The following is a 144179-nucleotide window of genomic DNA, read 5'->3' on the forward strand; positions in this document are numbered from 1 at the left end:
TTGTCAATGGCATCCGGCCAATTAGCAATGTGCATAGGCTGGTATTGCCTATGCACACCGTCTCCTGCCTCGTCAAAACTAACTACTATTGTTTTATCTTGTGACGTACATGTCAAAGTTTTGCTTTCGCAATTAATCAATGCACGGTACTTTCATAGCCAATCTAACCCGATAATTACTTCCACAGTTAAGTCTGGCACGACGACAAACTCTTGTTCAAATCGTGCCCCACATATCTCGCAGTTGACAAAAATCTGTTTTGTGACCGGTTTACTGGCCTTCCCAGTAGCACCGATAATTTTGACTCCTGTTACTGGCTTAACTATGATACCAGGTCTGTCTTTCAGTAACTGAAATATTTTCCCAGATACAGCATTCAATTCTGCACCGGTGTCAATCAACACGTTTAGTTGTAGGTCGTGCATATTAACAGACACTACTATCTGTCTACATTTGTCCTCGACTGTTTCTTTATTTTCCCACACTAAATCCTCGTCTGCATCCAGGTCATTCCAAAAAAAAAAAAAAAAACATCTGGCTTTGATCATAAACCCGGGTTATCTGGCGGCTTTTTCAGCCTCTGTTCACATACAGTTTTAATTTCAACACGTTTGTCCTGAGGCTTAGTCTGTAGCTTCCAATACCGAAACCTTTTCCTGTAACTCGTCAACTAGTGAGTGTTGCTTTGCTGTCAATTCACTAGTTGTCACCTTCGTTGATTCCTCTTTGGTCAGATTGATCTCATCTGCCAATCTACCTGGAGGAATGTGCCCAGTAGTATCTGCAATTACTTCCTCTGGATCTGCGCAACCCACACTGCTACCGTCTGACCGTATAACGTCAGCTCTAACCTCATACACGCTGTAAAACATTACTTAAATTGTTCTCACTGACAGTGAATGTACTTTCTACTGCCGTGTCTACAGCTGACCTACTACTCGTGGGCGCACTCCTTCCTCCTAACACTGGCACACTCTCCCGCCGTTGATTATTCCACACGGAATTTTCATAACGACAACACCTGGGTTTTCTCCTGTTATTTGGTCGCCAAAATTTCTCCACGCCCGGCAGGCCCCTAACCGGCGCGGCTAATGGTTTCCCTGTCTCGTCCCAGCAGATCCGCTCCCCGGATGCTGCTGAGGCGGCTGATCACACCCTTTGGTGTTTTTACTATTCTGCGAAGCCTGTATCACGCTAGTATGATACTGGTTTCCGTCATTCCTGTTATTATTTGCATTGTACCGATTGTCATTACGGTCCGAACCATTATTGTTATTGCTGCCATGGTTGCGGTATGCATTATTCCCATGGTTATCGTTGTTGTGGTTGTTGTGGTACCCGTTGTTGTTACCACGGCCTCTACCACTGTCGCGATTACTGCGCCAATTGTCCTCGTCCTCAACTCTTTCCAGGAAATCATTGTCTTGTAATTGCTTCTTACGTATCGTTTTGTATCATCTGGAAGCTTCTTGTAGAGTTCCCAGACTATTTCGGATTCCGTGCGGCGATGATGCAAATATTACAACTTGCGGATCCAGCCCTCACAAAACTCCTTCATCGAGCCACGCGAATTCGCATCGAAAGGCCTCGATACGACAAATTCGTGCCAGACACTTTGTTGTTTTTGCTCTGACCAGTATTCAGCCAGAAACAAATTTTTAATCTCGTCAAAAGTCAGGTTCGTAATGTTGAGGTTTAAGCCCCAACGCTTGGCATCACCAGCCAACACGTCAATAAGCGCATCAATTTTTCTCTCATTAGTCCATGATCTGGGCAAAACTCTTTCACAATCTTTAATTAAATCCGTCGCGTGTATACTGCCTTTTTTCAAGGGATCGAACCGCTCCTCTTTCATCAACAATTCCGAACTATGTGCACAGATTGGCACATAGCTCTGTTTTTCGTCAAGTTTCGTTTCTAATTCCGACACTCTCGTAATTACTTGGCAAGTGGTTGTCGCAAGCGTTTCTGCTTCCCTTTTTTTCTCTTCGCAGGTATTAGCCCGCTTCTTCACTTTAGCATCTACTTCGGATACTAAAGCCTTTAAAGTTTCCACCTTCTGTTAATCCTCTTTTTTCACTAATTGAATTTGTTCCATCACCTTATCCTCGATGATCGGAGCAACTGCTTCTCCTACACTTTTCTCGATTCTGCTAATTTCGGAATCAAAACCAGTATTTATGCTCGCAATTTCCGCCTGAACGCCTATCATTTCCTGTTTAAGATTACCGATTTCGGTATTAATTACAACAATATCTTCTTTGATTTTATCAACTTTTGTGTTAACAACTCCAACATTGTTGTTAACAAGATTAATAGCTTTGTTCTGGTTGTCTAGCTTCCTGTCAATTTTTTCAGATTGAGCTTTAATTTCTGCCGATTGACTCTTGATTTCGTTAATCAAAACATTCAATAAATCAGTTAAATTCCCGGAAACTACCGGTTTTACTTCCGTAGCTGGTTCTTCTATATATGTTCCCCCGTATTCGTCATCAAGGGGTACAGATTTGATTTTCGCTTCCGATTCCGAAACATTTTCCTAAAGTTTGGAATTCCATTTCTGCTCTTTGTTGCGTTTCGGCGGTCGCGTCTTTCATGTTAGCCGCCTGCCCCTGAACAATGGGATCCGCGGTGCGCGTTTCCCACTGTTCGACCGATTGTTCCGTATCCAAGTCTACCAAATTTTGGTAATTGTTGCCTTCACTCATTTTAAGAATTTTTAATATAAATGCCAAATCTCAAATATAATTAGGATTACTCCCACTACTTATTCTCGCTGAAGTAATGGCCTGTTGGTAACCAGTACTTTGTTATGAGATTTGTACAATGCAAAATTCGTGTCCAGAACAACCTCAAATCTGAAGATTGTCCTGTCACCAGGTCACCACGTGTAACCTCCTCCTCACTTATCGACCTTAATAACAGAGAAAAATTAAACCGCGTGTACCTAATGGAAATTTGGGAAAAGCAACCGTCACCGAAGTTAATCTGTCGGTAAAGAGGGAGGAAAGGGTTACATCTAAATGAAAGGAAAAATGCAAATGAAACTGGTGGACATTAACTTTGAAAAGGGGTGAAGTTAATAAAGAAAGTAAATGTGCGGCCGTTACGTTAACAATTAACTAGCAATAATTAGACATTTGAGATTTGGGGGCAATTACGGTCGCCAGTCCTATGGACAATTACTATAGTAACTGAAAAAGAAAGGTTATTACACATATAATTAGCACTAGAAGCGTGGCAACTGAAGGTTGACACGTGTAGTGTGAAAACTGAAAGTTCGTCAGAAGTAGTAAATTTCGCTACAGTCTGACTTAATTTAGCAAAAGAATTAATAAAACTGGAAAATTGAAAGTTAATTTAGTGACTGAAATTAATAGTGAGCTTTGTTTCTGAAGCAAATCGAAATTCAGTAAAATACGGTTAGTCTTGGGCTACCTCAACAATCATTTCAAAAGCTACTTGAATCTACGCAATTTGGAAATAAGAGATTTAACTTTGAACTTGAATTAAATGATTCTGAACAATTAACAGTAGTAAAATTTAGTATTCTGAACAATTAACAATAGTAAAATTTAGTACGTACCAAGCTGAGCTGCAGTCACAGGTAAGCTAAAATACGGTAACAAAACTTGCACTCTTAATTTGTGCTTGTGTAATCTAAATATTGTAGCCAGCTATGAATACCTTAACTGAACTTTGAAATTAAAGCAGTGAAATCGAATGATATTACTTTACAGCTGGCGTTTGAATTTCAACGACACTCGGGTTCATTCCGGAAAAGGAAGGGACCCTGCTTGGTAATGCAATTGGGACAATGAGCAACAAAGGTTCATGCTACGTTGCTGTAATTTAGTGAGAAAAATTTAACAGTTTGAAAAGCTGAGGTCTGCCATACAGTTCTAAAACTTTACGTGCTACCAGTCTTCCTTGTTGGTTGATTGAAGGTTTGAAGTCGTCGATCGAGGAGGTGGCGACAGTCACTCATTGTCGGCCGTCGCTGTTGCAGAAGCTGGATGTTGGCGCGCCTTCTTCTCGACACGGTCTCCAGCCGAAACGGGCTCTTGATGTGTGCCAGTTAACGCTTCCCGTCCGCGACACCATGTCAGAAACTAACATATCAAGTCGAGCGCAATTACATGCTGCCAAACTCCGAAAGCGCGGCAACTCGCGGGAGCGTCACACAACACACCTGCTCCACTGCACTGCTCCCGCCAGACTCTGCTCTGCCCGCGCTCCACGCGGCCGAGTTCACATTACCAAAGATCCTAAACAGTTTCGTTCTCCACACGACCTATCGATGTAGTCGTTCGATAGCATAGTTTTCCCTAGGCCAGACCTAGCGTAAAAATACAAATAATATTTACAAAACAAACCAATTATACATCGACATAAATGCATTAATATATATATATATATATATATATATATATATATATATATATATATGCAAATAGTAAAACAATTACAATATATAAAGACACAGAAATGTCATATCTTAAGGTGACAAATAAGGAAAAAAGTTTATAGTACAATAGATGGAAATAGGAGGATATGCATTTCCGGCGTTACACTCTTCAACCCTTAATACTTCCGTACCCGGCTTCTTTGCATATTGATTCTTTCCGACTACTCTCTTAAATTTCAGCCTACTCTTCATCAATACGAAACTGCGATCTGGGTCTTTATCTGCACCAGGATACTACTACTATTACCTATTAAAATTTATTGCAGATTTTATTTACTGTTCTTCCGATCTCATTCCCCCACAGTGCCCATAATCTCCCTAAACTTTTTTCTTTCCCCTGCTATTGGATTCTAGTTCCCCATGATTACAAGATTATCATCTTCCTTTACATCCCGAATTACCCACTCAGTGTCCTCATATACCTTATGATTGCATGATCTGCTTGTCACGTCGGCATTGATAACGGAACTATTGTTGTTGGTGTTGGTTTGCTGTCGATTCAGATGAGAACTTCGTTATCACTAAACGGTTCACGGTAATGATCATACAGCGTAATACTGCCGGTAACAAAAATCGACAGATGAGATTCATTGTTTTGCACATCAAAAAGCACTTTATACTAAATTTGCAGGCCTGGAGCATGTTAAGAATTGGTGGTAAGGGTAGTAAAATTTCTGAAGTCACACACAGTAATCCATTGTCAGTTGCAACAGTTTCCTATGGAACTGAACGAAGAGTACGGAAACATCATGTTACTGTCAAGTAAATAGTTTAAGTCAAAGGGCATGCCTGGAATGATTTTTCCAATATAATACTGGCTACTGGTTCAGTATATCCATTGTGGATGATGAACTGCGACTGTGATTTAAATTGGCGTTTATCTGATAATAAATATGCAACCAGTCGCCTTTTTGCGGTTTATTCAACCACGAACAGGTTTCGAGCCACTGCAGGCTCATCATCAGATGGAGGTATTACAAGAACATTATGTTGTGGCCCGAGTGTAGCTCGATGCAGTGCTGGTGCTGAGTGCAGTGCCTTGTGGTATCCATATCAGATTGCTTCTTATAATGTACCTACATTATTAAGATACGTACATAAATGAACACAGGATTTAGCTACACTTGGTTTTACACTCCTTACTGTTTAATTTTATTGTTTAATTTGTTGACGAAAGAAGAAGTGCAGGAAAGAATATTAGAACATCCAAAATGGGGTGCAAATTTCGCATTTTAAGTGGACTTGACTGCACACTGGTCACAATAACACATTGCAAAGTGACTTCTTTCTGATTTGATAGGGATGCATTGAAAAAGAAATTCGCATTGTAGACGAGCACATTCTGAGGACGGCAGCACAGTGTTAAATAAAATGTGTGGTTTGAAGAAGTGTTTGTGGCCTAGAAAGATTTACCAGGATAGTCTTATAAATATTTTGGGGACGCTGTCAATTTTACATCTGTTTCCGAGGTGTTTTCGAGACTGTCTGCCGTTTATACTGAAACCGCCCCTGTGCATGTGCAGATGTAACTATATGACCTACAAGGTAATTCCAGTTACGACAAACCTTTTTATGTTAAATTGTCAGTGGCGTCTACAAAGCTTTTTCCGATAGAGTTTCCATTCTCCATAATGATGTTCCAAAGTGCTAAAACACTTCGCTCGACATACTTGTGTGAAAGACATTTCTTGGGTTATGAAACCCACGATTACATGACAACCTCGTAAGGTTCAAAATGGCTCTGAGCACTAAGGGACTTAACATCTGTGGTCATCAGTCCTCTATAACTTAGAACTTCTTAAACCTAACTAACCTAAGGACATTACACATAACCATGCCCGAGGCAGGATTCGAACCTGCGACCGTAACTTCGTAAGGTTGCGCCTTATCTGCCAGTACGATTTTCAGGAAGTTTTGACCAAACGTGTAAGGAAAGATGAGAATTTGATAAATGTACCAATCCTCTGTAGTATCGAAGTAACCAGATCCTTGGTAAATCTGTTCTTAAGAGTACATTTGTTGGTCAGAGAGGTTACTCCGTTTGAAGAGAGTAGCAGTAGTGTGAGTTAGACAATCTTGCTGTGTATTTGGTTTGAAAAGGATGGAAGTTAGCCTGACGTCTTATTTAAAAAGGATGTTGTAATGATATATTTTGAGGAAAAATTTAGTGGAAATGATATGATATGAATGTAAGAACGTCAAAAAGGATATTTTTAAGCTAAACCTGTTTTTTTATGTTTGTAACTGTCTGCATCTAAATGAATACTCTGCAAATCACATTTAAGTGCCTGACATAGGGTTTCTTATTGTTAGAGCATTGTGTATGGTTGAAGTTTACTGTGGAAATTTTTTAGTGAAACATATGGAATTGTGTGATAGTTGAAGCAAGTGTCAATGAAAGCAACTGTACGCAAGAGAGTTATTATGAAATATTTTTGTGCTAGTTTGTCTAGATGGGAGAACTTCATGAAAAAGGTGTATCGTTGTTATGGCTCAATGAAGAACAGTTTAACTTGAAGTATTTTTCTCATTTGTCGATCATGAAGATTAGTACCGCATTTACATTTTCTTTCATGACTGTGTTTGCTTACTCGCATTACACATCGCGAGTTGCGAGAAGCATTTTGCGAAAACTTGTAAGATACCGTACTCGCTTTGCATATCGCAAGGACAGAAAAAGAAATTTGGTTTTGGATAATCAGATTACTGTTCCTACGAGTGACAGGTTGCAGAGCAGATGAGCATTCCATGCGCACAGATGTGGCGATAAAATTAATTGCCATCAAAATTATGGTCCATTGTAAGGCATAGAGAGTGTCAGAGTGTATTTGTGAAGATATTATCGTATCTGTAAGAGATCTTGTGAATTTTCAAGCACTTGTATCAGAAAGACAGATTTTGCTGTGTAATGGAAATAGCAGTTCTGGTACAGTTACTGTTTACAAGTATAAAGACAAATTTTAGCAATATTCAGGACCAATATTTTAATCTGAGATGTGTTGTTTTACAGTCAGATGGAATATGCAAATTTCATTGAAAACGGACTTCTTTCTCGCAGACGAACTGTTCGACTTAGCGGCTAGTCTGGATTTTGCACCGCGAGGTGTGAGCTTCACATATTTCCAGTCAAAACTAAATAATTGTCACATAGTCCTGTTGCCTGCACCGAGCTTTACATATTACGATATCAAAAATAAGATTTACAAAATTATTAGATACCAACTTGACACTCACACATTTTAACTTGAGTGCGAAATTCTATGAAATTGTCTGAGACTGTCCGTATGGCTGCAGTTTACACCAGAGAAAAAGTATATTATATCTTCAGCGCGTCAAAAATAATTAAATAGTACTGATTTCTTTTTGTTTTACTTATGTTGTTGAGAAATGTGAAACATAAAACCAAGTTGTATGTAGTGCGACTGCAATGCCATTTAGATGCGACACGTTCACAGTTTTTCCATCTTCCCCCTCCTCACGCGTTTTGGCGTTTATGCCCGGGCATGGCCCGCGAGTCGAAATTTTGGCATCACCTGGTCGATGTGTAAAGCTTTCTCCTAACGTCTTCTCTCCGGCTGAGGGAAATATCTGCAGAGGTAAAGCGACGAACTGTCACCAGAGATCAAGGGAGCGCCGAATATATGGGCAGTGTAGATGGCACCAAAGTCTATCACGTGACGTCGGCTACATGATAGTCTCTCGTAATGCTAACATTCTCGACTGAAAGCAATTTTTGTCAGTGCAGCGTTGGCATCCAAATTTTATGTAATGTAACACCTTCCTCTTTCCTGTTAAAATTATTTTTTAATGTATCTCAATTACATCTCAATAGCCTCTTTATAAATACGCGCACGATAATGTGATGTTTTCGACATGAAACTTGTCTCACTGAATTACGTTTCAGATCACCCTCTTAGGAAACACGTTCCGCTATGGCCGTCTTATCCGTGTGCCCCAGGAGGCAATTCCTTTTGTGTTCAACCAGACGGGTATTAACACTTCTTTTCGTGGTACCAATATAAACCAGTCCAATTGCAAGAAATTTCGTAAAGGTAGACAACATTGTCCGTGGTGCGCAGCGAACTGGTGCTAAGCATCAGTCGAGATAGCAGTAGCATTTGTTTATTGTGACCGGCTTCGGCTTATGTTAAAGCCATCCTAAAGCTTTTTGGCTCCTCTATGGCTTATGCTGACGGTTCCTCGGGTTTTCGCATGATACCACGATCGTGGTATCACGTGAAAAACCGAGGAGCCGCCAGCACCACCCATAGGGGCACAAAAAGCCTGATGATGACTTTAACATAAGCCGAAACCGATGATAACAAACAAATGATATTGCGATCTCAGGTATTGTTTTAACCAAAATACAAGAAATTTCATATACACCCGGTATAGCCAAAAGATGTCGTTTATCTTTTGCTGATATCAAGCATTCTTTTATCTTCCTGCTTGGTCTGAAGGTAGTTTTCAAACCATACTTGCTCAACACTTTCCCAATGCTATATGTTGTTGTTGTTGTTGTGGTCTTCAGTCCTGAGACTGGTTTGATGCAGCTCTCCATGCTACTCTATCCTGTGCAAGCTTCTTCATCTCCCAGTACCTACTGCAACATACATCCTTCTGAATCTGCTTAGTGTATTCATCTCTTGGTCTCCCCCTATGATTTTTACCCTCCACGCTGCCCTCCAATACTAAATTGGCGATCCCTTGATGCCTCAGAACATGTCCTACCAACCGATCCCTTCTTCTGGCCAAGTTGTGCCACAAACTTCTCTTCTCCCCAATCCTATTCAATACTTCCTCGTTAGTTATGTGATCTACCCATCTAATCTTCAGCATTCTTCTGTAGCACCACATTTCAAAAGCTTCTATTCTCTTCTTGTCCAAACTATTTACCGTCCATGTTTCACTTCCATACATGGCTACACTCCATACAAATACTTTCAGAAATAACTTCTTGACACTTAAATCTATACTCGATGTTAACAAATTTCTCTTCTTCAGAAACGCTTTCCTTGCCATTGCCAGTCTATATTTTATATCCTCTCTACTTCGTCCATCATCAGTTATTTTGCTCCCCAAATAGCAAAACTCCTTTACTACTTTAAGTGTCTCATTTCCTAATCTAATACCCTCAGCATCACCCGACTTAACTCGACTACATTCCATTATCCTCGTTTTGCTTTTGTTGATGTTCATCTTATATCCTCCCTTCAAGACACCATCCATTCCGTTCAACTGCTCTTCCAAGTCCTTTGCTGTCTCTGACAGAATTACAATGTCATCGGCGAACCTCAAAGTTTTTATTTCTTCTCCATGGATTTTAATACCTACTCCAAATTTTTCTTTTGTTTCCTTTACTGCTTGCTCAATATAGAGATTGAATAACATCGGGGAGAGGCTACAACCCTGTCTCACTCCCTTCCCAACCACTGCTTCTCTTTCATGTCCCTCAACTCTTATAACTGCCGTCTGGTTTCTGTACAAGTTGTAAATAGCCTTTCGCTCCCTGTATTTTACCCCTGCCACTTTTGGAATTTGAAAGAGAGTATTCCAGTCAACATTGTCAAAAGCTTTCTCTAAGTCTACAAATGCTAGAAACGTAGGTTTGCCTTTCCTTAATCTTTCTTCTAAGATAAGTCGTAAGGTCAGTATTGCCTCACGTGTTCCAGTATTTCTACGGAATCCAAACTGATCTTCCCCGAGGTCGGCTTCTACTAGTTTTTCCATTCGTCTGTAAAGAATTCGTGTTAGTACTTTGTAGCTGTGGCTTATTAAAGTGATTGTTCGGTAATTTTCACATCTGTCAACACCTGCTTTCTTTGGGATTGGAATTATTATATTCTTCTTGAAGTCTGAGGGTATTTCGCCCGTTTCATACATCTTGCTCACCAGATGGTAGAGTTTTGTCAGCACTGGCTCTCCCAAGGCCGTCAGTAGTTCCAATGGAATGTTGTCTACTCCGGGGGCCTTGTTTCGACTGAGGTCGTTCAGTGCTCTGTCAAACTCTTCACGCAGTATCGTATCTCCCATTTCATCTTCATCATGCTATATGTAACCTTACTTATAAACGAAAGGAAAAATTCCGCTGGGGTGGCCGTTGTTCCTTGCCGATCCTAATTCTCTCCCTATAGCGCAATGCTCGATCTTTCTGCTTGTTATAATAATCATTCTTCTTGGATGTCGGATGCAGATGGTCAGCTGCATCTTTTAAGTAAGTCAGTTTAAAAATTCTGTGTGCACTGTCTCTCAATATTTTAATTACACCTTTTTTTTGCCTGGGGTGGTGGTTAGAATCTTTATTAATGTAATGGTTTGCGTATGTGGCTTCTCTATATACCCTATGGTCCAACGTCCCGATCCTCGCTTGATAATAGACATTCCAAAAAATTCAGTGGGCATTATTCTCCGTCTCCATAGTAAATTAAAACTGTAAGATCGAGTGCAGAGGAATTCTGCACCAGTACTTCTTATGAGAGATGAAAGACAGAGCTTCGATCGGTAAGGTGGAATATGGCAGCCCCATTATCATTTTTACCTGATATGTGTTGATTGAGAGACGTATCAAATACTCGCAGTTTCTAAATTTGCCTCGGAAAAAAGAATGCATTTTCTGTGTCGATTCCAGGTAGTGAAAAGTACGAGAGAAAATGAGTATCTCGAAAAGTAAGATTAGCTATATAGAATGCAATAGTATTTACTTAGAAGGATGACGAAATAGCAACGATATTCTCCCAAAAACAGATATACTTTGAATCCATCTCAAAAACACTTGTAAGAAGAAGCTGAATGGTAGTAAATATGTTGGAATATGTATTATGTCGTATTCTGGAGTACAACTGAAAAAAAAGCAAGTAAAGATATAACACTGTTCATAAACTGAAGCTGGGTGCAATGTGACAGTAATTATGAAGATATATACGAAATAAGTGTAACAGTAACAATAAAAACAGAAAGAGAAAACGTGATAGCGCTTTATCCACCGGAGGAAGACAAAATGAGGGATCAGTTATCGTATATGACACCGTTCGAAATATTATGGACTAGTGTAATCAAAAATATTTGTTCTGTTCGATGACCTAAATACAAGTGTACGATATAATTCCGTATCTGATGTTGTTGGAATGCACAGAGAAACGCAATCAGAATGTGATTATTTCACTTTCAAAGATTCAAAAATATCTTATACCCTTTCAAGAAATACAGGGTGATTCAAAAAGAATACCACAACTTTAAAAATGTGTATTTAATGAAAGAAACATAATATAACCTTCTGTTGTACATCATTACAAAGAGTATTTAAAAAGGTTTTTATTTCACTCAAAAACAATTTCAGAGATGTTCAATATGGCCCCCTCCAGGCACTCGAGCAATATCAACCCGATACTCCAACTCATTCCACACTCTCTGTAGCATATCAGGCGTAACAGTTTGGATAGCTGCTCTTATTTCTCGTTTCAAATCATCAATTGTGGCTGGGAGAGGTGGCCGAAACACCATATCCTTAACATAGCCCCATAAGAAAAAATCGCAGGGGCTAAGGTCAGGGCTTCTTGGAGGCCAGTGATGAAGTGCTCTGTCACGGGCTGCCTGGCGGCCGATCCATCGCCTCGGGTAGTTGACGTTCAATTCAGACGATAAGGTTTCATAACTAACCTTTTTCGTAGGACTCTCCATACAGTTGATTGTGGAATTTGCAGCTCTCTGCTAGCTCTGCGAGTCGATTTTCCTGGGCTTCGAACAAATGCTTGCTGGATGCGTGCTACATTTTCATCACTCGTTCTCGGCCGTCCAGAACTTTTTCCTTTGCACAAACACCCATTCTCTGTAAACTGTTTATACCAACGTTTAATACACCACCTATCAGGAGGTTTAACACCATACTTCGTTCGAAATGCACGCTGAACAACTGTCGTCGATTCACTTCTGCCGTACTCAGTAACACAAAAGCTTTCTGTTGAGCGGTCGCCATCTTAGCATCAACTGATGCTGACGCCCAGTCAACAGCGCCTCAAGCGAACAAATGTACAACTAAATGAAACTTTATATCTCCCTTAATTCGCCGACAGATAGTGCTTAGCTCTGCCGTTTGTCGTTGCAGAGTTTTAAATTCCTAAAGTTGTGGTATTCTTTTTGAATCACTCTGTATATTGACAAATACGAGTACTTGGACCGGCAGAGAGTACATATCAGTTACAGATTATGTAATAGTGAAAAGAAGAATGCAAAGTCAATTAAAAGATACAATTGTGTAAAGAAGTTTTTGTTCTGTAATTGATCACTATCTTGTAATATGCCACATTGACGCTTTTACTACACAATGGCAAAAATTGGTCTATAAAGTATATTTACTATAGGATGAAATATTAATGGCGTAAGTAAGAATATACCAAGAAAAAAATTAGAACAACTAGCTATAAGGACACCGCTGCATAAGAATGGACGAGTACCGAGAAAGCAGTAAACAAAGCTGCACATAAAACATTAGAAAGAAGTAAGAAATATCGCCGAGGAGGGTATTTACAAATCAGGTCCACAGAAATTGTGGAAGTATGAAACGTCCCCTTAGAAAAATTATATATATGACTGTGCTTAAACTGACACACAATATTTTTAGCGCAACGCAATCTGACTTTCAAAAATCCCTACAAAAGAATGGCCCTGACTAACATTAACCTATGCGTTTCACAAATCACTTACCTCACAAAAATCTTGGTTACTCGAACTACTGCAATACAGCGAGCGCCACTAATGCCACCTAAATAAAAGATTCAAACTACGGAAGGCACTAACTACTGATAGGTATAGTTAGCAAATGAAAGATTTTAATAGAGAACAAACAATGTATTTACCTTAATAATCAAAAGTCATAATATATTTGGCAGTTCATGACATCCAGTCTTACAAATATCAAAACTCCGCCATTTCTCTCCCCACACCCTCCACTGCTGGTGGCTCACCTCCAACTGCGCAACACTACGTGCTGTAATAGCCAACTGTCCAATGCTACAATGGCGAGTATTACAACAATGCCAACCAGGCACAGACTGCACACAGCACAGCCAGTGATTTTCATACAGAGCGCTACGTGGTGGCGGCGTTACCAATATAAGAACCTAAACAGTCTACTTACATAGCCACCATGCTCCCCACAAAAAATTTTACAAATTGTTTTGGGCAGTGGCCAATAATGATTTGATAGAATTTTTCATAATTACAGTAACAAAGATATCAAATGCACACACTTATTGATACAATGTTGGTCAAAAGCTAAAATTTTCTCACAGTCCATAAAGACAGTCCTGGTCATTCATCACAGTAAAATTGCAGTGTTTCTTTTTCTCAAAGTCTGAGCAGTAAAAGAGAATGCACATGAAGTATTGGAATTCCATGCAGTCCTGAAGAAGTAGTGTTGTCGTTCCAACGGAAAGACAGTGCTGACTCTTGACATGCAGACAGATAATGGGCCACAACAGAGCAAACCCACAGCAGAGTCAGTCGAAGTTTTGAAGAATATTGGTAGGTAGGTCATCACAGAGCAGATCCACTGTAGTCCTGGTAGAGAGTATGGTATTGGTGGGCCACCAGAGGTGCAGACCCACTGCAGTCCTTGTAGAAATAATGGTATTGGTGGGTCATCAAAGGTGCAGACCCACTGCAGTCCTTGTAGAAATAATGGTATTGGGGGGTCATCAAAGGTGTAGACCCACTGTAGTCCTTGTAGAGATAATGGTATTGGTGGGTCATCAAAGGTGCAGACCCACTGTAGTCCTTGTAGAGATGGCCAGCAGCCATCTGTTGCGACTGTGCAGGTGCACAGTCACCATCGAAGAGTCGTGCGGAGAATATAGCAAGTCCATAAACCACCACTTGTCCACTCACAAAAAATTTGTTTGGAACGTCCTTAGAACCAGCAATGCTGTTATTCAGTCCTTGCTGAATTATTAACACATGTGCAAACACTATCAGTCCCTACTTCTCACATATTGTCCATATACTATGACCAACAGAAATGTGTGCAGTGAAATGTAACTTACAAGTGACTTAATTTGATGAACTGGTGCCAATTACAAATTTATAACATAAGAATACAATAACGAAAGTACAAAATACATGATTAAAGAACATGACAGTACAGATAATATTTGTAGTAATACAGGCTTTATAAAACAATAGAAATAAACATATACATCAGTGTTACAGGAATTATGACATAAATAAATACATAAAAGATCAGAATAACTTTTGAAACATCAACTTCACACATGAGCATTAAAACAAAACAGAATAAATAATGTCTAAACATCTTTACAAAGTAAATAACGTATTATCAGAAAAATTCTGCAACGTAACTCTCATCAGATAAACACATAAAGACAGGAAGAACACAAATACACAAGGGTACACAAACACATAGCGGAATAACACAAGGAAAGGACAGGGTTTGTTTTACTGCAGTATTTTGCAAACAAAACTTTTTTACTTCTAGGAGATCTCCCTTCATTCTTCATTATTTCCAAAAAGTCCTATCTATACCTGCTTTCTGTACTTTTTTCGTATAACTTCTCAATGCATTTCTTCCAATGCATCGCAACTCATTCTCTTCTATAGTTTACCCCCTCTTAAGCTAACTTAAATCTACTGAGCTCAGATGCTGAACTAAGGGACTAGGCAATGCAGCAGCACAAAACAATTAATACAAACAGCAATGAAAATAATGCAAACTGGCAAAGCAAGCTACAGTAAATCTAAATTACCAAGCAAATGCAACATTACAACTAATATGAGCCAATGTGCAGCAACAAGAAAAATAAATCAGTAGTAAAACTGGCTTAACAGAGGAATACAAAGTGAAATTTAGTAGCACTATGCCTGGCAAACAGCAGCAGCAAATGCAATAACTTATATCTAAACATGACAAAGCTCAAGCAGAAAAATATTACAGTAAAAATGGCCATGTTTAATACCTATGTCACATCTTAACACTAGAGTGATGCATCACGATAACTTACTCTACCAAAAAAATTACCAAGTAGTTGAAAAGAACATTATGTATGCAGTTACTGTTATTAATCCCTTCTTATTGTTCTTTCCATTCCAAGCGCTCCTTTTCCGAAGAATATGGATCATAAAATTATTATTTAATAGATCTGTTGGCAGAAAGTGTTCACATTAGCAAATGCACTTAATTTTATTTTATAAAGCCAATGCTGCAACACAGCTGGAAACCAGATATTAAACAGAATGAGCAACCTCTCAACTAGAAAGACAATAGATGTAAAATGTCTCTGATCATTTAATTAGGCATTTTAGTAAATATCATAAATTAAGAGCTCCACAGTGTAATCATATGTTTTCAAGTTTGAGCGTGTCGTATTTGCGATGCTTTCTACAAAGGAATGTCAATAGCGAGGATAATGGCCTCTTTTTTTTTCTCCACCTGTGCCTCTGAAAGGCACACACTAATGGCTTTTTTCCAGGCGTCTGTCACGCAGCTGATTGCCCATGACGCACATTTACGACACCAGCTTGCACTACAGTGACAGTCTCATATAAAAATTTCACAGGTCGAGAATTTGCGTTTCAAATCTGAAGCAACAAAATCCTGTAAATATAACAACGTCCAAAAAATTTTCGCCCACATTGTGATACATTCACGCATTTACACACATTTCATAACTCTTTAAGTACAATTCTTGGTTTCCAACATCCTTTTTCACAAATCAGAGTCCCTAACCACTACTCATTACTCCTTACCTTATTACACATATACATATTCGTCGAAACTTCTTCAATATTTCATCATAATAAATACATAGCATAATCATATAGCATCATCTCATTGATCATGAACATACCTCAAAAGCATAATACACACCATCATTGTAATAATAACATCATAACATCTCAGTCTAATCTCAAAAACATTGTAGCTTTCTGCAGTAATTTCAAAACCTAAAGAAAATTCTCTGCTCATTTCAATAGTGTCATCTACCCCAAACGTACTTTAAAAATCATGATCCCATACCAAATACATCATTCAAAAATCTCACAATATCACAATGGTTCCGAAAAAATATGAACAGTTCACACAGTACAGACAAAATACAGTTTCATAAGTATGAAGTTATCCAACTGTGTAATTGCGTAAACATGCGTCACTGACATAGTAAAAAAATTTTTGTTTCTATGTTAAATAATCAGATAGCTGTGTTAGAGAAATATGGTACCGATGTGTAAAGTTGTAATAGCAAATATCATATTAGCTAGGGCTCCTTGTGCTTGCCAAACACATGGTACACAAAGTAAGCGTGTACCCTCCTGAGGATTAATGTAATTATACCCTCAGGTGTTACAGATTACAGCAATGGAATGAAATGTATCACGGAAAACCTTGGTATCATCGTAATTCAAAAATCTTTAAACATAAATGTTTTAAGTACAAAATCAATCACTCAAATACGTGTACTGTAGCGCTAAACTGTGCATCTTGTTGTAAGACAATCTCTGTCATTACTTAAGAGTAAAAAATGTGCCAAGTGTCGTAATTATCGTCGTCCGTAAGCAAAGTTCAGTAGAAGTCAATGTACTTACCTCGTAAAAAACAAAGTGAATTGCTATGCGTATAGATATCGTAGTTGTTACGCTTATTGCCGTGATGAAGTAAGTACTGTACTGTAACGTATTGTTGTGCTACAGAGAAGGCTGTCTCACTGTAGCTATACCACAAAAGTTACTACTAAAACATGTATTCCCTTCCAGAAGAATTCAGAAAAACTATGCAGATATAAAACAGATACACTGCAAAAGCAACCATGTAAATTGTGTCACATGTTAGTAGTGTCGTGATATAGTCGTGTAGCTGTCAAATAAAGTAACCACTGTGTCATCTGGTATCTCGCAGAAAGTACTTTAAATCCAGAATGTATTTTCAAGTAAATCAAAATGTTGCATTAAAATCTCATTAGCAGTACCAGTATATGTTCTAAGTATGTGAGCCTTATAGTCGTTACATAATCGTGCAACTAACAAGCAAGAATGTACACACACCACAATAACACTGTGTCGTCTGTTCACTATAACAATGCACTCGTAAATACTGTCTAAATATGTTCCCTAGGCTCTAGACTGTATAGTTAACTTCAAAACATTGTTGCATGTTAACAGTTTCTCAGTGGAACAAATTGTACTAGTAGCGTGAAGTGAAAAATTTTATGGCAAAGACTAAGTTAAAAAGCAGATTACCTTTCAATAAACGGTTTTACATGTGAAATGTGGCGCAATCCTTTACTCTTCCAAGTACGCAGCATTTCAACTTCAACGCAATTATCATGTGGTGTGCGTCAGTAAGGAATGCTAAAATTTTTCTCAAGGTTGGCGCCTATGTTACTTTTCTCTGAGCCAGTCGGCGCACGTGGCTGCCTGCGGTGCGAGTCATTGTCTCTCTCTTTGTTGGCGCGCGTTGTTATTAGGATTAGGACACCTAACTTCTACAAATTCCCCGTGACGAGAAGGCCCTGCCCTGTTTGAATCTCGCCAGTTCTGATGAAATTCTGGTCTGTCGTTACGATTATATCGTCTGTCGTCATGTCGGTAATTTCTGGAATTAATTTCTTGTTGGTCACGTGGTGGAGAACTTCTCCCTGAGTCGTAACTGCGCGGTGGACCGTTGTGTCTGAGGTTGTTCTGTCTCCCTTGGTAATAGTTGTTTTGGTTCCCATATTGTCTGTTTCTAAGGTTCTCTCTGTCATATTCATTACTATGGAAATGCGATTTTTTCTCTGTAACTATTATTACTCTGCCAGTGGTTGTCATATGTGTGGTGTCTGTTTTGGTCACGATTTGCGTTGTAAGAATAGCCTTGTCCTGTCCAGTTATTATTTCTTTCATTGCGGAATTGTGACGGATGTGACCTGTAATTGTTGTGCTCCTGTTTTCGCGTTCCGCGATTGTCAGCGTCAATTTCCAATTCTTGTAACAGTCCCTGAAAAGCTTCAATGTCGTCTTTGCAAGGTCCTGCCAAAATAATACGCCGTAAATGTTCAGGCAGTTTGATTAAGCAAATGCGGATGAGTTCTGAGGGGCTGTATGGGTCTGAAAGATACTGATTCTTATGTAACATGTCTTCGAAATATTTGACAAGACTGGAAAACTCAGATTGTTCGAAATGTTTCATCATTACGATGCTATGTTTTACTCGGTCTTGTGTAGCTTGAGACCAATATGCTGAGAGGAAGGCACGATAAAATTCTCCTTCACTGTGACAATCGTGAATGACCGATCGCATTCTTACAGCTGGTTCATTCTCTAAATAGCCACACATAAATTCTAACCCGTGCTCCAATGACCAGTTGGGAGGAAAACAATGAGAGAATTGATGCAGCCATGCTTGTGGATGAATGTCGTTGCCAGAATTCTTAAATGTTTTGAATTTACGTGTAGTAATGAACAGCTTATAGTAAAAATCATCACGTCGGCGATTCGCACATCGGTCATTGTTACGTCTTGTCGGCGGTTCCATCTCAAAATTCGGTACACTTGCCAATTTCTTTCATAATTTCCGAAATGCCCTGTGTTATTATTTTGTGGCTTTTCCGTATTTCTAAGTTCCTCTTCCCGTGTTGGAGCGCGAGTGTCCTCTGAAATATGTAATTTTTGTATCACATGTGCCAACTGATCTTGTACTTCCCGGATTTCTCTTTTGTGTTGCGTGCTAACTTGATTCTGATTTTGTTTGAATTTCTTAATTTGTTCATACTCTTCTGTGTCAGTGATGGCTACAGGTCTTGTGTCATTCAGATCATCATCTACCTTTGCAGATAAGTTAGTGAGCTGATCCGAAAGTTCGGCTACTTTCTCCGATAGTGTACTTATTTCCTCAGTGTGTTTTTCTGAACCAAGTTTCAGAGTGTCCATTTGTGTTGAAATCGTATCTACTGTGTTTTTTAAGTTTTCCTGAGTTTTTGCAAGTAGCGTAACCGAATCTGCAGATGCAACTGAGTCAATTTTAGCCCACAAGGTCTCATGATTTTCATGAACAATGGTTTGCAGTTCTTTTATGGCTGCTTCGTGATTCTGTAATGCATTTTCATGCCGCGAAAAAATAGGTTGAAAATGATCACAAATTTGTGTTTTTACGTCATTACAGACTTTTTGACATTTCGATTCAATGTTATGTAACTCAGTAGTTAAATCTTCACGTGTTTGTTCAAGTGTGGTGTCTAACTTTTGAAGCTTTTGCTGTGTTTGTCTCTGATTTTGTTCCATTGTGTCTAACTGTTGCTGTGTTTGTCTCTGGTGTTGTTCCATTGTGTCTAACTGTTGCTGTGTTTGTCTCTGGTGTTGTTCCATTGCGTCTAACTTTTGAAGATTTTGTTCCATTGTGTCTAACTTTTGAAGATTTTGTTCCATTCTGTCTGACTTTTGAAGCTTTTGTCCCATGTGTTGCATTAATTGTAATAACAATGCACTGGTGTCTGAAACATCATCCTCAGTGCTATTCGGCAATGCACTTGAACCGCCAATATTCGCATTTTGAAAAGCAGAAAATGTGTCTTGACTTATTTGAGAAAACGGCGAGGACGCAAAACCTGAATCTACAGTATTTGCAAGATTGTGTCCTGTCATTTCGGATTCTTGAGGCAAGCTGTTGCCGACCGATCGATCGATAATGCTTCCCTGTTTACTAATTGTTTCACTGCCTACACCATTATTTGCAGCCCGCCCCATTTCCCTATGTACAATTACCAAATTACTACTTTGAACATTAGATAATTCATTACACGGTGGCGCTAACACACTGCTTTCGTCTTCACTGTCATTTCTCAGTTTACTTTGCAGCCTAGTATTATGTTTTTCACACGCCATTATTGTCTCAATATTTCACACAACAACACAGAAAAGCACAATTTGAAGAGCAAAATAAGAAAACACATTAACATAGCACTGAAAATAATATCTAGTTAAATGCAAGCGCAGCTGCGAAATACTTGATGCAAATCTATATGCATGCCACAACTGTTTTACTGTACAAGAACGAAAACTACAACTACAAAGGAAATTCTCTCTATGATTACCCGCTAGCAATAAACAATAGCTACACTAATTACACAAACTACAAGAAGAAAATCAGAAGATTCCAGTGAGGTACCCTCGGCTAAGGGTCAACATATGAAACGTCCCCTTAGAAAAATTATATATGACCGTGCTTAAACTAACACACAATATTTTTAGCGTAACGCAATCTGACTTTCAAAAATCGCTACAAAAGAATGGACCTGACTAACATTAACCTATGCGTTTCATAACTCACTTACGTCACAAAAATCTTGGTTACTCGAACTACTGCAATATAGCGAGCGCCAGCTAAATAAAAGATTCAAACTACGGAAGGCACTAACTACTAATAGGCATAGTTAGCAAATGAAAGATTTTAATAGAGAGCAAACAATGTATTTACCTTAATAGTCATCAAAAGTCATAATATACACTGCTGGCCACCGTAAATGTAACACCAAGGAAGACAAGAGGTAGCACAACAAAATTTATTTTGTAGATAACATGTAGACCAAGTATCAAATGATTACGTTTACAGACGTCTGCGACATGTGGTTCCCGCCAGAATCAGTAGCCAGAGTAGCCGCCATTGTTGGAGATCACCGCTGCCACACGTCTCGGCATTGAGTCAAAGAGACGTTGGATGTGTTCCTGGGGTACAGCAGCCCAAGCAGCTTCCACACGTTGCCAAAGATCATCTGGTGTGGCAGCTGGGGATGTAATCTGGGTCACTCGTTGAGCAACCATGGACCACATGTTTTCTATCTGCGAAAGATCCGGAGAGCGAGCCGGCCAGGGAAGCAATTCAATCTGGTTAATGACGAAGAACCTTTGGACAATGCGTGCCACGTGTGGTCGCGCATTATCCTGTTGAAATATGGCTGTGGCCGAGCCCTGAAGGTAAGGAAGGACAACTGGCTCCAGCACTTCGGATATGTAGCGCCGGCTATTTAAAGTACCGGCAGTGCGTACTAGAGGCGTGCGAGAGTAATATCCAATACCACCCCATACCATAATACCCAGTGCAAGACCAGTGTGGCGGTGCATAATGCAGCTGTCCAGCATCCTCTCTCCACGGTGTCTCCACGCTCGAATCCGACCATCGTGGTGCTGCAGACAGAAGCGTGCCTCGTCAGTAAAGACAACGTCATTCCATTCTGCCGTCCACATCCGTCTGTCATCACACCATTGGCGACGGAGACGTCTGTGGTTCTGCGTCAATGGTAGACGAAGCAATGGACGTCTTGCGGACAGACCACTCTGCTGTAAACGGCGTCGAATGGTACGCGCAGACACTGGATGATGCGTTACAGACGCAATGTGCTGTGCTATGTTTCGGGATTTCACTGAGCGATCCGTCACTGCCATGCGCACAATTTGCCTATCAGCACGTGCAGTGGTGCACCGAGGTGAATGCGATCGACCACGTCGGTCCGTCGTACCCTCCTGCATCCAACGGTCACATATCCGCATTACAGTTGTTTGGTTTCGTCCAACACGACTAGCGATTTCTGTGTATGATAATCCACAATCTCGGTAAGCCACTATCCTTCCTCTGTCGAACTCGGATACTTGATCAAAAGATGTTCGCTGTTGTCTACGAGGCATAACTGATCGTCTTGTGAAACAACCACAAGGTAAACACACGTGCCGAACGTACACTTGTCGAAATCGCCAAGCCTTAAATGGCGCTATGAGGTGGCGCCGCAGGCGCGCGTGATATGCGTCGGCGCTGAAATTCTAATCAGTTGCATATCTCATCGCTGCAAACTCATGGTGTAAATTTCACTTGATTCGGATGCTTCCTTCAAGGTGTTGCATTTGCGGTGGCCAGCAGTGTATATGGCAGTTCATGACATCCAGTCTTACAAATTTCAAAACTCCGCCATTTCTCTCCCCACATCCACCACTGCTGGCGGCTCACCTCCAACTGCACAACGCTACGCGCTGTTAACATCCAGCTGCCCAACGCTACAATGGCGAGTATTACAACAGTGCCAACCAGCCACAGACTGCACACAGCACAGACAGTGATTTTCATACAGAGCGCTACGTGGCGGCGGCGTTACCAATATAAGAACCTAAACAGCCTACTTACAAGTAATACAAGGACAACAAACAGGATATAAAAAATGTCTTTCAAAACTTACGCAAAAAATAAACAAATGTATGAACAGACAAAGAATTACTGAAAACCTACAGTGAAGAGAGCCCACCAGTAAGCCTAGGACAGATTCATTAGTAATATAGAATAAGATATTCATGGTCGTCAGTAGGGAGTATATAGGCTTTGAAAATATAAAATAAACAGAAAAGAATTCATTTAGTTACAATATTATCACGAAAGAATGTGGACTAAATAGTATAAAAACCTATGGATAACATGAAAGTGACGAAAGAAACAGACCGAGAAATAAAGGCCCAGATAACACAGCAGTAAATAATGAACTCACGGAAGCTTTGAAAATCACAACAACAACAAAACGAAAAGCAAAGGATTTGCATCGAATTAATACAGAATTAATTAAATATGTAGGATTATCAGTAACCCTGTAAATTGTTTCATTTGTTTAACATGTGCTGCAAGCAAAAAGATGTAACGAATAATTGGAAGAAAGCAGAAGTTGTATCGATGGATAAGAAAGGGGAAAAATGTGAAAACTGTAGAGGGATAAGTTTCTTGGCACAGCATACAAACTGCATACAGGAATTTTATGTAAAAAACAGAAACCAATAGTAGAATGCTTTCTAGCGGAAGAACAGGTCGGACTCAGAAAGGAACATACAACGACTGATGCAGTTTTTATTTTGCGACAGCTTACTGAAGGGCAGAGAGATTTTAACAAAGATATATTGAAATTATAGATTTTGAGAAAGCTTTCAAAAATGCTCAGGAAAAGTTATCCATAGTAATAAGGCATAGATCTGACATTTTACAGCCTATATATGAGGAATCAAAAGTCCGTATAAAGAACACAATCGATGCAAGCAAATAAATGGGTGAGACAAGGCTGTAGTTTATTTCGCAAGCTGTTCTCTATTTACACCAACAATGTTTGTCGCAGATGGAATTCAAGGGTAAGCACCGGGGTGGAACTAAAAATTTGGCAAAGCTAAAATCTTTCCTATACGATGACGATGTAACACTGATTTTTCCAAGAGAAAATGGTAAGCAAAAAAGAATTTGTGAACTAAATAAAATATGTTTACAATGTAACTTAAATTGTTTTCTAGTAAATCTGAGTAAGTGGCATTTTGCAGAAAAGTTTTCAGTGGGAATCAAGATACTAATTAATGACAAAATATTAGGGAGGTGAAATATATTAACTATCTGGAATGTAAAATTTCTTGTGGATACGAAGAAGATATGCAGATCAAGTAGAATCCATTAAATTTTGTAAGTACGAGGGTTGGAACTTTAATAGTGGCAGCTATTCATTTGCAACTCGTATAAAATAGATACGTGTTTCAAAGTTTTACTGACCTTCAAAGTAGTCACCAGCATTGTGTATAGCCTGATGTCAGCGATGTGGAAGTCGTAGGATACTCTTAGCAGTGCCAATTGTGTTGACAGTTCGAGCGGCACCGTGTATTGCCCAACGATTTTGTTGCAGTTCTGAAGCGAATGCTGTGAAGTGTTTCCTTCAGTTTAGAAATCGAGTTGAACTCACATGGGCTTAAGTCAGAGGAGTGCAGTAGCTGGTATAGCACTTAGCAGCCGCATCAGTCAAACAAATGAGTTACAACTTGCACTGTACGTGCTTGAGAATTGTCCTGCAAGATGATGGGCAGGTCCTGCTAAAAGTGTCATCACTTTTGTCTCTAAGGTGGTCGTAGGCTCTGTTCCAAAACTAAACAGCATACGAAACGACGAAAGGACGGCACAATACTTTGCCGAAAGAAGTTACAGATTTAGTTACCAATTATCGACAGACGGGATTCATTTTTCTGTTCATCGAGAAGCCCTCTGTACTAAACCAGCAACCATGGAACACGTGCAGATGAAGCTGTCGTTCATCGACTAATAAGGTCATCAGAAGATCAAAACAAATTGCAAAACGATTTAGAAACTATGTCAGTATGGTGCGAATATTGGCAGTTGACCCTAAATAACGAAACGTCCGGGGTCATCCACATGAATGCTACAACAAATCTTTTAAACTTCGGTTACACGATAAATCAGTCTAATCAAAAGGTTGTAAATTTAACTAAATACCTATGAATTACAATTACGAACAACTCAAATTCTAGGGAACACATAGAAAATGTTGTGGGGAAGACTAACCAAAGACAGCGTTTTATTGGCAGGACACTTAGAAAATGTAACAGACCTACTAAGGAGTCTGCCTACATTACGCTTGTCCGTCCTGTCTTAGAATACTGCTGTGCGGTGTGGGATCCTTACCAGATAGGACTGACGGAGTACATTGCAAAAGTTCGAAGAAAGGCAGCAGGTTTTGTGTTATCGCGAAATACGGGAGAGAGTGTCACTGAAATGACGCAGGAGATGGGGTGTATATCACTAAAACAAAGGCGTTTTGCGTTGCGGCGGAATCTTCCCAAGAAATTCCAGTCACCAACTTTCTCCTCCGAATGCGAAAATATTTTGTTGACACCGACCTACATAGGGAGAAACGGTCACCATGATAAAATAAGCGAGATTGGAATAATAGAGAATTGTGAAGGTGGTTTGATGAACCCTGTGCCAGGCGCTTAAATGTGATTTGCAGAGTAGCCATGTAGATGTAGTTGTAGATGAAGAAATTAGTGGTACGAACAGTAAAATTCCTCAAGTCGCATCCATTATTCCACTGTCATTTGTAACATATTTCGATGAAACTGAACGAACAGCGCGGGGGCTTTTTCTGTTACTGCAATGTACGTTTTTATGTCAAAGTGCATGAATGGAACGAATTTTCGACTAAAAACTCGCTATTGTCGAATTTATGAAGGAAGAAGAAGTTGCAGGAACGAAAGTTAAAACATGTGGAATGGAGTGGGCACATCGCATTTTAAGTGAACTTGATTCTACACTGGCCACAGTAACACACTGCAAGGTGAGAAACAACTGATTTGCTGAGGATGCATTCAAAGAAAAAATCGCTTTGTAGAAGGGACACATTCTAACAAATACAGTCCAGGTCCCTAAGCAAACTAACGTTAAACACAACGCGAGATTTGAAGAAGTCATTTTGGCCTTGAAATAATTACAATGATAGTTTCCTAAACGTTTCGAGGACTCTGCCAATCTTACGTCTGTGTTCAAGTTAATTTCGAGACCGTTTGCCGTGTCAGGTGAAACCACACCTCTGCACATACAGAAGTATCTCGTTGATCTGCAAAATAATTCCAGCTTTAAAGACAATCCCTTTTAAAGTTAAGAGTGTCCAGTTCGCTTGCATTGCTTTCCTCAGGTAGTTTCCATGTCTCCATAATGAGGCTGCAAAATTACTACTATGTTTCGACCGACACCTGCGTAAGAAAACGTTTTCTCGATTATGAAACTATGTAAATAACGATCACGTGGAAAACTGAAAGCGGAAATTAGTGAGAGTGTCTACGTCTGTCCTTATGCCGACAGTTTGTGTCAGATTGAAATTATATCTACATCTACAGGGTGACATCATTGAACTCTATATAATAAAATCGTCATAACTTCTGAACGGTTTGCGTTAAGACATTTAAACTGCAGTGTTGGCCGCGGGATATGATGGGAATTGTATGGGTGGGTTTAGCGAGGAACCCCACTTTCATTTGGATGGGTTCCTCAATAAGCAAAATTAACGCATTTGGGGACTGATAATCCGCATTTCGCGATCTAAAAGTCTCTTTACCCTCAACGGGTGACTCTTTAGCGTGCAATGTCCAGTCACGGAATAAGCGGTGCGATATACCTTGATGGCACCGTGATTACCAAGCGGTACGTGAAGGTTTTGGTTGAAGATTTCATACGCATTATCCAAAGCGACCCTGATTTCGAAAGGATATAGTTCATGCAAGACGGAGCTCGATCCCGCCGCAACATGAGAGTGTTTGATATCCTGCACGAGCAGTTTGGGGACGGCATTCTGTGTCTGGAGTACCCAGAGGCCACTGGCATGGGTCTCGACTGGCTGCCATAATCTCCGAATCCGAACACATGCGACTCCCTTTTGTTGGGGTACATTAAAGACAAGATGTACAGCAATAGCTCCAAAACCATTGCTGAGCTGAAAACAGTCATTCAAGAGGTCATCGACAGCAACGATATTCCGACACTTAAGTGGTTCATGCAGAATTCCGCCATTTGTCTGCGCCAGATCATCATCAATGATGGTAGGCATATCGAACATGTCATAACCTAAACCCGATTATCTGTAATTTATTTATTTATTTATTTATTTATTTATTTACCCGTCAAGTTCCGTAGGACCAAATTGAGAAGAAAATCTCCAAGGTCATGGAACGTGTCAGTACATGAAAGTACAAAATAAAAGTAATAACAGATAAAAATATAACGTTTACGAACCCGAAAAAGTCAGTCCATAAATTAAGTAAACGCAATCAAGAAGAATCAGCTTAATTTTTCAAGGAACTCCTCGACAGAATAGGAGTGGCCCATGAGGAAACTCTTCAGTCTCGATTTGGAAGTGCGTGGATTACTGCTAAGATTCTTGAATTCGAGTGGTAGCTTATTGAAAATGGATTCAGTAGTATACTGCACACCTTTCTGCACAAGAGTTAAGGAATTATGATCCAAATGCAGGTTTGATTTCTGCCGAGTATCAACTGAGTGAAAGCTGCTTATTCTTGGGAAGAAGCTAATATTGTTAACAAGAAATGGCAGTAAGGAATAAATATATTTAGAGGCAAATGTCAAAATATCAAGACTCGTGAACAGGGCTGAACAAGTGGTTCGTGAACTTACACCGCTTTTTGCTCGACAGCCTGTTTCTGAGCCAAAAATATCCTCTTCGAATGGGAAGAGTTACCCTGAAGTGTAATACCATACGACATAGGCGAATGAAGATGAGCAAAGTAGACTAATTTTATTGTCGAATGATCACTCACTTCAGATACCGTTCGAATAGTGAAAATTACAGCATTAAGTCTTTGAACAAGATCCTGAACGTGGACTTTCCACGACAGTTTACTATCTCTCTGAACACCTATAAATTTGAACACTTCAGTTTTAGTAATCATATGCTCATTCTGTGAAATTAAAACGTCATGTTTTGTTGAATTGGGTATTAGAAACTGTAAAAACTGAATCTTACTGTGATTTAGCGTTATTTTATTTTCTACAAGCCATGAACTTACATCATGCACTGCACTATTTGAAACACAGCCAATGTTGCACACAACATCCTTTACTACCAAGATAGCGTCATCAGCAAACAGAAATATTTTCGCGTTACCCGAAATACTAGAGAGTGTATCATTTATATAAATACGGAACAGGAGAGGCCCTCTCACCGATCCCTGTGGCACCCTCCACTTGACTGTTCCCCAGTCAGAACCCACATCACAGCCATTCTCAACATTTTGAATAATGACCTTTTGTTGACTGTTGATAAAGTAAGAGGTGAATCAATTGTGAGCTACTCCCAGTATTCCGTAACGGTCCAACTTGTGGAGAAATATTTTGTGATCAAGACAATCAAAGGCATCAGTTAAATCGAAAAATATGCCTAGCATTCGAAACTTTTTGTTTAACCCATCCAGTACCTCACAGGGAAAAGAGAATATAGCATTTTCAGTAGTTAAACAACTTCTAAAGCCAAACTGTACATCTGATAGCAAATCGTATGACATAAACTGATTAATTATCCTTATATAGACAGCTTTTTCAATAAATTTAGCAAACACTGATGTCATAGAAATAGGTCTAAAATAGTCTACATTATCCCTTTGTCCCTTTTTATAAAGCGACTGTACTACGGAGTACTTTAATCGTTCAGGAAACTGACCTTTCCTAAAGGAAAACATACAAATATGGCTAAATACAGGGCTAACATGTGCAGCGCAGTACTTTAATAATCTGCTAGGCACCTCATCATATCCATGAGAGTCCTTAGTCTTCAGTAATTTAATTATTGACTTCATCTCCCCTTGTCAGTATCGCAGTGGAGAATTTCAGACATCAGTCTCGGAAAAGCATTTTCCAAGAGTGTTATTTGATTCCCTGTAGAAAATAAATTTTTATTTAATTCACCAGCAATGCTCAGAAAATGATTGTTAAATACTGTACATATATTTGATTTATTAGTAACAGAAATATTTTTACTACGAACTGACTTTATGTCATCGATCTTGTGCTGCTGACCAGACACTTCCTTCACTACTGACCATATGGTTTTAATTTTATCCTGTGAACTAGCTATTCTATTTGCATACCACATTCTCTTTGCCTTCCTAATGACGTTTTAAGCATGTTACAATACTTTTGTAATGGGCTACTGTAGCTTGATTGTGACTACTTCTAACATTTTGATATAATTCCCGCATTGTTCTGCACACTATCCTCATCCCACTAGTCAGCCACCCGGCCTACCTATTACTGCTAGTACCCCGTTTACAACGTTCTAATGGAAAGCAACTCTCAAAGAGCATGAGAAATATGTTAAGGAAAGCATGATATTTATCATCTATGTTATCGGCACTATAAACATCCTGCCACTCTTGGTCCTTGACAGCTATTAAAAAACTCTCTATTGCTGTTGGATTAGTTTTCCTACATAGTTTGCGATTAAATATGACATTTGTTTGAGTACAAAAGCCTTTTATTGTTAAAATTTGTGCACCATGGTCTGAAAGGCCATTCACCCTTTTACTAACAGAATGCACACCTAGTAATAAAGAATGAAAAAAACTATTGTCTATGACTGTGCTACTGTTCCCCTGCAAGGACTCAAATGGAATACTGTTTTTATGTACACAGCCACTCCCCCACCCCGCAAGGAACTCCTTGAAAAACAGAAAGCTAATCTGTATCCTGGTAAAGGAAGCCTCTGAATTGTCAAATTATTTAAGTAGTCCTCCAACATACCAATAATTTCAGTCAACAAATATAAGCAGTACACTAACACTAATAGTTTGATGAAAAATGCTAATTCCTTTTCTGTTTGGAAACATGACGTCTTCTGAAGGTGAGCCTTTAGTTAGAGGAACTTCCTTTAACCGGGTATACCTCTCAGCTGACTTGAATCTAGAAAAGATGCAGCTCTAACACCAGCTACTACAAGAATTTTTCCGTGAGCGATCCCACCCCACCCACTACATTTTCACCTATAAGCTTTGCCAGCCTTCCCTTCTATACCTATTGAGATGCCGGCCATGCCTATTGAAACCCGATCTACTGACAGACCCAACTGGCACCACTGAAATGTGACCCATGCCCTCTGCCATCAGCGCCCTCTCCAGCCTCATGCTAAGGCGCCTAACAGGCCGATCATGACGCTGAAACAGTTGCACGAAATGCACATTAGTGCCACCAGTTTGAGTAGTTATCTTTACCAGGTCACCACCTACATCATATTCCCCATCCCTATCAAGGCAGTTCCCTGCTCCACCCACCATCACTGCCTGATCCTCCTTTGTAAAATTACTGCGTAACTCCAGTATGCTGCCAGTCACCTGAGTCAACCCTGCACTTGGCTTCACAATGCTGGTGACGTGGTGCTCACTCCTCAACAGTTCTTGCAACAGCTGCTCCACACCTTCACCGTGTGAACTACCTAGCAGCAGAACCTTCTTCTTTCTGTTAGACTTTGCAACTATCCTAGACCACGCTGCACCCTCCTCAGCCTATCTAGTTCCTCCTTTGCGCGTTGTAACTGTACCTAAAGGGCACAGATCTTACGCTCCTGCTGCCAACTTACTTCTACTACAGATTCTGCATTCCCAGGAGACGATCTCGCTAGAATGTCCACTGGCTTCCCTATTGCATTCCCCCAATGAATATACTTTGAACAAATCACACAACCTAACACACTGCTCACAAAACTACGACAGAGCCCACACTTCTCACTCAAGGTAAAATTTTACAGTTAATGAAAAAAACTATACGTCTATGCTACCTAAGCTCAGTTTCGCCAATAGAACTATTTACTGTCACAATAGCGGTCTCGAAATTCCCTGTCTACTAAGGTAGCAACTACTTGCATTAATAGTACTAAACCCCATAGCTAATACCAATACCAACAAAACTTTACAAAATTATTAGCTATCACAAAAAATTGAAGCTGCCACTGGAATACTCAACGAAGTTTAAACACTGAATGAAAATTTTACTGAAATATTTCACGCTTACATGTTGAATAAAGTGTGTGCACGCCATAGTTTGTAACTAATTTATGTTTCTTTTTCATATAGTTCAATAATCGACACCCTGTACATCGACATCGTACTCCGCAAGCCACCTAATGGTGTGTGGCAGAGGGTGCTTTTAGTACCACTGTCTGAGCCCTGCAACCCTGTTCCACTCGCGAATAGCACTTGAGAAGAATGACTGCCAATAAGCCTCCGTATTCGCTCTAATGTCTCGATTTTTTTCCTCATGGTCATTACAAGAGACGTATGTAGGGGGCAGTAGTATGTTGTCCGACTCTTCCCGGAAAGTACTCTCGAAATGTCGTACTAAATCTTTCCGTGTGCACAACGCCTTTGTTGTGATGTGTGCCAATGGCGGTTGTCGAGTATCTCCGTAACGCTCTCGTGACGACTAAACGATCCCATGACGAAACGTGCCCTCTTCGTTGGTTCTTCTCCATTTCATCTATGAGTCCTATCTGCTAGCGATCCCAGGTAGATGAACAATATTCAAGAAAGGGACGAATATGCGCCTTATTAGCCACTTACTTCGTGGGTGAGTTACATTTCCTTAAGATTCTTCCTATGAATCTGCTTCCGGCATCTGCTTTTCCCACTCTTTGTTTTATACGGCCATTGCACTTAACGTCGCTCCGGATTGTTACTCCTAGGTATTTTGTGGCAGATACTATTTCCAGCGGGTTGTCATCACCCGTAGCTATAGTTGATTTCTTTTCCTTTGTATGCGCAATATGTCAAATTTATCTACATTCAGTGTCAACTACCAGAGCCTGCAGGCATTCATCAGCTCTCCGGTGGTCATTCTGCAAATCGTTACTGTCTTCTGGTGTTACTTTTTTGTCATAGACAACCGCATCATCTGCGAACAGTCTTAGAGCGCATCCGACGCCTTCTACTAGATCATTTATGTATATTGTAAACAGTAACGGTCCTATTACATTTACTTGTGGTACACGGGAAACTACTTTTACATCCTTCGATTTTGTCCCGATAAGGGTGACGTGTTGAGTTCTGTCTGCAACGGTTCTTGAATCCAGTCGCAAATCTGCTCCGACACTCGGGAAGCTCTTACTTTTTTTTCCATTAAACGGCAGTGCGGGTTTGTGTGAAATGCCTTCCTGAAGTCAAGGAACACGACAACAACCTGAGCGTCATTGTCTTTGGCTCTGTGGATCTCTTGAAGGAGCAATGCGAGCTGAATTTCGCAGGTCTCTGTTTGCTGAATCAATGTTGATTTCTATAGAGAAGATTTTCCTTCACCAAGAACGTTATAATTCTTGAGCATAAAACATGTTCCATAACTCTACAACAAATTGACGTCAAAGATACAGGTCTATAATTGTGTACATCTGTCCTACGGCCCTTCTTAAAAACAGAAATGCCGCGCGGGATTACCCGAGCGGTCTGGGGCGCTGCAGTCATGGACTGGGCGGCTGGTCCTGGCGGAGGTTCGAGTCCTCCCTCGGGCATGGATGTGTGTGTTTGTCCTTAGGATAATTTAGGTTAAGTAGTGCATAAGTTTAGGGACTGATGACCTTAGCAGTTAAGTCCCATAAGATTTCACACACATCTGAACAAAATCAGAAATGACCTTCGCTTTCTTCAAGTCACTAGTTTTTACTGAGTTCGGTTGACGAGGTCTTACTTTCAAAGTCACTGAACGCTTCTGTCATTGCTCTCCTTACGCTCATTTTCGCTTCGTTGGTCAACTGATCTACGATAAATTACTGCCAGAAGGCGAGCAAGTTCTTTCGCGTAATCTTTGTAGAGTCCTAAAGGTATATCATCTGGTTCTGGCCCCTTTTCATTCCTAAGCGATTTTAATTGTTTTTCTACCCCGCGGTCAGTTATCTCGATATCTGCCATTTTGACGTCGATACAACGATCTTCCGCGGTGAGACAATTTTGGACACCGGAATTCAGTATTTCGGTCTTCTCTCTGTCATCTTCCGTTTCGGTGCCAGTGTGGTCACTGAGTGAGTGAATAGATGATTGCGACCCACTTACTGATTCTATATGCGACTAGTACCTCTTAGGGTTTTTACTGAGTTCGGTTGACGAGGTCTTACTTTCAAAGTCACTGAACGCTTCTGTCATTGCTCTCCTTACGCTCATTTTCGCTTCGCTCAGCTTTTCTCAGCTAGGTTTTTACTTCTCTTGAATGTGATGTGTAGTTTTCCTTCTTTACGTAGCAGTTTTCTAACACGGCTATTATACCATCCCGTAAGACCTTACTCGGAACATATTTCTCTAGGGCTGATACATATGTTTCCACTGAGTCATGCCACAACGGTAGCTCAGCGTGTTCGGTCAGAAGGCTGCTCGCCCTCTGTAATAAAAAAAAAATAAAAAAAAAAACTGAGTAAAGGAATCAACGATCGACATGAACGGATGTCCTCTGACGTCCGCCCATACCAAACGCAACGAACAATACCGAACAAAATGAAAAAAAAAGTGGTCAGCCCGACAGAATGTCAATCCTAAGGGCCCGGGTTCGATTCCCGGCTCGGTCGGGGATTTTCTCCGCTTAGGGACTGGGTATTGTGTTGTCCCAATCATCATTTCATCACCATCGACGTGCAAGTCGCAGAAGTGGCGTCAGTTCGAAAGGCTTGCACCCGGCGAACGGTCTACCCGACCGAGCTGACACACTCGTCCACCAGTTTGGGTACTCAAATGTGTGAGCACGCTGCGTTCCTCACCGTCCAACAGAAAACCATAAAGAGCAACGAAGGACCTTCTGTCACGCACTGCTTGCACATTACGAGACTGAGTGTGACGGGTTTTGTGGAACATCGCCACATGTCATAAAATATGTGTTCATCACTTTGAAAGGGAAACAAACGACCATCCATGGAATGTACCACATCATGTCTCTTCTGAAGAAAGAGTTCAAAGCCGTACCCTCGGACAGCAAAGTCACGACGACGGTCTTCAGGGACTCTGGAAGGGTTATTCTGTTTCACGTCCTCCCTCACTGTACAACGATCAACTCTGCAGTTACTTTGTCACCCTCACGAAATTGAAGAAACGACTTAAGTGTTCTTCGCCACAAAAACGCGAACTTCTCCTTCTCCGTCATAATACAAGACCTCAGACAAGTCTCTGGATCCGAGAGGAGCTCGCAAAACATCAGGAGGTAAGGAAGTGCTAACTATACAGCAAACCACTCGCTCATTTGGGTAGTATATTTCGCCGAAACTTCTGTTCGGTATCTCGAACTGTTTATGAAGTACATAAGAAAAATCATTTCCGACATATTATCGAGCTAGTCTTTTCCACGTTCACAGGAAGTTGCGTGATATCACCTGGACTCCCCTTCGGGAAAGTCCAGACGTGATCGATTTTCGGCACAGCGACATAGCGACGTTAAGAGGCTCTTGTAGAAGCAGCCTTAACGAACCCACGTAGCACATTATACACGTCTGTTCCGATGATCGTAGTACTTGTGTACTAAATTTGTAAACAGGGGAAAAAATCGAATGACAGTGGTAAACACTAGCTGTGCCTTGAGTCATATTTTGTTACGCCCTCTTATGTTATAAATTTTTAGTTATCCAATGATGAATTTTTCTTATGTGATCTTACTAGAAACAGTGAAAGATTCTATTTGCGCCTAAGGATCGTGAAATACAACTTTACTTTCACTTCAGTTTTAATGTTTGAAGACGGCGTTGGCCGCTGTTTCTGTTCGGTAAAGAATCAAGGAGACGACATTTCTTTTTATGTGTTGAATACGTCTTCACACCAACGAAGAGGTAGTCTTATAGCGCTTGTAAGTTCCACTGTTAATTCTTCACTCACAAAGACCCACGATGCGATGCTTGGCAAAGGTTAGCTATAAGAACATCTGGTGGCATCGTTCCCGGCAGTTTTTTCTGCGCAGCCGTAGCAAACGACCGTGTGTTCAGTGCGTCTGCGTACTCGCAACAAAATGAAGCTGGAGACAACAGAAACGTTACAAGATTTAAAATGGTACAAACTTGTTGACATACTCACCTAATATTTTACTACAAAATTTGCAGCTGTTACTGCATTAATCAAAACTATTACTAAAGGTGTTTGAAATTTATGTTTGCAATTACTAAAAACGCTTGTTTCTTTTACCATACACAGTTTTCGTTGTATTCACGGTCAATGACAGCATTTTTGTCTGATGTCCTCTTACATCTACAGTTCGTCTGGTTGCTCATTTTGTAGAAGTTGTAAAGATAAATTTCAAATGTATTTCATAATTGTAAAGCAACTTGTGACACTGTGAGAAATGTGAATGAAATATAGTTGAGACAGATGTACGTGTATTTATAGTGCAAAGATTACAAATAATCTTTTTATGTTTACTTACAGTGAGAAATCTTACAACATTCGGGACAGATTTCCTGCTCGCTATTAGTTAACTTGCACTCTGGATTATTCTGAATCGTCACTACTTGAGAGAGATGTATCCACATTAATAATAATATCATTTTGACAACTTCCACAATGCCGTCAATCGTCCAGGACTTTGTTTCTGAATATTTCACCGTATTAAATATCCTGGCAAGGTTTTGTCGATATTCGCTAGGCATGCCCCAGGTATATCATACTCCCGAAATAATTTTTGCCCAAGCCAGTACTCTCACGTTGAGATTGCAACTGTACGACGGCAAGCGTATGAGTTTATGGCGTTGGTTTAAAGCCATTTCATCGATAGCATACGATTTCCCCGGTGGTCAGTTTAATGATGGACAACAGAAGTTCAATCTGGAACCCCGCGACCGCTATGGTCGCAGGTTCGAATCCTGCCTCGGGCATGGATGTATATGATGTCTTTAGGTTAGTCAGGTTTAAGTAGTTCTAAGTTCTAGGGGACTTATGAGCTCAGATGTTAAGGCCCATAGTGCGCAGAGCCATTTGAACCATTTGACAACAGAAGTTCTTTCCTCAAGTTATTGTAACAAGGGACTGGATCTTTCTGCAGCTACTCCGCCATTGCCATTTTCGTGTTACTTAATGCTAATGTTCTGTCGAACTTCCTGTTGTGGTGTGCTGCATCATAAAAGACAGTCGCGGGCTGTGCAGAAAACAAAAGCTTTAAACCATAGTTCGAAATTCATGATATTCGTTTGGCCATGGAATACGCCTTGGGTAGATTTAACCCAGAGCCGTAACCATTTGTGGAGAGCCATGTCTGAAACCTACACTTGCAAACTATTAATCTTTTAGTTACTTCCCCACAGTGTAACAACTATTTCTTTAAGTCTCTGTATGTCCATCTTTTCGAAGACGGTTGTGGGACTTCTTTTGTTCAGAAGAGACTGTAGAATCAGACATCTTTGAGACGTCTAAATTGCTAAATTGTTATTTTATTGGACTACCAGTTTAGGCGACGTATTACGCCATCTACATGCCCTCTGACTGATGCGTACGAACATTCCCAACTTTGGTCCAGTCAAAATAGGGGCCAGCATTCAACGACTAGTATCCCTAGATTTTTGAGACAGCGATCACTTCAGAATTCACCTGCTGACTGTTGGACAAACATTCTAATCGCAAATATTTGTTTAACAGTCGGGAGGTTATGTCTAAAGTGAGCGCTGTCTCGAAAATCTACGGATACCAGTAATTAAATGCTGACCTCTGTTTTGATTGGACCAAAGATGGGAATCTTCCTGCATACCAGCCAAGGGGCCTGAAGATAGCATAATATATCGCCGAAACAGGTAGCCCAATAAAATAACAAATTTGTGAATTTAGATGGCAGAAAGATGTTTGATTTGACATTCCCATTATTTCTTTATGTTACCAGAATTTTCCACACATCGTCTTGCTATCTATCCTCGACAAATTAAGGTAAATCATTTCTTTTCCTGCTTTGTAAAATCCTTTGATTAGTAGAAAGAACCGAGGACGACATTCTATAACGTCTTCACGTTCTAGTAAGACCGTTCGATAGTACTGAACTCTTCCTTACGGGAAACTTATTGATTTTAAATCTTGAGACGGGTGGTACCCCAGCTCCATCCAATATTGCGCCGCACACCTTGTGTGTCTTGTCTGACTTCTGGTAGAAGTTGAATTCACGTGTTAAAATAATTCTGATGGGCTCCACGGCTTTATCAAGGACCGCCGAACAGATTAATTACTTAAACTGACCTCTCCTTTCCAAGGACTTCTTGACATTCGACAAGATATTATCACACTTGAGGAGGCTCTCTACGCTGTCCAGTGATTTTCCTGCGTAGGTATCAGCTCGTTTTCTGGACTGGGAGTAGTTTATTCCCCTGTTTTCAATGTCGGAGAATTTTACGATATTCAGGAACATTCTGCGACCTTGATTCCGAGTCACAGCTTGAAGCAGCAACTGACTGATCACTCACTTTTATAATGAACACAAAATCGCAAATCACACTTCGTAAGACGAAATTAACACGGGAACAGCGTGAATAACAAAATCACTGTATACTAGCACACTTCATTGAGAGCTGAGCGAATATCGGTCCGAAGTCCTAAAATGGCTTTGGACTTTTATCGACAGAGCTACTCCCTTTCGCCGCCACGCCCTGACTTAGAGCGATCAAATAATATCTCACAATTTCATTTCCAGTAATAAGACTTCGTTATGTTTAGAACTGTATTAATTTTCCATAATCTTAATCCAGTGAAGAAATTTGTAAACGTTTGTCAACGAATATTTGTTCTTCATATATTTATAGACGTTATTAAATGAAACTATGTGCTTCCAGAGAGCTTTTCAAGTTTAGAACATGTATGATGGATATATGCAGGCTGAAGCGACGAATGATAATTTGTATCAACGCCAGGATGCGAACGTGGGTCTCCTGCTGACTAGACAGGTCTGCTGACCACTACGTCACCTTCGCACAATTTGTTTTCACAACTCCACGGACTACCCTAAGCACATATCCATCCTCAGTTCAACTTCACATCTACGTTTCAGCCCGGTTGGTATATCCCCCTAAACTCGGACAGCATTGCAGCTGCTCCCCACTGCACCTTTCGTGGCTTCAGTCTGCATTATGCATCATAAATGTTTGACATTTGAAAAGATCTCAGGAAACATATCGTTTCATTCGATTAAAGCGCTTATGCCAGCGTTAGGGGTAGGATTCTCCGTTTCATTTGACGCTGAGGTGCTATTCCAGTACAGTTGGACAGCCTCAGCAATTCTGTTCGAGTTTAAGGTGGAAAACCTATTGGGCTCAGGCGTCAGCGGACATTTGGGTTGAAGGAGGAGGAGTGCAGGGTAGTACGTGCAGTTGTGCAAACCCACTTGCAGGGTGGCACGAGACGCATGTTCGAATCTCGACCTGGCTACAGGTTTCTGTTCGTCGCTTTAGTTTGCATATGCACATTTACAGTTTAAACTACAAGGGAACCTCTAAAGGAAGTTACACGTTACTGTGGCTCGGCAAGTAACTATTATTGAATGTAGAACTACAGTTCAAACTGAGAGATATACATGACGCTACTTTTCAACACAATTATCAAGTCTCAGTAAGCAAGGGTCGAAAGGTTCTACCAGTCGTTCAATTCCTCGACGACACAAATCCTATGCTTGGTCAAGAAGCCATTCGAGAAACGCTGTATTGACGTTCTCATTGTCGAATAATCTGCAGTTACTACGTATCAGTTCCTCGACTGCTTCGACGTTGTCATTTGTCGTCGGTGTCACCAGCCTTCGTTCCTGATCAGCATCACCTGCATCTGTGTGGATCCTTTCAAATTGTTGGATAGCGTTTGGACTATGTACCGCCAGAATTTCACGGTGAACCTGTGTGCAACTTATATACACACACTTTACTTACAACGGTTGTACTATCCCGCTTATTTTGGAGTACGTTTCCAGTCGCCATTTGATTGCACTCCCACACTGAGCTGCACCTGTTATCCGTATCACCGTAGAATTGTGTTTGCAGGATACCTAGAACATGGCTCTCTTCCGACAATGCTACACGATCGTTGCACAATGGTCTTAGTGTTGGACACTGTAAGTAACTTACTTGTTGAAGTCCCGTCGTATATTTATTAACTACAGTGGTGTAAATAGCAATTACACGTAGGAAAACGTACATTTTCTTACAGGAACTGCCAATATGAGACTACGACTTAAGTCGATATACTATACGACACATTCCCATTTAAGTATTTCTACGAGTGTTTTTCAATAGGTAGTGCCACATTTTTCCTCGCAGTAGGTTGGTGTTTTTCAAGATTCCATTACACATTATTATTCCCTACACTTTTGGCTACAAAAACCTATTTTACAACACAATTGGCGCGCGGAGTAGCCGTGCATTTTGAGGCGCCATGTCACGGATTTCGCGGCCGCTCCCGCCGGAGGTTCGAGTCCTCCCTCGGCATGGGTGAGTGTGTTGTTCTTGGCGTAAGATAGTTTATGTAGGGTGTAAGTTTAGGGACCGATAACATCAGCAGTTTAGTGCCTTAGGAATTCACACACATTTGAACATTTTTACAACACAATTTCCATTCAGTTCGACGGCCTTACGCCCTTATTGGGAGGGCCTCTATGTCCGCATGTTACCAGTCTACTGGTCGACGTCTAGCTGTATCAATAACCTCCCCATCATCCACGTATTCTGCTTCATGTGGAGTGGATCCTTCATTGGACAAAAATGAAAGTCGCAAGGTGTAACATGCTGGATGAGGAAGCAAAATCCAGTGAAGTTTTGGCAGCTCTTCTCGGATCAAGAAACTTGTCTGAGGCCTTGTATTACCATTTTTGTGGCGACGGACGCTTAGGGCCTAAGTCGTTTCTTTATTTTAGTGAGGGTGACAAAGTAACTGCAGAGTTGATTGTTGCACAATGAGGGAGGCCGTGATACAGAATAACCCTTTCAGAGTCCCAGAAGATAGTCGCCGTGACTTTGCTGTCTGAGGGTATGGCTTGGAACTATTTCTTCGAAAGAGAGGTGATGTGGTACCATTCCATAGATTGCCGTTTGTTTCCAGTTCTAAGCGATGAACACATGTTACATCACATGCGACGATGTTCCACAAAAACCCGTCCACCCAGTCTCGTAAAGTGCAAGCAGTTCGTGACAGTTGGCCTTCGTTGCTCTTTATGGTTTTCTGTCGGACGGAGAGGCACAGCGTGCACACACATCTGAGTACCCCAACTGGTGGACGAAGGTGTCAGTACAACTAACAAAGAGAGACGTCCAGTTACGCAGCAAGGTGTCTGACTGTGATCCGTCTGTCACCTAGAAGGAGTGTGTACACATGCTCCAACATTGCAGGAGTCACAGCTGTGAGCGGCCGGCACGTGGGAGATCGGACAGATTTGAGCGACCTTGTTGCGATGATGATAGAGGCCTCGCCCAACGGCTCATCGTGCTTTTTTTCACTGCAAAATCTCCGTATACGTTGTGAAAGCTCCTATGAATATCTGCGATGCCCTAGTTTTCCGCCAAAAGAAGCTCAGTGACAGCAATCCGCTTGGAACGCACCTACGTCTCCGTTACAGACACCGTTTTGAAGGCTACGATAGCACCGCCACCTTTTGGAACTTCATGGAACTATAGGGATGAAGCGGCAGTATTCCGCGCTGCCCCACAACAAATTCCGAATTTTTTCACGTGAAAGTGGCCGAGAAAAGAAATATGTCGTATTACTTACTGAACGATCTTCATAGTTACAATTATAAATACAATGTACCTTTTTTTTTAAATACAGGGAATGCACAGGTATGCAACACTGAATGGTGGGAGGTTCTGGTAATCGCTGACTGTCTATTATAAGGTGGTGAGATTGCCAGCTGAACATCACCCGACGCATCCACCAGCATCTCCGCCAGCACCGCCTCCTTCCCGTTACCCAGTGTGGCTTTCGGCCGTCCTTCTCTTCCGACGATCTTCTCCTTCACCTCACTCATCTCCTTACCGAACAGCTCAATTCCCGTCGCTCCGCAATCTTCCTCTCTCTTGACCTCGAACGCGCTTATGACCGCGTATGGCATTCCGGTCTCCTCTTCAAGCTCCAAACCTTCGCCCTTCCCATTAACTACGTCCGTCTGATCGGTTCCTTTCTCTCCCGCCGTCCATCCTATGTCACCATCCATAACACGGATTCCTACATCTTTTTCCCCTCGGCCGGTGTGCCCCAAGGCTCCGTCCTCTCCCCCATTCTGTACCTGTTGTACACGGCGGACATGCCGCCGCCGTCAACCCCCGTCCACCTTCTCCAGTTTGCCTATGACACCGCCTTCCTTACCCTTGCCCCCACCCTGCAACGCTCCCAACGCCTTCTCCAATCCCATCTTGACCGGTTCACCACTTGGTGCAACCAGTGGTTGCTTAAGGTCAATCCTTCCAAAGCCCAGGCGATCATTGTAGGCAAAACCACCCCTTCTTTCCGCCTCCTTGATTTCTATCTCACCGTCTATGGCCGTCCCATCGCCCTCACTCCCACCCTTAAGTACCTTGGCGTCACCCTCGACCGTCGCCTCTCCTGGACTCCCCATCTCCAGACAATCCAAGCCAAGGCACGTTCCCGACTCCGTCTCCTCAAGCTCCTCTCCGGCCGTACGTGGGGTCTGGACTCCTCCACCATCCTCCACACCTATAAATCCCTCATCCGCCCTATCCTTTGTTACGCCCATCCAGCATGGATCTCCGCTCCCCCTACCTTTTATAAATCCCTCCAAATCCTTGAACGCCATGCTCTCCACCTCGCCTATCGCATCTGTCTCCCCTCCCCCACGCGGATCCTGTATGATCTCATCCCCTTCCCCCACCTCCTCCTTTTCCTTGAAAGGATACGGATCCTGTACACCTCTCGTAAACTTGATCCACCTCACCCACTCGTATCCCCGATCCTCTCCCATCCCCGCCTGCTGCCGTGCCTGTATTCCCACGTCCCGCCCGGTCTCCATCTCTCCACCCTCCTTACCCTCTCCCAAGGTGGCTTCCGCCAGCTCCCTCTCCCTGATGATGTCCTCGTCCCCTCCATCTACCCCTCCTATCAACTTTGACCCTGCCCCACCCCCCACTTCCGGTGTCCTTTCCTCTCAGCACCCTCCCTCCCTTCTCTTCTCTTCCCTTCTTTTTCCTTTTCCCCATCCCCTCCCTCCCCCTTCCTCCCTCCCCCCTATCTCCCCTGCCCGTGGCATCTCTGCTCTCCCCTCTCGCTCTCCCACTCCCCTTCCTCCTCCTCCACCTCCTCTCTTGGCAGGTCCCTGGACTCATACACGCTCAGTGAACATTCGCGCGCCGGAGATCATCGCCATCTGTGTGTCGTGTGTGTGCCTCGATTTTGTGTTTAGTGTTCTGTGACCGTCACGCATCAACTGTTCACGTGTGCCGTCGCCGTCATCCGTGTTCTGTGCGCCATGTCACCAAGTGTTTCCTGTTTTTTCGGGTCCAGCGTGAACGGCTTCATGTTTATTGTTTTTTAAATCTCCTTTGTTTTGCCCGCCGTTTTTACTGTAGTGTCTGTATCACCCGTATGTCTTGTTATTGTTCCGCTTAAGGCTGAAGAGCAGCGTACTATGCTGCTGACAACCCGCCTGTCTCAGGTGATGAAAATTACAATAAAGGAAAAAAAACCAGCTGAACATTCAATACACCTATTACTACGAAAATACCGGCCGGGAGGGCCGAGCGGTTCTAGGCGCTTCAGTCTGGAACCGCGCGGCCGCTACGGTCGCAGGTTCGAATCCTGCCTCGGGCATGGATGTGTGTGATGTCCTTAGGTTAGTTAGGTTTAAGTAGTAGTAAGTTCTAGGGGCATGATGACCTCAGAAGTTAAGTCCCATAGCGCTCAGAGCAATATGAACCATTTTTTGAACTACGAAAATACTACCGTTGGTGCGTTGCAACAGGGAGGAACAAAAAGAAACATGCGTTCATTAACTGCTGGTTCAAAAGAAAAAAATTAACACCTAAAATAAAATTAATTACTTCAATAACATTTTAGTTTAATGTAAAGTGTGTACTATTGCGCCTTTGCAGCTGAGCTCGCTTAGGCGGGAAGAACATGAAGTAGCACCGCTTGCAGTACAAACACAGAGACGAGTAATGTACTAGTTGGCAGACTAGCTAGTACAGGTTCCGTAGAACACCCCGAATAATTTGCGTCTCAACGCGAGATGCAGCGTCAGCAGTGAGAAGGATGCGCCGCGCCGCTTCGCTCCTTTCGGCCTGTGAGCGCCTCTTCAGTGGGAGAAGGCGAGCGCTCATCAGCTTACCGGGCGGGTGTCGGCCGCCATCCCCAAGGGTCACATTTAGAACATCAAAAGTATTTTTCGGAATTCCTTTGCGTATGTAAATCCGCAGCTCGCAGTAATGGGATGCGGGTCGGTTGCAGCGCGCGCCGCCGCGCCTCTCGCAGACGGCAGAGGAGATTGGAAAGTTGCGCTTCCCTTTCGCGTCCGAACTTTTTTCGACTCCCCGTGCTCTGCCCTCGTCGGTTCTGCTCGCGCTTCGCTGTTCCTCGCGCCCCGTTTCCGCCTCGGCCGTTGTGCACGCGACCGATCGCTTATTTCCTGCCATCAGTCGCGCTCTTTTAATCAGTTGCAGCGTTTCCGGTTGGAGCGCTTCCAAGTGCAGACTAGTGGCAGCGGGTAGAGGCGCACCAGCGCTCTTGTATGAATTCAGTTTTAATGGAGAACTCGTTAATTGAGGTGCAGCTCTGCAGCGCGGCGCCCGAGCCAGCGACCGGTGCTGCCATCTGTTGCCGCTGCAGCGCGTTACCAGCAGTATCCAATGCAGTCAGCGCTCCGAGGCGACACGCTCCGCCCAGGAAAACTGCGTTTTCTTAGGCATGTGGTTCCGCGTGTTACTTCGTTAGACTTTCGTCGTATGAATTAATTCTGGTCCCGTCAACAGCAGCACGTTCCCTTACGACCAAGTCCTCGGTGTTTTACATCCTTTAATTAATGTTTTAGTGCAAGAAGCGGCAAGTCACTTGAACCGAACCAAACCACAATTTTATTTGAGACGGAAATGATATTTTACATACTGTAATTAAATCGTGAAAAAAGAAATTAAGGAAAATAATGAATTTATTTGTGTTAACTTAATCAAATGCGGCAGTGTTAATTAACGCGTTATGAAAATTACTGCGTAATTCTGTACATTAAATCATTATGTTCTGTTACGTAAAACAGAGATCGTACTAACAACAAGATCATCGAAACAGTGTGATGAATTAGCTATCCCTTTCAATATCTGAACGATTTCTTTGTATAACTTTCTTCTTTTTAAACATATCTGTGAAAACGTTCCACCACAAGTAAACAGACATATCGTCTGTGAAACATTTACATTTTTCTTGGTAAATGTAGGTATGAAACGAAAGAAAAATTTGCTAATGTGTGCATTACAGTGCTTAGAATGAACATCATCCTTTTAATTATTTTAGCTTCAACCACTCTACGTTAAACGAAAGATATTACTAGCAGGTGAACATTTGACGATTAATACTTACAGGTCTTACTATTTTTTTCTAGCAGAGTGGTTGTTTACCAGTGTAAGAGATTCGGTACATCTAGAGCCTACTTACACCTGCATAATTCCTAAGAGTTTTTCCGTATTGTATGCAATGGAACTTCTATATACGTAAAGATACAAATTCATAGATGAAAATGAAGCATTCAAATGATGCGGTCCGTTAAGGAGAGTGCAGTGGCATAAAACTGGTATACACAGCAAGTGCAGTATCACTGACGGAGAAATCGACGTAGAGTGTCGAGTTCTGGGATTTATCGTGACAAAAGCTATCATCAGCGTCTCAAAGCAATATTTTCATAGATTCCTTGTCAAACACGTTTTAAAAAAAAGTGTTGCATTGCGGCATCGGGAGGGTGGCGGACGGGAGGTTGAGATTAGCAGCGTTCACACAAAGCGCTGGATGGAATTTGATCAACAAACGCCACTGGCAGAGTTTACAAGAAAATCATTGTGCATAACAAAGAAGTTTAATACTGCAGTTTCGAAAGAGCACTTTCCTGGAGTAGTTGGACTACATGTTACCTTTCTCCCACACATATCTCACGTAATGACAACGACAGAAAAGTCGAGAAATTAGAGCCAATACCGAGGCTTACCGATGATCATTCCTTCCACTTCCTCAGGATAGGAGGGGACCAATTAGTGGTACCAGAAGTACCTCTGCCACACGCCGTTAGGTGGCTTGCGGAGTACTGACATAGATGCAGGTATGTGTGGAGACGCAAAGTTCACAACAAATATGACTGTGAGAGTCGGGTACGTCATTGACGTTCGTTTCTTCGCTCTTGTACGCTGCTTATAATTTGTCCGACGTACACAATTCAGTAGTAACAAGCCAAGAATGGGCTCAATCTTGTGCTACATCTACTTCGTTATAATAGTGAGGCACGTATTTTATTTAGAAGAAATCAGAGCAGAATAATAATTGACCGAATGGAATTCTTCTTGTGGTGATGACATTTCTTCCTAGATAAATCATGCCACCCAGCTATCTTTCTATTCCCTGTCTAAATAAGGAACTGTATTGCATCAGGTGTAAAAGATAAACAGTCACTTGCAATAAATGGTGGTTTTCAAATAACGTTTACCATGGTTTCGACGGATTTAAACCCATCTTCTTCAGAGGGAAGAACAAACTTTAGAGTTACTAATACGGTATGTTGTTTTCAGTGATTAGCTTTACTGATGTGACAAGCCCTTGATTCTAGGGGCCTTAACTTTTACATATGGACATGAAGACCGTTGCCGATACATGTCATCTAGAAGACAGCTTCTAGTGAATGAATCGCTAATGTGAAGTTTTTTTGTCCTTCTCAAGAAGACGGCTTTAGATCCGTCGAAACCGTGGTAAAGGTTATATTAAGACCACCATTTATTGCAACTAGTTGGCTGTCTAATACATCTGCTGTTCTGTAATCGTTGCTGTAGTGCAACCATGTTCAAAATATTAAATTATATTGTGATTAGTCTATCTATTAGCATACTGAGCGTATGAACTATTCGGTACTACCGCACACATGCCTTCGTAATAGAAAAACGCCAAATATTGAGACTTAATATATTTTAGTCTAATTTGTCTACCTGGATGCGATTTTTCGAACTTTGTCTGTATAGAGTAACAACAGGTAAACTATATCAATAGAATTTGATTCAAAACATGGATAAAAAATGGTTCAAATGGCTCTGAGCACTATGGGACTCAACTGCTGAGGTCATTAGTCCCCTAGAACTTAGAACCAGTTAAACCCAACTAACCTAAGGACATCACAAACATCCATGCCCGAGGCAGGATTCGAACCTGCGACCGCAGCGGTCTTGCGGTTCCAGACTGCAGCGCCTTTAACCGCTCGGCCACTTCGGCCGGCCATGGATAAAAGGTATGTAGGTTGAATACCCTGCACAAGTGTTACCTCTGGTCAGTTACCATGTATAGCGGAAAAATTTAAAAATGAAAGAGACAGTTCACTCTTTTGTTACACATCTCTCAGTGTAAATATTATGCCGACGAGATAAAAGTACATGATCTGATTCTGCGTGGCCAATTTTAGTTTACAGCGAGATCCAACTGTTTTCCTGTTACCCAAGCACCGTGAGTTGCTCTTGGATAATCAGCCGCACATGATGTATTCATACAATTCCATATGTCTAGGACTGATGTTAAGTAACTTATACCGCCTTCAGCACAGACACTGAACTGTACTGAAACAACCGTTGGTCTCCAGTACACAGAAAAGAAGAGCTATAGAGGACTACTTTGGTCAGTTACCAGTCCAGTCAAAGTAAAATCATCTGGGTCGTTGGTGGCATCAAGTCCCTCTTCAATTACTTACTACATGATCGGGGTTTAGACCTCGCTGGTATCTTCTACAGGAACTTCTGGTATTTCCGGTTTCTAAAAGACCAGTTCCGCGTTCATTTACTAAAGAGAACTCCACTGGGATTGTTGCAAAGCAGTGAGGTTGTCGTTTGAAATCCTTCCGGCTGCTACTGGTGGACGATCATCACAGGATAGATAACGAAAGAAGGAAAGAAAGATGAGGGGAATGTTTTTCCATAAATTTTGTAGTCGCGCCCCGGAGGTGGCAGATTGCCGGTCGTTATTTCCAATACTCGTGCGTTGCGGGTACCTATTTATTCCCCTGAAGCCGGGAAGCCACGAGGCTGCAAACCTATACCCGTGTTCTGTGTTTCGATTCCTTGTGTTCTTCGATATCCCATGCCCTTTTGTAAGTGTTGCTTCCTTCAATTTTCAGCCATATGTTGTTCAAATCTGACTCGGTCGTATTTTTCCGGATGTTCTGCTACCGCAGATTTCACACTTTGATTTAACAACGTGTCGTCACTTCATAGGCTCCCACAGTGTGGAGGTTAGCAGAGGAGTCCGGTTTGCTTTGGAAAAAATTTTTATTTTGAAAGTAAAGGTGAATTTGCCGCAGGCTGCAATTAAATGATATGAGGTTCATTCATCCTTACTTTCGACTTATCATAGTATTTGATTCCCGTAATTCCGTCAACGATAGAAAGTTGTACGTCTTTTGTTAAGCAATGACTAAAGATAAGTTGTCCTTATACAATTTTTCCGAATAGCTCTGCTGAGGCCGTCAGTAATTCTAGGACAGAACAGTGAACTGGTAGAGTGAGAAGGCAGTTCCTCATGGTACTAATGATTAATAATAATTTATTTGGAAGCTCTAGGTATGGAGAGCTGAACACAGCCGCTGACCTTCAGTGTCTCCTTTAAGAAGTTCAACTCCGATTCCAAGTTTTTGTTTTTGCACATAAACAAAGTATGTGAAAACACGGTGTTGATCACTGTTTCTTTCACGGCTGGGTGAGTGTACGAAGTGGCGTCTAAATAGCTGTTTGTTTTCGTAGGCTTTGTATACACTTTGTGCCCAACTGCATTGTCAGCTACTCTATGGACCAAAATACACTCCTGGAAATTGAAATAAGAACACCGTGAATTCATTGTCCCAGGAAGGGGAAACTTTATTGACACATTCCTGGGGTCAGATACATCACATGATCACACTGACAGAACCACAGGCACATAGACACAGGCAACAGAGCATGCACAATGTCGGCACTAGTACAGTGTATTTCCACCTTTCGCAGCAATGCAGGCTGCTATTCTCCCATGGAGACGATCGTAGAGATGCTGGATGTAGTCCTGTGGAACGGCTTGCCATGCCATTTCCACCTGGCGCCTCAGTTGGACCAGCGTTCGTGCTGGACGTGCAGACCGCGTGAGACGACGCTTCATCCAGTCCCAAACATGCTCAATGGGGGACAGATCCGGAGATCTTGCTGGCCAGGGTAGTTGACTTACACCTTCTAGAGCACGTTGGGTGGCACGGGATACGTGCGGACGTGCATTGTCCTGTTGGAACAGCAAGTTCCCTTGCCGGTCTAGGAATGGTAGAACGATGGGTTCGATGACGGTTTGGATGTACTGTGCACTATTCAGTGTCCCCTCGACGATCACCAGTGGTGTACGGCCAGTGTAGGAGATCGCTCCCCACACCATGATGCCGGGTGTTGGCCCTGTGTGCCTCGGTCGTATGCAGTCCTGATTGTGGCGCTCACCTGCACGGCGCCAAACACGCATACGACCATCATTGGCACCAAGGCAGAAGCGACTCTCATCGCTGAAGACGACACGTCTCCATTCGTCCCTCCATTCACGCCTGTCGCGACACCACTGGAGGCGGGCTGCACGATGTTGGGGCGTGAGCGGAAGACGGCCTAACGGTGTGCGGGACCGTAGCCCAGCTTCATGGAGACGGTTGTGAATGGTCCTCGCCGATACCCCAGGAGCAACAGTGTCCCTAATTTGCTGGGAAGTGGCGGTGCGGTCCCCTACGGCACTGCGTAGGATCCTACGGTCTTGGCGTGCATCCGTGCGTCGCTGCGGTCCGGTCCCAGGTCGACGGGCACGTGAATCTTCCGCCGACCACTGGCGACAACATCGATGTACTGTGGAGACCTCACGCCCCACGTGTTGAGCAATTCGGCGGTACGTCCACCCGGCCTCCCGCATGCCCACTATACGCCCTCGCTCAAAGTCCGTCAACTGCACATACGGTTCACGTCCATGCTGTCGCGGCATGCTACCAGTGTTAAAGACTGCGATGGAGCTCCGTATGCCACGGCAAACTGGCTGACACTGACGGCGGCGGTGCACAAATGCTGCGCAGCTAGCGCCATTCGACGGCCAACACCGCGGTTCCTGGTGTGTCCGCTGTGCCGTGCGTGTGATCATTGCTTGTACAGCCCTCTCGCAGTGTCCGGAGCAAGTATGGTGGGTCTGACACACCGGTGTCAATGTGTTCTTTTTTCCATTTCCAGGAGTGTATCTGGGAACACCAAATGGACCTCACTCTCCAAGATGAAGTTAATTTTGCGATGAATCTCATTTTAGGAGTTGTAGAACTACATAGTGAAGCCAAGAAGAAGACTTTAGTGGTACATTAGTTGTTGAAAATATTTCATAAAATTATCAGTTTCTACTTGTGACAAAGACGAATCCGTAGCAACATCTCATGTGGATCATAAAATTCTTGTTTATATTTAAAACACCTCAGTAGTAGAGATAATACAATCAAGTTATACAAATAAGTAGTAAGTATCTCCCTCCTTTATGATCTCTATAGTCTATTACTAGGATGTTAGTAAACAAAGATTTAATATCGAAGCTTACAAGCACGTCATTCATGGATATCTTCACCGCGTGTTATATTAGTGAAGAATATTTCGCATATTTCGCATAAGCATCTGTTTTTACTACTAGATATACCAGTTTCCCCGATAAATGACTTGTTAGAAAGTTAATTGGAGGGTTAATTCCGTTCATAGTAGGTCTCAGTGGGCCTGCTTCTTTCGGTAAACCATGTATTCTGGCGAGACAGCTACTACAGGTCTCAGAATATTGCTCTTAGAGCTGGCGATTCAGGAGTCTGACAACAGATTTCCCACTTTTTGTCGCGGTTACGTTCGCTGTCATGCAATTGATAGCAAACCACTTCTTCACAAGTAGCATGGAAAAACTGCAGTTCATAAGTAATTGCGACACTGGTCTTCGATAGTGTTCGGCAAACCAGGAACACCAGAAAATCCTGCAGAGGATCTCAGCAGAGGAGTCCTAAGATCGATCTGGCAGCAAGGCATTTAAGAAGATCATGATGCAGCCTAAAAACCTGGAAGATTTTAACTGCTATGAAACGGCTACAAAAGACTGTATACTTATATAATTATTTCTTTGGTGGCACTCACAACGACAGCCTTCTTTGAGGCCCATAGTTATACTATCGCCCTAAATTAAAGCAATAAAAGGAAATTTAGCAAGGTTGGGATTATTTTGCCACAAAACAGTATAAACAGATGATAGTAAAGTATAAACAATGTAAAGAACGCAAGCAACTGCAATATGCATAACGGTAGAGAAGAATGTTCTTTTTTTTTTCAATTTAATGGATTTGATAGCAAACCACTTCTTCACAAGTAGCATGGAAAAACTGCAGTTCATAAGTAATTGCGACACTGGTCTTTGATAGTGTTCGGCAAACCAGGAACACCAGAAAATCCTGCAGAGGATCTCAGCAGAGGAGTCCTAAGATCGATCTGGCAGCAAGGCATTTAAGAAGATCATGACGCAGCCTAAAACCCTGGAAGATTTTAACTGCTATGAAACGGCTACAAAAGACTGTATACTTATATAATTATTTCTTTGGTGGCACTCACAACGACAGCCTTCTTTGAGGCCCATAGTTATACTATCGCCCTAAATTAAAGCAATAAAAGGAAATTTAGCAAGGTTGCGTTTATTTTGCCACAAAACAGTATAAACAGATGATAGTAAAGTATAAACAATGTAAAGAACGCAAGAAACTGCGACATGCATAACGGTAGAGAAGAATGTTCTTCTTCTTTTTTTTCAATTTAATGGATTTGCACACACATTGCTACAACAAGTTAATGTGATCAGTAAGGGGAGTGACAACCTCTGGCATCAGTACTGGTCTGACTACGACGGAGCATGCTGTGAATGATCGTCATCAGTCTTATACTGAGGCAGTGACGCCTATTCTTCCTGCAGAAACAATCGCAGTCTTGGAGAGTGGTTGTTGGATGCTGACGTGATGCAAGCCGTCTCCCAAGTGCATCCAAGACATGCTCTATGGGATTCAAATCGGTGAAGCGAGCAGGCCACGCCATTCGTGCAGTATTTTCCGTTTCAAAGAAAACACCAACCACCCGTGCTCTAAGAGGTGTAGCATTATCCTCCATCAATACGACGTCTTGGCCCATAGCACCTCACAACAACTGATAATGAGGTCCCAAGATCTCGGTACGATACTTGACAGCAGTTAAAGCTTGGCGATTCAGCTGTACGATTTCATAAATATCTACATCTACATTGACATGGATACTCTGCAAATCACATTCAAGTGCCTGGCAGAGGGTTCATCGAACCACGTTCACAATCTTCTATTAGTCCAATCTCGTATAACGCGCGGAAAGAATGAACACATATATCTTTCAGTACGAGATCTGATTTCCCTTATTTTATCGTGGTGTTCGTTCCTCCCTACGTAGGTCGGTGTCAAGAAAATATTTTCGCATTCGGAGGAGGAAGTTGGTGTTGGGAATTTCGTTAGAAGATTCCGTCGCAACGAAAAACGCCTTTCATTTAATGATTTACAGCCCAAATCCAGTATCATTTCTGTGACACTCTCTCCCATATTTCGCGATAATACAAAACATGCTGCGTATTTTTTAACTTTTTCGATGTACTCCGTCTGTTCTATCTGTTACGGATCCCACACAGCGCAGCAGTATTCTAAAAGAGGGTGGACAAGCGTATTGTAGGCAGTCTGCTTAGTAGCTCTGTTACATTTCAAAGTGTCCTGCCAATAAAACGCAGTCTTTGGTTAGCCTACCTCACAACATTTTCTATGTGTTACTTCCAATTTAAGTTGTTCTTAATTGTAATACCTAGGTATTTAGTTGAATTTACGGTTTGTATATTAGATTGATTTATCGCGTAACCGATGTTTAACGAGTTCCTTTTAGCACTCATGTGGATGACCTTACACTTTTCATTATTTAGGGTCAAACTGCCACTTTTCGCACCATACAGATATCTTTTCTAAATCGTTTTGCAGTTTGTTTTGATCTTCTGTTGACTTTATTAGTCTATAAACGACAGCGTCATTTTCGAACAACCGAAGACGGCTGCTCAGACTGTCTCCAAAATCGGTTATATAGATAAGGAACAGCAAAGGGCCTGTAACACTACCTTGGGGAACGCCAGAAATCACTTCTATTTTGCTCAACGACTTTCCGTCAGTTACTGCGAACTGTGACCTCTCTGACAGGAAATCACAAATCCAGTCACATAACTGAGACGATATTTCGTAAGCACGGAATTTCACTACGAGCCGCTTGTGTGGTACAGTGTCAAAAGCTTTTCGGAAATCCAGAAATACGAAATCGATCTGATATCCCTTGTCAATAGGACTCAACACTTCATGTGAATAAAGACATAGTTGTGTTTCACAGGAACGATGGGTTCGATTGGTCAAAATAACCACTGCTCACATAATTAGGAATCCTCCTCGATCTCAGTCTATTTCCACGATGTTTGGGATCCCGAAATCACGTTCCACGTTCCCTCCAAGTGCGAATCCATCGAGAATCACTCTCCAGACTAAATCAGGACTCATATGTGAAAAAAACATTGACCCTCTCTTTGACATTCCTGGTGGCATGTTGATGACTCCACTTTAGACATTCCCTTGTGTGAAGATGCGTCAGAGGTAGACATACAGCATGTCTCCGACAGTAAATGTCATTCTGCCGAAGTCTTCTGCACACCGTTTGCCTCGATACAAAACTTCCAGTGGATGCCGCGGGCTCACTTGTCAATTGCCGTGTTGTACTAAGGCGGTACTGTCTGGCCTTACAGACAAATAACGGTCATCTCTTTCTGATGTCACACGTGGTCGGCCCTACCCTGGTTTTCGGGCTGCAGTTTCGGTCTCTATAAAATGTCGCCACTTCGGGGAAGCAAGAGAACGATTCACATTCAGCTATTGGACCATATCAATCTGCGACTGTCCTGCTTCCTTTCTTTCTATGGCCCTCCACCGCAGAGAGTTTAATAGGCGTCTTCTCTGTGTCATTCTGCACCGTCTGTGAGTGTGAACACGGCGATTGTTGATGTGAGGCTACCTAATAAATACTAGCCCATTTCATAGGTGGCCTGACATCATCGTTGGCACGATGGTCCGTTGACCGGAATGCCATCATCTGTGCAGAATACGATCACACCGACCTCTGGTTGACAATTTGTATGATTATATCGTGAATTATACACAGGACGGGGATAGAGCGGTTTGTTGCTTTAAATTGGAGACACTGTATTTTAGAACCGATGTATGGATCGAAGACTGCCGTAAATTAATTCACGGAACTTATTTTCAAGATTTGGCTGTTCTTTTGTTTTGAAATAAACACTTAATTCATTACCAAGCAATTCGCTAAGTGGGTATTACCCATCTACATTAAGCTAGAAATTGTTGTTCTTACGGTATATCAGAAGTTCCTGTAATTTATTTTCGTTTGTCGTATTAGCTGGTACAGTGGCGTACTCTGCGTAAGTATTGCACTTTTTCCATTTCACATTCTGGCCTCAAATATGTGATAGTTGTGGTATAATCTAATATGATTAAGTGAAATTCTTGGTACAAATGCCTTCACATGTCCCTTTCTCCGACATCGATATGTAAATCATAACACGTTGCAGACTGATAATGCACGAGGGAAAGAATTTAGCTAACTGATAAATAATGATATCAAGTGTATTTCAATGTAAAAGAACTACCAACGCAGGAAAATTACTTCGTCTAAGTAGATCCACTGTAATTTTAAAGAATATCTTTACTATGTCTTAGATCATCACCACAACGATTCTGAAGTACATAGATGGCCAAAAATCTAGGCTGTCTTCATCGACCACGTCTTCAGGTCTCGACTTTCCAACAAGTATACTGTTTGTGAAAGTGATCTGTAAGCGATCCTGGAAGCACAAGAGCAGCAGAGGCTTGGGAAATTGAAGATGCAGCAGCTTCTATTCCCAGATTGCCTTGTACCTCAAGAATTGCAGTAAATTTATCCAGCGGAGCAAATAAAAATTGATAGTCGAACCAAACGGCCAAGGAGAACTGTACAGTACATAATGTGCCATCTCTTGCAAATTGTCATCTATTTCTTATATATATGTATATATATATATATATATATATATATATATATATATATATATAATCTCTCCTTTGGTTATATACACTGAAAAGCCAAAGAAACTGGTACATCTGCCTAATATCGTGTAGGGTCCCCGCGAGCACGCAGAAGTGCTGCAACATGACGTGGCATGGACTCGACTAATGTCTGAAGTAGTGCTGGAGGCAATTGACACCATGAATCCTGCAAGGCTGTCCATAAATCCATAAGAGTACAAGGGGGTGGAGATCTCTTATGAACAGAAAACTTCAAGGCGTCCCAGATATGCTCAATTTTGTTCATGTTTGGGGAGTTTGGTGGCCAGAGGAATTGTTTAAACACAGAACAGTGTTTCTGGAGCCACTCTGTACCAATTCTGGATATGTGGTGTGTCGCACTGTCCTGCTAGAATTGCCTAAGTCCGTCGGAATGCACAACGAACACGAATGGATGCAGATGATCAGACAGGATGCTTACGAACGTGTCACCTATCAGAGTCGTATAAGGGCTCCCACGTCACTCCAACTGCACATGGCCTACACTATTATAGAGCTTCCACCAGCTTAAACAGACCTTGCTGACACGCAGGGTCCATTCATTCATGAGACTATCTCCGTACCCATACATGTCCATACGCTTGATACAAATTGAAACGAGATTCGTCCGACTAGGCAGCATGTTTCTAGTCATCAACAGTCTAATGTCGATGTTGACGGGCCCAGGCGAGGCGTAAAGCTTTGTGTCGTGCAGTCATCAAGGGTACACGAGTGGGCCTTCGGCTCCGAAAGCTCATATCGATGATGTTTCGTTGAATGGTTCGCGCGATGACTCTAGCTGATAGCCCAGCATTGAAATCTGCAACAGTTTAAGGAAGGGTTGCACTTCTGTCATGTTGAACGATTCTCTTCAGTCGTCGTTCGTCCCGTTCTCACAGCATCTTTTTCCGGTGGCAGCGATGTCCGACATTTCATGTTTTACCGGAATGCTGATATTCAAGGTACACTCGTGAAATGATCGTACGTTAAAGTCCCCACTTCACCGCTACCTCGGATATGCTGCGTCCCAAGGCTCGTACGCCAACTATAATAGACTTTCAAACTCACTTAAATCTTGATGACCTACCAATGTAGTAGCAGTAACAGATTTAACAACAGCGCCAGATACTTGTTGTCTTACAGGCGCTGCCGACCGCATCACCGCGTTCTGCCTATTTACTTATTTCTGTATTTGAATACGCATGCCTATACTAGTTTCTTTGGCGCTTCAGTATATATGTATGAAACTGTGGGAGCAGCGACGAACACCAGGCTGCAATCTGTGAACATCTTTACTTTATACTGGTCGTTCCGACGGGATGAAGTTGCCCTGACGTGCCTCCGAATAAGAGGCATAAAGAGCGGTCTGTGATGCCTGTGGCATACAGGTCACTGTGTACCACAGTGCAATATTTTAAATGAGTGTATTTTATACCTTGAAGAGAGGCAGAAGCAAATGCAAGTGAGGACTTGATCCCTGTTTTATCTAAGAGACGAGATGACTGTAGCAAATCTTTAAAAAATTGCGAATTGTATTGTCTTCATCCCAAGCGAGTAGATTGGATGTTTTAGCATGGCGCAGAGTGCCTGGTTCGTCCTCTTTTTTTCTTATTAGTAGCCGGCCACGTGTATGTGCCGTAGTATTTCATTACTTTCACTACTGAGATCTGTTTATATTTCAAGTAACAGTTTGTTAGAGATAAGATGATTCTTTTCTGTTTACAGAGTGATCCATATTTGTTGACAAAGTACGTTACTAGTGGTATCTGCACCAAAAGTAGACTAAAAGTGTCAATACATCTTACTGGCGGAAATGCTTCGGTTCTTGAGATATGACAACGTCTTTGGTACTGTGTGCACGAACGCAACACACGACGGCAGCGTGCTGTCATGGATTGTAAACATTCAGTCACTTAACTGTTGTGTTGACAGAAGACGACGGAGAACTGAAATAAACTGACAGATATGGTTTTGTTTTGTTATTATCATCATCATCATCAATTAAGACTAATTATGCCTTTCGGCGTTCAATCTGGAGCATACTCCCCCTTATACAATTCCTCCATGGTCCCCTATTAAGTGCTAACATTGGTGCCTCTTCTGATGTTAAGCCTATTACTTCAAAATCATTCTTAACCGAATCCAGATACCTTCTCCTTGGTCTACCCCGACTCCTCCTACCCTCTACTGCTGAACCCATGAGTCTCTTGGGTAACCTTGCTTCTCCCATGCGTGTAACATGACCCCACCATTTAAGCCTGTTCGCCCTGACCGCTACATCTATAGAGTTCATTCCCAGTTTTTCTTTGATTTCCTCATTGTGGACACCCTCCTGCCGTTGTTCCCATCTACTAGTACCTGCAATCATCCTAGCTATTTTCATATCCGTAACCTCATTGATATATTGATAAGGTAACCTGAATCCACCCAGCTTTCGCTCCCATTGAACAAAGTTAGTCGAAAGATTGAACGGTGCACAGATAACTTAGTCTTGGTACTGACTTCCTTCATGCAGGAGAGAGTAGATCGTAGCTGAGCGCTCACTGCATTAGCTTTGCTACACCTCGCTTCCAGTTCTTACACTATGTTGCCATCCTGTGAGAATATGCATCCTAAGTACTTGAAACCGTCCACCTGTTCTATCTTTGTTCCTCCTATTTGGCACTCAATCCGTTTATGTCGTTCCCACTGACATTACTTTCGTTTTGGAGATGCTAATCTTCATACCATAGTCCTTACATTTCTGTTCTGGCTCTGAAATATTACTTTGCAAATTTTCAATCGAATCTGCCATCACAACTAAGTCATCCGCATATGCGAGACTGCTTATTTTGTGTTCACATATCTTAATCTCACCCAGCCAGATAAATAATATGAACAACAATGTCTTACCCCTAAAACTACTCTGAACCATGAAGTCAATTTGCCGTCAACTCAGGCAGACTATCTATGTAAAGACCTTTAATTGCTTGCAAAAGTTTGCCTCCTATAATCTCGCAGAACAGACAATAACTTCCTCCTAGGAACGCGGTCATATGCCTTTTCTAGAAAAATAATCAGGAACTTCATATTTCTGGTGCTGCCACTCCTACGTATGCTGTACGTCTTTCTGGCAGATTACATCCCACTCCAAGAACATTTGTCTCTCTCACTCTTCGTTTGATGGAGAGACGGGTCGCTATGCATCTGTGAAGGACAGATAAGTTTATGGCGTGCAGCTACTCTCCAAGTGTTAGTATTTGGTGAGCGTTCATCAGACTGTGGAACTATCTCCAGTGCAACCGCACTGTGATTTCACGGCCTACTAACGTCGACTCTCTCATTTGCCTAGTGACCTGTCGGTCTCAAACGACATAAATTCACTGGCTTGGAGTATAGTCGGCCAGAAAGACAAGCAGTACGGAGGAGCAGCAGCAACAGAGCCCTGAAGCTCCTCACTGTAAATCTAAATAATATATGCCAGTGCAGCAACTAAGTGACTAAATGTTTACAGTCAATGCCAACACGCTGCGGCGGTGTGTTGCGTTCGTGCATACAATACTACGACTTTTTCATACATCGAAAACAAAGTGTTTCTGCCAATACTATGTAATAACACTTTCAGTTTACTTGCTGGTGTATATTCCACTAGGAGCTTCTACAGTCGACATATATGGAGATAATACCGTATGTCTGCTCACAGAAATTTTTAGAAAAATATTATTTATATTAGAATACGAATTGTTTACCTTTGAGCCATTGTCTGTATAACCATATTTTGGTATGGGTGCTAAAGACATCGACATCGTGTGACCAAACATTGATTCTGCCTTCATCATCATCTTCACTCACTCCCACCAGTATCATCATAATCATTATTCTGACATCTCTTATTCGTAAGACGACACAGTTTAAAATTGAAATTGTCTTTCCATCTTTTACCAGAACATCTCAAAGCTCATCTGCCGTCAATTTGTAGTATAGTACTACATTTAGGTTCTGATGTGGGTTTACTCGTTGTATTCCATGTCCACGTAAGATGCCTTCATTTCTTTTTCGGCCCTCTTTCTAAAAATCCGTGCCTCACTATCACAAATTTAAGGCCATGCCACGATTTCTTAAGGGCATATACGAGTTTGGGTTTTTTACGATTTTTGGTGCCACTGCTTTTTTTTATTATTTCAATGGACTTAGTAAATATTTTTTTGTGAGATCTGTTCACCACACACAATAGTTTCAGAGCAAGATATTAAATACTTTTACTCTTTTTAAAATTTCATTATTTATGTAGATCATATCGGCAGGACGTGTTCGACACAGACGGACTTTTTTATAGTTTTTTCTTGTTATTTCCATAGATCATAGATCGCAAATATTTGAAAGAAATGTCTACACCTTTGTGACTAGTCTACAGTATCTGTTGCTGAGGTTGAACTTCCTGCAAAGATGAGTTTTGCGCCATTGACTCCGACTGATAGGGATGCAAGCACTTTTTATACCTCTCTTATTACAAAAATTATATATGTCTTGAAGTGGATGGCAGCTAACCGCATCGATGCCTCCAGTCTGATAAGCTGTCCTCAGTTTTCTTTATATCGTCGGGTTGAAATCGACTACACCGACATACTTATAGCACTTTCAGTACATTCGTATTGAGCAGATATGTTAAACCGCACACTTAGACATTAACGCACCAAAGAAACTTATCCTAAAGGGAAAAGAATTGTGTAGAACGTGTCTCCGGAACAAGAGATGCCAGCAAAACCGGCGGATACGATATCTTCGCCGCTGCTGCCACCTGGCTACACATCTCGGAAACTCGGCCGTTCCGGATCGACACTTCTTACACCAAAGTTAGCACCTTTCCCTTTAACGTCTTCGTATCTGCCCAGATGACTTCTTAATGCATATCGCTTTCTCTGACATCGATATGTAGATCATGACATGTTGCAGACTGATAATGCTTGAGGGAGTGCTTGCTTCAAGAACCAGTGAACTACAAGAGCGAAACGAGAAGAATTCCTTATTTTATTACAGTTTCAAAGAAATAACCTTTATGGACAATGATCGTCAGCAGTAGCACAGAGCACACAATGGACTGTATTAAAACGATCACAGTCTCTAATAAGAAAACAAGCTATCACACGAAATTATGTTTCACAGGAATTTTACGAGTTTTCCACTTCCTTTGATCTATAGTTTCGTATGTTGATTAGATAGCTTTATAACAAAGATAACTGCTTTAAAATAAGAATTCACTATACAGTATATGAGACTATGGTGAAATGACCTGTCCTAATTTGGCTTTAGAACGAATGGTGCACAGTAGCTCAACACTTACTCTTTTAATGAAAGCTAGACAAAAATTATTATTGCTAAAAATTTCTAACGGGAGAGTGATACGAGAAATGATTCGAACGTGGCATTTCGCTTAAGACTGAGGCCTTATTAAACATTTATTTGCGATGGTCAATTTTCATGTATACGACACAGAAAAAAAATTCAGCACATCAAGAAACCATCAAACATGTTACCGAATGCATTAACGTCTTTGAGTGTACTATTTGACCACTCATTGCTCATCTTGACCATACCTTTTCCATTATTAGGAGAATGACTGCTGGATAACGAAGTCCTCGTCGTAGTTTGTCAGCAGCTGATCACCATTGACGGAAATGGAGTATCTTGAATGTTATTACGGAAAATGGAATTTAGAGTAATATATATATTTTAAAGTGAAGTATGAGATTACATCGATCTACAAATCAGTGTACAAAAACCTTCATTATGAAAGACAGACTGCTTGATTCAGCCTATTTAATAAAGCTGTGTGTTTTCTGGCGACTTTGGCATGCGTAGTATACATTTCACATAGTTCAGAAAACTCATTCTGTAACCAGTGTTACACATTGATCTACAATCTGTCTTGATCTTAGCTCTCATCTTTGGGATCATTCCAATTTCCATATTTTTTTGTCTCCCCCCCCCCCCCCCACCCACACACACACACACACCGCAAATATCAAAAAACCTCTGATTATTAGTTTCTGTATGTTACGTGAGTGCTACTGCTCCGTAATAGTACATTGACTTCGCTCCAGTTAATTATGTCTTAAAATATAAAAAAGGAAACCTGTCGCGGACTAAAGTAAAGAACATATTAGCAACTGGAGTGTCCATGTATTAAAACATCTGACACACGATACCAAAAATGATTTTCATTTCACAAATGAAAATTCGACTTCTATCCAAAAAAAAGTATCTGTTCTCTTTTTTTTTTACTAATGGTACTGGGTGATTAAAATTATAGTGCAACTACTCATAGAGGTACAGTGTGGGAGGTAATTATCGTATGGCAGCGAAACGTGGTAGACATTATACAGTTCTAGTTCGACTTTTGGCCACCAGGTGCAAATCTCGGGCTTTGAATGCAAGAGGAACGTTTGGAAATGTTTCCATATGTAACGAATCAGCAACGGAACGTGGGTAGAAAAGGCGGAACAAGTCACATAGGCATAGAGTAGATTTTATTATTAACCGCGACTTGCACAGCCGTCAACGAGATGCTCTACAGCGCCAGATTTGCGCGTCCTGGCCAAAACAAGAACTAACGTATTCCAGTGAAAATCGGTACCGCATTAAAACATCAGCATAACTACCAAGTTTCGCTGCCGCACGCTTATATTAGCCCACAATGGATCTCTGTGAGAAGCTTCACTTTCATTATAACCACCCGTTAGTTATCATGCAGTAATCTTTGTGTGACAGACTTGTGTTTGCGAACTATTTCATATGTCTCCCGACAATGTGGAAAATGAGTTTGTATTTTTGATTTCGAAATATATCTATAATGAAAAGAAACTGAACAATTCTTTTTTCTGCAAAGGAAGACTAACGTGTAGAGGTGATGGAATTGTTATGTATAATAGCAGAGTGATAACTTTTAGTTTTACTGTCAGATGACATGTTTTAAAAGCACCATAGTTAACATTTAAATATTCTGGATCTCAGTACAAGAAATTCAAACAACGGGCATAAGTCTCACTTTTACAGGAAACCAACATACAGAGAAATTTCAGTGAATAAAATCTCATTTCAACCAGATGTTTGCCAAATGCTTTACACGGAGCAACGCTCAACAGATTAAACAAAATTCATCTGACTATACCAATTCCATACAATAATGGCTACTGTAAAAAATTAAATTGGCAACTTAATCATTAAAATAAATTCCCACAAAATCAATAAAAAAGATATTGTTAGCACGCTGTATTTAAAGACAATATCACATAAAGCACCTCAGTTTTTCCCAGGATTCTATGTCGGAATCTCTTGTTGCTTATATCCGTGTTACTGAATGACTCCTTTAGAACTCGGCAACAGTTGCAGGTGGCCTACCTAATGGTTGCTAGTAGCAACAAAAATTTGACTTTTAGTATTACGCTACATAATAGACCGAATTTAAAAATTTGAAATGCTGTCATAATCTACTCATTAGGAAACATAATCTTATGTTAAAAGCTCAGTACTTTAAGACAAGTGCTGTAGTAAGTAATGCAAGTTAATCCTGATTAGTAGGAAAAACAAACCTGTAATTTTGGGATACAGCATTTGTAGTTATTTCTTGAGACAGTCACGTCGTTTAAACATCTGGGCCTAACGTTGCAAAGCGGTATGAAATGGAACGAGCACGTAAGAACTGTGTTAGGAAAGCGAATGGTCGACTTCGGTTTACTGGAAGAATTTTAGGAAAGCGTGGTTCATCTGTAAAGGTGACCGCAAATAGGACGTTGGTGCGACATGTTCTTGAATATGCTCTGGTGTTTTGGATCCGAGCGAGATCGCATTGTAGGAGAACGTCGAAGAGGTTCAGAGGCGGGCTGCTGGATTTGTTGCCGGTAGGTTGAGGGGTACGGAGGTGCTTCGGGAACTCAAATGGGAGTCCCTGGTGGGAAGGCGACGTTTCAGAGGAACACTATTGTGAAAATTTAGAGAATCGTCGTTTGAAGCTGACTTCCGAATGGTGCTACTGCCAACAACATACATTGTGTGTAAGGACCACGAAGATAAGATACGAGAATTTAGTGCTCATACGGAGGCATGTAGACAGTCTATATGCGAGTGGAACAGGAAAGGAAATGACTAGTAGCGGTACCCTCCGCCACGAGCGGTGACTTGAGGATTATCTATGTAGATGTAGATTGTTAGAAACCCAATGTTTGTCTTGGGGCAGAGTAACTCGCACGTATATGGCTCTGAGCACTATGGGACTTAACATCTGAGGTCATCAGTCCCCTAAAAGTTAGAACTACTTGAACCTTACTAACCTAAGGACATCACACACATCCATGCCCGAAGCAGGATTCGAAACTGCGTCCGTAGCGGTCGCGCCGTTCCAGACTGAAGCGCCTAGAACAGCTCGGCCACACCGGCCGGCCGCAGAATAACTGAAGGCGCACAAATACACGGACTTAATTCACCACGTATTTCAACAAACTTTGCCCATAATTTCAACCCTTTACGAAACTTTTTCTCGCTGACACTTCCACACACATTTTCACTGTTGATGCTTTAAAATTTCAGCATCAGAGCTGTAATCGACAACACAACAACTGGAATCACTCAACAGAGGAAAGTCCACTGGACCTGACGGGATAACAGTTCGATTCTACAAAGAGTACGCGAAAGAACTTGCCCCCCTTCTGACGGCCGTGTACCGCAAGTCTCTAGAGGAACGGAAGGTTCCAAATGATTGGAAAAGAGCACAGGTAGTCCCAGTCTTCAAGAAGGGCCGTCGAGCAGATGCGCAAAACTATAAACCTATATCTCTGACGTCGATCTGTTGTAGAATTTTAGAACATGTTTTTTGCCCGAGTATCATGTCGTTTTTTGAAACCCAGAATCTACTATGTAGGAATCAACATGGATTCCGGAAACAGCGATCGTGTGAGACCCAACTCGCTTTATTTGTTCATGAGACCCAGAAAATATTGGATACAGGCTCCCAGGTAGATGCTATTTTTCTTGACTTCCGGAAGGCGTTCGATACAGTTCCGCACTGTCGCCTGATAAACAAAGTAAGAGCCTACGGAATATCTGACCAGCTGTGTGGCTGGATTGAAGAGTTTTTAGCAAACAGAACACAGCATGTTGTTCTCAATGGAGAGACGTCTACAGACGTTAAAGTAACCTCTAGCGTGCCACAGGGGAGTGTTATGGGACCATTGCTTTTCACAATATATATAAATGACCTAGTAGATAGTGTCGAAAGTTCCATGCGGCTTTTCGCGGATGATGCTGTAGTATACAGAGAAGTTGCAGCATTAGGAAATTGTAGCGAAATGCAGGAAGATCTGCAGCGGACAGGCACTTGGTGCAGGGAGTGGCATCTGACCCTTAACACAGACAAATGTAATGTATTGCGAGTACATAGAAAGAAGGATCCTTTATTGTATGATTATATGATAGCGGAACAAACACTGGTAGCAGTTACTTCTGTAAAATATCTGGGAGTATGCGTGCGGAACGATTCGAAGTGGAATAATCATATAAAATTAGTTGTTGGTAAGGCGGGTACCAGGTTGAGATTCATTGGGAGAGTCCTTAGAAAATGTAGTCCATCAACAAAGGAGGTGGCTTACAAAATACTCGTTCGACCTATACTTGAGTATTGCTCATCAGTGTGGGATCCGTACCAGATCGGGTTGACGGAGGAGATAGAGAAGATCCAAAGAAGAGTGGCGCGTTTCGGCACAGGGTTATTTGGTAACTGTGATAGCGTTACGGAGATGTTTAGCAAACTCAAGTGGCAGACTCTGCAAGAGAGGCGCTCTGCATCGCGGTGTAGCTTGCTCGCCAGGTTTCGAGAGGGTGCGTTTCTGGATGAGGTATCGAATATACTGCTTCCCCCTACTTATACCTCCCGAGGAGATCACGAATGTAAAATTAGAGAGATTAGAGCGCGCACGGAGGCTTTCAGACAGCCGTTCTTCCCGCGAACCATACGCGACTGGAACAGGAAAGGGAGATAATGACAGTGGCACGTAAAGTGCCCTCCGCCACACACCGTTGGGTGGCTTGCGAAGTATAAATGTAGATGTAGATGTAGATGAACTGCCAACCTGAGTAATTTAGAAGTAGATATCCTCGGTATAGCGAAGCGCCTTAAAGCACTTAATAAAGGCAAGCCTCTGGTCTAGATAGCATACCAATAATGTTCCTTTTATCGTATGCTGTTAAAATAGCCCTATACTTAGTAATCGAAAACAACCGCTCGCTTGACGAAACTTACTTACGAAAACACTGGACTGTTGCACAGGACACACTGACACTCAATAAAGGAAACAGGAGTAATCCCCTGAAATACAAACCCATATCACCAACGTCGATCTGCTATAGAATTCTAGGCCATATACTCTGTTCGATTATCACGAATTACCTCGAAAGTAACGGTTGGTATATACTCAGCACGGATTCAGAGAATATCGTTCTTATGAAACACAATTGGATCTCTATTTGCACAAAGTAATGAGTGCTGTCTGCAGGTGATCTGAAATGGATTCCATATTTCTAGATCATCAGAAGGCTTATGACACGTTTCCTTACAAGTAGTTTCTAATAAAATTGCGTGCCCATGGAGTATCGCTTCAGCTGCGTGACTGGATCCGAAATTTTTTTCTCAGAAAGGACACAATACGTAGTAATAAACAGAAAATCATCGAGAAAAGCATAAGTGATATCCGGCGTTCCCCAAGGAAGTGTTATAGGCCTTCTGTTGTTCTTGCTGTACATAAATGATTTACAAGGTGATACGGGCAGACTCTTAGATCGTTCGTAGATGATGGTGTCATTTGTCGTCTGGTAAAATCATCAGAGGATCAAAATCAATTGCTTAATGTCTATGACACGATATCTGAATGGCGTGAAAAGTGGCAAATGTCTCTCAATAAGGAAAGGTGTGAGGTCATCCACATGAGTAAAAAAAAAAAAAAGAAAAGAAAAAGAAAAAATCCCTTAAATTTCGCTTACAAAATAAATCATACAAATTTAAAGTCTGTCAATTCGAGTAAATACCAAGGAATTACAATTGCGAACAACTGAAGTTGGAATTACCGCACTGATAATGTTGTGGGTAAGGCGAACCAAAAACTAAATTTTATTGGTAGAACACTTAGAAGCAAAAACGCTACTAAAAATCTGCCTACTGTACTCTTGTTCATCCTGTGTTAGAGTATTGCTGTACTATACGGAATTCTTTACAAATAAGATTGACAGAGTACATCGAAAATGTTTAAACGGGAGCAGCTCGTTTTGTGTTATCGCGAAGTAGGGCAGAGGGTGTCACGGATATGATAAGCAAGTTAGTTTGGCAGAAGCATTAAAACAAAGGTGTTTTCCGTCTGAATGTAAAACTATTTTACTGTCGTCAACCTAACTACGGAGAAATGACTATCATAGTAAAATAAGATAAATCAGAGCTCGTACAGAAAGGTTTTAGTTCATTTTCTACATGCGCTGTTAGAGAGTGGAAAGGTAGAGAAAGAGACTGAAGGTGGTTCGAAAAACCCTCTGCCACGCTCTTAAATATGAATAGCAGAATAATCATGCAGATGTAGATGTAGAAGTAGAGCGGGTATGATATTTTAATTTATTACTACTTTACTAGTGACTCCATTCGCAACACAGTTTTGCAGACACTATCTACATGTATCAATGAATGTACTTGAAAAATTATATCATTTTACGACACATAGTTTGGGAGATATGACGTCATAAACATTGATATACGTGAAAAACTTGCGTTTGCTTAAAATGGACGGCAAATTACCCATACAATATCCATCCAGCGTTTCGTAATGAGAGCACTTAGCAACTTCCAACAAACCTTAAGCACAATTTCGAACCTTTTCTAAACTTTATCTCTCTCACATGCTCGATTTCAAATATTTAACGCACTATCGTAATTAATTTGTAAAGTTATCAGGCCTCTGAAGCTGTTTTATACATGCGACCTCGATTCATTAACAATCAGGGGTTTATTGGTGACGAAAACAAAGGACTAAGCAATCCACAACATCAAAGAGAACAGAAAGTCATACAGTTGTTAATAAAATACAAGCTTAAACGCAATTCATATCCAGAGACTTTTACAAGTCTTACAGGAATAAATTTAAATATACAGTTCCATGAACACATATACGATCGTTGCTCAAAAAGCTGAATTAATTCCATCTTTGTCTTTCATGTTGCTTACATGTTGTTGAAAGCACAAAATAAAAAACCGCTGCAGATGGCCGACGAAGGTAAGCATAAGAATCTGCTCCTAGAAACAAAAATATATGGCTGCAAGTGAACATCTCCAAAGCTATCCTACATGGAAGCGTGACAGCACGTCAGAAATAATACACTCTTACATTTAAATATGCCAATTTAACTTTCACTCTACAGTACGAATACTAGCCAGAAATTAATTGTTCAGCTAGATATATAATCATTCAAAGTCTGTCGTTAAAATTTGCTAATTGCTAATGTAGCTATTTTATTGAACTAATCGTCTACTATATTTGTGCTCCACTGATCGGAATAAGCAAAATCCTTTCGCGGCCAGAGTCCATTTGAATAAAACGCTTCTGGGTGTGTGTGGGCGCGTCATATGCGATACTACAGACGTCTCGACTGCTGTCCGTCACCCCGATGAGAACTGCCAGTAAAAGCGGCCGTAACGTTGACAGTTTCATTCGTATGATGCGTGCTCCCACACCTACCATAGTTTTTTTGAAAAAGCAGTTACTTGTTTGAAAACAATCTAGCACAAATAATTAAGGTAAACAAACAGTATGGTAAAGTAATGACTACCACACTACATGTAACATTTTTTTCATAACTGCAAAAGTTTGTAGCTCGTCAGTAGTAACTCCAAACCCCTGAGGTTATGAATTGTTTTCTTAACATACATGATATTTAGTTTCCGATGTCAACAAAAACGTACGCTCACGTTATGTTGAATAAAGAGCTGCATCAGCACATCACTCAATGTAAAAATGTATGTTTCATGTATGTAGAGATAAGCTGTCACAGACCACAGAATAAAGGCAAGTGTACGTAACTTTAAGATTAGACCGAAACATACGTCTTGGAAAACATGGTATCCAAAGTAATTGCTTGTTTCTTACAGGGCAATTACAGTGCTCCAAAAACAACCGACGTAAACGTTCTGATGATGTAGGTAGAACTGTATCGAACACGGAGGAGAGCTCGCAACGCGCACTGACATAGATAAAGTTGTATTAAAATTAACCCGTATCTATAGTTTTTCAAGTAACTTAGTTGACATTTATTTTTATTTACTTATAGCAGCCAACATGGTCATTTCTCTACCAAGTTTTTCTTCTAGAATATTTGTTTTTTTTTCACATCATTTTTGCCACTGGAAACTCGCTACACCGAATGCCAGCAATCTGTTTTTCTCAATAATACGCGTTCGATACCTTAATTACTGCTTCACATACTCTGGCGTTGATATTGGGGCAGAACTGCCTTACGCTGTACAGCGCTAAATAGGAGTAGAGTTAGAGCACCTTCGTTTCATTACTTACAGCTCAATGTACTGTAGTGCTAATGGGTATGCACAGCAGACTCGCTATTGCTGTGTTTACGAAATTGTGAGTTACGACTGCTGACCAAGGAACAAGCAGCCTGGTAATACGAATCAGGCAGTCTGTTAAAATTCGCTAATCGTCGTGATACATTCCAGGAGGACTCCTGTTCACCACGGGATGTGTGCGTTTCTATGGTGGCAAGAGATTTTCAGTGCCAATATTTATTTGAGCCTGTTAAGGATCTGTGTTACAGATGGCGGCCTTTGTCCGTATTGTTCTCGATTGGCACCTGAACAGCTCTGAATATACTTGTTCACCTTCCAAAACTTGAACGTATCCTTTAACAGATATTACTTATTTAATTGCTTAGCATTGTAAACATTTCATTTGAACATCGCATGGGCTGGGAATGTTGTTCCAGTTTTCAGTGGCAGTTCGAATTAAGTCTCGTGCGGTCGCTTAAACTGTGAGCAACGTGCGACCGTAGCTTGAGGCTTAATTTGCTACTACAGTTATTTTAGAGATCTTGTTGCGGTTGTATACGAGTATGCTACTGGGTTTATCGGTCGTTTCTGATCCCGTTTGTTAAACAGATGGCAAGATTAGTGGGGAGAGAGATTAGGTGCTTATTCTGAGAATGCTTTTCTAATTTCATACTTGTTTTGTTCACAGATCCCCTGTATATGTGATAAATTACAAAGGTTGCACAATTCCAGTTAAATGCGAATGTCGTGTGACTGGGGCCTCCCGTCGGGTAGACCGTTCGCCGCGTGCAAGTCTTTCGATCTGACGCCACTTCGACGACTTGCGCCTCGATGGGGATGAAATGATGATGATTAGGACAACACAACACCCAGTCCCTAAGCGGTGGAAATCTCCGACCCAGCCGGGAATCAACCCGTGCCCTTAGGATTGACAGTGTGTCGCGCTGACCACGCAGCTACCGGGGACGGACGCACTTCCAGTTTACAATGTCAAAAAAGAAAACAAAAATTATAATGTAATGCTTGTTAAGCGTCCGTCAGTCCAGCTAGGAGGTGTCCGTGTTTTCCCTTCATTTTTCTGCTCAATGACCATACTCGACAAGTGGGCTGGATATTACTGATAAAAGGACGGCGAGAGCATTAATGTTGCCGACTGTTTTGCAATCTCGAAGGCTAATCTGAACTTTATGCTGGCGATGAGTGGCTGCCTGACTTCGTCCACAAACGTACTCCCTCCCACCTCCGCCCCCCCCCCCCCCCCCGCCATCAACCACGCCCCCCACCCTCCCCCCCAATCCCACACACAAGTTTTCCGTGTCGTATGAAGCTTTATGCTTCGAAACCCGTCGTAGAGTAAATTAACAAACTACTATCAACTGATGCGCATTTTGTTCCATAAATAATCAAACTTTGTTTCTGCTTATGATAGATGAACGCTGGACGCAATAGAATCATCTGTCGCGAAGAGTGATTCTGTAAGTTCCCTACACAGTGTTTCGTGAGATGATCGTCTCACATAGTATTTCGGTAATACTCGTGCCGACTGAACCAGCTGGTAACAAATCTAGTAGGACACCTCTGAATTGCTCGGATGTCTTCCTTTCATAGGACTTACTGGAGATCCCAGAAACTCGAGGAGCACTCCAGAAAGTGCCGGACACGTGTTCTGTCCACGATCTCCTGTAAAGGTGCGCTACACTTCCCCAGGACGCTCCCGAAAAGCCGTAGTAGGCCAGTGGCGTTTTCTGAAACTGACGATATGTGGTAGTCCCATTTCGCGTCGTTTCATCAATGTTACACCCGGAAATTTAATCCATGTTGGTTATCGGAGCAACATGCTATTAACGTATTAGAAGAAAACAGTTTTTCTCATACCCATTCTCATTAACATATATTTACCTAGATTACATTGTGCTTTGCCGATATTTGCAGACTGTTGTTTCTCTTTTTGTCTAACTTAATGCAGTCCTCTTCGGTAGCATATACACTGCGCGTTACTAATCGTACATGTCTGCATAACTACTACAACCTAGATCTACTCTATTCAAGTCTTGATCTTCGTCTACACACTTTAACGCCTTCCCTCTCCAAAATCAGCTATACTTTCATCCATTATGGAGTGTCCTCTCAACGTATACCTTCTTTTACTCAATTTATGCAGCGAGACTCCTTTCCTTCTGCTATTTCTATTTCCTTCTGTTATCTCTTTGATTCTCCAGAGTTACTTTTGACCGCCACGTTTGGAAATCTTCTGTCTCCTCAAACACTTTTATATGTCTTGGCCAAAGTATTCATTCACTTATTATGCCTTACGCGTTCCGGCTTTCGCCATACATGCCTGGTATCAGTGAAGGAACATTATGGTAGTACCATAAGACGTGCATTGTGCATCGAAATAAAGCCCTCACCAGAAATTCATCTGTGCAAATACGGAGACGAAGTATGTATTCAGCCTTCAGTGCTGCCAGTAAGTGCAAATTGATTTTACAGTACAGTGATCGAAGTCAAGACAGCCGCTACGTGTTACGACAGTATTCACGACTACGAAACATCGTAATTTTTTATATACAACAATAATGCACAGTTAATGAAAACACTAAACTTTAACAAACAATAATTTTCCTTTTGTGCTAGTGTATGACATAATGCACAATTGCTACAAAATTACATTCAGCGAACAACGTGCAAACCAGCATGTAAAGAAGTAAGTACCCAAATCAGTGTTGGAAAAATACTGCATAATTCAGTATAAAACAATTTACGGATTTATAAACAAAACAAGAGTATACGAATATTAAATATATACAAAGTATAAAAAAGACAATGCAAAGGTATACGTAGTAAGACCTAATTAGTACTGTAATGTAAACCCACGACAAAATAACAAAAGAAGCACAAGAGTTAAGATACAAAACTCAGGTATTGTAGAAAATTATGTACAGAATGAAGACAAATCTCGAAAAGGACTTGACTAGCTTTCATTAGATTTTTCATGATACTGTGATTAACATTTAGTACGTCAAAGGCCGTGTGTTTATTTATACACAAACCTATATATATTTTACAATTAAAATTGAAAACACTTTGACCAAAGAGCTCTTCTGCGATTTACTTCGAAATTGTACACCCAACACTGATGAATGTCTAGACAGACAACTACACTCACGCATACAATGTAAAACGTTTAGATTAGACACAATACTATATACTTTTCCGTTGAAACCGACTGCGAGAAACGAAATGCTATGCTACGCTTTGCTGTGAAAGTGTGAGGTCTTGTTTTCTTTGGCGCTGTCAGTTTTAACTACAATAGCAAGGTATTTAAACCACTAGCCGAATTGCCTCTCCCATACGCAAGGGGAGTCAAAAAGCACTTTACAACTTTGGAATGATAAAGAAATTTACTGGGGTAACTTACAGAGTCGGTAGATCTGTCATTTTGTAACAAACAACGTCAAGTTTTATTCGTATAGTGTATCATTACCCCATTCTGCCACCAGGAGCGCCAGCGTAATACACAGTTAAAATGAATACCTTCACTGGTGCGGAGCGTGCTCGCAGTGTGTTTTGATATCATGAGACGACAACAACTTTTTAATTCCACAGATCGATGAAGATGACCGAGATGGTATGGCTTACTACCAGCAAAACGGTGCAACACCTCATTTCCTCACGGAAGTTCGAGGTTTCCTCGATAATCGCTTTCCAGGTCTGCGGATTGGCCTTGAAGGACAAATCGCATGGCCACCTCGCTTCCCAGACTTGACACAATTGGATTTCTTTCTCTGGTGTTCCATTAAGGATCGTGCGTTACGTTCCTCCCTCACTAAACAATTTAGCCGGCCCGAAAAATCGAATCTATGCTGCCGCTGCACAAGTTACTTCCGATTTGCTGCAAACGAGCGTGAAAATAAATTGATTACCGGTGGGTGTTTCCAGCATCACAAATGGCAGTCACATCGAACCAAAATGATACATGACACTTTGATGTGAAACTTAAGGTTGTCAGCTACGAAATGGCACATCTAACGATTTTGTATGTTATCTCAAAAAATTTCTATATCACACCAAAGTTACGAAATCCTTTTTGACCCATCCTGTATTTTCCTTGTCATTATATAGTTTTTAAACAAAAACTGTACAGATAACATTCAGTTTTTTTTAATTTTTATTCCTCATAGGTTTTCACAATACAGTTGTATTTATGGTTAATCCGCTAATGGTTAGAATACTACTGACGAATCAAAATGTGCAGAATAAAGGAACGCTCAAGGTCAGAGACGGGTTGGGGGGGAGGGGGGGGCAGACAGAGTGCTGGGAGGTAGTGGACACAGGAGGAAAGGAGGATATTGACATAGATGATGTAGCAGAACATGGACAGAAAAAAACTGGGGGGGGGGGGGGGTTGGTGAAGGACTGAGAGGCGGGAGTAAGAAATAGAAAAAAAGAGGGAAGAGGGGGAGATAGACAAAGAGAGGGAGACTAGGACGTTTATCTAATTCCCTTACATATTTAGCAATTGTGAAGCGTTGCCATTCCTACTCACAACGAGCAGTGAAAATAAGCATCTACGCTTAATTTACTGAAATTCATGAAATTTCTTTCATTCCATAACTGAAAAAACCCTAAAACATTTATTCATGGTTAGAAATAAAAAGTGCGTGCTGAATCTTGCATATACGAGGAAATTGTACACATGAAATACAGGCGTTTATAGTGTACCTGTAGCGATAAGATTTGATTACCAGTATTAGTTCTCTTGTCGAAACTATTGGAGATCAGAGTTAATTAATAACTTCGCAGCCTGATATACAAACAGTTAATGCAGAGACAATTAAAGATTAATAAGTAGAAAAATTAAGACTATGAATAACACATAGCAGATGCTTGTTTAATAAGAAAGGGATGGTGGTGGTGTGGTGGTGCGGAAAAATGGTTGTGAAGTCATTTGATATAACAGTACCTTTAGGAGGTATCAGTAATGCAAAGGGAAAAGATATTTAACTTGAATGGTGAAGGATGTCATAAGGTAATCTGTTTGCTGTCTTACGACAAATAAATCACGAAAATACGGAGTCATATCAACGCAGTAATTACAAATTCACCAAATTATTGCAAATATATACAGATGATCCCATCGCAAGTATAAATTTCTCGCTTTTCCACGACTTGCGAAGTCTGGGGATAAGGAGCAACGAATGTAAGTACCTTATCAGGAATGTAAGCTTCGTTATTAGACAGCCAAATAAAATTGAAATTGTATAAAATGTATGCTATAAAAGTGTCGAGGATTTCGTCGCCACTTTTTGACAGATTGGCTATTGGCTTCTGTCTTTGGTTGATCAAACAAACATCGACCGTAGAAACCGAGATAGTAGCCAACAGGCGATTTGGCAAAACTATGTTTCAGTCGTATAAATTCACAAAGTAGAGCGAAAGCTATACAAAGCCACAAAAGTGTGGAATAGTTATCAGAAGAATGCGAAATTTACCGCAGCTGTAGGCTGTAAGAGAAACTGTAATGAGTCAGCATCCGTCGGACCACAAGTTGTTGTTAGTACCTTGCTATTTTGGTACTCAAATAGCAAAACACACCTGCTGCTATTTTTTCCTATACAATTCCCTCAACATCGCTCGATTTAATTCAGCTACAGTAATTTCCCTCGTTTTAATTTTATTAATATTCTCGTCATAACTATTTTCAATGCAGTATCCATTCCGTTCAACTAATCTTCCAAATCCAAGTTCTTATTTCTTCTTCCTGAAATTAAACTCCTTTTGAAAATTCATTCACTGTTCCTCTACTGATGACTCACTGTCTAGATTTAATATTATGAGAGATAGGCTACCACAATGTCTCACTCTCTCCTCAAGTTCTGGCTTCAACTCTGTCCTTTTAACTGTTAGAGCTGCCGTTTGGTTTCTGTTGCAGATAGCCTTGCGCTCCCTGGATTTTATACCAGATAACTGCAGAATAACGAGGGCATTCTAGCTCACCTTTTTTTCTAAATACATGGTATGTCACATGTGACATAACACCCGTTTTATTTTGAAATGAGGTTTTCGGCAAACGAAAGTACGCTAAGGGTCACATACAAAGGATTGTGATAAAGTGTATTAAGTCTTTAACCGACCGAGATATTGAAGAACATATTTTTTAAATTTGACTTACTTTCCAGTGGCATCTGAATGCGCTTGAAGAGATGAATACAATTATGTAATGCTTGTTAATGTTGAGGCTGAAACTATTCGCCAAAGTTCGAGGAATGTACTTAACTTGGAAAGCAATGTGCTCGGAGTTAGCTATTACACTGTAAAAATCGCCAAGCAGCGTTCTCACGCAAGGCTTCATCTTTGTATGCGGCAAGACAGGTCTACGCTACTAAGATAAAACCTCATTTCCTACACAACATTGATACGGGGCTAGCTATGGTTTCTGTGTATTGAACTATGGCATATGCCAGCTTTTGGAGCATTAGATAGGGCTTCTGAAAAGTGTTTCAAATTAGTGTACGCTTTCAGGTTTTTGTGGAAGCAGCTTCAGTTTCGTCAGGCAGTTTTCCATTTAAACCCTCCACACCGTTGCTTACTTGTTCAGACAACTGAATGCTTGTTACAGTGAGCCACCAGTTGTCTGAAAAATGTGTCTATAAGTACTGTCCGAAATTGTAACTAGATAGAATACACTTTAAATGAACCAAACAGTTTATCAAAATGACTGACGACGCGTCAACCACAAAATAAATGCTTTCCTTAACGAAACTTAGTTTTAAATTTCACTTAAGTATTTGCTCAAAGTGTTTACCATTGACTGTAAAGCACATTTGCAATCGCCGTTCAAGAGATAGATATTCAGATGAAAGTTCATTGAATGAGACGCCGTAGCATGCTGTGGCATTTCGACATATCGTTTGGTGTAGTTGGCGATTCAAGATAGACCTAAGTTTCAATACTCCCCATAGAAATAAATCGAGAGAAATTAAATGAAGAGACGTGGCCAGCTGTCGTCCTGCTGCCTTCCGTCCTACCCAACTCCCAGGAGAATTTTCATTCGGTGGTTGCGTTCAAGCACGGGGGAGAGTGAGCTGGTGAGCCGTCGTGTTGGAACCACGAACACTATCGCTTATCCAGTGGTAGCTCTTCCAGAATAACAGATTGTTCGTAGGAAAGGAATTTAAAATTGTTGGGGTTGTAACCCCCCCCCCCTCCCCTTTCCAAATCGGCGTACTGGATTGCAGTATAATTGACCGTGATCGCGTATGCCAAATGAAATTTTACAGTGAGTAAGAGTATCGTTACCGTTGAAAAATAATACCGGTTAGAAGGGGGAAGATCTAGAACAGACTCTTCTGAAGGAAGAATCTATTCTAAACCTAATCTAAGTACTGATAATAATTTTGAAGTGGGTGGAATTTAGTGCAACCACTCACGAACCACACGGGTAGGGTAGGGGGGAGAAAAGATACACATAACATTTAATAAAGAAAATCCTGATTAGCAAAAAGAAAAAAGTGATAACTAAGGGGTCGCCAGGCAATAGGGCAAAGAATATCCAAAATTGCAAAAAAGGTAATGGCAAAGAAAATTAACCAAACAATCACTGGCGTCGCAACGGAAGGTTGTCAAGCATTTCTACAACATAAAAGTTAACGAGGAAATAAATGAATCAGAAACCACTGATTTTGCAGTTACTTAATCTAAAATACTAAATTTTGAAAGCAAAGTTAAGTTGCTGGTTAAATAAATGACTGGCGGCAGTCGAAACTTGGTTACGTAAATCATGACTTTCAGTAACCCCAACGTAACCTAAACCAAAATTTAGAAAAAGGCAAGCAACTCACTATTGATTATTGAAAGATTGAATTGAATTTACTTGAATTAAACTGGTTTTACTCTTAACATTAGATCAATAAAGTAATGCAAAGCCAACAGAAGTCACTCGCTGAGCTAAAAACAGTATGGATGAAATTTCGCATACCTCATTAGCGCTGTATCTTTAGTTACTAGTTTCGCCAGTGTAATTTTACGTTACTTTATGTGAGTGAAGCTAATACTCAAAATTGCAAATTTGTTAAGCCTCTGTTATGCAATTCAAGACTGAACAGGTACTGAGGCAGTAAAATTTAGACTGAAACTGGTCATTAGCAAACAAACAAAACTAGCAATGAATGATTAATCAGTTTTCATATTCTTACGACACTCAAGGATTGCATGGAGAGGAAAGGAGCCATGCTTCGTAAAAATTTCTGAGGTCAGTGACAACACAGGTGCCCTACAAGTTTTAACTATTGCAGGTTATTATTAAAAGAAGTTAGCCAAAGTTAATTAAAGAAATGCCATTGTGTAATGCCGGTACAATATAACGAGAGTCACTCCAAAAGAAATGCACTCCATTTTTTTTAAGTACATCTTTTATTCTACATGTTTGAAAGGTTTACAGTGTGTAGATAAATCCTTTAGGAACAATATTTTCATTTCTCCACATAATTCCCAACCCTCTCACCTGCCTAACGGCATCTTGGAACCAGCGCATGTATACCCGCACGGTAAAATTCTGGACCAACCTGTTGGAGCCACTGTTTGGCAGCGTGCACAAGGGAGTCATCATCTTCAAACCTTGTTCCACGAAGAGAGTCTTTCAGTTTCCCTAAGAGATGATATACCGAGCGAGGTGGCGCGGTGGTTAGCACACTGGACTCGCATTCGGGAGGACGACGGTTCAATCCCGTCTCCAGCCATCCTGATTTAGGTTTTCCGTAATTTCCCTAAATCGTTTCAGGCAAATGCCGGGATGGTTCCTTTGAAAGGGCACGGCCTATTTCCTTCCCCATCCTTCCCTAACCCGAGCTTGTGCTCCGTCTCTAATGACCTCGTTGTCGACGGGACGTTAAAAAACACTAACCTAACCTAGCCTAAGAGATAGTCACATGGAGCCAGGTCAGGACTGTAAGGCTGGTGTTTCAGTATTGTCCATCCGAGTTTTGTGGTCGCTTCCATGGTTTTTTGACTGACATGTGGCCGTGCATTTTCGTGCAACAGCAAAACATTCTGCTTTTGCCGATGTGGTCGAACACGACTCAGTCGAGCTTGAAGTTTCTTCAGTGTCGTCACATATGCATCAGAATTTATGGTGGTTCCACTTGGCATGATATCCACAAGAAAGAGTCCTTCGGAATCATAAAACACCGTAGCCATCACTTTTCCAACAGAAGGTGTGGTTTTGAATTTTTTTTTCTTGGGTGAATTTGCATGATGCCACTCCATTGATTGCCTCTTCGTCTCTGGCGAAAAATGATGGAGCCATGTTTCATCACCTGTCACAATTCTTCCAAGAAATTCATCTCCACCATTCTCGTACTGTTCCAAATGTTCACTGCATACCATTTTTCTTGTTTCTTTGTGAGCCATTTTCAACATCCTGGGAACTCACCTGGCACAAAACCTTTTTTAACGCCAACACTTTCAGTATTCTGCAAAAACGTCCTTCCCCTATCCCAACGTAGCGTGATAATGCGTTCACTGTGATGCGTCTGTCAGCAGTCACCAATTCGTAAACTCTCTGCACATTGTCTGGAGTGTGTGCAGTACGAGGCCTGCCGCTGCGAGGACAATCCTCAATATTGCCGTGCGCGCTTTCATCACGTAACCTGCTTGCCCACCGACTAGCTGTACTGCGATCGACAGCAGCATCTCCGTACACCTTTTTCAACCTCTTGTGGATGTTTCCCACTATCTCGTTTTCACAGCACAGGAATTCTAAGACAGCACGTTGCTTCTGAAGAACGTCAAGTGTAGCAGTCATCTTGAAAACATGCTGTGACGGCGCCACTCACGGAAACAGGTTGAACTAAGTTTGAAAACAAGCGGGAAGGATGTATCTGTAAAAGTTTCACACATGCAGAAAGAAAACTGTATTTTTACAAAAATAGTTTGCATTTCTTTTAGGAGTGACCTCGTAATTATACTCTGTCAGTTAACTGTCTTACGATGTTGTAGCTGTTTACGGACGACGAAGAATGTAGCTGACGACAGTTCTCAGCTGCTGCTGTTGCTGTTGCTGCTGCTGTTCGAGAACAACGAGTTGTCTCCAGACCCACGTATAATTATGGGACAGGCGACGGAACTGCAGCTTCCTCCACCTGTCCGCTCCGACCGTGCTCTCAATAGCGGCGGGTTAAGGGAACAGGTGCGCCTGCACTGCAGCGATCATGGCTGCACACTGGGTCTGCGGTCACGCCCAACAAACGCTTCAGCACTCTTTCATGACTCAAGCTGCTCTGCCTCCTCTCCGCTCGCAGTTCGACGGAGACTCCCCACATGCAAACATAAACAACGGCACTACTACTGCCATTTTGTCATTGTTATCAATGCATTTAAATGAAGCTCCCTTGGCTGTTACCCATCAATTTACAATATTTGAATATCATTACAATCGATTATATAGATTCACAAATAAATAAACTAATAGATCTATTACATGTTAAATACAGTTTCTGTAATAAAACTCACAGATTCAGAATTAAAAGAACAGTACAATCTATGAACTTATATTAAACGGCCTAAAATTATGTGTAGTGCAGAAAGTATTTTATCTCTATTTTTGGTGTTACAGGGTGAAGTAAGGCTGCACAATGGAATTTCTTACGATGATGCAAAATATTTTTTAGCCTCACGGTCGTTGTTGCTGTACCTGACAAATCCAGTGAGGATTTTCAACTGCCTGATACATAAATTTACATTACCATGTGATTTGTAAAAGTTGCTTCGTCGGTAAAGAGCGCACGTTGGAAAACGCAGTGTCGTGTCCCATGCGACGCAGAGAAACCAACAGAATTTTGTACGACTTTCGAAATTACGTCCGGAGAGTGTCTCATATACACTGACAGGCGATACAAAGCACTCTGTCTTCAGGCCACAAATGGTCCATCGGGACCATTCGACCTCCGTGTCATCGTCAGCTGACGATGCGGGTAGGAGGGGTCGTTTGGTCAGCACACCGCTCTCCCGGGCGTTGTGATAATTTTTTGTGGACACTATTCAGTCGAGTAGATCCTCAATCGGCGTCACGAGGCTGAGTGCACCCCGAAAAATGGCAACAGCACATGGCGGCGTGGATGGTCACCCATACAAGCGCCGACCACGCCCGACAGCGCTTAACTTCGGTGATCTGACGGAAACCGGTGTATCCACTGCGGCAAGGCCGTTGCCAACATGTGATAAGGATGGAATTTATTACGATGGAAGAGGTGACTGATCCTCTGGCTGATTGCAAATTCCTTGGCAATACTTCTTGTGCTTCCATTCGCCGTATAAAAGTAGCACGTTCAAAATCTCCTCACTGTTGTAAATGTCTTCGCCGTAAAAGATGTTAAGGCAAAAATGAACTCCCGACAGATGACACCACTCCTGCTAGTTCTGCAATGCGGACGTGTAAACAGTCGAAAACTGATGAAACGACGTAGCCTGTCATTAGCCTGTTTACAACGCAACAGCCGATTCCGCCCGACTTGCTTTTCAGTTTTCGAACAATTCTTGGAGTATTTTGCTGAGGGTTACAAGATCAACATTAACAAGCGTTGTACTGCAGTATTCGCCTTTCAAGCCCTCTCGGATGCATTTAAAATAGTTTATCATTTTATTCAAATAAATCAAACTGGCTTCAATATTTCGAGCCATACGGTAGTTACCATTCTTTGTCATATACTAAAGTACACTCGCCTGAGCACAAATTCATTTGCCAGAAGTCTCGTTTTGATATCTGGAACAGTTCACAAAATAAAAGAGGTGTTACGTCGTACATGACTCACTCTGTATACGATGCGGTGACCAAAGTCATGGGATTACTCCTAATATCGTGTCGGATTTCTTTTGCCCGGCGTAGTGAAGGAACTCGACGTGGAACGTACTCATCAAGACGTCAGAAATCCCGTGCAGAAATATTGAGCCAGATGCCTCTATAGACGTCAATAATTGCGAAAGTGTTGTGCCCGAACGGACCTCTCACTGAAGTCCCATAAATCTCCGATGGGATTCCTGTCGGGCGATCTGGGTAAGAGAGTCATTCCCTCGAACTGACCAGAATGATCTTCAAGCCAATGGCGAACAACTGTAGCCTGGTGCCTTGACGTCGTTGTTCGGTTACATGAAGTTCAGAAACGGCTGCAAATGGTCTCGAGGAAGCCGAACATAGCCATTTCCAGCCAGAGATGGATTCAGTTGGAGCAGAGTACCCAGCCCATTCCATGGAAACACAGTCCATACCATTATGGAGCCACCACCACCATGAAAAGTACCTTGTTGACAGCTGGGGTGCACGGTTTCGTGGGATCTGCACCTCACTCGACCTCAACCATTTGCTCTTAAAAACTGAAATCGTGACTCATCGGACCAGCCCACGGATTTACAGTCGCCTAGGGTCCAACCGATATGGTCACGAAACCAGGAGAGGCGCTGCAGGCGACGTCGTGCTGCTGGCAAAGGCGCTCGAGTCTTCTGCAGCCATAGCCCATTAACACCAAGTCATTACGGATATGTTCGTCGTACGTCCCACATTGATTTCTGCGGTCGTTAAGTGAAGGCCTTGGGCCACAGCGTCGTCCGTGAATGCCTACAACCAGTCATTCTCGGCACACTCTTGACTATGTGGATTTTGAATATTGAATTCGCTAACGATTTTCGAAATGGAACTACCATACCATTTCGCAGTCAAGGTCTGTTAATTCCCGTCGTACGGCCATAATCACGTCGGAAACTTTTTCATGTCAGTCACCGGAGCACAAATGGCAGCTCAATGCACTGCCTATTTATACCTTGTGTATGCGTACTACCGCCATCTGTATTGAGTATATCGCTCTCCCATCACTTTTGTCATCTCAGTGTACAGTCGTGGACAAAATTGAGACTAGTAGGGTTCTATTTTTACCGATTTAGGTGACGAAATCCTAACAACGAAAATAGCTACGACAGTTACTGAAGATAGGGGCCGGAAAAATAATTGCCCCTACTCTTTATTCGAAATTTTCTAGTTGCAGTCGATACGTCAGCATATTACTCGCAGCTACGCTTTCGATCCCAATCACGTTTACAGGAATGCAAATAAAATCCATTTGGTTGTACACGTGGTAATTCAGATCCCAATATTAATGCCACCGCGTTTTAGAAATGCGAGCATTCCCATTGCTAGCTAGCTTAAGAAACACTTCGTCTAATGAACGTTTTCTGGCTGTGGCGAGTTTAATGGAGAATTCGAGACATTGTAGAATACGTTTGGCAGCTATGTAGCCGTTTATTTCCTGGGGTGGTGCAGAATTATCCTACTAAATTTACTCGCTAATAACAGTATATTGTTATTGCGATAAACAAAAATGTTTGGTTCAAATGGCTCTGAGCACTATGGGACTCAACTGCTGAGGTCATTAGTCCCCTAGAACTTAGAACTAGTTAAACCTAACTAACCTAAGGACATCACAAACATCCATGCCCGAGGCAGGATTCGAACCTGCGACCGTAGCGGTCTTGCGGTTCCAGACTCCAGCGCCTTTAACCGCACGGCCACTTTGGACGGCTTTGCGATAAACATCCCGAATGATTGTCACATAACAGGTGTCATAAGGGCGAAAAATTCATGTGTTCGAGTCCAGAAAGCTCTACGCGACAGATACTGCAGATCGTTTTGCCATTTTCATTGCGAAATTGCCGGCTTATTCATGTCTGCAGTAATAATAGAGGGGTGTTTGCCTGGGTTGTCTACTAGCGTAGTGAAAGGTGTTTGCTACTGCAGGGGAAGTCTGGTTTGTTTTCGGTTCTAATCTAGATGGGGCACATAGACTATCAGTTAAGCAATTTTGAGAAATTCTTGCTCCCCCAATACGTTTTATTGCTACCTTTATTCTGTACCGGCGCCCTGTGGATATCAGTATGAAACTCTTGCAGAAATTCATAATTGTTACTGCCTACTTTTTTCGCTTCTGTCAATAATTCAGTTGTCTTAAGTGTGGCACTGAATGATTGTTAACTGAATTTCGTTATGAATCTTCACGTATTGCTAAATTTGCACACTTTCATGGTAGGTCAGCAACGGTAATCCAGTATGACTAGTCTGAACGTTGACACAGACCGTTTCGCTGCCGAATGCGCATACTATTTTGCTAATTCGTAACGATCTGGGGTACTTTGTCTTACTAAAACAGTTATGTTATCTCGATAAGCCGAAATTCATTTTTATTATTACTGTTCATACTAATTAGTGTTTCTTTTTTCATTTATATCTTATATTTACGTGTTGTGTTTAACACACTAATCAGCATTAATACAGTCTTACACATGATTGGAAATAGTCTGACAAAGTTCGGATAGTTATTCAATTTCACGGCTGTTCATAGTATGTTGGTAGCACTCCGTCGCTCTGTCTGTTATGCTGTGTAGCAGACTTCAAAGCTGTGCGGATCAGCATAACGAAAAGGCGAGGGGTCTCGCTCGTTTTGTCAACGACTGTACATTCTGTGTACGAGCAACTATTTTACCTTCGATGTATTTTACACTGGAAGATACCATCATCCTTAAAATATACGGCAGAGCCACATATCGTCTGCAAATACAAGGGTTTACTTCATCTGTTCTATGTTCGTACGCAGTAAGTTCATAACAGGCAGTAATTGTTACAAAGTCGTATCAGTTGATCTTCCAGATTAGTGCCCCTTTACCTCCTGAAGTAACAAGCTGAGGAATCATAGTTACGCTACTGTGCCGCTGCCCAAAATCTAGAACCTGAACCGTTGGTGTTACAGAATGAAGCTGCAACGCAGCTACTTGTGCGTAGCCGCCGTCACGCGCGCAGAGTTTTCCACTTGCGTGCCGCCTGTAGCTCGAGTCCGCAGATGTTCCGCGTCACTGCCTTTCTAGCCGTGGGAGGGACGAGCGGTGGCGGACGCAAATTTCGCAGGGGCCGAGAGTCAACGCCTCCCCACTTTACCTTCCCCTCTCCTCTTTCCGTCCGCAGCAGCAGGTGCACGCGCTTTCGCAAGTCGCCGCACTTACAGCAGCCGGAGCGAAAAGTAATTCCGCCGGCGTGGCCGGCGAGTAAGCAGGAGCAGAAAAGTCGGGCGGAAGCGGCGCAGCGTGTCCGCGCGTCTGCGAGACTAGGCACTCTTCTAATTTTGTTAATTAGTTCCCGCGCAACAGCGCGGCCCGGACACGGCGCCGGCGGAGCCGTTAATTAGAAGCGAGCGGCCCCCCGGCGTCAGCTGGTGCAGCGTCAGCACGCGCCGCTACGCAAGTAGCCGCCGATCGGCCGCCGTCCGGCACACGTGCTGCCGTGCCGCGCGCTTATTGTCGTCTCGCAGCGGCTGTCACCCCGCGCCGCGGCGTGGCGCTGCACCCTGGCCTGCCGTCATGTAACGACAGCAGCGCTCCAGCTGGGCCTCAATATTATTTCTGCCGCGGAGACATTAAGCAACCTAATTGCGCAGCTGTGCGGACGGCGTAATCTGCGAGAGCGAGACGCTGACAAAGAATACGAAATAGCACCGTTGCTGCATGACCCTCTGCATCACATTCTGATTTCCACTGCCTGCCCGCATTTCGACGCGAGAGAAGCACTATTTAAGTACACTACTAGCCATTAAAATTGCTACACCAAGAAGAAATGCGGATGATAAACGGGTATTCATTGGACAAATATATTATACTAGAACTGACATGTGATTACAATTTCACGCAATTTCGGTGCATAGATCCTGAGGAATCAGAACCCAGAACAACCACCTCTGGCCGTAGTAACGGCCGTGATACGCCTGGGCATTGAGTCAAACAGAGCTTGGATGGCGTGTACAGGTACAGCTGCCCATGGAGCTTCAACACGATACCACAGTTCATCAAAAGTAGTGACGGGCGTATTGTGACGAGCCAGTTGCTCGGCCACCATTGACCGGACGTTTTCAATTGGGGAGAGATCTGGAGAATGTCCTGGCCAGTGCAGCTGTGGACATTTTCTGTATCCACAAAGGCCCGTACAGGACCTGCAACATTCGATCGTGCATTATCCTGCTGAAATGTAGCGATTCGCAGGGATCGAATGAACGGTAGAGCCACAGGTCGCAACACATCTGAAATGTAGCGTCCAAAGTCCCGTCAATGCGAGCAATAGGTGACCGAGACGTGTAACCAATGGCACCCCATATCATCACGCCTGGTGATATGCCAGTATGGCGATGATGAATACACGCTTCCAATGTGCGTTCACAGCGATGTTGCCAAACACGGATGCGACCATCATGACGCTGTAAACAGAACCTGGATTCATCCGAAAAAATGACGTTCTGCTACTCGTGCACCCAGATTCGTCATTACACCATCGCAGGCACTCCTGTATGTGAGGTAGCGTGAAGGGTAACCGCAGCCATGGTCTCCGAGCTGATAGTCCATGCTGCTGCAAACGTCGTCGAACTGTTCGTGCAGATGGTTGTTGTATTGCAAACGTCCCCATCTGTTGACTCAGGGATCGAGACGTGGCTGCACGATCCGTTACAGCAATGCGGATAAGATGCCTGTCATCTCGACTGCTAGTGATACGAGGCCGTTGGGATTCAGCGGCGTTCCGTATTACCCTCCTGAACCCACCGATTCCATATTCTGTTAACACTCATTGGATCTCGACCAACGCGAGTAGCAATGTCGCGATACGATGAAACGAAAGCGCGATAGGCTACAACCCGACCTTTATCAAGGTCGGAAACGTGATGGTACGCATTTCTCCTCCTTTCACGAGGTATTACAACAACGTTTCACCAGACAACGCCGGTCAACGGCTGTTTGTGTATGAGAAAGCACGTTGTAGATGTCGCCACCGGCGCCAACCTTGTGTGAATACTCTGAAAAGCTTATCATTTGCATATCACAGCATTTTCTTCCTGTCGGTTAAATTTCGCGTCTGTAGCACGTCATATTCGTGGTGTATCAATTTTAATGGCCAGTAGTGTAATTTATGGCTTATGCGTGTGTGAATTCGTAAGGGACCAAACTGCCGAGGTCATCGGTCCCCAGACTTACACACTACTTAACCCAACTTAAAGTAACACATGCTAAGAACAACACACGCACCCATGTCCGAGGGAGGGCGAGGGAGGCTCCGCGCGGCTTATGGCTTACGATATTTGTTGCTATTTCTGTAGTGGTGCTGAAGCAAAACACTAAGCTCAAAAAATGTGTGTGAAATCTTATCGGATTTAACTGCTAAGGTCATCAGTCCCTAAGCTTACACACTACTTAACCTAAATTATCCTAAGGACAAACACACACACCCATGCCCGAGGTAGGACTCGAACCTCCGCCGGGAGCAGTCACACAGTCCATGACTGCATCGCCAAGACCGCTCGGCTAATTCCGCGCGGCAAAACACTAAGCTATTTCAATGTCTAACGGCAGTCCTGCTCTTAGAACGTCAGCTACGAAGCGTTGAGATCAGGAATCACTCGAAAATTAAAAGGTCTAGTAAAACAGGAATGTGTGCAGAATTGGTGAATAACACTAGCTAAACATGCTCCTACAGGGAGATGAAGAACGAAAAAATTGTAGGGGAAGACAGGGATCGGAATGTATGGCATTTCGCACCGCGGAAAGAACAGTGACACAACTGAAAAATGAAGTACTTGACCAAACTTGACATAAAGAATTAATCCTATAAAACTTATACTGGAATAGTGTGAGGTTCCTTTAAATTTCAAGTAAGTATTGTTGGCTATAATTTCTGTTATTTTTTGTTGACAGTAGGGCACCTCATATGTACTTTTTAGTGACATAAACTATGTAATATTTCTGACTTAGTCAGCCATCATATTAGGCTCCAAGAAGCTGTTCCCAGAGCAGTGGTGTGAGGTACCTGTGACAGAAGTTAGATTCGGTACAATTCCCGTGAGAAAGACCGCCTGCATAATGCTACTGCTCTGTGACTGGCTGCTGTGTTCGGAGCAAGGGTGCTAAAACGTCAAAGTATAGTTACTATTATTAGTTGAACTACTCATTGAAATGACTTCACTTTTTAATATACATATCTCTCAATAGCTGACTATCAATCAGTCATTTTGGAATTATTAAAAACAATTTAAATAAAAAACAAAAGAATGACAAAATTTGCAAACGAAGCACTTCGGAAGCGTTCGGGTCACGCCTTTTCTGGTCTCGCGCGAAGTGTTTCTGGCTGTTCGTCACTCTGGATTAGGCAGTCCAGAAGATGTGTTTCCATTTTTTATTTAAGTTCCTGTTCGTCACTCTGGATTAGGCAGTCGAGATGTACAGTCATTTTGTCTGTGGCAGGGTGTGTTTGCCAGTATTCAGTATTAAAATATTCACTCTGGTAGTCATGAGGCACAGACACGTGCCACAAATAATGTGAAGATACATTTCCGTAAACATTGTGTTTGATCATGAACTTTTCTGTATCAGAAGGTGTTGTATTAAGATCATGTAATCTTCTTGTGTGGCTATATTAAAATACGCGAGTGGCATCCCAAAGAAGTGATACATTATTTCGGAACAGAACCTCGCTAAAAGTCAGTTTCAGCCTCAAGATACAGAACCTACGACCTGCGTGCTATTTCTGCGCTGGGGACATCAACTTGAAGACAGCAGGTTAGTGAACTATAACAGAACCTTCGTATTCCACACAGTGCAGTGGAAACAACTAGGCGCCTCACGTGTACTGCATGCACAGAACAAATGTGCTGAGTGACACGTCATCTGCAGTAATGCAGAGGAGGTAAAGGAGGATGATCGTTATTAACACCAACAATCAATTCGTTCTCCCTTTCTTGCCGTAACTACAGATGCTGTTTTCGACCCGTGTCACTTTTCTTGGTGGGGTGCGATATACGGGAAAGTTGGCTACACTGTAACGGCCCCTAATTCGTACCCGTTGTGCTATCTGACATTTACAGAAGTCAGCATGAACTACCAAGTGATTAATGCGCATCTACTCGCAATGGTCCAGGGTGGGCTATAATTATCGTACATCAGAGAAACGTGGTAGATATACCAATTCATTAACGCGGAACCGATTCATGCTGAAAAAAAAGTTCCAATTTCGGATACCAGGTGCAAATCTGGCGCTTGAATACAAGGAAGACATATAGAAAAGCTTGCGTATGTAATGCATGAACAACGGGACGGTTGCAGAAAAGGTCAAACAGGTGAGAAAGGCATAATGTTGATTTTACTATAGGCCGTCGCCTACACTATTCAATATGAGCACCGGAGACATCGACGAGATGCTGCACAGTCCAAGACTTGTACTTGGTGGTCATAATTGACACAACTTTTTTTTGGCGTAAATCAGTTACACGTTAACGCATTAGGATAATTACCAATTTTATCTGCCACACGATAACTACAGTTCACACTGGATCTGCGTGAGTATATGCACATTAATTATAACTACCTGGTATGCACATCTTCAACGGTGACTTCTGTGCTTCAGGATCAGATCAACTGAAGACAGCATTGATTTTATTGCTCTTTTCATCTAATGATGAAGAGAATTATTGTAATAAGTGGCGATATAAACTTTTATTTACGTTTGAATATGCTTATTATATCCTTAGCTTTCAGACTGGTAGGAGTTTTTGTTGTGGCTCGTTTGTCGGACACTGACAAAGAGAAACTGGTGACATATCCTATAACATAAGACTCAAAGTTTCCAATATTTACCCTCTGTGGCACGCACCCACCATTCTTGGGAATTTTAAATACACGCTTTTGCAGACCGAGCACATGACGTAGCCCGCCTGCAGGCACCTGGGCTACTCTCAGCACCGGTTCTGTCTGTATAGATGCATTTTTAAAATTCTCAATCAAGATGGACGGATGCCGCCGACGGCTTGGTGAAGTGGTAGGGGGGGGGGGATTTTACTGTTTTTACTGTTTTATTCACGCACAAGTCAATGTATCATCCCCCAGTGATCACATCGCAGGAGGACACAAAATACGAGCACTTAAAAAGCGTAAGCATGGCACCTAGTGGTTCCAACCTCTACACGAGAGCATAAATCGTGGTCGCACTTCACTCCAAACGGCTGTGATCATATGCAATGTGGCTGAAGTCCCACAATGTGCTTGGAGAACTACTGAAACGCCCGATGGTGTTGGCAGTGTCAAAGGTTATGCAGAACCTGCATAACCTGCACTGCAAACTCATTTTCGACTGCAAAATGCGTGGGAACAAACGCCCAAGAGAAAAGGTTGGTTTCATTCACGCCGTTATGGCACCCTCTGCGGGCTTTTCCTGCCAGTTTTGAGCGGCGGTGAGTAGCGGGGGAAAGCTGACATAAGTGCAGTCTGTATTGTTGCCAAATTTGCTCTTCCTCCCCAGCCTGGTACAGGGTTGTAGTGGCAGATGTGGCAATGTTGCAATTAAATTATGGAAATCATTAAATTTAATTATGCAAATTAGTCCTCTCCTGTCCCTTCGTCTCCCCTCCCCATCGTCCACCTGCCCTACTGGCGGAAATTTTGACAGGAATTCTGAAGTTTCCTGGTAAAATCCAGCTATGTGGGAATTTTGTACTCTTGCAGTTGTCAGTTCAGATGACATAATGTTAATGGACATTGGTGATGGTGATTGTTCAAACACTGAAACTGTTGATTGGAACTGATTATGAAATTGGAATAGGTGGTAGAAATCGAAAAAATTCAGATGAGACTCTGATTACACTGTTGCAATCATCAATCTGAATGTGGAACATTGTACTGCAGTATTGTTATTCTTTCACAGTAGTGATGTCTTAGTTTGCTGTGCTATGAATGCCGAGGGCTGCTGTGGGTGTGAGGCACACTCCACACCAGCATGCATCACCATGTAAGACCCTGCTGGTGGCTGCACTGGAAGCACAGGAAACACTTGTTGCAACTGCTGCACCGAACCCACACCAGCACAACCACCCTGTATGTGTGGATCAGCCAGCAGAAGCAACAAAATCCCACCCATCATGCCAGTGTTTCAGGCCTGGAGCACTAAGAGCCAGGCTGCTCGCTGTGGCCTTCTCCTCCTCCTCAGGCAGATTGCATCACCTATGCAAGGTACACGTGTCTTGATACATACCCCTGACCCCATCATCTGATACACCAGCATCAACTGGATGGATCCCTCCAGGTAGTAGTAGTGTTGGTGAGCTGAGGAACAAGTGACTAATGGCAGTTCCCTCCCCATACTATCAGTGATGGAGATCAGGTCACATAGCGAGTCATCTACACAGTGATTGAGGGCGTTTTTGAGTAGTATATTTCGTTTTCCGATATAGAGAACATGGTAGGTGGGTACCAGGTTTCTGAAGGCATATCTTCCCACCGTAGAGACAGAGCTATCTGTGGTATCCTGCCATTAAGTGTACTGCAGTACTCTACTGCAAACTCACTCATCCCCCCAAACAGGACAGTGGTATTGAGAAGACAAGTGTTGGCTATACATGGAGGGACAACAGCACGATACCATGCAATGAATCCACCTTGAGTGCTGTACTGGGTCAGTTTTCCAAGATGGATATTAGAAGCCCAAGAGAAGCACATGGCTGTGTACGACACACAGACCTCCAAACACATGTCCTTGATCCTGTAAATGAAAAGTCTATCTTTATCAAGCTTCTTGACCATATAGCTACTAAGCAGGTATGTATTAATTTCAAAAATGAAACAAACAGATTTTGTTTTGCGTAGTCTTTCCTGCATTGTGAAAGAAATTACAAGCTAGATACGCAGTGCTGATCTCAATACAGAAAGAGTATTGATGTTCGCGGGTTTTTAACTTTGATGGTGTCGAGAGGAAGAATGAGAGTATTTTGGGTTACTTCTGTGGCCTTAAGGAGAAAAGGCCAGATGACGATGGCGATAGTAAAGTCACACTCAACATTGTTGGATCACTCCATTTATCAAAATTTGCAGATCAGCGTAATTTGCATGTGAAAGTGCTGTTATTCTCCAGTGGAGACACTCTTCATTATGTCTGAATCAAAGATTTGTCCAGACTCCTTTCATTTCGACTGAGTAAAAAATATGGACATAAACAGAATTTTTACTTTACATGTCTCAATGCCTTTTCCACTAACGAATTATTCATAAAGCATCTTTTCAATTGCTCTGCCCAGCATGCAGTATGTGTTGAGATGCCCACTGAGGAGAATAAATTCTTAAAGTTTAAGAATGCCGTCTACCAGGAGTGATGCCCCTTAATAGTGTACACCTCACTCCTCTGACATGCTGTGGACGTGATCACATTGCTTCACATACAGCCTTCACAGAGAAACACATAGCACCTGAATTATCTCGGGATGCAATGCTCAAGAATATGAAGGACAGTATCGAAATACTGACTGACGTTGATATCTGTAGAGGACTTTACCAATGTGTCCACAGGCACAACAAGGCAGATAATCCAAGGATGGGTGCGAGGTTTGATGCATCTTTGATTCCAATATATCATGCATTTAGACATAAGTAACTTATATGGGTACACCATGCAACAATCACTGCCCATCAGCGAGTTTCAGTGGCTGTCTGAGCCAGAATGCGAGGGGTTAGGTGGAGAAATCCAACATGTTGTGGCTGATTCTGATGTGGGGTATGTTGTTGAGGGAGATCTCACATCCACATTTAGTTTGCATGATGCACACAGCGACCTGCCACTATGTCCACAGCAATTAGTACCAAAGTGGAAGCTCCGCTTCAAAGCTGTTGACATTGCTGGAGAATAACAAGAGATACATCATTCATTACCATAATCCCTTGCAGTGTCTCAGTTTGCGGAGAAAACTAGATAGCATCAACTAGGCTGTTTTCTTCAAGCAGGAATATATTGACTTGAATAAGAGAGAGAGAGAGATAGGACATCCACAAAAAAAAATCGCAAAAGACTTCTTTAAATTGATGAATAATTCCATTTTTGTTAAGACAAAGGGAAATTTCAGAAAACGTAGCGAAATTCTTATAGGTCATGTTGGGATGAGCTTCATGGCATAAGAAAGTGTAACAGCAGACCAAATTTCATATATATCACTACATTCAACAAAAACTTCATTACTGTGCAGGTGGCGAAGGTTGTAGTAGAGTCCACAAAACCTATGTGGGCATGTGCATACTAGATCTGTCCAAATTCCACATGTATCGATTTCACTATGAGTTTGTGAAAATAGTGGTGTTCACAGTGCTCCACTGCATCCACCACACATGGTACAAAAAATCAGTATTCAATCTGGAGGACATAAGGCGTACGTTGTGCTGCAGTCTAAAGTTGGTCTGTCGCCTCATGATGATAAGCAGGTCATTTGTGGGAATGGGACTGAAACTCACCTATACTCATAATATCCGCTTGATGAGAGTCGGAGTGTGGGGGAATCTAATTGGGAGAAAGAGACCATAAAGAGTGTATGCATCTGGAATAGTATGACCCTATTATGATTGTGTAAATATCTTGTGTGTATGTGTGTGTGTGTGTGTGTGTGTGTGTGTGTGTGTGTGTGTGTGTGGAATGTGTGAACGTTTTCCTTTTGTACCATGTACACCTTTAAATATTTACACACGCTGTGTGTGTACATTACTATGTGTGAAAGAAACTCGTCATCTTTATGCTGACTATGAAAAAGCTGCAACTTTGCACATTTGTAAATAGTTTCTAATTTTTATGTTTCACCCACTACTAGTCAACCAGTCAGATTAATTTTTAGGGTAAATACATTTCCCAATCCTTCGAAAACCATGGAAGTGCTACTATGTCGATAGTAAACTGTAAACACACTCAACCAGTGCTTCTGGGTCAACTGTAAACTGAGAAATAGTTACTGCCTCAATTTTAAACTGTAAATGCACTTAGCCAGTGCATCTGTATCAATTTTAATCTGTCAAAGTGCAAGATGGACTGTAGATTTAATGTATTTCTTGTGAAATTCTAGTAATTGTGATAAAAAGGGATTTCTGTGCTGGTGTTAGCCTGTTGTAAAAACAATATATCTTTAGATTTTAAAGGATCTCTGCTGAAATTGAGAATTAAATTGTATAACTGAAATTGTTACCAAGAAATATATTAGTGAAATTGTGAATCAAATGTAGGGTTAATATTTATGAAAAATGAACAAATTAAATTTGATACCACACGTTATTGTTGTTGTTATTTCACAAAAAACCCATATCATCGTTTTTTAAATAAGCACATAACGTTTTTATTGCAATGTGCATTGCACACGTCATTTCTATAACAGCGGTCACATTTACACAGAAGGGAAATATATGCACCTACATCTTGAACTTAGTGTCAGTAGCAGTGAAGATATCATGAAGCACAGCTGAACATGAGTGAAAGGAGGAGGAAATGAATAAGAAAGGGGTGCTATTCAATATGGAGGAAAACAAAAATATCTAATTGTTGCATGGCATTTCGCCTCTCATCCTGCACATAGAGATTTTTGGGAACAGGCAACATGTGATCGTATACGCTTCCAGAGACGTATGGCAAACATATCTGAAATTATCTGTGCTTAAACAAAGCTACAGACGTAGGGTCTCGGCCAAGCTACATACTATGTAAATGGGAGCTAGGTAGAAAGAGTAATTTTACATTTTTGTAAGCAGACATAACACTATTTTAACGCATCTTCTTCTTCTTAAGGTGATGGAGAACAGGGCACCCATAGAATTCCATGTCTTGAATAGATACGAACTTGAAGGTTTCATACATCTATTTGAACTTCTCCTAGCCTTTCACATAGATGTTGGTATCAGGACGCTATAATGTTTGTAGCTACGTCATAATATCATTATAAGGTGCACAAGGATCGTGCTAGTGGAGTCCATGGAAGACACATGTTAACCACTTTGTACCTCGTGTTTTAGCACAATTCACATACTTCAAAGACCTCGGCAATGCAATGATTGCTGAGAATGTCTATTATACCCGTATTATCTTAATATACTAGGAATACAACAACTTTGAATATGAATTGTCTGCACTTGTCATAGAAACTATGAATGTCAGCAACAATGTTCACACTCAGAGTTGCCAATATGAAATGCTCTGGGTGTGACACAACACGTGGCCATTTATACAGCATGCTCCCCAACAACAGTAAGTTGGCAGCAATTAATCACGCGGTCATGTAGAACTACAGTACATGCTACATTTTGTTCTGGGAAATTTGATGAGGATTCAGATCTGATCCTTACATCAATTTGCCCTGCTTTAACTATCTCATTTTGCTTAGAACAGCTTATTACGATGGTTGGTGCCAACTCCTTGAATTTCCATGGACTGAGTAAGCATCCTTCCTCTTCAACACCTTCACAGTAAGAGGCATGGAACCTTTCATACATGTCAAATACTAGACTGTATACATTCTGATACCACTGTAAGAGTTTGTCATACGGATAGGATTCTGAATTCAAGTATACTCTGGCAGTAGTTAAATTGCACTTGTCAAATACAGTGGGGTCATTTGCTACATATCCCTTTTTATTAATCTGAAATGCGAGTATGATGAATCTCAGTGTCTCCAGCTGCGCAGAGGTTTTAATAGTCCATGTTTGTCTGCTCGCTGTCAGAAGTACTGCATACTCAGAAAGCTCCCATGAGCAGAAGGTTAATGGCAGATATGTACCAATACTCAGAACTTTTCAAAGCATCAAACACTCCTTTCTGCCACAATGATGTGTGGAACTTACCATATAATTTTATTGATGATGGTCTGATTGTCCTCCTTAGCAGAATAATTCATAATAATTCATAATAATTCATAATAATTCACTGCGTGTCCTCAGAGTACCCCATAATCATTTTTAAGTGTATGTTTACAATAAATCTGCGGTAATCTTGTGTTGTTCTGATACAGGCTCGATTATGAACCATTCTGCATTTTCTAAACCTTTCAAATCCGAGGGTGATGCAATGCCCACACTATGTGTATGATCAATCTCAGACTCATTAGGTTCATATCGTGGTTCCTGAAACAGGAATGCCAAAGCATTCGTGTAAGCCTTGATCCCACTGTAGGACTATTACCCTTTTCGTAAATGATCCATTCAAATATATGAAACTTTTGCATGGAAGTGTTACTGTCTTGTTGCCAGACGATAATCCTAATTTCCTTATTCTTGTTAAATATCGTTGAAGCCTAAGGTTTATGTGAGAATTATTCCCGGCATATGAGTCACTTATTATATTCCACTGGGTAAGACATACTGAGCGACGACGTCATTGCTATGGTTCAGGCCTACTGATTTAAGGAACTCTCACATATGTTATCACGTTGCGGTTCTGCTGTGAAGTGCTGTCGTGTGTGCTAGTATTGTACCTTACAGCCATCCTGTCCTAGATGTAGTTTAACAGTGAAATCCTCAACACGAAACTCAAAAAGCTGGTGCATCATGTGCAGCTCCAGGTAGTCTAATGTCTGAACAGTCTCTGGAAGGTATATAGCGTTGGTAGGAGGCTCAACAATCTTGTACCCTGTTCTAACTGATGGGAAGAATCCGTAAATTGAATGAATGAGTCTATCGTTGTGATACGAGTTTGTTGCAATGTTACACTCAATATGGCTTGTACTGACAGGGAGAATATCTGGTGTCTGATCAGTTTTGTGAAATTTACTGGGATCTGTCTTCGAAACCTGTCCCTCTGTCAAACCCAGTAGTGGGCCTATTAAACCTTACTGCTTAAAGTCAGTCGATTCATTTACTATCCTCATTTCAGATTTAGGTGTACTGATATTTACACGGAGCTCAGTTCCTTTTCCAGACTACTTTAAAACTTCGTTCAAATCATCAATATCATATGCACCACGTCCAGTTTTAACAATTTCGTTTTTACTATTAATTTCCAAATGTAGTTTGTTGGAAGTCTCTGTGATATTTGGGATGGTATTGTATGCCTCCTGTACAGTCAGCACGATACTGTAAACTCCAATGCTTAGATCAACTTGTTGGATGGAATTTCGCATTTAATATAGACGATCGTTCTTTTAAAATCAGTGTGTACCACATTGTATCTGAACCTTAGGTGGTCAATGGATGCTTAATGCCCATCTTTATACCTCATTTATAAATGTCAGGAGGAACATGATGCATATATGACCACACAGGAATGTATTAAAGCCTCGGTACCGTCGAAAATTTTAGAACACATATCTTCTGGTTTTGAAATATAGTTATAATTCTTCTGGAGATTACAGGTTGCCGAATGAGTCGAAATAATAGGCATATTTGTATTTATTTTTTTAACATATGCTACCCAGTGAGTCCCAGGTCCTCCTGCTACATCTTGAATCACATTTCAGTATTCTTCTAAGTTTAACATAGTCTTCAGTAATATATTCAACATAAACACACCTCAAAATCTTGGAATGCTGAATTTCTTCTCAACAAACTTAAGCAGATGTATTTTTGTAAGCAGCCCTGTCTGGTAGGACTACCAAGGGACTTTCTTTTATTTATGAAGTGACCTAGCCCTTTCTTGTGTGTTTTGAAGTATGGTCCTTTTCCGATGGCTGCTGCCTCCATCATGCAGCTATGTCTTCCTGACTCCTGCAGTTGCTCCTGGGAGTTTTACGCAGTCTTGACTGTCCTGGAAATAGCTACAGTTCCCCCAACCAGTGAACCCGCCGCCGAGAGACCGACTAGGGCAGGAGTGAGGAACAAATAATACCACCTGACGTCTTGGGTATTGATAGAATCCTGGATTGTTTATAGATCTTCTTTTTCTTGTTCCTTTCCGCTTCAGGGCGCTTTTAGCTGTATACATCGCTGTCAGTATGCAATGTTTCATGCACACTTGGTTGTCTTCAGCACTCACAACTTGGGTGTACTTCTTCACACCCAAGCCCAGCTGAACTTTACCATGCATGCTTTTTCTCAACTGCAAATGCTGTAGCGCGTTGACCTACACCAATATCTCGCCTTGCACATATTACTTTATCATCTAAAGTGTGACGATGTTTATTTGCGGTGTATGCGATGTCATGTTCAGTAGGCTCTTCACTGAGGAGATTTATCCCCCTATTACCGTGTGCCAAACGAGTTTCAAGTTTTGTTCCAGATCCATAGTAATTATATCCAGGAATGTGTAATTCGACTGGTGGTTTATTTAGAGTACCACATTCTCGTCTAATGTATCTCCTTTCATGCATGTTATGCTACTGCGGTGGTTGTGATCTGTGCACAATGTTAAACAGCAAATCGCGAGCATAAATTCAGTTGTTCAGTACCACTGCTGTTCAATTGAGGTAGTTTCTAAGATTTGTTTTCTGCACTTTGGCAATTGTGAATATCTCGACTGATCAGTTTAGAACTGTATACTGTAACTAGAAGTCTGCCATGATGAAACTCAATTGGTCGCACTTTCATTGTGCTAAGTTTGGTTCGACTACACTGTGCAATTATTCTCAGGAGGATATCAGCCCATATGTGTAAGCCACGAAGGTTGAAACACATCCTCATTTGGGTTTTCACTGTTCTCTTCAGACGTTCCATGGTACTCGCCTACAGGTGGGTGAATGTCGAGTAACGATGTATTCCATACTGCTTCATCAAAGTCTTGAAATTCAGTATCTATTGTAAAACTTGTCGCCTTGATCTTTTTGAATGTTGTCTGAGTTTCGATCACTCAAGCACCTGTGCAACATTCTTCCCCGTTTTCGCTTTCACAGGTAATGCCCAGGCAGATTTAGCATAAATATCAATTACCATTAAAATATATTTGAAGGCATTATTCACACCTAATTATTCTCTCATGTCGACAAGAACTGCCTGCTACAGGTCATCCAAACCTTTCATCATAACATATTTACGAGGGTATGTTTCGTGTGCTGGTTTGGGCAGTTCTTGAACTACAGTCTCCATACATGTTTGATGATATCTTTCTCTCTAAGTACGGGAATCATTTAAACAACTTCTTTCGAATGAGCTGTACTGTCAGCGGCAGTTGATGCCATGAACTTTCATACCCGATGTATTGGCTCATTAGGGTCGTTATAATATATATACTGCGGTAATTGATTTTTGACCCCTTTATGCTGAATTTCAATAGAACCACCCCTATTATTTTTTTCATCATCCAATATAGGTGTTAGAATAGATTTGTATTTCACATTGCTTTGGTTTTTTGCGTTCTTATGCAGATTAGTTAAATGCCATATTTCACGACACATTTCCAGATCTTTAGGCGTATAATTTGCAGTTCTTTGGGTCTTAGAAATACAACGTTCAGTAGCCAAGGTGTTCTCTGAAACTGTAGATCACCGATCATCTCAGTTAAACTTATAGGCTGCGTGTCCAGCATGTATGGTTTTATTCTGCTGACATGGAATACTTTGTCTGTCCCAGGATCATTCTGACACTCACTGAAATCTGAAATGGCATCATGGTCTTCACGCAATTCTGCTGAGAGTTGACTGACAGATTCTTTAAACGGCTTTAATGTTTCTCTTGGTGTTTGTTCACACTTCAAATGCAGCCATACATTCTCGTGAATAGCCATTCATGTTACAATGACTTCATGCTTGGTCAACATGTCGTTGTATACTAATCGAAATTCTGTGCGTGCGTGAGGTTTTGTAGATCTATTCTTCTTCAAAAATGGTTCAAATGGCTCTGAGCATTATGGACTTAACATCTATGGTCATCAGTCCCCTAGAACTTAGAACTACTTAAACCTAACTAACCTAAGGACATCACACAACACCCAGTCATCACGAGGCAGAGAAAATCCCTGACCCAGCCGGGAATCGAACCCGGGAACCCGGGCGTGGGAAGCGAGAACGCTACCGCACGACCACGAGCTGCGGACCATCTATTCTTCTTCTTCTTATGCTGCTCCCCTTCTCAGTAACAACCATTTTTCTCTTCCGTTAAGTCACCTACTTTTTTTTCAGTTGCATTAACCCATTTGTACAAAGTCCCCTTCTAAATAACAGCTATATCCCTTCAATTAATTTGTTTACTTCCTCTTTGATTGAATTAACTCAACTATTCTATGTATTATTCTGTATCTAAAGGGTATGACGACACCTCTTTCGTTTCTTGCATATTCCTCCATCATTTTGTTCGAGAGCTTGAATTTTCGTGTCCATGGGCTAGCGAATGTTTTGTCTATGCATGTTCATCCTATCAGACTGAGTACCTGACATGGGTGCAAATTTAGCCGTGGTGATGCGTATACTGATGTATTCACTTCGTTCCATAGCTATATATCTCATCAATAAATTTTCTTGTTTTATCAATAATGAGAAACTCATACCGTAATGTGATTCCATCAATCTGCGCATATGTTTACAAAATCATTTCATGACACGTAGGTTCCTACACGAGCCGAGTAACGTATTTAAAATTCAGATTGTCTAGGTTGAACGCCGTAGTTACGTTTGCGGTATCCCTCACCAGCTGTTTTGGAATTCTGGAGTGTGTCTGTCTCAGATAAAATACATCAACAGGCACATGGCGACCAAAACAGAAATATCCTTGAATTTGAACTTAATTTTCCCCAGCAGCATGGTCAAATATGAACACTGTTTTTCGCTCCACTTTTTCCGGTGCAGGTATATCACTGCTCTCACATAATTTCGTGTATATCAAACTATCTACATACTGTAATGGCTGGTATTTGGGCTGAAATAGTGTTTTTGAAAATACACATACAGGCTCAAAGTGAACTCCATTTGGATGTGTTAGCAGCGACATGAGAACATTTTTTTGCCTCAGTGGGATAGACCTTCAACTATTGCACATATATGGTCAGGAAGGCATATGCCACTCTTCCTCCAATCTTCTTGCACGCTGCCACAGATCTAGTCGCTTACAACAAAGTCCAATGTCTTGATCCCTCACTCACACTGCCATGATACAGACTACATCAGGTACTGTTGGGCAATGGGTTCTTATAGAAAAATAATGAGCGCTATGTCCTGCCATTATATCGACTATGTCAGGTACTGCGTGTAAGGAGCTTTAACAGAGAATTTTGTTGTATGACATAATTTTCTGCTGTTGCATGATTTCAGTGAAAATCTATCAACAGCTGTAGTACTTGCAATATAATGAGAGGTAAGAAATAAGACAAATACACGACTATAAACATTTTTATTCAATAACCATACACAGGGTGCACTATATCATCAGATTCTTTCTTTACCTTAACACCAGTAAAAAATATGGAAAATAAAGCCTTGCTGCAAGCACAAAATTCAGCATGTATTTCTCTCAAACGTATTGGCGGTCCATTAGTTTCCGTCAGCACCTTATTGACCTACTGTTCAAAATCATCTATATATACAGTATGGAGGTACTTTGCCGTGTCCCTATACACAGCTCTAACCTAATGCAGCCATATGTTCAGTCTTCCCAACACAATGGGTAGCACCATTTGTAAACCGAATAGGTTTGTAACGGTGGGGTGCTGTAGATAAATGAATGTGTCACCCGATTTCACGCAGAATGTTGTAATGGAAAGAATTAGAGCAGCACAATGAATGTCCGTAGGAGGGCTGCTCGGAAGATACTCGTTGGTCACCTGTGCTTGACGTAGGCTTTTGCGCGACACGGTTCATACCATAAACTGCACTTTAGCACTTTTAGCTGCATACTCGATCTCTATCACAACACGCCAGTCTCTGTCTGTGATGCTTCTCTACCAATACGTAAACGTTTCAAACTACTAGCCTTCAAATTACACTCTGAAGCGAACAGTAGCATAGTATAGGGAGCAACATATTTTGTCATCCACTATATCCTTACTTTGTCCATGCAGTATCTAGGAATATTCTGGGATGGTGCGTATGATGGAAGCCAGTACCGACGTACGTCATGCTGCTTAGGACCCCCCAGCGCACTTCTATCAGTCAGGGACTGACTGGGTTTCTTCAACCGACAACTGTTTGATTCCAAAGCCGAATGAATTCAGATGGACTGACTTATTGATACATTGATTTATTGTATTAGGTACTGCTGTGAGTGTTTTTTGTTTTTTTTTATTTTTTAATATTAATCTGTGCCTCTTCATTGACTGATTCCAGTGGGGCAGTTACTTAAACGGGTATTATCTTGTGTTAGGTTACAAGGGATAGTTTGTTAATGTGAACGCTGTGTTGTTTGGCTGTTTCTCACTGTGAATACAATTTTGTTTGTTTATATCTGTTAATAAACTGAATTACATTTGGTAAAGGATTTACGCCTATACAACCCCCCGACACTTTCTGCTCCCCACCGTTGCCCGAGCCACAGTACTAAAATACGATATGAATTGAGTAAAATTAAGGATATCGCTTTACTAGAATAGAAATTACAATATTTTGCTTGAAGTTTGAAGTTCTTGGCGCAGAAACACACACGAACGCGGATGCACAATGTCCTCGTCTTTCCTCCCCCCCCCCCTTCCTCCATCTCTCTCTCTCTCTCTCTCTCCCTCTCTCTCTCTCTCTCTCTCTCTCTCTCTCCCCCTCTGACTCCCTCTTTCTCCCTTTTCTTCTCAGACACACACAAACACACATAAATTGCTCCTTTGTTAATTCTATTTTCGTTGTCTATTGTTTCTGTAAACCGATTAGGGCCAGTGCCATGATGGTTTCTTAGGGAAGACATGGCCAATTTACTTTCCCTTCCTTACCAAATCCTGTACCAATCCTGTATTTCCTTTTTTCGTTGCCTTCTGGACCTAAAACAGTTATCTACCTTCCTTTCCTTTTAATCCCCTGAAAACTTGTTTTCTAATTTGTACAAGTGGCTGCATAAATTGAGATGCTTTTATAAACTATGTCCCTGAGCTTGAAAGTATGTACTAGTCTAAATTTAACAAAATGTTCCACATTTTAGTTCTCAAATGGTTCAAATGGTTCTGAGCACAATGCGACTTAACTTCTGAGGTCATCAGTCGCCTAGAACTTAGAACTAATTAAACCTAACTAACCCAAGGACATCACACACATCCATGCCCGTGGCAGGATTCGAACCTGCGACCGTAGCGGTCGCTCGGTTCCAGACTGTAGCGCCTAGAACCGCACGGCCACTCCAGCCGGCTTTTAGTTCTCCGTAACTACACTGCGAACAGAATGAAATGATCAATTTTTCGAGACTCGGAATTCCCACACATTGTGGTGCTTAAGTTTGAAATTTGACTCAAAAATAGCTTACAACTTTCCTCTGTACTGGCGCAAAAGCGTGTCACGCTACGACGACAACCCATTTGGGATGGACATTAGAACCAAAGCGCCTGAGTTGGAATCACGTGATTTCTTTTAGAAATGGTTGAAGGAAACATTTGAAGAACACCGTTAGTGAGGTAAAGCTGAGAAGAATGCAGCCTGCATTGTTACCAAATTACCCCCCCCCCCCTCTCCCAGCCTAGTACAGGTCTGTAGCTGTAGACGTGGCAACATCACAATTTAATTATGCAAATTAATCAATTTTATAATGCTAACTAGGCCTCCCCCACCACCCTCCCTTCCGCTCCCTAATCCATACCTGTCACACTGCGGGAAATTTCGAATTTTGGTGGGAAATTCAAAAAAATTGTTAGAATTTAAAAATAGGAGGAATTTTTTTGCCGAAAGGCTGCGCTGACATCACACCCCCACACCTTTCCAAGAATTGGCGGTAAATTCAAAATAGTGGATGCTCTTTCTGGGTCTTGAACCTCAGTCCTTCTGGGCAGAAGGCCTAAGTCCTCCCCCATACACGGAGAAGTGGGTACAACCCCTCCCACCCCCCACTCTCTCCCCCAGAATGACAGGTAATTCAACTTTGGGCAGGAATTTTTTTCTCTGATCAAATGACCAGAATTAATGGGAGAGGTTCAGTGTATGCTGAGCTGCTGTTGTGGAAGTATTGCGATTTGTTCCATCAACAGAATGAATGCGAAGGATGGAGCAGCTTTCAGTAGCTGTATTATGTGTATGGATTCAAGGAAGGACTGTAACCATAGCTCACTACACTATGATAATGAAAGGGTGTAGAAGAAAGAAACAGAAGAATTACTTTCAACAGATTGTGACAATGCAGTGAGCCAGTGTCAAGATGCATGTTCCAACCGGTATATACTCATGCACATGCAGAAACTGACAAGTTATACGACATGAAGTATTCACTCTTCCAAAATGAAACAGGTGGCAGTTGATGCTAATTCGTCTTAGTGGAAGCAGATGTGTATAAGCAGTATTTATAGCATTGAAGAGCCACAACTGCTCATGCCCGTCTACTTTCCCCTCCACCAACCCTCATCTCATCATCAGTTGCTCACTGTCCTTGGTTCAAAAATGGCTCTGAGCACTATGGGACTTAACATCTATGGTCATCAGTCCCCTAGAACTTAGAACTACTTAAACCTAACTAACCTAAGGACATCACACAACACCCAGTCATCACGAGGCAGAGAAAATCCTTGACCCCGCCGGGAATCGAACCCGGGAACCCAGACTGTCCTTGGTGCTGTGTAGAATGTGTTCTATCACAGAGTTGCTGGTGTCTGACTGGGAGGAGTTTAACAGAAATGTTGCCTGTAAGCAAACAGCTGAGGACTACATACACAGTCTCCTACATGCAGAATAGAAAAGAGTTATATTGGATAAGTGAATGAACAACAACAGGAATACTGTCCAACAGATAATAGCCATGCAGCAGAATGGTATCAGGATGCATTCTACAAGTCATGCTGACTGATGCAGTTGTTGTAGCTGCTTGCCATATTTGCTCCGATCAGTGCACCAACAAACTGGTCTAGTTAATTATTATGCCACTAGAGGCGCTTGAAATTGGCAGTAGGCAATAGGAACGCAGCATCTGATCACAGCGGGGATGCATGGCGGACCCAGCAGTTCTGCAGCCTCAGCTGCAGTCAATCACTCACCATTAAGTGACAGATGACATCGTCCAGGACTGCCCAGTTGCAGCAACAGCAGAATATTGCTTAATGTCGGTGTTTATTATCATTGTGAGAAAGATGAAATCTTTGTGCTGTTATTATCGCTTGTAACGGTTTTTCTTCTTTGTTTATCACTGAATCCGTCATCCTCCAGCATGTCCGGACCTGCAGCAGTGATGTGTCCCAGCCTGTCAGGACCTGCTGTGGTGGCACCATCCGACATGTCAGGACCTGCAGCAGTGGCAGCACCCTTGGATCCTGTCTTGCACTTCGTCAGCTTATCGGAGCTAGAAATGAGCCATTGAAGAGGCTTGAATTGATATACACAAATAACACACAGAAAAGCAGAATACGAAAATATCCAGTGAAGATAACACTACAGAACCAAATCCTAAAGTGTACCAATCAAACCCAAAACTTTAATTAATCTGTCAGGAAATACAAGCGAAAAAACCCTCTGTAAAATCCACCATATATACGTGCTGCTGCTCGCAGTAGATAAAAATCGCAAAACAATGAAATCCAACTGCAGTTGTAAACAAAATCTCGCTAGAGACATTTCTATGAAATAGATGTATTCCAATTATAAAAATATCCGAAAATACAACTCAGCAACCAACTCTTCACTCCCAGCTGCACTCCGTTCCTTGTGTCCACAAAGCCAAGTATCATCCGCTACTTCGGCCGGAACTATGCCCCAAGTTACTGCGAACTTCATTCATCCAGCTACCACGTTGCCTCGCTCCTCTGCCCCAAGTTTCTTGTTTCATCCTTCCAGTTGGCTGCATCTTGTACTCCTAGTTGCTAGCAGGGCTCTCATTCGGTGACAGCAGCTGCCCCATCATTCATCTACATGGAAATGCACTGACAACAGCCCCTCACTAGGCCAGCCGTCCACCCCAATAGCTGAGGGGTCAGCGTGACGGATTGCCGTCCTACGGGCCCGGGTTCGATTCCCGGCTGGGGCGGGGATTTTCTCCGCTCAGGGACTGGGCGTTTTCATCCCCATCCGGCGCGCAGGTCGCCCAATGTGGCGTCGAATGTAATAAGATCTGCACTAAGGCGGCCGGACCTGCCCCGCAAGAGGCCTCCCGGCCAATGACGCCAAACGCTCATTTCCATGTTACTAGGCCAGCCAAACTGATACTCCGGCTAGCTCAGCCAACACACCATGCATCAACCTGGCACCTCACTGACTCTTTGTCCACCGCTGTCGAAGGTCTCCAAGCACTGGATCCTAAATCTTGTTTCCGCTACAGTTGCGGTCAGCAGATTTCTCCCAACCGCTGTCCTCACTCAGTCACATCTCACCTGGGCATGGCGCTGCGTGCACAACTTAGTAGATATTGTACATGCACGCCCAACGGTGGCAGGAACACAAGATCTGCGCTACTACTCGCTTGGCGGGGCCGAATTTCTACTGTGCTGTGAACTACTAAATCACTACACTGTACTGGAGCTAAAGACCTTGATCCTGTCTGTTAAGACAATGTTATCAGCTTAACCATCATTATCATCATCATAACAGCAGATTTTTAATCATGTCCTTTCCCACTTTAGTGCTGCGAATGCCTTTGATGTCATTGGAGTGTTACACTTCTTCCAGACCGAGACTCGAACTCGGGACCTTTCCTTTCGCGGGCAAGTGCTCTACCAACTGAGCTACTCAAACAGCTTGGGTAGCTCAGTTGGTGAAACACTTGTTTGCGAAAGGCAAAGGTCCCGAGTTCGTTCTCGGTTTGGCACAAATTTATAATCTGTCATGAACTTACATGTCATATCAGTTTTTGCAGGAGGGAAAACGTGCATTCCATTTCTCTTTCTCTCTCTCTCTTACGATATTTGTTTTTTGCGCTCCTGAATTGGTTCTATTGTCTGATAGGTAGTTCATACTAGAGAAGACCTTCAGTTTTTGTGTTTATCAGAAGTATCGCCAGTTATCCCATGGTGACAACTGAATTAAACTCCTTCTAAAACATTATGCTACCCGTATATCTTAATCTAATTTAACGTGATTTGAAATTGTACTCCTAATCTTAAAAGCTCTATCACCGCTGAGCTGTGGCCATAAAAATCTGTAACTGTAACCATGTCGTTATTGATAGTCTTGGATGACTTCTCACCACAAATCTTCAGGAAGCCAGTTGCACTGTTCAGTTTTGCACGCAATACTGTGTTAAAGCATGTCGCACGCTAGTTCACACTATCAATAACTGAAAAAAAAATTGTGACCCTTCGACTGAAACGTTCACTTTGTCCTCGAATTGACTGTCAAATATAAATGCAATCTGTCGACCACTGCCTCCATCGTATCTTCCAGAAGCTAGCAACTAACTATGGAACATTGAGCCGGATCATTTAATGCCAGTTAGTATCAATGTTATTTATTAGGTAACATCAAGAAGATATTGTCCGTTTAAATTTTAAAAAATACTGGATCTATTCTGAAGCGAAACGCACACTTTTTAGTTATTTGTGTACTTAATTCCCTATCTAATTCTCCCCTTCTTTAATTGTTAGTCACTTTAATATGAAGTTTATATGTAAAACGTAATATGTGATGGGTCCTAGATTTTCTAGTGTGCGTTGGCTGATGTATGAAGGAAAGTTTGTCGTCTTCATACGAAGAGTAGGATGTTTCAGCTGCATTGTGACTGTACAACATGGAATATATAAAGGAGTCGGGGCAGAGAAGTTTACGACTATGTATTCAAAAGCTACCAGTTGACTAGAAGTTTGCTCTGACGTGAGGTAATAACGAAGTACCATAGTGGGTCCCATGGTTATTTAGAGCCCAAGAATTCTGGAATGTTAACTGAAACTTAAGAGTTTCCTCTGGCTCAGTAGCTTAGATGGAAACCAGACCGTTGATAACATGAAAGCTGTCTGCCTTCCTCGACTCTGTCGCTGGCTGTTCTTGGTGGAGCTGACCACTACGTTATTTCTTGGAATCGACTGTCTCCTTGAGACAGGTGAGTGGGCCACAGATACTCTCAGCATTTCCCATTCACTTTGGCTCCCCTAATGTAAACTATGTATACATGTCTGCTCTCTCGCCCAATTAAAGCGATCAAGAGTATTGTGTCAGGAATAGCTAAAATGTTCGCTTCATCTTGATCTTGATGAAGTAATTTGTGTCCGGTGACTGCGACGTCGCGTTCGCTCTGTTTAATCAGAGCAGTACGGGTTTTGAAGCTACTGTAACACTCGATCACATGCGACATAATGCACGATAATTTGTCAACACGTTCTTTACGAGACTGTTGTTTTAGGCGTGCCCTCTATTTTATCTATCTTCGTCACAAATTGTAACTGCTTTAGTTCTTACATCATCTATCAGTTTCAATTATATGTTGTCACATGAAGGTCCCACTCAAAGAAGGCTGTATATCACAGTTTTGGCAAAGTTGAGTTTTCACTATAGTAAAGCGATGTACCGCATGCGACGTGCTACCATAGCAATGTATGTCTTTTTTCTATTAAAAAAAATGGTTCAAATGGCTCTGAGCACTATGGGACTCAACTGCTGAGGTCATTAGTCCCCTAGAACTTAGAACTAGTTAAACCTAACTAACCTAAGGACACCACAAACATCCATGCCCGAGGCAGGATTCGAACCTGCGATCGTAGCGGTCTTGCGGTTCCAGACAGCAGCGCCTTTAACCGCACGGCCACTTTGGCCGGCTTTCTATTCACAAGTTCCGCTCTTTGTAAATGTAATGTTGACCATCCTGGAATAACATTGTACATCGGTGAAAATGGAGGACGTGCCTAACGTAAATTTCACTTTTCAAAGATTTTATATTATTAAATAAAATCATAGGAAGGAAAACGGATACATTAAATTGGAAGCAGGCTGTCAAGAAAACTAGGAGGGACAGTGGAGCTGGTAAAGACGTAACCGAAATATCTACATAAAAATTGTACGTACAAGAAATTGGTACGTAATTATCTCGTAGAAATTATTTGCTTATTCTGCCGTTGGTTTTAACAAAAAAAAAAATATATTGTAGACAATTATGCGTTTGTCCAACTACATTGTTTTTATAGGATACTTTAGAACAGTAGTGTATAAGTTTATTGTTTCAGTGTATAGCTTTCCGGCTGAGGAGAAAATTGTCGGTGCTCGTATGATAGGTGCATTCTTAGTGGTATAGAAAGCTTCCTCCTCTATCGGCAGAAATAGTGAGGGTCTTGTTGGAAATGTGCAAATATCCTGATGTAATACACAGGATATTTTATGTGGAATTACCTCCTCACTGAACGATTCAGTTTGTTTTTCATCTCTTTATTCTTTACAACTATACCATTAAATTGTGGCAGAGTGCAATAGCAACTACACTCCTGGAAATGGAAAAAAGAACACATTGACACCGGTGTGTCAGACCCACCATACTTGCTCCGGACACTGCGAGAGGGCTGTACAAGCAATGATCACACGCACGGCACAGCGGACACACCAGGAACCGCGGTGTTGGCCGTCGAATGGCGCTAGCTGCGCAGCATTTGTGCACCGCCGCCGTCAGTGTCAGCCAGTTTGCCGTGGCATACGGAGCTCCATCGCAGTCTTTAACACTGGTAGCATGCCGCGACAGCGTGGACGTGAACCGTATGTGCAGTTGACGGACTTTGAGCGAGGGCGTATAGTGGGCATGCGGGAGGCCGGGTGGACGTACCGCCGAATTGCTCAACACGTGGGGCGTGAGGTCTCCACAGTACATCGATGTTCTCGCCAGTGGTCGGCGGAAGGTGCACGTACCCGTCGACCTGGGACCGGACCGCAGCGACGCACGGATGCACGCCAAGACCGTAGGATCCTACGCAGTGCCGTAGGGGACCGCACCGCCACTTGCCAGCAAATTAGGGACACTGTTGCTCCTGGGGTATCGGCGAGGACCATTCGCAACCGTCTCCATGAAGCTGGGCTACAGTCCCGCACACCGTCAGGCCGTCTTCCGCTCACGCCCCAACATCGTGCAGCCCGCCTCCAGTGGTGTCGCGACAGGCGTGAATGGAGGGACGAATGGAGACGTGTCGTCTTCAGCGATGAGAGTCGCTTCTGCCTTGGTACCAATGATGGTCGTATGCGTATTTGGCGCCGTGCAGGTGAGCGCCACAATCAGGACTGCATACGACCGAGGCTCACAGGGCCAACACACGGCATCATGGTGTGGGGAGCGCTCTCCTACACTGGCCGTACACCACTGGTGATCGTCGAGGGGACACTGAATAGTGCACGGTACATCCAAACCGTCATCGAACCCATCGTTCTACCATTCCTAGACCGGCAAGGGAACTTGCTGTTCCAACAGGACAATGCACGTCCGCATGTATCCCGTGTCACCCAACGTGCTCTAGAAGGTGTAAGTCAACTACCCTGGCCAGCAAGATCTCCGGATCTGTCCCCCATTGAGCATGTTTGGGACTGGATGAAGCGTCGTCTCACGCGGTCTGCACGTCCAGCACGAACACTGGTCCAACTGAGGCGCCAGGTGGAAATGGCATGGCAAGCCGTTCCACAGGACTACATCCAGCATCTCTACGATCGTCTCCATGGGAGAATAGCAGCCTGCATTGCTGCGAAAGGTGGATATACACTGTACTAGTGCCGACATTGTGCATGCTCTGTTGCCTGTGTCTATGTGCCTGTGGTTCTGTCAGTGTGATCATGTGATTTATCTGACCCCAGGAATGTGTCAATAAAGTTTCCCCTTCCTGGGACAATGAACTCACGGTGTTCTTATTTCAATTTCCAGGAGTGTAGTTTCGAATTATTTCAGAATAAAAACGGTCTTGTTTGCGAAGTTATTTAATATCAATGGTGAGTTTGACCCTTTTTGGTTATCATCAGACTGCCCATGAAACGAGGAAACAATCAAATAGTACCAAGCAGACGACGGGGCATTGCATATTTTGCATGACTACGCAGATAAAATGAACGAAAAGTGATAGAAAATTACTTAAAAGTAGCTGGATATGAATCCCATCCGTCATAAAGCCATATAAAATGGAAAATATACGCAAGTCTAACTGGATATGTAATCCGTGAGTCATAAAAACATTCAAAACGCGAGGTTCACCTGCTAAAAAGAAAAAGCAGACGCCAGTACACCATAAAGTACAGCACGGTGGCGGAAAATTTCACCGACTATCGCATGTTACGTTGACACACCAGCTGACTCCGCCACACCAGTACAAAATATGCCACGCTTGCAATATAGATGCGGTATGAGCCACACGCAGCATAATGTGCCTTTGGCGTGCACACAAATACCACTGTGATAGATCAGGAAGCAGAGACCGTCTTTAGTGTGGAAAGAAGTTCCCAGTGCGCCACATGGACACCTCTTCCCACACCAGGCGTAGTGTTTGCATCTTGATCTGTCACAGTAGTAATTGTGTGCAGGTCAAAGGCACATTATGCTGCGTGTGGCTGATACCGCATCTATATTGCAAGGGTGGCCTATTTTGTACTGGTGTGGCGGAGTGAGCTGGTGTGTCAACGTAACATGCGACAGTCGGTGAAATTTTTCAGCCAACGTCCTGTACATTCTTGATGGTATACTGGCGGCTGTCTGTTCTTTCAGCTGGGTCTACATTGCGTTTTATATGTTTTTATTGTGGATGGCCTACACATCCAGTTACAGTTGCGTCCGTTTTCCATTTTATATGGCTTTATGACGAATGTGTTTCGTATCCAGGCACTTTCACGTAATTTTCTATCACTTTCAGTTCTTTTTACCTGTGTAGTCGTGCAAGGCAGTACCGTGCAACTTCGTCCATTTACTACTAATTGATTGTTTTCTTGTTTTTATAGACCGTCTGATGATCCCAAAAATGGTAAAACGCGTCATTGATATTAAAAAGTTTCGCAACCAAGACTGTTCTTGTTCTGCATTAATTATCTCTTTCTTGTCATACATAGACCCACTTTCCTTTAGGGCGTAGTTCGAAATTTAATCAAACAAATACAGTACATTATTTCAGTACGTCAGATAGTAAATTCTGTTAACAGTTCCCATTATTTTTGCCACTGTGCCTTTTATTAGTATATCACTACGTACTTTTGCAGGATATGGAACGTTCTTACACGGAAAGCCTGTTCAAAATTAAGGTAACAATCCAAATATTGTAAAATATGTTAAATAGTCGTTGTTGTTTTGTGATATATACTGAATCACCTGATCATACATAATAAAATGTATAAATAAATGGTACGAAGGAAAACAGTGATCAGTTTTAATTCCTGAATAATTATGAAATTGTGATAGTCATCCTTCTCTGAGAGACGTCTTCATATCGTGTGCTCATGTTTACTGAGATCTTCTTCGGTAGCAGTCTCACACCACTATCCCGCGGGAAGTAACTATTGACTTTGCAAATGATACGAGGGTTGGAACTTAAATAGTGGCAACTACTTATTCACAACCGATACAAAAGACTTACATGTTTGCACCTGTTACCGTCCTTCAAGGCAGTCACCAGCGGTACAGTACTTCCCAGATCCGTCGACCGGACAGAACAGCCACAGCTTACGCTGTACGCGCCCGCACATTGTCGTGCAAAATGATGGGTGGGTTGAGTAGAAAGTGTCGCCGCTTCTTTCGCAAAGCTGATCACAGGTGATTCTCCAAAACAAAACAAAAAAGCTTTGAAAAAGAAGTGGCCACAGTTTCTGCGCGACCCGCCCATCATTTTGCACGACAATTCGCGGGCGCATACAGCGCAGGCTGTGGCTGCTCTGTTTGGTCAGTGGGACTGGGAAGTACAGTATCATACACCATACTCACCGGACGTAAGACCTTGTGACTTTGATTTGATTCCGAAGATGAAGGAACCACTTCGTGGCATTAGCTTCAGAATTTTTCCACAGATTCGACAGGGAGTAGACAGCTCCCTTCGCACCATCAACAAAAAAGACTCTGCTAACGGTATACTTCGCCTTTCACATCGCTGGCAACGGGGTCTACACAACGCTGGTGACTAGTGTAAAGGACAGTAACAGGTGCAAACATGTAACTGTTTTGTATCGGTTGTGGATAAATAGCTGCCACTATTTAAGTTCCAACCCTCGTTGTTGTTGTTGTGGTCTTCAGTCCTGAGACTCGTTTGATGCAGCTCTCCATGCTACTCTATCCTGTGCAAGCTGATTCATCTCCCAGTACGTTCTGCAGCCTACAGCCTTCTGAATCTGCTTAGTGTGTTCATCTCTTGGTCTCCCTCTACGATTTTTACCCTCCACGCTGCCCTCCAATACTAAATTGGTGATCCCTTGATGCCTCAGAACACGTCCTACCAACCGATCCCTTCTTTTAGTCAAGTTGTGTCACAAACTCCCCTCCTCCCCAATTCTATTCAATACCTCCTCATTAGTTATATGATCTACCCATCTAAACTTCAGCATTCTTCTGTAGCACCACATTTCGAATGCGTCTATTCTCTTCTTGTCCAAACTATTTATCGTCCATGATCACTTCCATACATGGCTACACTGCATACAAATACTTTCAGAAACGACTTCCTGACACTTACATCCATACTCTGTGTCAACAAATTTCTCTTCTTCAGAAACTCTTTCCTTGCCATTCCCAGTTTACATTTTAAATCCTCTCTACTTCAACCGTCATCAGTTATTTTTCTCCCCAAATAGCAAAATTCCTTTTCTACTTTAAGTGTCTCATTTCCTAATCTAATTCCCTCAGCATCACCCGAGTTAACTTGACTACATTCCATTATCCTCGTTTTGCTTTTGTTGATGTTCATATTATATCCTCCTTTCAAGACACTGTCGATTGCGCTCAACTGCTCTTCCAAGTCCTTTGCTGTCTCTGACAGAATTACAATGTCGTCGGCGTACCTTAAAGTTTTTATTTATTCTCCGTGGATTTTAATACCTACTCCGAATTTTTCTTTTGTAAATGGTGGAGAAGTTGGGAAGGGTCTTTCATACAGGGTAAATGACGTGCGCAGTGTGTTTTGAGTTTCAGCTCGAGGTTTGGGGCTGAAGTGCTGCAGCCGCCATCTCCCGTGACGGCACGCAAGCGGCCGTCACTCAGCCACCGGGGTTAATCCCGCGCAGGACGGGCGCGCGTGCCCAACTTTTAATTGCAGCAGCATTGACAGCTCGACACGTCGCCGCCCTGCAGTTGAACACCCCTCCGCTGCGGCAGCCGGTTCAGAGTTTTCATTAAAAAAAATATCACGCCCTAATGGCACTCAACATCCTGTCATTTTTCAGCTGAGTTCTTGCGCGTCTCCACGCCTCCCTGTACTAACCGATTTTTCGCAGTAGGGTGCCATTCTCTTCCCATCTCAGCTCTTGAGTATCTTCACTGTTTTCTTCGTAATGTCCCTGTTTTTCTAACGGTATTTCGAGGAGACAGAATTACGACGCCGTAAACGTGTTGTCGCCACCTTGCGCACAAATATTTTTAAATGACATAAAACATAAAGGTCGTTAGAAACAGTATAAGTCGTGATCGTCGTGCTAGCTGCAGATAGAAGAAGTAGCTGAGTAGTTCAGAGTCATGCCGTGTGATCGCATATTTAGCGGTAGTGGATTGTTGTTGTGACTGTGCGATAATGTCTGTTTAGATTTTATTCGTTTTTTATACTTCTTTCATCAGATATGTGGAAAAATATCAGTCTGGTGAGTCAAAGGTTTTTACACTGTCAAGTTCTATGCAGATAGAGTAAGTAAATTAAATTATACTGTAACTAGCATCAAATATTTCAGTAATCTAAGGAGTGAATTTCGTGTCGACCAAAACTAAAATCTTAAGGAACAGGTGAGGGAGACGGGTGAGCCAGTCACTTGTCTTTAACATTTGTACACATACGTTATTTCCTTTTCAAAAAATATCTAAGGACATGACACACGTCCATGCCCGAAGCAGGATTCGAACCTGCGACCGTAGCGGTCTTGCGGTTCCAGACCGTAGCGCCTAGAACCGCTCGGACACTCCGGCCGGCTGTCAAGGAGTGCAGGTAAAAGTTAACGTCTCTGAAAGCTTTATGAAGGTAGCCCAAAAAATATTTGAAGCTATAACAAACAAAACTATGGGCTTAATAAAGCTGCCAGTTGTAATGAAATACGTAAAAAGATGTTAAAAAGCCGTTAAAAAGTAAATGCTCAAGAAAAATCCTGTTTCATTGTTGGGAATGGAAGAAAAATACAAGTTAATTAAATATTTTACTAATTCAAATCTCGTGGATTCAGTCCAACTATATATGTGATTACAAATATTGCCACAGATACATTTAACATAAGTTTTGAATTTGAAATGGCTAGTACAATTAAATTCTTAGTTTAGGCGAAACGCTGAGTTGTCTATTAGAAAGTCCAACGGAACATAAGAAAGTAAAGCTTTTAGAATGAACAAAGCAACTGTTAATGAATATTTTGAATTCCGAAAACACTCATTTATTGCAAACATTTTGTTTCATATAATGGAAAACTTTTTAAACGTAGACAAAAGTAGATTAGAATTTACTGAATAAAGAATGGCCCTCTCATACCTGTCAAAGTCTGTTAGGATGATTACTGCATGTGAAAAAGGGGTGTATACTTATACTGAAATCTGCTTTAAATCCAAAGGGAATTACATGATTCCTTACTCTATTCACGAAACAAGAAAGGAAGCAAAAAAAAAAAAAAAAAAAAAAAAATGAATATCATATGGCATGGCCATTGCTTCTACAGTTCTCAAGAACAAAGTGTATGGTTGCATAAAATCAGATCTGTTTAATGACTGACTAAACGAACAATTTTTTCACAGGAAGACATCCAGAAAACTATTAATTGTTCTTAATGAACTTTCGTTATACTGTAATTCCAAGGATATGTTGGATTCGCCAATAATAACAAACTTATTTTTATTGTTCTCCTGAGCCATGATACACGCCCAGTGCTTTCTCTCTGACATAGGCACACTTGCGTCAAACCGCTGTGCAGCATGTTTCTTTTATGAACATAAGAACAGGTTAATAAAATCACAAGGCTTACAAAATGGTTCAAATGGCTCTGAGCACTATGGGACTTAACTGCTCAGGTCATCAGTCCCCTAGAACTTAGAACTACTTAAACCTAACTAACATAAGGACATCACACACATCCATGCCCGAGGCGGGATTCGAACCTTCGACCGTACCGGCAGCGCGGTTCCAGACTGCAGCGCCTAGAACCGCTCGACCACTCCGGTCAGCTAAGGCTTACAGATCTGAAAAACGTTTAGGTATGAATGATTAGAGTTAGCCACTGTTTCAGGCGTCGTACGTAGCTTCGAAACAAGGAACTTATTCCACTGGATATAGCTGCTATCCAATAGTTAAATCATTTAACCCTTCGATAGAAATCAACAGTTATCTTCAATCAATCGACGATGAGAGCAGTAAATGTATTCACACTTCATGAACTTCCTAGTATAATTAAAGACTGCAGGCCACCCCACTTCCACAAAACGTCGTGACTCTGAAACGGCTGCCATATGCTTACACCCTCCTGATGATCACCTTCCGGCAGTTGTGAAACACAAGAACCCTGATGAACGTTTCACAACCAGTCGTGCTTCTGTTGCAATATATCTTGTCACCAAGGGTTTCAGTGATAACAATCGTAGCAGTAGGAGAGACGTTGAATAAAGTTGGCCCATTGTCCTTGACTTTTCGTTAGCTTGTGCTTTAACCTGGACGTTGTCTTTGATTACAGGACGTCGCCAGGCCCGTCCCCATTCCTCAACCAGATATAGAGACAGGAAGTGTGGATTACAAAACCCCCTAACGTGGAATGTGTCTTAAGGTAGGTAAGGGTCTGGGGTATGATTTTGCTGCGAGTTAAATGGTCAAGTCAGGATGGACGACAGATCTCAAAGATCGGCTCAGAAATCAAAATGGACCAATTACCCACCAGCCCTAATTCCCTCTAGCCTCTGAAATACTAGACTTGATGACAACAGTTAATTCCTTAGACAAAAGTAATTGCACACAGTAAAATTGCCACTTTCCGCACTCGAAAACATCCAAAATAGTATCCAAGATAAGGAAGATAAGAATAGTACAAAAAAAGAAAAAAGAAAATGGTACGAAAAGAAAAGGACTTGAATTTCTATCTTTGCCACGAAAGCAGAAAGAATAAAGGTAAGGAAAATTTAACAAAAACCACTTAAAACATTAATTACGTATGGTAGTGACATTGTTATCTTGATTTCAACGAAAATAACTAAGAGCGGTGGCCGACAACAACAGTACTGGTATTGAAAACTGAATGAACTGTGTTTTTTGTTCTCGTTAGATTCATGAATAAGTTACATAATGACCTACAAACCAAGAAAAATACTAAAAGACTGTCCTACATTGCAGAACGGTATTTATTGGCTCAAAAACGACGCGTTTCTGGGTAAGGCATCATCAGGTTATATGGAATAGCAATGGAAATAGGACATAACAGACAAATAAATTTGGTCCTATCCTGAGCTACTATTCTCTACAGCGAAAAGCCAAAACGTAAATGTGTAAGATATAAATTACAGGAGAGCACGTAGAAAATGTTATAATAACTGCCAAAAAGCATTTGTCACAGCCGCGTAGAGTAAGGTGATGCTTAAGAACGGTAAACACTGCTCCGGAGCAAATTGCAGGTGGTCGATCCGCCCTCATGCAGTATGTACACAGTATTGATAGAATCAGAAGCGACTGATGGCGCTGGTTAAAGATAGCCGTCACTAGGTGGCGCTAAATGCAGGTACAAAGCAATCTAGGAAACATCGTTGTAGTAGAGAGAAAGATACTCTCATTAGCGAGCTTCAGACAAGTTGATTAGGAAATACATTGCATAAATATTATTATAGAATCATGTCCAATATTTGCTATACCGGTTACCTATTATACCGGTTATCTATTAATTCCACATTTCACTGTTCTTCAAACTAACCAGATGATGCCCTACCAGGGTGAAACACGTCGTTTTTGAACCAAATAAAGAGCTTTCTGCAAACCTATGACGATCTGTTAACATGAATCACAATAGAGTATAATATACTACAGGCTCTACATACCGGCTCCCAGGTTGATGCCATATTTCTCGACATTCGAAAGGCGTTCGACTCAGTTCCGCACTGTCGCTTGCTACAAAAAGTGCGCGCTTACAGTCTATCCAATGACATATGCGGTGGGATAGAAAGTTTTCTGACAGACAGGGAGCAGTATGTCGTCCTGAACGCGGTAACTTCAACAGATACAAGAGTAACTTCAGGTGTGTCCCAGGGCAGCGTAATGAGTCCTCTGCTTTTTACGATTTACGTAAACGATCTAGTTTATGGTACTGACAGCGGCCTTAGACTGTTTGCCGATGATGCTGTAGTCTACAGGAAAGTAGTATCACACGAAAGTTGTGAACAAATCAATGAGGATTCGCAGAAAATAAGTGTAATGACTGGCAGTTATTTCTCAATATTAGTAAGTGTAATCTACTGCGTATAACAAAGTGAAAATCCCCATTAATGCTCGAGTACGACATAAATGTCCAGTATTTGTAAGCGGTAACATCAGTCAAGTATCTGGTTGTGACTATTCGAAATGATCCCAAATGGAACGATCAGATTACTCAAGTAACGGGTAAGGCGAACTCTAGATTGCGGTTTATTGGTACAATCCTGTAGCGATGCAGTCCCTCAACAAAGGAAATTGCTTACAATACGTTAGCTCATCCAGTCTTAGAGTATTGTTCGTCTGTATGGGACCCTTACCAGTTGGGTCTGATTCAAGAGATTGAGAAGGTCCAGAGAAGAACGGCAAGATTCGTGACTGGTACATTTAGCCATCGCGGGAACGTTACAAATCTCATAGAAAGTTTGAAGTGAGACACACTTGCAGATAGACGACGCGCTAAACAGAAGGGGCTGCTCTCTAAATTCCGAATTCAATCTTCACCGAGTATGTTGAACATATATTATTACCACCAACTTTCAAATCGCTGAATGATGATCATTCAAAGACAAGGGAAATAAGAGCTCGTACTGAGGCGTTCAGACAATCGTTTTCCCCTCGCAAGATCCGCGAGTGGAACAAACGGGGGGAAATATGACTTTGGTGCGAATTGTACCCTCAGCCACACACCACTTGGTGGCTAGCTGAGTATATATGTAGATATGTAGATGGTTACTTTTCCACCGAACCACTATGGACTGGAACAAATTTTTCAAAAACCAATAATCTACTGCACCACATTCCAAAAATAATTTGGGGAAGTATAAACTTTTAATAAGTTTTAAAATTGTTTTGTGTAGATTTCAAGGCGTATTATGTATTAATATGTATACTGTGACAATATACAGTCTGTAAAAGATGGTCCCTCACAAACATAACTGAGTTTCTGCTATTTGGTACCATGAACAATGTGAGAGCATCCACTCAGTAGTTAGTGGCCAATACTAACCATAGGATATACGGTAGATGAGCCGAAAGTGCATTTTTAATTCAGTTTTTATTAAGAATCTAACAAAAAAGTTACAAAATATTATACTAGACATACATTACTAAATTAATTTTTTGTTTATTTTTGTATCTTTAATTACCAAGAAAGACCAAGCTTTTAAAAATGGCTATGTGTGTCCTGGAATTTCTATAGCGAAAAGTAAAGTATTTTTATAAACAGGAGTTTGTATCTGTGTGATTAAAAGTTGATTTTCATCCACAACACACCTTTTGTTACTGGAACGTAGCAGAATTACCTGGTGTGTCGCAGTGTCAGCGACTTTTCGTAGAAGACCTGCAGCTGTGTAAAGAAAACTGTCTATAGGTCTTTCCTCCAGCCTATACATTCCATTCCACTTTCTCGGCGTTGGAGACATTCATTTTTTCGCTGTTACTGTAACCTGTTAGGTATAATTAAAATTCTCGTGGTCTTTTATTATTTGAAACTTTTAGTTTACAATCTTAATAAGTTTCCAAAGAAAAATAGCCTATTCTGTGAAGAATTACCCAGCTATGCCAGTTACCAACATTTGAAAGTGCACTTATAGTGGAGATGAACATACGTAACAAACGTAGTGGATTATTGCTAGTGCACAACTGTCCCTCCCCACCTCCATCCCTTCATCGAGTGTTTAGCTCGAGGAGGCCATACAGCATAACGAGAAAAATTTACGCCTGATAACCGAAACCTGTGCTCAGTTGTCCAGCGAAATTTTTTTCAATGACGTCATCATCCAGCCGGATAAGCCAAAGGCATGCCCTGAAATCGCTCAGTATTGGTTAGTGGAGTATACAGGGTGATTCAAAAAGAATACCACAACTTTAGGAATTTAAAACTCTGCAACGACAAAAGGCAGAGCTAAGCACTATCTGTCGGCGAATTAAGGGAGCTATAAAGTTTCATTTAGTTGTACATTTGTTCGCTTGAGGCGCTGTTGACTAGGCGTCAGCGTCAGTTGATGCTAAGATGGCGACTGCTCAACAGAAAGCTTTTTGTGTTATTGAGTACGGCAGAAGTGAATCGACGACAGTTGTTCAGCGTGCATTTCGAACCAAGTATGGTGTTAAACCTCCTGATAGGTGGTGTATTAAACGTTGGTATAAACAGTTTACAGAGAATGGGTGTTTGTGCAAAGGGAAAAGTTCTGGACGGCCGAGAATGAGTGATGAAAATGTCGCACGCATCCAGCAAGCATTTGTTCGCAGCCCAGGAAAATCGACTCGCAGAGCTAGCAGAGAGCCGCAAATTCCACAATCAACTGTATGGAGAGTCCTACGAAAAAGGTTAGTTATGAAACCTGAACGTCAACTACCCGAGGCGATGGATCGGCCGCCAGGCAGCCCGTGACAGAGCACTTCATCACTGGCCTCCAAGAAGCCCCGATCTTACCCCCTGCGATTTTTTCTTATGGGGGTATGTTAAGGATATGGTGTTTCAGCCACCTCTCCCAGCCACCATTGATGATTTGAAACGAGAAATAACAGCAGCTATCCAAACTGTTACGCCTGATATGCTACAGAGAGTGTGGAACGAGTTGGAGTATCGGGTTGATATTGCTCGTGTGTCTGGAGGGGGCCATATTGAACATCTCTGAACTTGTTTTTGAGTGAAAAAAAAACCTTTATAAATACTCTTTGTAATGATGTATAACAGAAGGTTATATTATGTTTCTTTCATTAAATACACATTTTTAAAGTTGTGGTATTCTTTTTGAATCACCCTGTATATCGAACACGCTGCCCAGTGCAGCAATTCCGCATCTGTTCAACACGCTCAAGTCACCATAACGACTACGCCGCGCCCCCATTCTCATTCATGGTAGTGCGCTCGACTGCAATTTCCACGCATCGCGTTAAGTGCCTTGCAGAGGCAGTTATAACACATTTCCGCCGAATCGATAATGCTTTTCCGTCGATAATGCTTTTCCGCTCTGTTGGTCATGTATCTGATTGTGTTTCTTGTAAAGAATTGACAGTTATCACACCTTCGGGCAAGAATCTGAAAATTTTCTACGTACGAGCATCGAAATTTTAGCTGGAATCTTTTCCTCACTCTTGTAATCCAATCTGCCGGAAATTCGCTTGTTTTAAGGCAAAGAACTGTAAAATACGTGCAGATTCACTCAAATTGTGATCTCCTTGTCTGCTGTGCACACTTATGCATCGGGCGGATGTCTAAGTCTGCCCTTGACGAATACGAGGGATTCTTTGCGTCTTGGAAGCTGCGTAAATACACCAGAGCGACGCCAGGAGAAATTTTCGTGACGTATGGAGCACACCAATCGCTGGTACTCATTCTCCGAAGCGCTACAAATCCGAGGAAGTGGGCTATTATGACGGCTGCGAGAAACCACCACGCTGTTCCAGCTACATAAAAACTTCGCAAACTGATGCATGAAGGATTGTACTTTACACCACTATCAGCAATTCCATTTACTGTTTCAGTCGCTGATCGAGCTTCTGTGCAGATCCTAATCCGTCTGTTAAGAGTCAGAGTTTTTTCCAGCCTACTGTTCCAACAAACTGGGAGTGGGTCAGAGGGAGTTCCAGCTGGTAGTATTTGGGACTACCAGATCCGATATTCGCCTGAAAACGAAACGTACCAAACCTTAGTCAGACTGAAGCTTAAGTAGTATTTAAATCCACAATGTTACCAGCTACCCTGAGTTAATTTATTGTGTATTGTGGTGTTTAACTTTTTGCTATTCCAAAATCAATAATTACCCGGTGCTTACAATTAAAGTGCATCCACTTGCAGTGATAGAGTGTGGGGTGTAATTAACGTATGGCAACGAAACCTAGTAGATATCCTAATGCGTTACTGCGGAACCGATTTATTCCCGAAAAGAATTAGTTTCAATTCTGGCCACCAAATGCAAATCTGGTGGCGCTGTGAATGAAAGAAAGACGTATAGAAACGTTTCCATGTACAATGGATTATGGAAGAGCCGTGAGCAGGAAAGGTCAAACAAGTGAGAAAGGCAAAATGTTGATTTTAATATTAACCGTCGCTTACACAGTTTGTTTAGTATGAGCACTGGAGACGTCAACGAGATGTTACATCCGTAAAAAAACGTTACCGACAGCTGCTCGCAGCAATTCCGATGGAATCTGAGCAATGTGTTCCTGTATACTTGCCTTGAGATCAAGTATTGACTGAACTTATACCACATAAACGCGTTGCTTTAGATATCCCTAGAACCGAAAGTCACATGGATTCACATCAGGTGATATTGCAGGCTATGTATCTGTAAAATCTCTTGAGGTAACACGTTCGTGGAAGGTTGCATTATGCAGATACAGGGTGTTTCAAAAATGACCGGTATATTTGAAACGGCAATAAAATCTAAACAAGCAGCGATAGAAATACACCGTTTGTTGCAATATGCTTGGGACAACAGTACATTTTCAGGCAGACAAACTTTCGAAATTACAGTAGTTACAATTTTCAACAACAGATGGCGCTGCGGTCTGGGAAACTCTATAGTACGATATTTTCCACATATCCACCATGCGTAGCAATAATATGGCGTAGTCTCTGAATGAAATTACCCGAAACCTTTGATAACGTGTCTGGCGGAATGGCTTCACATGCAGATGAGATGTACTGCTTCAGCTGTTCAATTGTTTCTGGATTCTGGCGGTACACCTGGTCTTTCAAGTGTCCCCACAGAAAGAAGTCACAGGGGTTCATGTCTGGCGAATAGGGAGGCCAATCCACGCCGCCTCCTGTATGTTTCGGATAGCCCAAAGCAATCACACGATCATCGAAATATTCATTCAGGAAATTAAAGACGTCGGCCGTGCGATGTGGCCGGGCACCATCTTGCATAAACCACGAGGTGTTCGCAGTGTCGTGTAAGGCAGTTTGAACCACTACAAATTCACGAAGAATGTCCAGATAGCGTGATGCAGTAATCGTTTCGGATCTGAAAAATGGGCCAATGATTCCTTTGGAAGAAATGGCGGCCCAGACCAGTACTTTTTGAGGATGCAGGGGCGATGGGACTGCAACATGGGGCTTTTCGGTTCCCCATATGCGCCAGTTCTGTTTATTGACGAAGCCGTCCAGGTAAAAATAAGCTTCGTCAGTAAACCAAATGCTGCCCACATGCATATCGCCGTCATCAATCCTGTGCACTATATCGTTAGCGAATGTCTCTCGTGCAGCAATTGTAGCGGCGCTGAGGGGTTGCCGCGTTTGAATTTTGTATGGATAGAGGTGTAAACTCTGGCGCATGAGACGATACATGGACGTTGGCGTCATTTGGACCGCAGCTGCAACACGGCAAACGGAAACCCGAGGCCGCTGTTGGACCACCTGCTGCACTAGCTGCGCGTTGCCCTCTGTGGTTGCCGTACGCGGTCGCCCTACCTTTCCAGCACGTTCATCCGTCACGTTCCCAGTCCGTTGAAATTTTTCAAACAGATCCTTTATTGTATCGCTTTTCGGTCCTTTGGTTACATTAAACCTCCGTTGAAAACTTCGTCTTGTTGCAACAACACTGTGTTCTAGTCGGTGGAATTCCAACACCAGAAAAATCCTCTGTTCTAAGGAATAAACCATGTTGTCTACAGCACACTTGCACGTTGTGAACAGCACACGCTTACAGCAGAAACACGACGTACAGAATAGCGCACCCACAGACTGCGTTGTCTTCTATATCTTTCACATCACTTGCAGCGCCATCTGTTCTTGAAAATTGTAACTACTGTAATTTCGAAAGTCTGTCTGCCTGAAAATGTACTGTTGTCCCAAGCATATTGCAACAAACGGTGTATTTCTATCGCTGCTCGTTTAGTTTTTATTGCCGTTTCAAACATACCGGTCATTTTTGAAACACCCTGTACTTCATTGGGTGAGCGACATGACGCCTTGCATGCAAACAATGGTTTCCTCACGGTTGCAATCTTCCAAAGAATGAATCAAATGTTGTACAATGAGGTTTCATTAAAGTACAGACGTCACAGCCCGCCGAAGTGGCCGTGCGGTTCTAGGCGCTGCAGTCTGGAACCGCGAGACCGCTACGGTCGCAGGTTCGAATCCTGCCTCGGGCATGGATGTGTGTGATGTCCTTAGGTTAGTTTGGCTTAACTAGTTCTAAGTTCTAGGGGACTAATGACCTCAGAAGTTGAGTTCCATAGTGCTCAGAGCCATTTGAACCATTTTTTAGACGTCACAGTACATCTGACAGCCACTCTGTGTGTATACCGAGATCGAGAACAAAGGTGTTCGTCAATCCACACCACATAATCACTTAGGTCGGATTGCAATGGCTATTCGTGCACAACACGCGTCTTAACAGTACCCGAAATCCGGCATTCTTTGTATTCACTGCATCCTATAGCGTAAAATGTGCCTCGTCACTCAATATACTGCCCGGTCGCACCCGCCTATCCGTTCCAGAAACTGTAGATCATGAGGTTTCAGTTGCTGCACCGTGTGGATCCTGTTTGGTACCAGTGTAAAGTAGGCCAGTTCTGTTGAACATGGTATGAACAATTATCGTGACACAGCATGAGTACGAGCGCTACCCGGTACTCGTCCTGTATGGTCAGTTCCAGCAACAGTAAACTCGTCAACATATTCCACCGGGGTAGGATGGCTTCTTCTTCCAGGTACTGCCGCACCAGGCTTTCCCGTATTTTCAGATCTCATTATCGTCTACTTTAAACGATATGATGGCGTCGGGCCTCTCCTCTGACCTTTCTGTCAGCGATACTCTGTAAATGCAGCACTGAAATTGCTACCGTTCACATAAAACAGTTTCACTAACAACGCACGGTCTCTCCTCTATGTAGTCATACTGTTCACTTACGTTACGGCTTCTCAAATGATACGAGGCATGTCATATCGACATACAAACTGCGTGCAGCGCTAGATCTGCACCTTGCGGACAAAATTGAGACTAATAGGATTTCCAGCGTAAATCGCTTCCGTATTAATGCAGTGATATCTATCAAGTTTTGCTGCCACACGATAATCACATTCGACACTATGCCTGCACAAGTAGCTGCACTTTCATTATAACTATCTTATAGTACACTATGGCAATGTAACTACTTTCTGAAACATGCCGAGATTGGAGCAATGGTCTGGAAAACCTCCACCGCTAACTGTTCACACACATCCTGCAGGCAGTCCATCGCTATGTCCGTCAATAATCTCCACAAACAGGATACAGGACTCGAGTTTAAAGTTAAATGCTCGGAAGAAATACAGACGCAAATGGATTTTGTTGCAAAAATGGCTCTGAGCAGTATGGGCTTAACATCTGAGGTCATCAGTCCCCTAGAACTCAGAACTACTTAAACGTAACTAACCTAAGGACATCACACACATCCATGCCGGAGGCAGGATTCGAACCTGTGACCATAGCGGTCGCGCGGGACCACACTAAAGCGCCTAGAACCGCTTTGCCACAGCGGCCGGCTGGATTTTATTGTCTTCAATTTAACATCGCCAAGTCCCTCGCCATTATCCATCACCATCTCCGACTATCTACTTGCTCCATGAGCTGATACGAGTCCTCTGCTTACCGCGCAAGCGATCGCTCACTACATCGCTCCATCCCTCCAGAAAATCGTAAATCATTCAGTCAGAATTACTCAACTGGCCAACTGACATTGCACCAGCAAGAAGCCTGTTACTCTAGGGTCGAACGCATTGTGTAATGATAGTGTGAAAGTATTAGAAATTTTTTCAGTGCTAATACGAATTAGGATGATTCAAAGAGAAGCGTGCCGCAGGCTGTCAAATCAAAACTATTGAAATAATCTTAGTGCCATTGCCTACGGATGAAGGTGTGGCCCTGTAAGAGTGCCAAGAGAACCAAACCAGCCGCTAGAGAGACATGGGAGCACACTCACGTGACAGAGCCAGCACGTGCGTGCATCGAGCGTCCACTGCACTCATTTGTGCCGAAAAGGAGAAATGGAGGCATCAGAATAAGAGCAAAGGCGTGTAGTATGTGTTTCCTACAGCGAAAGAGTGCGGCGAACGGAAATTCATTGAAGGATGGCAGTGGTATAAGGAGAGAACTGAATGTTCGTTATAATTCCGTCGCAATGGCTGTAAGCGCAAAACCCGGTCTTCAATAATGAGGGCATCCACCTGCTAGACAATGTCTCTGTATGTCCATCTCTTAAGAGATGGTTGTGGGACTCGGCTGTTCGCTACAGGACGTCAAATCAAACACCGTTCAGCCATCTAATTTCCAAACTCATTTTATTTGGATATCAGCTTCGACGATTCACTACGCCATCTTCAGGCCCCTGATTGACGTGTAGGAAGATTCCATCTATGTTCTGGTCAAAATAGGGGCCAGCTTTAAAATACTACCATCGGCAGATGATCGTTGAAGTGATCGCTTTAGTAAGCAGAAATTTAAAGATACAAGTATTTGAATGATGGCCCCTAATTTGATCAGAACCGAGGTGAAATCTTCCTACACATCGATCAGGGGCCTGAAGATGGCGTAGTAAATCGCCGAAACATGCGGCCAAATAAAATAAGTTTGAAAATTAAACGGCTGGAAAGTGTCTGATTTGACATCCTGCTATACAATGGTATCGTCTACCGCGATGTGGTGTTCCAGATCGTGCGTCATCGGCCAACGACGTCCTTTCTTTTGAATCGCTCTTGTCACACCTTGACCACCAGCAACTGATACGCAGTGTTCTTCGTACACAGGTGGCTCTCTCCTTCCGCTGTCTTGAAGCGCACTACCTTCCCTTGCTCTTCTTTTGAAACCTCAGTTTCACTGTTTTAGTACTGAGTGCAGTGACGGTAAACGCGAGCATGTGCTCACGCTGTCGTCACGTGGGTGTGTACCCATGTTCCTCTAGCTACGAGTTCTGCTCCTTAGCGCTGTTAAGGCGACCACACCTTCTTCCGTAAACAATGACGTTACCATTCCTTCAGCAGTTTATATTTGACAGCCTCCGACACCTTTCATTTTGTATGCATTAATGACCTTTTACCGTTGTCACTCGTCGTTATGGAAACTTCCTTGAGTAGTTCAGTGATGTTTGTTGTGCTTTGGTAGTTCTGATATATTTTTCCTGCATTGTAACAAATGTTTGTTCCATACGGCATTTGGTGATTTATCAACATGGTAGCAGATGTGCTTGGTGGGTAAAATTTTCATGAAGTGCCACAGCTGTAGCTGTGACGGTAACTCGAAGCTGAAGAAGTACAAAAGATGAGACAATGGCCGCTGAAAGACAGTGAACTGACAAACACTGCCTGAGGGAGTTGGAAGTTAGGAAACCTGAGAAATTACAACGAGAATTATTTTAGAGTGCGACATTATCTCGAACGTCTTAAATGGTGAGCTGATCAGAAGACAGTGCGCAAAATTAAGAAACCGATCTTGCTAAATGGACCAACGCCAGCACAATGGCGTCGCATCATGGAATGCAAGACGTCAAAGCGATATGGGAAAGCTGCATTAGACTTGAGATATTCACTGAGCTGAAAACATTAATCTGCTTAGACACAAGTGTAAAGCATTTTGTGCTATAGAAGGCCATCGAGCCGAACATGATAAAATATACAGTCACATTTCTTCGTTATACGAGCCGATCGACCATGATTACCTATATGCACGATTTGTGCAAACTTTTTCCGAAAATTTCCATTATGTTTTTGTTAAAACGCACGATTTACAAGCAGAAAACATGCAACAAGCTACAGAAACTGTGTGAATTGTAATTTGAGAGTAACGGATCGTGTTGGTGAAAGTGCCACTTCGGCAATGACGTCGAAATTATATGTTAACAAATAGGAACAAAGGCACAATCAAACTACATGTCAAGCCGATACATCTAAAACATTGCATTATACAAAAGGAATAAAGATAGAAAATGCTTTTCATGTGGCAAATACGTCACTTACCAAAACAATGTAGCACAGATTGTGAGCGGTTTAGTTGTAATAAAACGAGTCGTTGATCAAATGAGTGTCCTAGCGTGGAAAAAGGAAACCTAATGTCAATAGGGAGTTTAGGAAATTGCAGCCACACAGGTACTCGAGAAATTGCGAATAAGTTTTACTAGGGAGACGCAACAGTTTTCTTGTAGACGTAAGCAAAGTGGACTGTGACGAGTAGTACTAACAGTGGTGCTACAGCGTAATTGATACACTACGTAAGAGCCTTTGAAGCTCCGAAGAACATGTAAAGTGCAAAAAATTGCGTGCAGTAGAAGCATTTAGCACAGATCGAACCAATATACAGGTATTCGATGCGCAGAGCGATATTTTGAAGATGTTTGGTCTTCTCCAGATGGATCGTGTAACTGATTTTCTGTTAAGAAAGCTACGCAGAAGGAAATAAATCAAACAACTGAAAATGACGACAGGTCGTGTGTATTTTTCAAAGGGAATACTCCAGTTGATATTGGTACAGCCAGTGGTGATAACGAGATTAGTCGCTCTCCTGTGAAGGTTGTTCATGGTATGGTCATTAGAATAAATGCTGTGTGAAAGCAGATGCTGAATGATCGTCGTATAGATACAACTGATAAGAGCTTCTGTGAGGAGCGTGTCTATGGTTCGCATCATTGGCTGGCGTTTTGTTGAAACAGTGCAGAAACACATTAAACCTGGAGATCTAGTTTATGCAAATGTTTTTGGACCAGTATTAAGAAAATGATTTGCAGGTCATCTATACTTTCCTATTTTTAAGAATGTTTCTCCCAATTTCGACATAACGTACCTTTCGCTACACAAACAAAATTAAAGGAAACTCACCACTGTTTTAAATCGTCGGGACTCAACCTGACGTTACTGTGAAAGAATTACATACACATAGTAGCAAAGAGTTCCATAATTAGTTCTACGTAAGTCTACTATCTGCTGACTCAATTGGACTGAAGCATTCACTTAGCATGCCGCATACTCCTAAGTAACATCGGGTTGATGAATGCGGAAATATAATCCTGTGTGAGATGGCACGTCCTTGGTTCTGCTGTGTTGAATACTAACCAAAGGCATTGTGGAGTGAGTCAGTTTTGGCTGCAACACGCTGGTCCCACGAAAATTAAAGATAAAAGTACAATTGAAGTATTTTTGGAAAAGATAGTTCGTCTTTATAATTTGACGGTATTTGTAACAAAATCAAACTACTGCAGAAATCACTTACTCAGGGGCCTAAAAGAGTTGTTGATATTTCTGAAGTAAATAAATAGATAGACGTTGCAGAAAATAAACATGGAAATTATGACTCTGAAGAGGATGATCAACGAAATTTTACAAACCAAGATCTCGTTATAAGTGAGCAGCGGTTTAGCACCACTGGTATTACACTGCAGGACAAGCTGAGGGCAACTTGGAAGCAATGAATGTTTCTTTGTGAGACACCAAGGAGTTACAAAGAAGCAGTGCCGTCAAAAAATTCTGAAGAATGGAAGAAAGAAATGCAAGAAAAACAAAACATGAGAACTAGTTTACAAAAGTACAACAAATAAGGTGATTGGAAATCAACGGCTTCTGCTACAAAACCAGAGGACTTTGTTGAAGGTACAGCACTTTTATGTAAATTGCTGAAGAGCTTGTATGGTTTAAATGAAGCCGTGAAAGGAACTCTGAATAAATCAGACAAACTAGCGGCTGTTTCATCGGTGATCAGATAAAGCTTTCTCCTGAAACAGACTAACATAACCCGACCGCCTTCAACGTCATCCGAGCCTAGATCCCCCTCCTAATTGCCACTGTTCACCCAGGAAGTCTCGGTCAAGCATCACTAAACTCAGTTAAACTACTGGACATGAAAATTGCTGAAATTCTTAATTTTAATCTTTTATACACAAATGATACATCAAATCACACGGAAATTCTCTGGGAAGAATTGTGGTGATATCAGTTTTCTTTTATCTACCATATTTTATTTATGAAAAGTAATTTCTATGGCTTTCCTCCGTTTTTCGATTTATAAGTGCATTTAAATTATATATTAAATAATTTCCTATTTATCTCAAGTTTACAGTAATGCCGCTGCTTTTTGTGTTCCTCTGTTTATTTAGTAAGAAAAGCTATTTTTCGGCCTCTCATATAAATATGTGAATGACTTCAGTAAAATTACTGTCACAGTCCTATACAGTTCTACGAGACGTATCCGCAGACACCTCATTCGCTGCATTCGGGTAATGCGTTGCCAAGACATTCACTTTTACAGTTCAAGAATTATTTATAACATTTGACTTACAATAATTTATAAACTATCGCGGATATCGAAGACGCGTCATCACGAGCGTAATCGTCCATCTTTTCTGTTTCAAATGAGCCTACTGGCTCTTCAGTGACACATATGGTTCAGTATTTATTAATTTTGGGATGACCTTTAATTTTGCCTAAGAAATGAGCATCAACTGTGCTTCCCAACCATAGGGTTTTTCCGTTCACACGGTCACCTTAGCGGGCCCCCCACATGCCCCTATCAAGTGATTTCAACCTCCAAAAGGATTACAACCCTATGTTTGCCGCCGCCTGTGCGTCCGCGGTCGCACGTTTGTGACTGATCAAAGTGTCTCTTCCCTTTACAATATACACAATACACGAGCAGCAAATGTAGTCAAGGGTGTAACACGACAGTCTATTACACTCCGGACTACATTCGGTGTTTATATACCCGCATCAGAGTCGCGCTACGTTGCATATACGCTGCGCCAAAGCCAATAAAGGAAACTTTTTGATCGCCCCATAAAGAAAGCAATTAACAGAATGTCAAAAGCACAGAACACGAACCCTGAAGAATATTAAATGGAGATAAATATGATGAAGAGTAAAACAATGGTGTTAACAAGACAGTCAGCGAAAAAAAAGCAAAAATATGTAACAAGGCGATGGCCTCTCACCTCTCCTTTTCAATCTGGTGTTAGATAAGGTAATAAAAGAATGGCAAACATCACAACAGGGGATAACCTTAGGAAACCTACAGATTAAATGCCTGGCTTTTGCAGACGATTTGGCGATTGTCACGAAAGGTATAAAAGAAACAAAAGACGCTATTGAAAAACTGCACGAAATCGCTTCCAAAACTGGACTACAGATCTCTTACGAAAAGACACAGTTTATGAGCACAAAGAAACTCTCATCTCTGAACACAAAGTATGGCACGATTTACAAAACGGCTAACTTCAAATACCTCGGTGAAACACTAAAAACGAGTAGACATAACAGAGACTCAAACGAAGAAAGAAAAACTAAACTGCACAAGGCATACAAAGTAGTGTGGAATCATTACAACAAGAAGTCTATCTCACAAAAAGCCAGATTACGCACTATATGCAGCAGAGACCACACTAATCCTAGGGCATACACGTATCAGACAACTAGAAAAAGTAGAACGGAAAATACTTAGGAAAATATTTGGCGCAACTAACAACAATGGAATATGGATAAAGAAACCTACAGAGGAACTATACAAAAATACGGAGACAATCACAGAAAAGATTAGAAAACGCAGACTACAATTCTGTGGACACCTATACAGAATGCCATCATGCAGACTGACGAAACAGATCTTTGACTGGGTAACCACTAGAAACAACAAATGGGTGGCAGAGGTAAAAAACGACCTGAACCAACTCAACATAACAGCAGACACAATAAACGACAGAATAAAATTCAGAAACATAATTAAGAAAAGTAAACCACTTGAGATACAACGTGACAAACGAACAGGCGTAAAATGGACCGAAGAACGGATGCAAGGTCACAGCCGGAAGATGGAAGAAATATGCGCAACCAAAAAGGCAATCAAGATGAAGCCGAAGACACAAAGCCGACAAGAAGCATGGACAGAGGACCGGAAATAGAAACACAGCGAGCGAATGAGGGAGGTTTGGGCAGCAAGGAAGGCAGCAAAAGGAACTGGCCATGTAGTTTAGTCCAAATGCGCTCTTTAAGGGCAAAACACCAATAATAATAATAATAATAAATTCCCGTGGAGGCCCGCGAAAAGAATAGGCCTCCGGTATGTTCTGCCAGTCGTAAAAGGCGACGAAAAGAACAAACCACTAATAGGGCTAACCCCCCCCCCCCTTCTAGTGTGATTAGTTGGTTCAGGACAGAACTAATGAAGCCTAGGACAAGCGCCGTCATGGTCGGGGACGACGCTTGAACCCTATGCCCGCCCACAATGGTAACGACACTGCTAGCCAACTGGAAAATGATTTAAATCCAAATAGAGGTGTTTTGCAGGATATGCTTCCTGCAACCACCCTAGAAGGAAAACAAAGACAGAGGATGAGATGGTCAGATGAAGTTAATCGACACCTCATGTTCTGTTATTACCAAGCAACAAACCTAGGAACCAACACAACTGGATACAGATTACAAGTATACACAACATTTATTACCAGATACCCAGAATTAAAATTTTTAACAGAACAACGACTAGCTGATCAGATCCGTGGAATAATAAAAAATAACAGGATACCCCAGTCAGAATTAGATAACATCAAACAACAAGTACAACAAATACTGGAACAAAATAATGTGCAATCAGAAGAAGAAGAAGAAAATACAGTAATGGACTCAAACATCCCAGAGCAAACAAACAAAGAACAACACACACCAATTAAACAATCAGAGGAAAACGAAATCTTAAGGCAGCCACCAGAACAAGCACAAATAGAACACAAAGTGACACAGATATTAGATATAGAAGAAAAGTTTCAGCTAACATATATAGAATACAAAGACACAAATACAGACATTAGACCATTCTTGCATAGACCACCAAATAACCCACAAGTCGAAACAACAATAAAAACTATCAACACAATCATACACAACAAAATAAATGAAAACACAACTATGGAAGAGTTACAACTACTGGTATATATAGGAGCACTCACTACACTAAATATACACACTAGGCAGAGACCAACCAACACACAGAAGAAACCCACAAAACCAGCATGGCAACACAGGCTACAGATCAAAATAGAAAAACTGAGAAAAGACATCGGACAGCTAACACAATTTATAAGAAATGAAATCTCAGAAAAAAAAAAACGAAAAAGGTTAGGTAAAATCTCACAACAAGAAGCGACAGAGCAATTAGACGAAAAGAAGCAGAAATTACAAGCATTCGCCAAACGACTCAGAAGATACAAAAAAAAAAAGGGAAAAATAGAAGGAAACAAAACCAAACATTCAACACAAACCAAAAGAAATTTTACCAGACAATAGATAACACACATATTGAAATAAACAATCCACCAAACATAACAGACATGGAACACTTCTGGAGCAACATATGGTCAAACCCGGTACAACATAACAGGCATGCACGGTGGATACAAGCAGAAACAGACACATACAAGATGATACCACAAATGCCTGAAGTGACAATTTTGCAACATGAAGTCACCCAAGCAATTAATTCTACTCACAATTGGAAAGCCCCTGGAAATGATAAAATAGCAAATTTTTGGTTAAAGAAGTTCACCTCAACACATTCACATCGAACTAAATTATTTAACAGTTACATTGCAGACCCATACACATTCCCTGATACACTTACACATGGAATAACTTATCTGAAACCTAAAGATCAAGCAGACACAGCGAACCCAGCTAAATATCGCCCCATAACATGCCTACCAACAATATACAAAATATTAACTTCAGTCATTAAACAGAAACTAGTGACACATACAACACAGAACAAAATTATAAACGAAGAACAAAAAGGCTGTTGCAAAGGAGCACGCGGATGTAAAGAGCAACTGATAATAGATGCAGAGGTGACATATCAAGCTAAAACTAAACAAAGGTCGCTACACTACGCATACATCGATTACCAAAAAGCTTTTGATAGTGTACCCCACTCATGGTTACTACAAATATTGGAAATATATAAAGTAGATCCTAAATTGATACAGTTCCTAAACATAGTAATGAAAAACTGGAAAACCACACTTAATATCCAAACAAATTCAAATAATATCACATCACAGCCAATACAGATTAAGCGTGGAATATACCAAGGAGATTCATTAAGTCCTTTCTGGTTCTGCCTTGCTCTGAACCCACTATCCAACATGCTAAATAATACAAATTATGGTTACAATATTACTGGAACATACCCACACAAAATCACACATTTGCTATACATGGATGATCTAAAACTACTGGCAGCAACAAATCAACAACTCAACCAATTACTAAAGATAACAGACGTATTTAGCAATGATATAAATATGGCTTTTGGAACAGACAAATGTAAGAAAAATAGCATAGTCAAGGGAAAACACACTAAACAAGAAGATTACATATTGGATAACCACAGCGACTGCATAGAAGCGATGGAAAAAACAGATGCCTATAAATATCTAGGATACAGACAAAAAATAGGAATAGATGATAGAAATATTAAGGAAGAGCTAAAAGAAAAATATAGACAAAGACTAACAAAAATACTGAAAACAGAATTGACAGCAAGAAACAAGACAAAAGCTATAAATACCTATGCTATACCAATATTGACCTACTCATTTGGAGTAGTGAAATGGAGTAACACAGACCTAGAAGCACTCAATACACTTACACGATCACAATGCCACAAATATAGAATACATCACATACATTCAGCAACAGAAAGATTCACATTAAGCAGAAAGGAAGGAGGAAGGGGATTTATCGACATAAAAAACCTACATTATGGACAGGTAGACAATTTAAGAAAATTCTTTCTAGAACGAGCAGAAACTAGCAAAATACACAAAGCAATCACCCACATAAATACATCGGCTACACCACTACAATTTCATAACCACCTCTACAACCCTTTAGATCACATAACATCAACAGATACAAAGAAAGTAAATTGGAAAAAGAAAACACTACATGGCAAGCACCCATATCATCTAACACAGCCACACATCGATCAAGACGCATCCAACACATGGCTAAGAAGAGGCAATATATACAGTGAGACAGAAGGATTCATGATTGCAATACAGGATCAAACAATAAACACCAGATATTACAGCAAGCATATTATTAAATATCCCAATACCACAACGGATAAATGCAGACTTTGTAAACAACAAATAGAAACAGTAGATCACATCACAAGCGGATGTACAATACTAGCAAATACAGAATACCCCAGAAGACATGACAACGTCGCAAAAATAATACATCAACAGCTTGCCTTACAACATAAACTTTTAAAACAACACGTTCCTACATACAAGTATACACCACAAAATGTACTGGAGAATGATGAATACAAATTATACTGGAACAGAACCATTATAACAGATAAAACAACGCCACATAACAAACCTGACATCATACTCACCAATAAAAAGAAGAAATTAACACAACTAATTGAAATATCCATACCCAATACAGCAAATATACAGAAGAAAACAGGAGAAAAAATTGAAAAATACATCCAACTGGCTGAGGAAGTCAAGGACATGTGGCATCAGGATAAAGTTGACATTATACCAATTATACTTTCAACTACAGGAGTCATACCACGCAATATCCACCAGTACATCAATGCAATACAGCTACATCCAAACTTATATATAGAACTTCAGAAATCCGTAATTATTGATACATGTTCAATTACCCGAAAGTTCCTAAACGCAATGTAACATGTACCGTACAGTTAAAAGGAAGTGACGCTTGATCAAGGTCCGCGTCACTTTCATTCCGAACCAGACCTAAGGTCTGAGAAAGGAAAGATAATAATAACTGGCGCACGTTTTTAAGCTCAAGAAGGTCTACCTAGAGTGGAAAGTAACCACCTGCGGGAGACGTAAAGCCAAAACAGCCAATACTGTGTAACACAACCTCTACACTCGAAAATGGCAAAGTTTAGAGAAGGGGGGGGGGGGGGGGGGGGAGATGGGGAATCCACATGGTCCTTCAGAAACGCCATATCGAGTTGGAACTACTCGTTTATTGGATCCCGTAAAACTAACAAATTGTGGGAACGATGATTGCTACGCTTCACTCACTTTTCCGTTTAGTCCCGTGTACACATGAGGTCCCTGAATCTCTGTCTAAACTAAAACGTATGGGTGCAGCCCAGTGAATCAGGCTGCTGTCATCTTGGAAGTCGATGGTCGCCGCGGCATACTCATCACGAAGGTGTAGAAGAAAGGGCAGCATTTAATTACCGAACTAAACACACGCATGGTAACTTGAATGAGTGTGTCAAGTCACGGTACGGAAAACACTCCCGAAACGTCATAGAACTATCTCCTTCCTGAACTACACCGATTCTGTCTTGTGGATTATGCCCCTAATTGAGCCGCCTCCGCCCCAGGCGTCTAGCATAGCTTAAAAAGAGACAAAATCGCCACCAGTCAGATCACACTACACGTCTCTAGTCAGGTAAGGTCCAATGCCTGAGTTGTTGGGTGCACTGAAGACGTGAAGCTTATGTGTCGTTCTGAGGAACGGCCGTTTTGCTGGAGATGGACCCCAATGTGCACTGCATGCCAAATGTTCGCTCGTAAACTGATTGCGAAGGACGTGCGTTCACTTGCAGCATACAATTCCCGGCGGGTGGGCAACAGATTGTCACTGACAAGGAATGAGACTCGTCTCTGTTCTCTGTCGGTTAGGACATATTTACATCCACTGATCCATGTTGACCCATTTACTGCTATGATACCACACTGCTGTAACAGTCATGCTCAAAAGTATCCGAACGAAAAATTGCATTTCCCCTGATTCGCAAGCAACCCACATTACGCAGCTGTCTAGCAGGTCCTCTAATCGCTCCTTGGTACAGTCGTTTGAATATTGAAAATGGTTCCAACAAGTCACCACTAGAAAACTCTGCTCTGTATCGCAATAACTCAAGATATAAAGTAATACCACGGTTCTACAAATATCAGGGAACACCTTACCACAGATAAGACTGTCCTTAAGGCTTGTAAGCTCACATTTATTGCATTAAATGACATACGTAAAATGTTACCACTCTCATTATTACGTAAGATTGGTAATGCACGTAGTAAGTTCGTCGTATACTTGATTTCCTCTTCAAAGTAACATATCGCAATTGCTATTTAGAAACAAAATGACATTAAAAATTGACGTTATTCACTAGCTGCTAATTGAGAATATGTATGAACTCCAAATGACACGACGAACCGCCTCGTTCTGCATATGGATTCAAATCCAGGTCATGCAGACTACGATTTCGTGACTGACGGAAACTAACAGTCATTCCTGACTAGGCATACAGAGAGTGATATACCTCGATTTTAGACAGTATCAGTTAGCAAATATCAACTTTAAATTACATAACGTAAGCATTTTTAACGGACGCGAATTCCTACCCAGCATCTATTGTCACTGTTCACGAACTACGAGAGATGTTAAATATTGCTTTTACACAAGTAACTTACTTGAAATGCCGTGAGGCAAAGCTTTGCGTTGGACAGGTTCAAATGGCTCTGAGCACTATGGGACTTAACATCCGTGGTCATCAGTCCCCTAGAACGTAGAACTACTTAAACCTAACTAGCCTAAGGACATCACACACATCCATGCCCGAGGCAGGATTCGAACCTGCGACCGGAGCGGTCACGCTGTTCCAGACTGAAGCGCCGAGACCGCACGGCCACACCGGCTGGCTGTTGGACAGGGATTCGAACCCAGAACCTAATCCTATTGTTATCAAAGTACACATCGGATTTTCTCGGCAGTAGCTAGATGTTTTAACTGAAATGACGAGACGAAACATTAACGTTTCCCTTCCTAGGACACCAACACGGCACTTATCGCTGTTATATTCTAGAGAAAACGAACGTTAAATACGGGTTTGTTACACCAGCAGCGACACGTGAGCATGTTTGAAATAGAAATAATATGACGAAGAGTTCAGTGCTGACTGAGAATCGAACCCCACACATATCGTTATCGACTACATACTAAGAGACGTCAGCTACCGAATTTATCTCCACCAGCAGTTCGGAATAACATCCTTGAACTTACAGTGATCTCTCAAATAGTTCTGTGTCTCACTGGGAATCAAAAACGTCAGATATCGTTAGTGCTGACAACGAATGAAAATGCATTAAAATTCAAAATTATAATCCGCCAGCAGATAGGTGGTCTCATGCTAGAGCTTGAAAATACATAACGAAAACTTTAGTGCTGGGCCAGGATTCGGACCCGTTTACGCACAATATGTGGAGATGTTGAGGAATCTGCAGTTTTGAACAAACAACAAGTTGTAGTAGAGCTGTATTGTCACGAAGGGATCAAATTCCGCCTTAAGGGCGGTCTGAGTTGCATTCAGAGTTCAGAACCAATTTTATCGACATACAGAAGCTCAAATAAAAGATGGAATAAGTGTCCTGTGACCCTACATAGCGTTTGTTTCGTCACTAGAAATAAATAACTAGTATAAGAAAGGTTACTGGTGATAAAGTTCGCCACTCCTGACTTTATTGTGGCTCAATTTAACGTCTACTTGGTAGAGAAGGAATGTCATGTTTAATGTGAATTTCAGACCACAATGCCATTATACCTTCTTCACTTGGCGTAGCCAGAAGAGAATAGAATCTGTCTCTCCCTATTAAAAATCATCAGCAGAAGTTGGAATCGAACCCTGACCACCATCATAGGAACTTCCCATCAATCCAACACAACACCAAACACTGATGTCTCAGGCTCATAATACCGTTGCGGCAAACTCGATGAGAATTCGAACACACTGGCTCTCTCTAGTGGTTTGCAGCATGTTCAGTACATTCATTTACTTGGTTGACCGAATCACTATGAACTAGCTGCCTCGGCTACCCAGTGCATACATTTGACTCCATTTTGTAATCACCGAAATAAAATCACGTAACTGCCACATACACAGAACTGCCAACAGTGTAGGATGCAATATTTTAATAGGAAGTGTTCCTTTCCATTTGAGCTACTCTATTGCGCTATCTGTTTGTTGCAAACGTAGTGCAGTACAAAAGAAAAGCTGTAACTGCCTGTCTCTCAGAAGTCTAGATCCGGCCATATGCTTTATCTCACAGCACTGTGGACTGCGGAAGTTCTGGAAGAACTGCTGTTGACTTCTGGAGCTGCAAGAGCTACATGACAGACAGCAGCATACCAGTAAGCGTCGCGCATCGTAAATAAAACGTCGCGAATTCTGCTACATTTGCTGCTATACTTTTTAAAACGCAATTCTGTTGTCTGCTGAAGACATCAATTTAATGGAACTTTGAACATAATTCCCTTCACTTCTCAACCCAAAATAGCCGCATGTGGAAAAAGGGCTAACTTCTGCGACATTTTGTTCTTTTCAGGTTTAATAGACAGACAGCCAGGCAGCAGATGCATCTTGAAGCTTTTGTATTATGCAGATTCACAAACCATGATTTAGTGCCGTTAAGACGATTTCTTTAAATAATGTCGTACCTGAAGGAATTTAGTTTCTTCTTAAATGCTTAAATAAATCGTCTTAACGGCACTAAATAGTGGTTTGTGAATCGTTTACCGGCCGCACTCCACCGCATATCGCTGGTTGGAAGGCAAAAAGCTTACTGACAATTTTCACAGAAGGAAAAGGTGGACGAAATGTCTCCCACTGAAAGGTCGTGTTGTTTTATTTAAATGATTACAAGATCAGATAAACGAACAGTGAGGTTGTCAGTATAAGCACATTACTGTTGTCAGTATGATGTTGCACCGCCCAGGGCCTGTAATGATAAAGGGCCCGTTTAGGTCAGGCGTATTGTATAAAGAAGTGGAAGAGAGAGCACCACTAAATTCTACAACCATTTCTAGGCGCAAGGAAATGAAAAAAAGCCGTGCGTTTTTGCTACCAAGTAACGTCTTCATACATTGCTTTAGTTTTAATGTAATCTACGAGTAATAGCTGATGTTTGATATTAACATGAAAAGGATTCCATAGACAGGGACAGAACCTGCTCTTGGGCAACTACTTCTGTAATGACCAAAAGGCCTTAAATGATTTTCAGGCACATGTGTTCCAGCAGCGGTATGAAGAAAATGATAGTAATAATGACGGTAATAATCGAATTATCCGGTAACTTCACACTTCACAGTGGATTTTCTCGAACTAAGAAATTTCCTTAATTAGTGAAAATTTCAAAATGACTTTATCGATGCTATGATGCCTAGAAAAGTCTTCACATCCTGCTGACATGAGAATAGCATAATCTCCATGGCAGAAGCTTGCTTCTACTTAACCATTTAACAGACTCGCATTTTTTCCACCGTGACTAATTTTGTAAGCTAAGCACATCATCCGTTACAGCACACTCCTTGGTCCTTGGGCTGGGAAATGTGGCCACATTAGTCTGGTGGAACGAACTATCACATGTGTGATGCGTGGGTTCAGGCATTTACTTTTAAGAGGCACAAACAGATTTACGTTACCTCTGGTAACTTCAAGATAAAGATGTTATAATCCTGAATCCGCATTAAACATCACGTTCCTTCATTCCCAACTGGGCAGAGCCGGTTTACGTTGGGAAATGACATAGGTGGAGGTAATGGTAAACAGAAGTACTGTCGCCAGTAAACTTACATACATTAGAAAATTTTATTTTATTTGATGAACCGATAGCCATTTAAAGGAACAGGGCTCTTATTTTACTTCAACTTGATTGAACTAGAGACGGTGAAAAATATGATGCTGGAATGTGATTCGAATTCGTATCTCTTCTTTCGAGGATCTGAATCTCTCGCAACAGTATAGTTCAATGATTTAGTTCCTTTTTCCAAGACTTCAATCCTCTCTAGGTCTCCTCCTAAAGTAAGTATGTGGGTCGGAATCCTGATCCAGTACAAAAATATTCGTAATTTCATTTCAAGCCGTATCACGTGCACACCGGCCTGCCAGTGAAAATTAACGTGCATTTTTAATGTCTGTTCATGTGTTGCCAACAATTTCCGGTCAAACATGCACACATCTTACTGTTGGTGAGTAAGCAATTGGTACTTAAGCTATATTCGTGGACGATAAAGAAGAACGATAGGAGTGTGGTTCGATTGTCGCTCAGGCACAAAAATTTGTAACCTTATTTTACATTCAAACACCTAGCAGTTGGTAAGAAAAACCGATACGTAACATTTGATTTTACTTAATTAACAATCCGATTACGTGTTGGGTTCGTATCTCCGTCACAGAACTTCACAGCATGCACTTCATCTTTAAATGCATACACACTTTGTTGCTTCTGAATGGAGGTATATCAGACATCTTTCGTGGTTAGTTAACTGGGATGAAAGGGTCTTGATAGGAGTCCCGGTTTATTACCAAAACGGCCCTCTCTTATCTTCAAGTTTTTTTACTGATATTGGCGAAAATTGCGGTAATTCATGACTCTTCACGGCTAGTCAGCAATATAATACGATGAGATTAGATTAGATTAATACTTGTTTCATAGATCATGAATACAAAATTTCGTAATGATGTGGAACGTGTCATTTTAATGAAGGATTTCCTTACATACCAATATACAATTTCTTCACAACAATCATTTACCCTCTCTCTCGGTTCGTCTTCATCCTGTTGGTACTGTAACTGAGATTTGGCAACAAGGCAAGGTATGTTTGGCAACTCTGTGATCGACGAGTTACTTCCTGCTGTGCACGGAATTACGCCTCAAAGTTCACTTGATTTTTCCTGTTATTTGCATTGAAAAATCTGAGTTATTGAGGTGTAACAAAAGATTGAAAATTTACGGTTTTCAGTCCAGGAAAAAAGTTTCACGTGGAAATCGCAGCTAATCTCGTTCTTTAAAAAGCGGTTTACGAGTTCTAGGCACTATTAGCCTCGTAACAGGAACGTACAGCACGTATCTCTTCGCTAGCTGTCTATGGACGTGCCGGCCTGTGAAACGTGTCCGTACAGCTCACAGTTCCAGTCTCGCTGACTGCAACTTTTTTTATCCCTTCTGTGAAAGAGCTACAAGCAGTCAGATCTACATCGATAAGGAAATCGCAAGAAAATACTTTCAGCTCATAGTGCAATGGTGAAAAACTTACAATGCTGCACAACAGGTAACGCCTCTTTCGCTGCTGACATGCAAATGTTGGGTTTCTAGGAATACATAACTTCATTTACGAAATGCCACATTTGCATACCTGTTGAGTATGACACAGTATACCAATTAAACACAAACCCAAGCGAAATGTAAGTGAGCAGTATTTTACTAATTCGTGCTGATTGAGGCACGTTTGTATATAGATACTCAGTTTTATTAAAACAGACTTTCGTCGTAATGTTATCGTGGGTAGTTTTATTTCATTTCTTATAATACAGTGCATAATTTTCGTAAGGTTTCCTTTAGTGATGTTAAAACAATACTAAACCTGAGAGAGAAATGAATCATCAACGATATATGCGACTTCTCTGATGTTATCTATAACAGTCTGACAATGCACATGCAGTTTCTTGATTACATGCATGTAGAAAACTTGTTCTGAGTTAAAGCTGTCAAACAAGGTTTGAAGAAGAATGAAATGCCACTACTAGACGACTGCTAATGGAGAAAATACTTTTCTGACTATTTTGGCACGATGTGCTCTCCCCATACATAATATAAAAGCTTCGAGACGCATCTGCTGCCTGGCTGGCTGTCTATTAAACCTGAAAAGAACAAAATGTCGCAGAAGTTAGCCCTTTTTCCACATGCGGCTATTCTGGGTTGAGAAGTGAAGGGAATTATGTTCAAAGTTCCATTAAAGTGATATCTTCAGCAGAACTGCGTTTTAAAAAGTATAGCAGCGAATGTAACAGAATTCGCGACGTTTTATCTACGATGCGCGACGCTTACTGTTATGCTGCTATCTGTCATGTAGCTGTTGCAGCTCCAGAAGTCAACAGCAGTTCTTCCAGAACTTCCGCAGTCCACAGTGCTGTGAGATAAAGCATATGGCCGGATCTAGACTTCTGAGAGACAGGCAGTTACAGCTTTTCTTTTGTACTGCACTACGTTTGCAACAAACAGATAGCGCAATAGAGTAGCTCAAATGGAAAGGAACACTTCCTATTTAAATTTTGCATCCTACACTGTTGGCAGTTCTGTGTATGTGGCAGTTACGTGATTTTATTTCGGTGATTACAAAATAGAGTCGAATGTATGCACTGGGTAGCCGAGGCAGCTAGTTCATGGTGATTCGGTCAACCAAGTAAATGAATGTACTGAACATGCTGCAAACCACTAGAGAGAGCCAGTGTGTCAGAATTCTCATCGAGTTTGCCACAACGGTATTATGAGCCTGAGAGATCAGTGTTTGGTGGTCTGTTAGATTGATGGTAAGTTCCTATGATGGTGGTCAGGGTTCGATTCCAACTTCTGCTGATGATTTTTAATAGGGAGAGACAGATTCTATTCTCTTCTGGCTACGCCAAGTGAAGAAGGTATAATGGCATTGTGGTCTGAAATTCACATTAAACATGATATTCCTTCTCTACCAAGTAGACGTTAAATTGAGCCACAATAAAGTCAGGAGTGGCGAACTTTATCACCAGTAACCTTTCTTATACTAGTTATTTATTTCTAGTGACGAAACAAACACTATGTAGGGTCACAGGACACTTATTCCATCTTTTATTTGAGCTACTGTATGTCGATAAAATTGGTTCTGAACTCTGAATGCAACTCAGACCGCCCTTAAGGCGGAATTTGATCCCTTCGTGACAATACAGCTCTACTACAACTTGTTGTTTGTTCAAAACTGCAGATTCCTCAACATCTCCACATATTGTGCGTAAACGGGTCCGAATCCTGGCCCAGCACTAAAGTTTTCGTTATGTATTTTCAAGCTCTAGCATGAGACCACCTATCTGCTGGTGGATTATAATTTTGATTTTTAATGCATTTTCATTCGTTGTTAGCACTAACGATATCTGACGTTTTTGATTCCCAGTGAGATACAGAACTATTTGAGAGATCACTGTAAGTTCAAGGATGTTATTCCGAATTGCTGGTGGAGATAAATTCGGTAGCTGACGTCTCTTAGTGTGTAGTCGATAACGATATGTGTGGGGTTCGATTCTCAGTCAGCACTGAACTCTTCGTCATATTATTTCTATTTCAAACATGCTCACGTGTCGCTGCTGGTGTAACAAACCCGTATTTAACGTTCGTTTTCTCTAGAATATAACAGCGATAAGTGCCGTGTTGGTGTCCTAGGAAGGAAAACATTAATGTTTCGTCTCGTCATTTCAGTTAAAACATCTAGCTACTGCCGAGAAAATCCGATGTGTACTTTGATAACAACAGGATTAGGTTCTGGGTTCGAATCTCTGTCCAACACAAAGCTTTGCCTCACGTCATTTCAAGTAAGTTCCTTGTGTAAAAGCAATATTTAACGTCTCTCGTAGATCGTGAACAGGGACAATAGATGCTGGGTAGGAATTCGTGTCCGTTAAAAATGTTTACGTTATGTAATTTAAAGTTGATATTTGCTAACTGATACTGTCTAAAATCGAGGTATATCACTCTCTGTATGCCTAGTCAGGAATGACTGTTAGTTTCCGTCAGTCACGAAATCGTAGTCTGCATGACCTGGATTTGAATCCATATGCAGAACGAGGCGGTTCGTCGTGTCATTTGAAGTTCATACATATTCTCAACTAGCAGCTAGTGAATAACGTCAATTTTAATGTCATTTTGTTTCTAAATAACAATTACGATATGTTACTTTGAAGAGGAAATCAAGAATACGACGAACTTACTACGTGCATTACCAATCTTACGTAATAATGAGAGTGGTAACATTTTACGTATGTCATTTATTGCAATAAATGTGAGCTTACAAGCCTTAAGGACAGTCTTATCTGTGATAAGGTGTTTCCTGATATTTGTAGAATCGTGGTATTAGTTTATATCTTGAGTTATTGCGATACAGAGCAGAGTTTTCTAGTGGTGACTTGGTGGAACCATTTTCAATAGTCAAGCGACTGTACCAAGGAGCGATTAGAGGACCTGCTAGACAGCTGCGTTATGTGGGTTGCTTGCGAATCATGGGAAATGCAATTCAGGTCGTTCGGATACTTTTAAGCATGACTGTACATGCGCAACACTTTTCTGTCATCACTTACATCGGCGGAGGATTTCACGTAATCGTCTAGTATCAGTTCTACACCATCCACTGCATTCTAGAACGACCATGATGCATGTATAAGGGGGGAACTAATATTTTACGAGAAGTATGTACCTCTGATTTGCCTACAGATTTTAAAATGGGATACAACCTACACAGATACCGTTATTTGTAACTGATCGGCTTGGAAGTAATAGAGCCTCGGTAGGGCACTGAAGGGAGTTGGTACAACATCTGCACATCATCATTATCGTTTTTTGAGGCCTTATTCCCGCTGCAATGCGGGGTCGGCCTTTTTACTATTGATTTGTCAGTGTTACTTACAGAGGGTGGCCAGATGCCCTTACTGCCGCTACCCTGAACCCCACCCCCCAGGACGGAATTAGTGTACCCCAGCTGTCTGTGTCCAGCGTAAGTCATGGAATACTGCAATTTTTTTTTAAATATCTGCGAGTCGTGTAGCTGAGGCGGAACTTGGGGACCAGCCCGGTATTCACCTAGCGAGATGTGAAAAACCTCCTAAAATCCACATCCAAGCTGGCTGGCATACCGGCCCTCGTCGTTAATCTGCCATATGGATTTCATCCAGGGCCAGCGCGCCTACCCGAGTCCAGGAAGCAGCGCATTAGCGCTCATTGCTACCTTGGTGGGTCCGCACGACATCTACACACAAGTCGCCTAATTCTCGTAAATTCCGGGGAGGGGGCCTATCAGCTCAGACGCCACGTTCAGTCACATCCCAGATGTGTGACTCTTCAAGCTTTCCCGGCGGATATGTTGTTAATAGTCATCACGGGTTTGCCGCCGGATCGCGTAGTGCAAGTCTCGCGGTCGTGTCCTCGCTTCCCGAGCACGGGGTCTCGGCTTCGATTCCCGGCGGGGTCAGGTATTTTCACCTGCCTCGAGATGACTGGGTGTTTGCGATTCCTGTAAGTGGCGAGTTTGGACTGAGAAAATGTAGGGAATTGGTACAGGCGCTGATAACCGCGCAGTTGAGCGCCCCTTAAACCAAACATCATCACGTAGTGCAAATTCCACAATATTTCGTTGGAGCAACTGTCTGACATCTTCAAGTGGATC

At 41.8% G+C, this 144179-nt stretch overlaps 1 pseudogene; it reads right to left on the reverse strand.

The window, feature by feature from the left end:
• Nucleotides 1-78776: 78776 nt before the first annotated feature.
• Nucleotides 78777-78894, reverse strand: LOC124556765 (annotated as a pseudogene).
• Nucleotides 78895-144179: the final 65285 nt, after the last annotated feature.

Source organism: Schistocerca americana, chromosome 1 (genome assembly GCF_021461395.2).
Source record: "Schistocerca americana isolate TAMUIC-IGC-003095 chromosome 1, iqSchAmer2.1, whole genome shotgun sequence".
Classification (NCBI taxonomy): domain Eukaryota; kingdom Metazoa; phylum Arthropoda; class Insecta; order Orthoptera; family Acrididae; genus Schistocerca; species Schistocerca americana.